The following is a 144,179-nucleotide window of genomic DNA, read 5'->3' as shown; positions in this document are numbered from 1 at the left end:
AGTACCTCATGCCCAGTGCTCATTCTTCCTTCCCACGCAGCCCTGCTTTCTCAGGCTCATCCCAGTAGGTACTCATGCAGAAACCTTCCGTGATCTCTTCAATTTGAGTCCTCTCACAATATAGATGGCCCCTGACTAATGATTCCACTTATAATTTTTTGACTCTGCAATCACGCAAAAGCAATGTGCACTCAGTAGAAACAACACTTCAAATTTTGAATTCTGACCTTTTCCTGGGCTAGTGATATGGAATATGATACTCTTTTATGATGCTATACAGTGCCAGCTACAGCTTCCAGTCAGCCATGCGATCACCAGAATAAACAACTGATACACTGGCAACCATTCTGTACCCATATGGTCATTCTGTTTTACACTTGCAATATAGTAGTCAATAAATTACATGAGCTATTCAACACTTTATTATAAAACAGGCTTCGTGTTAGATGATTTTGCCCAACTGTAGGCTAATGTAGCTATTCTGAGCATGCTTATGGCTCTAAGGCACATACCTATTTTGGGTGGGTGGATATTTATTTAGGTATGTATTCATTCATTCATTCATTCATTCATTCTTTATTTTATATCTCAGAAGGAGATAGGGAGGGAGAGAGAGAGAGAGAGAGAGAGAGAGAGAGAGAGACAGAGAGAGAGAGAGAGAGAGAGAGAATCTTAAGCAGGCTCCACACTGAGGTCCACACTGACACAGGGCTGGATCCCATGACCCTGGAATCATGACCTGAGCCGAAATCAAGAGTCATATGCTCAACCAACTGAGTGGCTGGGTGGATATTTAAATTAACATTGGAATAGTACCAAGAAAAGGGAGAATGGATGTTTACAAGACATCATGATATCCAGCATACCAATGGATAGAGCTAACTGGTGTCAGTGCATATTCAATTTTGTCTTAAAACGTTGTTGCTTTCATATTTCCCTATTTGATATGGATTATTTAAGTTATTTTAGTTGGATTCTGACCTACTGAAGCTGAAATTGGGGGAAAACATGTATGAACCTAAGTAATGGCGTTGGTCCTGAGATGTTGGAGGCACTTGATTCCAAACTAGATTGGGCAGTGCTCGCATGGTGAAAATGTGAAGCCAAGCACCCCAGCAATTAAACATTACTGAATAGTACTTACAAAGATGAGTGTCTCCTCACTGGGGAAAAGATCATGCTGACAGGCTTGCTCCTCTTATCTCTCTTGACAGTGTTCCTGTGACTTTTCATAGTGATGGGCAGATGAACTAAGAACAGATTTTCAAATGTACATTTAGGAAAACATGATGATATTACATATGATGCTCTGTCAAAACGCACTTTACTTACAGTTAAACCTGGAATGTTCCCTTGCCTCTGCCTGACTCCATGAAAGCAATACAAAGTTTCCTGAGGTTTTTGTGTCAGTCTGGCTTTCCCTCTTCAACCTCCAAGCAGCCATAATACTAGGACTCTCATCCTAGTAGTAGAAATATGTTTTCACTCCACTACTGAAAAAAACCTACAATGGACCCCCCACAATTCCCTCGCCTCACACTCCAGGGCAGCTGCATTCTGGTTCCAACAGTCCTTATCAGTCCTTATCAGGGTTTTTTATATGCCTAACATTCCCCATGACTTTTTTACATGTCTCACGTTCCCCATGACTGCCCAAACCATTTCTTCAGCATTGAATGCCCTCCTTCCACCATTCTTTCTTTCAAATCCCACTTCATATGTTCTCTCTTCCCCCAAACCATACCTTCTCCCCCAGCCTGAAATGATCTGTCCTCTAGCTCTTTACTTATACTTATTTTGTGTCCAGTTCTGAATGTATGAGTGGAAGGATGTAGGTCTGTGCTTGTGATATCTTCCTTGCATTGGTAAAGGTTAGTTTTATCAGAAAAAAAAATGGGGAAGTTATCTGTACATAGGTAATAACAGTTTTGAAAATTCTTCCTTATTATTAATAAAAGTTCTTTTTTAGAATCTTTTTGTTTTAAAGTTTATCTATTTATTTTGGGGGGTGGGGCAGAGAGAGAGGGAGAGAATCCCAAGCAGGCTCCACATGTCAGTACAGAGCTTGATGCGGGGCTTGATCTCACAAAACATGAGATCATGACCTGAGTTGAAATCAAGAGTCAGCTGCTTGATCACCTGAGCCACCCAGATGCCCCAGAAAAGTTCCTGATAAGAAAGATGTTTGTAACTGGTGGTTGCCAGCTGGGAAGGGGGATGGGCAAAATGGGTGAAGGGGAGTGGGAGGTACAGGATTCTAGTTATGGAATGAATAAGTCATGGGGACGAATGATACAGCATAGGGAATATAGTCAATGGTATTTTGATAGCACTGTATAGTGATAGATGGTAGCTACATTTGTGGTGAGCATAGCATAAGGTATAGAGTGGTCAAACTACTATGCTGTGCACCTGAAACTAATGTAACATTGTGTGTCAACTATACTTCAGTAAAAAAATGCAAAACAAAAAAAAATATGTTTGTGACTCAGTATAGTATTTAATCCATAAGAACACATTCATAGTAGAGAGCAATGATTAGGCTCTCCATTTATTTTGCACTTTCTTTTACATCAACTTATTTTTCTTTCCTGATATAGAAAGGCTTATGTTGTCAGTTGCAGCCCAAAGTGTCAGTTTGTGAGGCACAGTGCTCTTTAGAGGTAAAAAATGAAGTGTTGATATGTACATCTTGATTAATTAGAAAATAGTTCTTCCCCTCCCCTTTTCATATACCCCCCCCTTCTCTCTTCTCTATTTGAATTGGCAGGTAGATATGGTGGTTCTGCCAAATGAGTAAGCTGAAATGAGAAAATTCACTTTTTTAAGCCAGAAGAGTGTCAGCATTGATCTGGGAGGTAAAAGGTGCTGATACGTATCCTGGCAGACCCTATCGCAAGACAAGCACCAAGAGTGTTTGAGGAAAATCCAGCATGAAAAAATGGACTGACAGTTTCAATAAGTGGATTTGTACTAAACTATCTAAAAATGGCTGTCTTTTTACATGTCAGGCTAGACGCACGACAACAAAATAATTTCAAGCTTGTTCCAATTCTAAATTCTATTTGAACACATATCCATAGTAATATACACAGTAGTCATCCTTCCGACTGCCCTCTTTTCTGCATGGCCTACTTCTAATGAGCTCCATTAAGAAAGTAGTGACAATGGCTTGTAACTCTTCTGTCATATGTACGGACAGCCAAAGTCCTATATGTAGGTCCCAGCAGGAGCTTTTCTACCTGCATCAATTAACCCCAAAATCTTCTAACAATTGTTGAATGTTTATCAACACTGACCAAAGGTGCCAAACCCAGGGGCTATTTCACTGAGCAATTTCCTACTCTAAGTCCTGACACAGGTACCCCAGAAACTCAGTCTTCTGCTATTTTTGCTTATGAGAAAATTAAGAAAAGGGATGAACGCTTGGCAAGCTGTTTGGGCTGAGGATCTGGGATGCCCAGGGGTTAATGGGACCTTGGTGATTAATGGGAACACGTGGTGATGCCAGCTGGGAGGACAGTAGCGCACACGGAGGAGAGAGGCTTGCGACTGAAACCCTCGTTTTCCACTCCAGTTAGTGACAACTTTCCAAGGTAGAGAAGGCAGGACAGACAAATCAAAAATCATACTCAGGCCATCACCCAGATCCCCAACCGCTCCCCCTCCTCCTCCCATCTGGAACTGTGGTCCATTGGTATATGAGAAGAAAAAAATTAAGATTTTGGACTATGTTAAAATTTTGTTTTAAAAATAAGAAAAATTAAGATTTCCTAATATTTAACATATAATATAATTAGAACACATATTCCAACAGTTACTAGATTTACACACACTGTTTACTCAGAATAGTGCCCTCATCTTCATATTCATTTTTGGTATATTTCAAGGTTTTTGAAATATCTTTGTCAAGATGGAGTTTATAAAAGTGAGATTGTAGGGAGATGCAACATGACTAAGAAAATCTCAAAAAATTAAACATAAAACTACCATTTCATCCAGCAATTCCACTTCTGGGTATATACCCAAAAGAAGTGAAACCATGACCTTGAACAGATATTTGTACCCTCATGTTCACAGCAGCATTATTTATAATAGCCAAACCAGTGGAAACAAGCAAGTGTCCATCAACATTTGAATGGATAAACAAGATGTGATACATACATACAATGGACCACTATTCAGCCTTAAAAGAGGGAAGTTCTGGCACATGGATAAACCTTGAGGACACTATGCTAAGTGAAACAAACCAGGTACAAAAGGAAAAATATTGTATGATTCCACTTCTATGAAGTGGACTCTGGTCAAATTCAGAGAGAAAGAAAGTAGAATGGTAGTTGCCAGGGGCTGGAAGGAAGAGGAGATGGAGTTATTATTTTTTTTTGGGGGGGGGGAGTTATTATTTAGTGAGTACAGATTTTTAGGTTTACATGATGAAATGTTTTAGAGATAGATGATGGTGATGATTGTACAACAATATATTACCACTGAATGGTACCCTTAAAATGGCTAAAATAATAACTTTTATGTTAAACCACAATAAAAAAAAATATATATATATACATATAAATAAATAATTAACACTCTCACTCTGTCATTTCACAATAAAGCTGATATGTTCACAATGAATGAGAAAGTAAACACTGTCTGAATAAAATTTGTGTTACGGAAAAAATATTGAGAAACTGGTGTCTGGAAATGTTTCCATGATTATGGAATTCTGTTGCCCAAAATAGTATGTGTCATCTATAAAAACTCTGATATCTGCACTTTTTAAAAACTTGGAAAGAGAATTTGCAAATTATGAATCTACTTGTGAATGCACAATACAGAAAAGCAACACTTTTTGGTTTGTATGAACCAACTGATTAACAACAAGGAATATTTAGCCTTAGTAGATGAATTTGAACAAAAAATATTTTTATAACTGATGGATACAAGTAAAAATTAGGTAACATGTTTTAGAAAGTTTAGTCAGTGATGCAATTCTTCTGTGTGGGTCTATTTATTTTTGTAAGAAATCTTTTTCCATGCTGTCTCTTAAAACCCAAGTATCAGGTATGTAAATATGAGTTTGTAAATTTAGTACACACCTGTGTTTGTGTGTATGCCCTAGTTCTGTCTACTGAATTGGCCTATAATTAATGATACACTAACAGCAACGAGCACCCAATGGTTTCTAAATACCATTCTACAATTTAAAAAACAAAAAACAAAACAAACAGGACACCTAGGAGAAATGACTATTTTCAGGGCTGAGGCAGGGAAAATACAGGATGAACCTGGAGCATGAACTGGGACACAAGAGCCAACCTAAAAAAACTCCAATGACCAAAGCTGGAAAAACTTGAGCAACAAAATAGATAACATCGTATTGGATTATAACCCAAACTATAAAATAAATATCCATGAGTCAATGCCAATATAAATGATTGAATGTACAAATAAATGAGAGGAGAAGAGACAAATCTTCTTCACAGAAAGATCGTAAACAGTGTATGCAGATACTACCCCTCCAGGATGTACAGCTTACTTCCCAACTCCGTTTCTCCCTGTTATGAAATTGGGCTAGACATAGTGACTTGCTTCCAAAGAACAGAGTAGGGACATGACTAAGTAGTATCCCTACAGTGGAGAACCTTGGCAAACACTGCTTTAACCAAGGGAGGGCTAACATCCCCGTGATGTCATATGGCTATCATGTACCCCCAATATGATGCAATGAAAAGGGCACTTTCCCTCTCTAGTATTCATTCCCAAAAACCATTACCCCAACCCAATCATGAGAAAAACATCAGAAATACAGATTGAGAAGCCATTCTACAGGCTAGTTGGTTGATACTTCTAGAGACCACCAAGGTCATAAAAAAAAACAAAAACAAAAAAACAAAAAAACCCCCAAAAAACAAGGAAAGCCTGAGAAGCTGTCACAGGCCAGAGAAGACTAGGAGATATGATTATCATAAGCAAGGTGGGACCCTACATTGGATCCGGGAGCAGAAAGAGGACATGAATGGAAAACCTAGTGAAATCCAAATATGTCTGGAGTTTAGTTAACAAAACTGTATCAATGCCTGTTCCTGAGTCCAGTGTACCAAAATAAGATGTCACAACTTAAGATGTTTATAGTGTGGGAACTGGTGAGGGGTATACACAACTCTGTACTATCTTTTCAACTTTTTGTAAATCTAAAATTATTCCAAAATAAAAAGTGTCAAACATATGAAAAAAATTTTAAGTGTCAAAATATACTGAATTGAGGACCAAACTTGAAAATCACTACATCACAAAATGTTAAACCAAGGTTGTCATAAATACTGAAGCTCTGACTGTCACATCTCCAGAAAAATTAACATTGTTAATAATTGAGGTCAGAAAAAAGTTTGGTTTTACTTAATTAATAAACAAAATGAATTATTTTTTAAAACATCATTTTATTTCATTTCTTTATCCTTTCGAAACGTCTCATTTTTTGAACGTTCTATAATGTACTCAACATATTGGCATTGTCATACATTTTATAATATATAGATAAGCAAACATATAAATATTTTCACAGGTCTATGAGGCTAAAAAAAGTTTGCCTGCCCGCGGTTTCAGGACACAATCAATGTGTCATAACAGAAATCAAAGAGAACATCTGGGTTCAGATGCCAGCTGTGCTGCCCTATCAACCGAGTGACTATGTGCAAGTCACCTCCTCTCCATGAAGTGAGGATAGCGCTACCGCCTACTTTTCATGGTCATTATGTTAGCCAGATAAGAAAATGAATGTACAAGGCTTTACAAACAGTGAAGTTCCCCATAAAGGTGACCTGGAAATCAGACTAAAAGAAGTTGGGGTGTCCGTGGTACTGATGAGAGAGCGTGAGGCAGGCTGAGGGCAAAATACAAGCTAGCACACATCCCCTCCCCCCAAGTGGAATATGTGTCATATTCCTTAGGCACTCCTGGCTGCCCAAGGACACGGGAAATGACCGAAAACAAATGGTTAAACTGATAAGAGTCTCCACCAGTTTACCAGAAAAAGGCAATTTCATCAATAGCCTAATCTCTAGTAACCTGTAGACTGTTTCCTGGAGCCCCAACATCACTCCTCCATAGCGATAAAGGGAACAAAAGCAAGAAGGAAATGACAGGTAAAACTAAATTTCCTTATAACCTGCAGCCCGAGCACTGGGTGTTGTATGGAAACCAATTTGACAGTAAATTTCATATATTAAAAAACAAAACAAAACAAAACAAAACAAAAAAACCTGCAGCCCATTGACAAATACTTGTGGCAAATAGAGTGTAACATTTCTCCAGCAACTCCCTACTCTTAAATTAATGCTTTGCTAGAGGGAAAAACAACCTTAGCTTGAGAGTAGCTAGGCCTCCAGTAATCTGTGAGTCTTTAGCATATGAAAGTCTCTTTGGAAACTTCCCTTTTGATTTTATCTCCCCCAAGTCCACAATATACAACCAGTATACTCCACTACTTCAGTGCAGTCTTCCTGCCCACGGGTCCTGTCCCCCTGCTTTACTAAAATCACCTTTTTGCACCAAAGATGTCTTCAAGAATTCTCTCTTGGTCGTCAGCTCTGGACCCCATGAACTCCCCATCACCTCAAAACTTCATCAGTACTAATGCCAAAAGCTGAAATCCAAGGTCAGAAAAGGCACAAAGTGGAGAATTAATTGCTAACTGAAGTAATCTACACAACTTTAAAACGTGGCCCCCTAGTTCTTTCCTGGGCACTTGAGGTGGCTGGAGTCATGTGAAGTCATGAGGTCACAGAGACCAGGAGGCTGGACTTCAGATTTTATCTTTTGACTCGAAATCTTCCTCTAATCAGTTCATTGAGAGGTATTGGAGCCTGGGGAATGATTGTTCACCCTAACCACAATTGAGAAAATTGATTAATGAACCATTAACACATCTCTCAATTACGATAGCTAAATGTGTTTGCCAATGGAAAGTGTCATACTTGGCCCACAGGTGGGCCTGACTTTTCTTGTAAGTTTGCTTGGAGAATAGAGAATTATAATGCAAAGAATGAGATCTTCATCTAGCTGGCTGTTCTGCTCTGTCACAGGAACAACCTGCCACACAAATCAGGACTCCTAGGTGTATGGACAGAAGCTTCCTTTTGCCAGGTTCTTTGATGACCATCTTTATGTTGCCATGACAATGCCCTTCTCCATATTATCCAGTTTTCACTATGGGTGACAATCCAGGGACAAAATGTTACAGAGATGTTGCCTGCTCCATCTGATATCTACAGGGGCTTGTGAATCCCTATCAGCTGTGTCTCAAAACACCACAGCAGGGCCCTTTCATTCTGAGAGGTCTTCAGACCATCTGGACCTATCTGGGTGAATTTCAATAGCTTCAATTTTGGAAGCTGTTTCTGTTATAATGGTTGTCATTAAAAAAAAAAAAAATGCTCAGAGGGTGGTATTTCCCTCACTTGGGTGTCGTCATATCCTCCTCTTGACCTCCTCCTCCAGATGCATCCCGTCTTAAATCTCAGGGCCTTTCTCAAGGCTGTTTGTATTTCCTCCACAATGAGTAAGACATGATGACTGTGTGTGTGTGTGTGTGTGTGCGTGTGTGTGTGTGTGCGCGCGCGCGCACGCATTCAGGCACTTCTGTTTCTCTTCTCGCTGATCTTCAGAGATTTCAGCCTGAAACCTACTGCTGAGATTTCCTGCCCAGTGACTTCCTGTGTAAACAAAAACAGCTCTTCAAGATCCATACAAGGAAATAGAAACATCTCCTTATGTAGGGCAGTTATACCATTCATGCCTCTTAGAGGAAGACAGTAAGAAGCTGAGTGCCCCAACCTATGGTTATTAAGATTTTCATTTCTAGACATTTTGAACAAAGTTTGGCCTCATTTAAAAAAAAAAAAAAGTCATGCTACACAAAACACAACCATCTCTTTCATCTAAGTGTTTTGAAAAGAAAGGCTACAGAAGTTATGGATTCCACTGTCAGGAGACTCCTTTGATAGAGGAATGTTTTTAATTATTTAAATACTTTCACAGCAAGAGCTCACGGTGGGTTGGTTTCCAAAAGTATTACTAGAATCTCACTGCAGGTAACCATGTAACTTTGTCAGAGCATTGATTAAACATCCTGGCATGAGGCAAGGTAACCCTGTGAGAAGGTGCATCCCACATGTAAACATGCAGTGCTGAATATTAGCAGCCATTTATTCACTATGCTTTATTGACTTTTGCTTCTGAGTAACTCCAAGTATTTCTATATCCTATCCTGCCAAGACTTCCAGGGCTGAGATGGGAGGAGCATAATCCAATTACAAACCTCTGCTAGCTTTTTATCTTTCAAAAGACAGTGAAAGAATAACATCAAAGACAAAGGAGTATTTTCCAATCCATAGGCAATTAGGAGTGGCCTTGAGACTATAAAAATAGGATTCACTAGTTCCTCTATTCCCTGGGAAAACATTTTCACTTATAGAGAGGTAGTTGCTATCGTAGGAATCTTTTTTTCAACTGTTCTCTTTAAAAATAAGCACTGAAACAGCTGTAAATAAAGTTAAAATTGAATTGGTCAAACCTACTACTAAGCACTCCTTTTAACTGAGACATCCAGATAAGAATATACACAATTTTTCTCTTCTCCTTTTCTCCTTTTCTTCCTTCCTGTTTGTGTCTTCCTTTCTTTCTAAAAATATTTAGCACTGGGGTGCCTGGGTGGCTCAGCCAACTGGGCATCTGACTTTGGCTCTGGTCATGACCTCGCGGTTGGTGAGTTTGAGCCCCTCATCAGGCTCGCTGCTCTCAGCGCAGAGCCAACTTTGGATCCTCAGTCTTCCTCTCTCTCTGCCTCTCTCTCTCTCTCTCTCTCTCAAAAGTAAAATAAAATAAACATTAAAAAAGTAAAAAAATAAAAAATAAAAATATTCAGCACCTGCTATATATAAGCATTGTGTTAGATACTTGGGATACAAAGGTAAATAAGAAGTAGTCTGGGGTGCCTGGGTGGCTTAGTCAGTTAAGCGTCTGACTTGATTTTGGCTTAGGTCACGATATCATCGTGAGCTCTGAGTGTCGGGCTCTGTGCTGACAGGGTGGATGCTCTCTCTGCCTCTCTCTCTGCCCCTCCCCTGCTCATACTCTTTCTCTCTCTCTGAAATAAATAAATCAACTTAAAAAAAATGTAGCCCCTCCTTTCAGATCACAGTCTATGGAGAAAGCTAATTAGGTCATTTGTTCATTCATTCATCTATGCGTTCACCCAGCCACTACCTATTGAGTGCCTACTCTGAGTACCCTGCATTACAATGAAAATCTCAGTTATCCAGGGATGTAACTGAATGATAAGGGCACCTGGGTCAAAAATATAAAGAGACTGTGGACATTTATGTTCTCAATTTTTCTACCTGCCTGTTTGAAATATATAATAATAACACATAAAAATAAGTGTTTTTAAATAACCCACTGTCTTTGACATCAAAAGTTATGAATAAGATAAGATGTAATGAAATACCCATAAGGCAGTAGGGGGCTTAACTGAAATGAAACTTAGTAAAATGTTTTATGTCAAACATTAAAAAAAAAAAAGCAAGAGAAAAGATAGTCTCTGCATAATATGTTTAGAAATCTTTCGATTATTTTGTAACTTTCTTGCCGAAAAGATGTTTCACTTCTTAAAACTCTTTTTGTCTGGCTACTTAGACTTGGAAAAAAATTATTTTTTTTAACTCTTCCAAATGAAGAATATCAGTGGTTTTTGAGCCATCTGCCAAATATAGGGAAAAGCAACATCCTCAGACAGTGAAGATGGAAATTTCTGAACCAAATAGTAAGAAATATCTTGCACAACTGGTGCTGGGAACTATTAAAAAAAAGGATACTATTTTTAAAAAAGGGAAAAAAGATATTTAAAAACAGAAACTATTAAAAAAAAGTTCACTAACAATGCACACCTTTCATTTTTGTATTTACTTATTATTATTTACTTATTTTGTATTTACTTATTATCTTTTTCAGCTATGATCATAATTAAAGTCAAGTATAGAGATAAACTGATCTTAGAACCAGACTTTCAAGTAGTTGCATCATAAACCATTAAACCAAAATTTTAAAACATGATGAAATGTATTTCATCTCAGTAAAGTCATTGCAAAGACTGCTTAACATTAACAATTTTTAAGAATCTCATGTTGGGGCGCCTGGGTGGCTCAGTCAGTTAAGCATCCGACATCAGCTCAGGTCACGATCTCACGGTTCGTGAGTTCGAGCCCCGCGTCAGACACTGGGCTGATGGCTTAGAGCCTGGAGCCTGCTTCTGATTCTGTGTCTCCCTCTCTCTCTGCCCCTCCCCCGTTCATGCTCTGTCTCTCTCTGTCTCAAAAATAAATAAACGTTAAAAAATTTTTTTTTAAAAAATCTCATGTTAATAATTATTAATAATTATTAAACATTAAGATATTCTAAAGGGATATAGAGAAATTTTTAGCCTTAAATGCCTATAATATTAAAAAATAACAGTTGAAAATTAGTGAGCTAAGCATGCTGCTTAAGGAGCTAAAAAGAGGAGCAGGGGAGGAAAAACAAAAGAAAGTATAGGAAGAAAATAATAACGATAGCAAAGATACACTTGTGCTGAGCATAGCATAACAGAGAGAGGTGTTGAATTACTATGTTGAATGCATGCCTGAAACTCATGTAACATAGTGTCAACTACACTCCAATAAAAATAAATAAAATAAATACATAAATACACAAAACAATGAATTTAGAAAAGTAGATTTTAAAAAAAGATGGCAAAATTAATGGGGGATACAAAACGAAAAACAAAGCCAAAAATTGGTTATTTGAAAAGACTAATAAAATTGCCAAACATCTGGCAAGCCTGGGCAAGAAAAAAAGATTAGGCATTCATAAATAATGTTAGGAACAGAAAAGGAGACATAACTATAGTTGCAGAAGAGATTTAAAATACTATATAATATTACCATGTACAACTTCATGCCACCAAATTTCAGAGTCATAAGTGAAATACACAAATTACTAGAAAAATTTTCAAGATCAAAGTTGACTCAAGAAGAAATAGAAAATCATAATGGTTTTACATACATTAAAGAAATTGAATTCACAAAGGAAGTGAGGTAATTCAAAATCTTTCCTCAGAGAAAACAGCAGGCCCATTATTTTACTGTTGAGTTCTAACATTCAAGGATTAAACAATTATTTTCAGATTATAGAAATATTTTCATATTATAGAAAAAGAGAGACTAATTCCAAATTCATATCACAATGCCAGCTTAATCTTAATGCCCAAACTTTACCAGGACAATAGGAGAAAGGAAGAAAATTGGACATAGATGCAAAAACCCCAAACAAAATATTAGCAAACTTGTAGCCAGTAATGTATGAAAAATATAATATATTATGACTAAGTTAGATTTATTATAAGAATATAACATTGCCTCAATGTTAAAAAGTCAAGTAATATATGAGAACTTAAAATAGGAAACCATGTTTTCTTAGAATATGCAGAAAAAGAATTCTGTAAAATCCAGTTACCATAATGTCAAATTATGGAAAGAGCCCAAATGTCCATCTATTGATGAATGGATAAAGAAGATGTGGTTTATACATTCAATGGACTATTACTCAGCCATAAAAAGAATGAAATCTTGCCATTGGCAATGACATGGATGGAGCTAGAAAGTATAATGCTGAGCAACATAAGTTAATCAGAGAAAGACAATACCATATAATCATACCACTCATACGTGGAATTTAAGAAACAAAACAAATGAACAAAGAAAAAAGAGACAGAAAACAAGACTCTTAATTATAGAGAACAAACTAATGGTTACCAGAGGGGAGGTGGGCAAGGGGATGGGTTAAATGGGTGATGGGTATTAAGGAGGGCACTCGTTGTGATAAGCACTTGGTGTTGTATATAAGTGATGAATCATTAAATTCTATACCCGAAACTTTAAATAAATATATAAATAAATAAATAGCTTGTTTAAGGGAGAAAAAAGCCCACTAACATTCAGAATCATAAAACAAACACCTGAACTACTAGCAATAGAAAAGAATATTTTTAATCTGTTTTAAAGTATATATCCATGGATGAACATTAAAAAAAATGTTAAAGTAAAAAAAGTCACAGAACAGTATTTCAGTGATTCTATCTAAATGATTTTTACTTCCATATGATTTTATTTTTATATGACTGTATTTATATGATTCAGTGATTCCATTTCCATGAAAAGTTCACAAATAGGCAAAGCTAAACAATATATTGTTCAGAGGTCCCAACTTACATACAGCGAATTCACACACAGCTACATGTGGGGGAAATGATTAGCTTAAATTTTAGGACACAGGGTAACTGGAGGGAAGAGAATGAGGAAGCAAACAAAGGACTTCAAAAATACTGGAAATGCGCCTCTGTCTCTAGCTCAATCATTGTTATACTGGTGTTTGCTCTAATATTATTCTATTATTTTAGTTCTAACATTACACATTCTAGAAACTTTTTGCATATATAATGTATTTTCAAGTGACGAATGGCTTTTCAATAACTGCTAATTGAGAACAAACACCCTGATGACAATGAACAGAAAAATAATACTTTTATATATGGCTAAAGTGGGGAACATCAGATTGGCAAGGGAATCAAATTTTTCTTAGCTCACACTGAACTATTTATAGGTGACCTGTCTGGGAATTGCTTCAAAATAACCTAGGGATAGGGTAATGATGAAAATATTAACCATGAGTTGGTAATCGTTGAAGCTGGGTGATGAGTGCATGAGGGTTCATTTATACTATTCCCCCTCAGTTGTGTGTACATGAAGAGGAGGAGGAGGAAAGGGAGGGAGAAAGAAGTGGAGAAATTTCACAGAAGGGAACTGACACAAGTGAGGATATTTACTGATTATCTCAATGTTCAACATTCCCTACTATAAAGAATAAAACAGAATAGATTTATTTTAAAAAAAAAATTTTTTTTAACGTTTATTTATTTTTGAGACAGAGAGAGACAGAGCATGAACGGGGGAGGGGCAGAGAGAGAGGGAAACACAGAATCGGAAGCAGGCTCCAGGCTCTGAGCCATTAGCCCATAGCCCAATGCGGGGCTCGAACTCACAGACCGCGAGATCGTGACCTGAGCTGAAGTCGGACGCTTAACCGACTGAGCCACCCAGGCGCCCCAAAACAGAATAGATTTAAAAGGAAGAGGAACAAAATAAAGGGGGACCTGCTAATTCCTTTACACATGAAGAGTCTAGTTGGCTAGAACACATAAAATGTGTAGGCATGAAGGCATAAAAGGTCCACCAGGCTGTCAGGGCAGGTGTGGGCGGAGGTGAGATCCTGAAAGGCAGCCATGGACAATCCTACCCGCTGTGCAAGAGGCCACCCCTTCTCCTGCTGCTGCTGAGGACCTTCATGATCTTACAGCAGACCTGAGTCTTTTTTTTTTTTTTTAATTTTTTTTTCAACGTTTTTAATTTATTTTTGGGACAGAGAGAGACAGAGCATGAACAGGGGAGGGTCAGAGAGAGAGGGAGACACAGAATCGGAAACAGGCTCCAGGCTCCGAGCCATCAGCCCAGAGCCTGACGCGGGGCTCGAACTCACGGACCGCGAGATCGTGACCTGGCTGAAGTCGGACGCTTAACCGACTGCGCCACCCAGGCGCCCCTGGACCTGAGTCTTTAAGGGCTGGCCAGAGGAGACATACAACTGATGAAATACTGCGGTCATCCTGATGTGCTATACTGGCCATAGGCCACCCGGCCTGGATGGTCTACAACGATCACATTCCAGGACTCTGACTCCCATTCTCAGGACTTCCATGGCTCATGCCTTTCCCTGCCCATCCCCCTCGCCCCCCCCCCCCCCCCCCCCCCGCCACTGCCTTCCATGTACGAGTACCCAGTAGACCTCCACAGGGCCTAGGCTGTCCCCAAGTATACCTCCTCCTCACATTCATGCACACACATCCGATACTCAACTGATAGTGAACTGGCTATTCACTTTCTTGCTTCTACTCCTTAGTACTGTAGGTATTATTCCCTTGACCTAAGAAATCTTCTGCTCTTCTGCCCTCCTGGAGAATTCATAAGCACCCTGCCAGAATGCTGGAGTGGGACCTCCTCTAAGGAGGCTCTCCCTGACCCACAGGGAGGGAGTCCCCCCCAACCTCCTGTTCCCATTTTCAATCCTGCTACGACTATTTGCAACACTTCTGGCTCTTTCCACCTTGTTGAACTGCCCTCTGCTGAATTTTACACAATTGTGGAAGAACTCTCTTATCCTGTCTCTATGACCATCATTCTACATATGGAAATCATGTCAAAAAAAAGCACACGTTTGCTATTTAAAAGATTGTAGAAGGTATCAAAGGAAGGTTATTATGTGCATAGAGGGATGTTGTAGTTTAATCCTAGCTTTGTTCTTGATTTTCTGTAATTATATGTTGCTGTGATTTAGATGGAGTTAGCAGAGAGAAGTTCCTGCTGAAATCAAGGACTGTAGTTGATGCCTTCCTCACCTGAGCATTTGTTCCCACTCCACATTAAATGACTGCTCTTGCCAACACCCAAAGCTGGACCAGCTCCCAAATGAGCCAGCCGTGGGGAGATAGAGATGACAGAGAAGGTACTGGTTTTTGGAAAGTTACAATACTAATACCCTTCTTACAAGGAAAGACATACCTGGATCATTAAATACTAAACTACTTTTTAAGAAGGCAACCTAAATTACATCATGAAATCTATGCTAAACCAAAGCAGAATGCTGTTGAACTGAAGTTAGTTTTTCTGCTCTACCTTCAGAGCTCTCATGTTATTAATCCTGGGAAAAGTATGGCGTTAGCTGTAGCCAAACTTGGCAATTTAAACGTCATATCCATGGTATCTGTTTTTATTTAGTAACGTTATATATTTTTATCCAGCACTGTTCTATCTCTCATGTGACATTTTAGTGCATGCACAATATTTTGGGCCATATCTAGGTACAGAGGGCAGTTGCTTTAATTTATGGGTGATCCCAATTGTCACTTCCCCCAAACAGCAATGGAATTTTTCAATATCCTCAGAATAAATCCCTCCTCTGGAGCAGTAAACATAATATGACAGTGTGTCAACCACGGATTTGTTTCAAGATTATTTACTTACAATTCAACAACACTGCTGGCCCAGGGAGTGCTTCGTCAGCAAAAGCTGCATTGTTTGAAGTAGCTCAGGGAAACAGCCAGGGTTTCAGAATCCAAAGAATGTAGTTTTCCTAAATACCTCAGGATTACGAGATGCTATAGAACTAATAAATTTGCTCCTTAAAATAGTCCAGAAGGAATCCTTAACTATTCCTACATGTTTGAAAGTTTAGGTTATTGATGGAGAGAGAGAATGTAGTTTTGTCCCGCAGGCTCACATAACAAGTGTCATGGGTCATTTTAACCTCCCTCTTTTCTCCTTGTGATTATTTTTAAAAGGATAAATTCCAAAGGTGGATAATCTTTTGGAAGATAAGGAAATAATGATGAAATGAGGAGAGATTATCTGCAAGAGCCCACTTCAGGGCAACGTTTTAAGCAGCAAATGTTTACCCAGTGCTGATCACTGTTTCCCAGGGTAGTGGGCTGGGTGAGCTCACCCACCTATGGCATGAACTGGATCGCACTCTGTGCAATGCAAACATTACCTGTTTGGTAATGTCGTCACAGAATGAGAGGAGTTATTACTATCACCATTTTACAAATGAAGAAATTTAGGCACAGAAGACTCAAGCAACCTACTTAAGTTCACATAGAAAATGAGTTGAAGAAAGGCACCTGGGTGGCTCAGTTGGTTAAGTATCTGACTCTTGGTTTTGGCTCAGGTCATGATCTCATAGTTCATGGGATTGAGCCCTGCATTGGGATCTGCACTGACAGTGTGGATCTTGCTTGGGACTCTCTCTCTCCCTCTCTCTCTCTCTCTGTCCCTCCCTCACTTGTATTGTCTCTCTCTCAAAATAAATAAATAAACATTTTTTTAAGTGAAAAAAAAAATGAGTCAAAGAATGTGGACAACAAAATCTTAGATCTCTTAGTTCGGTGGTCATAACCCCTGGTCTATCCAGGCTGTATTTTTAACCATGCAAAGTCACATTTGTCTCACTGAAAGAAATATGCACACAAATTATGTGCAGACTTCCCCCACAGTAATGGACATTTTAACTGGGATCATGGTGGGGCACCTGGGTGGCTCAGTCGGTTGGGCAGCTGGCTTCAGCTCAGGTTATGATCTTGTGGTTTCTGAGTTCCAGCCCTGCATCAGGCTCTATGCTGACAGCTCAGAGCCTGGAGCCTACTTTGGATCCTGTATCTCCCTTTCTCTCTCTGTGCCCCTCCCCTGCTTGTGCTCTGTCTCTGTCTCTCAAAAATGAATAAACATTAAAAAAAATTTAACTGGGAGCATGGCAGCCCACAATAAACTCACTTCTTAGTCTCCCTGGCAGCAGCTACATGTGGCCAATGGAGTGTGAGCAGAAGGGATGTGGGCAACTTTTGGTTCATGAAAGTCTTGCAGGCTCCCCCTCTCTTGGCCTGGGCTCCCCTGAGGGTAAAACCTGAAGCTAAAGCTTGACTACAGGTTTATTTGGGAAGTGATCCCAGGGAGCAGAAGTGAAGATGACAAGGGAGAGTATGACAATGAAGGAGGGAGAGCCAATGCAAGAATGTGTTACAGAGTTGGTCGTCACTAGCCCAGGTGACCAGCACTTGATCCCATAGTACCTTCTGACGGTGAGACACAAGGAGGGAGATATCCACTGATACTTGTCCACCACTGGTCAAGGTGTTAACTCTCCCACACCACTGGGTTGTACTTGCTGTGATGTCCGAGAAACTCCAGAATAGAAAGTGAGAGGCTCGAGTTGAGGTGAGGCACCACCAGGTTTCAACTGTGCAAAGTCTGTATAGCTATGGGCATCAGAGGAGTAGGTTAGTAGGGTGGAGAGGATTTGTTTCTCAAGAGGAGCCTAACCCAGCTCCCTTCCTGCTGGCTAAGGCGCTGGTGATGGGAAGCCATCTTGGACTGTGTAACAAGGGCAAACTGCCTGGGAGGGCTGGAGCAATAACACTGAAGGGGCTTGGCGCCCTGGGAATATCTGAGCAGCCAGGTGAGCTGGTACCATACAAAAGTCAGAAATAAATCTCTTTGATTTAAGTGACTATTATTTTAGAAACTAGTAAAAGGTAAGTCTGACAATCATAAGTTGTAAACGTGAAACAGGAGAGATTTGTTTAGACAATGAGTAAAACATACGCGTGTTAGTAAACAGGTGACAGAGCCAGGGGTTACATGACAATCTCACCATGAAAATCTCACCAACATGTGACTGAGTCCACGACACCAAAAAACAGTTCAATATTTTGCTGCTGAATTATTTAACTAACTGGGTGATGTTGCCATCCAAGCTCAGCCCCTCCAAATATTTTATTAAATATACATATTCTGGCCTTGGCAACACAGATTTTAAGGTGAAGCAATACAAATATGGTGATATTTTTTACAAATATGGTTATTTTACATCATGGTATCATACCAATTCTTAAGGAGAATTGAAATAGCCTATAAAACACCAAGTACATCCCCACTAAATAATTAAACTATGTATCTAATTGGATACATATCATCTAATTGAATAGGATGTTCCTTTAAACTGTGTCTAGTGACAGAAAGAGAAGATTGTGTCGCATCGTGAAGGAGGAGCTAGGTACTGAGAGGTTGGGCAACTTTGTATTCAAACCCTCCTATGTTTGGCTCAAAAGCCCATGCTTTACCCATTATGCTAAACCTGATTGAATAAAGCTTCAAGCTTTGATATTCTCTTAGATTTAAGAAGATCTAAAATAAGTAGTCTATGGAGCGCTTGGGTGGCTCAGTTTGTTAAACGTCCAACTCTTGATTTCAGCTCAGGTCCTGATCTCAGGGTTGGTGGGATAGAGCCCCTGATCAGGCTCTGTGCTGATAGTGAGGAGCTTGCTTGGGATTCTCTCTCTGTCCCTCTCTCTGCCCCTCCCCCGTGCTCGCTTACTCTCTCTCTCAAAATAAATAAACATTAAAAAAAAATCTTTAAAGGGGTGCCTGGGTGGCTCAGTCAGTTAAGCATCTCCCTCTCTCGTTGCCCCTCCTTCCCTTCTCAAAATAAATAAAAAAATAAACTTTAAAATAAGTAGTCCATCTGTGTTGTGCTTAAAAGGGGGCACTGTAGGGGCTCCTGGGTGGCCCAGTTAGTTAAGCATCCAACTTCGAGTCAGGTCACGAGCTCATGGTTTGTGAGTTCGAGTCCTGCATTGGGTTCTGCCCTGACAGCTCAGAGCGTGGAGCCTGCTTTGGATTCTGTGTCTCCCTCTCTCTCTGACCTTACCCCCATTCATGTTCTGTCTCTCTCTGTCTCAAAAATAAATAAATATAAAAAAAATTTTTTTAAATAAATAAAAAATAAAAAACTTAAAAGGGGGCACCATAGAGAAGGAGCACTGGAGTTGAGGTGGGGAGGGGGGCTGAGTCATAATGCTGCTGCTTGCTTTGTGAATACGAAAATGGGGCTGGATTTCAGACATCAGGTTCTTTATTGATAACATGGCAATAATAAAATGTACATTGTAGGCTTTTTGAGACGTTAAATGAGATAGTATGTGTATATGGAAATGCTTTGTAAATCTGAAAGCACTACAATAACTGAGCATTTACCGTGGGCCAGGTACAGTATTAAACACTTCACATGGATTAGCTCACTTAATCACCACTGCAATCCTATGAGCTAACTGCTTTCCCACCCCGTTTTATAGGAGCTTGGAGCTTAGCTTGCCCGGGGTCATGTACCTAGTAGCGGGTGGGGCTGGTATTCAAGGGCAGGCACCCAGGACTCTGAGCCCACCACCTTACTGCCCTGTGCACATAAGCCATGTAGTTACCACCTATGCATTAACATACCACCGACACAATTTAGACAACTAATCTCAGATTAAAATGTAGCATATAGATGCAGTATCTCTGGCTTCTCCTCATTGGGGCTGCCATAGGATCCTGCAGAGGCGAATGACCACAGTCATTAGGAGGAGAGATTTCTCTCTGCTGGTGAGTTATTTTTCACTAAACTAAAAAAATACAATTCCTGAACATTGCATTTATCTAGACATTAATCCTAGCCTTGTAAATTTCTGGAGTTCCCCCATGCTAAATTCAAATGTATTTGTTTTTATGTATTCTAAATTAATCCCTATGAACCAGGAATTCTAAGGTGCCCTTTCCTTTGTTTTGAACAATATGTAAGATAAAATGTATAGGTTATGCCTCAGTGTCTAAAAGTTGACTGCTGGGAAATCAGGATGTTCACACTTTTTAAGCAGAAAGAAAGGGTAAATAATTACCACTTCCTTAGGATTCACTAAATACTCACGATTTTGTAAAGTTCACATAGATGGATCTGTGGTAAGATACGTAACCTCCCCAACCTTTTCCAACCCAACTGGTAGATGAGTCTGAAGTGTAAGTTTATATCTGAGAGCTCATGTAGTTCCTCTCTCTCCCCTTGAAATTCCCCTCTGTTATCCTTAAGTTATTTTTCAAAGTGCCTGTATGAAACTGTTCTTGGAGGATGCGGGGAGCTTTAAAAGTAACCAACTGTGGGCTCACACCAATGCAATGGGGACTGAAATCACCCTGACAGACAAACACTTTGTATGAGGTGCAACTGAAAACAATACCACAAGTAAATGACCCAGTTTCCATTCTAAGCTTTATCCCATGCACAGCATTCAGAGCAAAAGGAACCCTGGCTAGTGCCGAGGGAAAAAAAACAAAAACCAAGAACAAAACAAAAGAACATGGATTTCAGATAAGAATGATCCAGAAACCAGAGGAATTCGGAAAGGACTTTTTAGATGCAAAGTAGCAAATGCAGAACCTGAAGGAAAAAAGAGGAACAGCAATTCCCTCTGAGTTTCAAAAGATGTTTAACCAACATCTCAATGAAAAACCTATGTGGGGATGGTCAGCTGCCAACTGGAAAGGATGAGGAGACATCCTCTCCTACCGCTCTAATTTGTAGCCCCTTTCCCATTTAGAGGCTTAGTAGGAGGTAGCTGTAATATGACTACTTGTTGATGAAGGGATTTCTAACATGACCTACTGGTTTCCTTTGATGCTTTGTTTGCTGACACACTGCGAAATTTTGAAACGCAGAACTATAATTTAGTTCACAAGCTTATTTTAAAATGTATATTGCAGTCATGGAACTGATTTTTATGATCTACCTCTCAGAATTTTTTGTTAATGCTAGTCCCTTCACAAAAGGCATTAAGTTTCCCCTACCATCTACTGTCACTTATAGTTTCCCCAGTTCCCAAGGAGTTGGGGAGCAGCCTTCTGAAAACAGGGCTGTTGTGGCATCTGTGGGAAAGGGTCATAGTCCCAGCTCTTCTGTTCCCTCACTGTGCCTTGCATGGGACCTCAGGGGTGACCTCTAAGAGTATACCTGGATCCGTCTCACTGGCAATCACAGAGGCCTCTAGGTCAAAGGGGTACTGGCGGATAAGGGCACAGGGACATGGCAGGCAGAGCAGGCTCCTTTCTCCTTCTCTCCCAAGCTGATTCAGGGGACAAAATCAAACAGATCAGTGCTGTATCGATAGTAGTTCACTTTCCCCTGTAGGGCTGGCTCTTGCATGGTCTGTCCTTCAGGAAAGATCTTTATGCTGCACTTCAGGAACTAGGCATGAATGGGCTTTGAGCTAGAATTCAATTTTCCCTCTGTCTCCATCGTTTTCTCTGAGAAGCATCCTTAGTAGGTAAACACCAGCAGAAGGAGTGACCAATTCAAGGACTGGATGAACAACATGCAGCCCATAGGCCAACTTCCGCCTGACCTGTTTTCCACAAGACCTGTTTTCTTGGGCCTGTGCAGTTATTTTGTTTGTTTTGTTTTTAAATTTGAATTTCAATATCTTTTTAAAGGGCACAAACTCTCCAGGTCACCTCTAATCCCTAAATACACCCCGAACAGGCAGCCCCACTTGGCTCATCTGGTGTTACTCACACCCCTGTGGGCTTTTGACCTTTCCATCCCTGGTAAGCAGAAAACTCTCCTCAATTTTCAGCCTCAGAGCCAGTTTAGATGCTGATGTCTCAGGGGCCTTTGAGAATAGAAGAAGGTGGATCAAAGGGAAAATCAATAGCTTAGTCTAGGAGGTATTTTAAAAATCCAAGCAAGCCACTTCCAGACCCCCTGGTTCTGCATTTTTGGTTGCATGCCTGCACTTGTGGGCCCTCTGCAGACGACAGGATAGTACAACTCCTGGATCATAAATCCCGAGAGGTTGTGCTTTGAGTTCATATCAACACAGATTGTATCTTTTCTCAGTTTGTTTCCATCAAAGAAGTGCTTAATTTGGACCAATCTGGACTCTGAGAAGACAACGATTCTTTTGTTGGTTGCATTTAATTTCACTCCACCTTGCAAGTTCAAAGTGCTCTGGACATTCATTTATCTTCCTTCCTCTCCTCCTCACACTTTTCCTTCCTCCTCCTTCTATTTTAACTCCCAAATCCAAATGATGTATAAGTGGAGTGGATCTTGGTTGGGAGGGAAAGGGAAACATTTATTTTTTCCACCTCAAGCTCTACATTAGATCCTACATCTGAGTTTGCTAAAACACAAAAGGTTCCCTAGCCGCTGGTCACATCCTTGGGGTGTACTTAAAGTCACAAAATAAGCACAGTACATTTTCTGCAAGGGAATCAAATTTGCTTGATGGTCAATCATTTAAAACTATAATAGAACTGGCAAATATGCTATGAAGCAGAAAGCAATTTTTTTTTTTTAAATAAAACACAGGATTATAAAGACATTTCATGCTTGGTGAAGACTTCTTCGGAATGTTTCCCTAGTTCCCAAAGGAGTGCTTTATATCTCTGTTGCTATTAGGAGTATTTGGATGCAAGTTTGATAAGCGGTGTGAGATTCTGGTAAATTCTTTTCTAAAACACAGTCTGATTTTGTACCTGAGAGGAGTATTTCTTTATTTCTGGGGTTCATGAAATGAGAAATTATGTAGCCTTTGGCTGGACACTGAAGTCTATTCCTGGGCTTGCCAAAAAGGCTTGGGTTGAGTCACTGGACTGGACTTCATAGTCTCATTCAAAGACCACCGGGATTGTAAAACTCTTACTGCTGAGGCCATTTCTTGTAAATGGCTCCACGCATTCAAGAATAAATAGCGTAGTTCTGTTATTGTTGGTTTGGGAATCACCCATCCACCACGCTGGCACAGTTGTCCTGCTTATGCACAAGTGTCAAACATTTGCATTTTCTCTGTTCTGCATTTGTTGAAAGTAAACAGGCAGCAATAAAGAAACTTTATTATGCATGTTTTCTGCCTTGGGTGGCACCTGGAATTTGCTGAATTTGCTGAGTGCAACTTAAATTTTAAAAGACTCCTGAGCCTCACCTTTTTCATGCCATGCAGGTCAAATGGAAAACCGAATAATTAGAATAAGCAAGCTGCATGGGTCCTTTCTCTTGGTCTTGACTGACTCCAGACCCCGTTGTGGAATTCCAGCACCTCTTTTTTTCCCCCTTCCAGCCGTTAAGCTTCCATGACCAAATTTAAACAAGCATCTCCTTTCCCCCTCTCAGAAAATCAACAACTGATTTAGCATATTGCCTAGGACATTAGGGCACAAAAGTTTTAAGTGCAAAAACAAAACAAAACCACTCATATCCATTGCTTTTCTGGACATCTCATTTACTTTATGTCAGTCTTATTAGAACTTTAAAAAAAAGTGACTTTAAAGCAACGAAGTTGATTTTCATAAGCACTAGATAGACTCTTGCTAACGTCAACTGAAAGCACTTGGCCCAGACTGCTTCTCACTAACTTGTACCAGGAGCTGAAAACAGGGAATGGAATGAGGCAGAATTGAAGAACAAATGCAAATGCCAAGCATATTGCTCTTTTTCTCACTGGCTTGCCCTAGAAAGGGACCCTGTCTGAGATCCTACAAAATCCTGTTAAATCTTTCTAGGCAAGATGCTTAATTATTGTTACATTTAAGGAAGAAAGTCAGAATCATATCTTCCCAGTGATACTACATCTTGGTAATAATTTCAATCTTTAGAGAAGGCAGATGCTGTGGTGAACAAAGCCTCAGCCTTGGACTCAGACGGGCCAAGGTTTAAATCCCAGAACCGCCATTTATTGGCTATGTGCCATTGGATATGTTACTGACCTCTCTTGGGTCTCATTTTTCTTCATCCGCAAAATGGGGAAATGATGGCAAGGATTTAATGAGACCAATGCAAGGAGCAAGCCCAATACTAGGCACACAATCCATGTAAGTTTCTCTTCCCTTTTTAAAATCAGATTACAGATTATGAACATAAAGTAACTCCTCACCAACAGCTGACTCTGGCTGGGGGCACTGTTTTCAATGAAAGGTGCTCTTGGTGGCCCCTAGTTGTGACTGCTGATTGCATACATCTGGAAACTATGACAACCGTTTTGCTTTGAGCTCAGCTTGGCCCAAATGTAGCTCTATATAAGGCAGCTTCTATCCTTCAGTTTTTCCCAACACATCATAGCCTGGCTTGAATTTGGGCAGAGGAGTGGGTGTCAAAAGAAATGCACAATGTCTAGGAAAATTTCAGATTCAACTAACAATTACCCAGCACTCTTTGGCCTCACTAGGGAACCGTTCCTGGAGTAGCTCACTGAACATGCACAGGAGCCCTATTAGAAAGCTACATTAGTATCTCTACTTTGTAGATGTCTCAACTGAGTTTGGGAGGTTAAGTGACTTTCTCAAGTCACAGAGATAATAAGGCACAGGGCTGGGATAAGATCCCGGGCTTTTTGATCTAGTTAAAAAAGCAGGAGGATTTACAGTGTTGGAAGATGGGCAATGGCAGTGTCTACTGGCCAAAGTCTACTTTGGGCTGACACTGTGTCAACTGCTGGGAGGCAGTGGGTAGGAGATGTTGCAGGTAAGTTTCCTTGACCTTTAAAAACCCTGTGGTCAGGCCCTCTGTCCATCATGTCACATATCAACTGGCACAGGTAGTACAATTTGGCTAATACACATGTCACGTAAATAACATCTGATCACTAACTTAAAAAAACTGAATTTATAAAACACTCCCAGCGTAATCCTTTGGGGAGTTTGTTTGTTTTATTTGGATGATTCAGAAGTATTTTATTTTGTTTTTAATGTTTATTTATTTTCGAAATGGGGTGAGGGGCAGAGAGACAGGGAGACAGAGGATCCAAAGCAGGGGCTCGAACTCATGAACTGTGAGACCATGACCTGAGGCCCAAGTCAGACGCTTAATGACCGAGCCTCCTAGGTGCCCTTAGAAGTATTAAAAAAAAATTTTTTTTATGTTTATTTATTTTTGATAGAGAGAGACAGAGCACAAATGGGGAAGGGGCAGAGAGAGGAGACACAGAATCGAAAGCACGCTCCAGGCTCCAAGCTGTCAGCACAGAGCCCAACACAGGGCTCGAACCCACAAACCGGGAGATCATGACCTGAGCCGAAGCCAGTTGCTTAACCGACTGAGCCACCCAGGCGCCCCGCCCCTAAAAGTATTTTAAAACCAATATGAACTCTCATTCTGTTATTCAACAAATTATTTGTTAATCTACCCACTATGTGTCAAGCATTGTTTTAGATGCTGGGGTTACAAAACCTTCAATGAAAATTTTTGAAAGTTCTCTTTTTGTAACTGATCAAGTAGTAATAAGTTAAGATTCGAGGGGGAAAGAATACTAAAAAAATGTCAGATTAAAAAAACATTTAAAGAAATATACAGCAATTCTAAAGGCAATTCTTTTATGGGCTTACTTGATGACCCTTTTCTTTGTTTTCACTTAAAATGCTCCCATTTTTCTCTTGCCCCTTTGTTCTCAGGAGGCGATTTTTAGTTCCAACGTGTACTGCATTATACACTCCTGTTCTCACTGCCAAAGCAGGAAAGTCAGAGTGGGGGTTTCAGCATCGCTCGGACTAGATGATAAACAGTAAGAGCAAATTTGCTGCTGGAGTTTTTAAAAAATACCAAAAAGTAGTATTTCAAACCCCCTCCAAATGAAAAGTGGAGTGAATGAAATTAAGACTGTTATTCAAGTGCAATTACACTGCACATGTAAAATTGAAATGCTGAAAGTAAATCATACGTTTGGATATTACATTTCATATTTCAGTGTATGCTGAATAAGCTAGTGAAGTTTTATTATTGTTGAGTGTAATGTCAGGAGACAAACTTCTACAAATTTTATACATAACTTTTTCCATTTTATCTGTTTTCCATTTATGTCAAGTTGAACACATGGTGTGACTTAATATTCTCTCTCCTTCTTCCCCACATTTAATGCCAAGGAATCAAGCTCTCTCTTGATTATACTAAATTTAGCCTTAGGTAACCTCAGACTGAGGGGGTTTTTGTTTGGGTTTGGCTTTTTAATTCCAAGAAGGCTTTTTTTTTTTTTTTTTTTGCTTGCTTGCTTGCTTGTTTGTTTTATGTTGTATGGAAAAGGAGAGAGGAAGGACTTCCAAATAACCCTATAAATACCTGGTCCTCTGGATGCTGACATATGGCCTGGGCAGGAGGGTGTGCATTATGGAAGACAATGTGCCTACAGGCACTTCTTGCCAGCCCAAGACTCAGCTCATTGAAACAAGGTGATAACTGAAGGAGCTGTTTATAAAGTCAGTAAGATTTCACAGACGTGGCAGGCTTAGGCACCCAGGTCTCACTGGGAGAACACAAGGGTAAACTTGGGAAAGAGGAGGGAGACGCCCTGCGCCTGCGCTCTGGGTGGCGTCACCCCTGCGCAAGCGCGGTGACTCTGCGGTGGCACGGTTAAAGGTAACAACCGTCACAGAAGGATGGCTTCCAGCTTTAAGAAGCCAAATGTGGCCTCTACCAGCCAGAAAAGAAAAGTGGGTCCTAAGCCTGAACTCACTGAAGATCAGAAGCAAGAAGTTCGTGAAGCATTTGACCTCTTCGATGCTGACGGAAGTGGGACCATCGATGTGAAGGAGCTGAAGGTGGCCATGAGAGCACTGGGCTTTGAGCCCAGGAAGGAGGAGATGAAGAAGATGATCTCCGAAGTGGACAAGGAAGGCACAGGGAAAATCAGTTTCAATGACTTTTTGGCCGTGATGACTCAGAAGATGGCCGAGAAAGACACCAAAGAAGAAATCCTGAAGGCTTTCAGGCTCTTTGATGACGATGAAACTGGGAAGATCTCTTTCAAAAACCTAAAGCGCGTGGCCAACGAGTTAGGGGAAAACCTCACTGACGAGGAGCTGCAGGAAATGATAGACGAAGCCGATCGGGATGGAGATGGCGAAGTGAACGAGGAAGAGTTTCTTCGGATCATGAAGAAGACCAACCTATATTAAAGTGGGTTTCTCCCTCGAGCATAGTTAGAGACATTGAGTGGCTCATTGAGTTCCCTGCGTCCTTCCGTTTTGCGAAACCTTGAGTTAGAGGACAGCGCTATCTTCAACCCCAATTTGTCTATATACTTCTATTTCCAAATCTCTGGCTCAATTATAGAATTTTAAAGATGCTTTTCATGTGAGTTTTAGTTTTCAATTCTCAAAAGCAGACTTGAAGTGCTTTAAAGAGCCCTGATGCTTCAGTCCTCTTGCTCACCTTTTCCCCTGCATTGGTAACAACCATTGAACGGAAGGCAGGCCGGCTGGCTTCTTGGGGACAAACAGCCATGCATTTTGCTTGTCACTTCCTTGATGGTCTTATATTATCTTGCTTCACATATTATTTCTTAAATTCAAGTCATTCTTCTAGCATGATGAGGTAGAGTTGGCCAGTAGGTCCTCCTAGCCATTACTTTTCATTTAACTGAATATTGGTTTAAAGGAAAATAGTGCAGCAACTTAATTGGCCTCAGAAAAGATACTGTTCTAAAGTACAAGCTTGTCTTTGGGTGGTGGTAAATTATGCAATTTTGACTATTCTCCTCACATACAAATGATTCTTCATTTGTATGTAAATCACTGTGGATTATCTAGCACCAGATATATACCTGGGCTACAGAATAAATTTTAATATTGGCCCAAGCAAAGTATAATTTGTTTAAGAGATTAAGCTAACTAATGATTTTGAGTAAATATTTACAAATGTAAGATCTTAGCTTAGGAAATTAAAAAATTATAATACATTTTGAGCTACTTAACTGTCCTTGGAAAGATCAACTAGTATTTTAGTTATACTATAACCTTCATTTTATCACTGCTTTATTACAAGCCAGTGTCTATGTGCTAATTCTTAGAATATCTTAGTTCTTGATACTTGATTTTCCCCCTCCGGTATATAGTTGATGCCAGAGCATTTGACATGTAAGTAGTTCTCTATTTTATAATCCTAAGACAGTATTTCACTGTGGCTTTTGTATGTGTTAATACTACTTGTTCTCTGTTCTAAATTAAGCCTTTCTTGTTTTGAAATAAGCGACCCTTTTGAATATCTATAAATCTGAAACTAGAGAAAATTTAAATAATATAATTGTGGGAAGATAATATAATCTATCTGCTAAGATGGAGGCCTAGACTAATGTTTTGATAGTAGACAACAAACCTATTAAACAGGCAAGATATTTTAGTTATAACTAAACCTAAATTAAATATTCATACAAAGTCCCATTAAGATAAATGCTGAAATTCTGGAAAATTTTTCATTTGCTTTGTCAGAGATTTTACCCTTCAGAGGGTGGTGGATCTAATCAGGGAAACTACTACTCTGAGCTTAATTCTCATTAACAGGGACTAATTTGTCAAAGCAGTAGTTCTAGCTGAAGTGATGGGTATGTGGGCATTCACTGTGAGAAAGAATTTTGCTGAGGTGGCTGGCACAGAACAGGGGAACTCACCCAGGCTGCAAATACTAACAGTTCAGGTTCAGGGTCTTAGTGTAGATTCAGGTGCAGTGGTATGGGATACAGGTGCAATTTGAGCCAGGATCAGTCTGAAGGGCCTAATGTGAGGAGGGCAAAGGGAGGAGTGTGGTATTCCGGGAAGCAAGAGTTCCTGGCATCATGTTAAACCAGAATCTTGGCCCAAGGATCTACATGTGGATCAAGGTAGAAATACCAGAAACAAAGAAAGTTGGCAGAAACTAAGAGAAAGGGTCAGAGCCTCAGCCAACTGGACTAGGTTCAGTCTTGGCTTCTGTCCCAGCAGAGGATAGAAGTGAAAACCAGGAACCTAAGCTGAAGCCCAGCAGTCAGGCTGCCCAAATGCCATGGGGTCAACTGTGGAGGCTCTGCCCAGTACTTAAAGGGTTGCCCTGAGAGCACAATCCATCCCACAGGAAGGGAGCTCCAGATCTGCAGATAAAGCAGATGACACGGAATTAAGGTCAGAACTACTTCCACCCTTGGTTTATTGGATCCTTGGGTGCTGCTTAAAAGATACCACACCATATAATGGGTCATTTATTTAGAGCATATGCTGCATCTTGGAAGATGGTACCCCATCCTCACTGGTTATTATGCCCAAGCTGGGCCCTCAAAGGCATCTACAACAGTCTTTTCCATTGCTCCACCAGCAATGAAAGCTTGTAGAAGCTTTCAACCACTAGATTCTAGACCACTAGATTCTGTGGCTATATGGCTACTCCTGCACTACTGATCCTCACTGGTCATCACTGTACTTCCTTTCCTGTAGAGTCAGTCCCTTGGTCCAATGTAATATGTGGGATCCCATGTCAGTATTATAAATACCCAGATACGCGTGAGCTCTACAAGGAGGAAAGACAAACTCATAACTGAAATATGTGTCAGGTCCAATCAAGATGAGTCACTGATCTTTCCAGAGTAGAAGAGATCCAATTAGACTACTTGACACCAAGAGGCCAATTGATCCTGAACGACTGTGATATTCTGCATTTATCAGCAGCTATACTACTAGGCTTGTGAGTGGTTTCCATCTCTGCCACAATGACTGCTCCATTCATGTGCCTGTTGCACCAGCACTCAGGCAGCCAATGACAGAGGCAGACTGATGTCAACTGACCAAGTCATCCTGTCTTCTTAGTTGTTAGGTGTCTCTTTTATGATAGGCACTCCCAGACAGGTGAGTGATGTTTATTCCTGATGTTTCCTTTTCCAGGGCACCAAAAATTCAGCCCACTGGTTGGTCACCACTGTTTGAGTCCACATATATTCTAAAAAATTTTTATTTTAATGTTTGTTTATTTTTGAGAGAGAGACAGAGTGTGAGTGGGGGAGGGGCAGAAAGAGACAGAGACACAGAATCGGAAGTGGGCTGTAGGCTCTGAACTGTCAGCACAGAGCCTGATGTGGGTCTTGAACCCCACATGAGACATGAGATCATGAACTGAGCTGAAGTTGGGAGCTTAACTGACTGAGCCACCCGGTGCCCCAGAGTCTAATCCCAGGCCACCTCTCTTTCTGCACAAAGTGGAAGGCTAAGTGCACTACAAGAAATTCTGCCCTTGGGGAGGATTTCCCCTGTCACTGCCGTCTTTCTGATCCACATTTGAGCAGTGTTGTATTGCATCATAGTTCATCATACCAAGCTGACATATCCTTGAACCAAGTTCAGCTTTTTAATTCTTCCAACAGCTGGTCATAAGGGACCCTGTTTCTTGTGTGCTCATAGGTAGGAGCTGAGGGAGAGGCTGTGGTGCAACTTGGTGGATGACACAGAGGGCTTCCTTCTCAGGCAGCTTACTTGGGTCTTTTGGCCCTGCTTGTGTCTGATCCCAGATATACCACTTCTTTTTCTAGTTTCCTAAGGCAACAGGATTGTTCCTGTTTATTTATTGATTTTAAAATTTATCGATTTTAAATCTTCTTTTCTGGGGCACCTGGGTGGCTCAGTCGGTTAAGTGTCCAACTTCAGTTCAGGTCATGACCTCATGGTTCATGGGTTTGAGCCCTGCATTGGGCTCTGTGCCAATGGCTCAGAGCCTGGAGCCTGCTTCGGATTCTGTGTCCCCCTCTCACTCTGCCCCTCCTCCACTCATGCTCTGTGTGTGTGTCTCTCTCAAAAATAAACATTAAACATTTTTTAATAAAATAATAAATCTTCTAATATATGCATTTGATGCTATCAGTTGCTGTCTAAGCATTGCTTTGGTCTTATCCTACTCATTTTGATATGTGCATTTGCATTTTATTTCGTTCCAAATATGTTATAATTTTTCTTGAGAATTCTCTGATCCATCTACTATTTGGAAGTATGTTGTTTAATCTCAAATATTTTGTTATTTTCCAGCTATGCTTCTGTTCTCTTTTCTAATTTAATTCCTTGCAGTATGAGAGCATACTTTATATGAGGTCTATTATTTTAAATGTGCTAAATTGTGTTTTATGGTCCATAATGTAATCTTGTATGTTCTGTTTGAGTTTGAGAAGAAAGTGTAATTTCCTACTGTCAGATGAATATTCTATAGATGTCAATTACACACAGTAGGTTGATGGTGCTGTTGAGTTCAACTATATCCTTACTGATTTTCTGCCTGCTTGATCTATCCATTTCCAATAGAGGGGTATCAGTCTCCAGCTATAATTGTGGATTCACCTATTTCTCCTTGCAGTTCTATCGGTTTTTGCCTCACATTATTTTGATGCTCTATTTTTAAGCAAATACATATTAAGAATTTTTATGCCTTCTCAGAGAATTGACCTTTTATGATTATGTAATGTCCCTCTTTATCCTCGATAATTTTCCTTGTCTTGTCTGAAATTAATATAGCTACTCCTGCTTTCTTTTGACTAGTGTTAGCATGGTATATATTTCCACATTCTTTTACTTTTAATCTATCTGTGTATTTTTAAAGTGTTTTTTTTATAGACAATATATAGTTGGGTATTGTTTTTCTATCCACTCTTGCCACTCTCTTTTAATTGGTTTATTTAGGCCACTCATTTTAAAAGTGATTGTGAGTATAGTCAGATTAATATCTCCTATGTTTATGGGGTTCCTGGTTGGCTCATTCGGTTGAGCATCTGACTTCGGCTCAGGTCATGAATTCATGGTTGGTGAGTTTGAGCCCCATGTCAGGCTCTGTGCTGACAGCTCAGAGCCTGAAGCCTGCTTCAGATTCTGTGTCTCTCTCTCTCTCTGTCCCTCCCTGCTCGCATTCTGTCTCTCTCTCAAAAATAAACATTAAAAAAGTAATCAAAATTTTAAAAAAATCTCCTAACATTCATTACTGTCTTCGGTTCATTGACCTTTTTGCTCATTAATTCTTTCTTTTTTCCCTTCTTTTTCTGCCTTCACTGGTTTTAATTGAGAATTTTATATGATTCCATTTTACCTTCTCTTATTAGTGTATCAATTATACTTATGTTTTTTTCTAAATTTAGTGATTATCCTAGACTTTGCAATATACATTTATGACTGATTCAAGACCATTTTCAGATATCTGCTTCACAGATAGTGTAAATACTTTATTCCCAATTTGTCCTTCTCTTCCCTTACAATATTTCTGTCATCCTTAACATCTCACTTATCTGTATAATACAATCACTGAATATATTGTTGCTATTGTTATTTTAAAGAAGTTATTATCTATTAGATCAATTAAGATAAGAAAAATAAAATATTTTATTTACCTTCATTATTCTTTCTCTGATGCTCTTTTCTTTATGTAGATCTGACTTTCTGACCTAAATCATTTTCCTTCTCTCCTAAAAAACTTCTTTCTTACAAGACAGGTATACTGGTGGCAGGTCTTCTAATTCCTTAAATTTTTGCTTGTCTAAGAAAGTCTTTATTTCTTCTTTACTTTTGAAGGATGGTTTCACTGAATCCAGAAATCTAGGTTAGTGGGTTTTTATTAATAATTAAAACATTATTTTTATTAATATTTTTTCAAAATATTAAGATTTTTAAAAAATGTTTATTCTTGAGAGAGAGAAAGAGAGAGAGAGAGCATGCACAAGTGGGGGAGGGGCAGAGAGAGTGGGAGACACAGAATCCAAAGCAGGCTCCAGGCTCTGAGCTGCCAGTCCAGAGCCAGAAGCAGGGCTCAAACCCATGAACCATGGGTTCATGACCTGAGCCAAAGTTGGATGCTTAACTGACTGAGCCACCCAGATGCCCTAGTGGTTTTTTTCTTTCAACACTTTAAATATTTCACTCCACTTTCTTGCTTGCTTGCTATCTGAAGAGAAGTCAGTATAACTCTTATCCTTTTTTTCTCTACATGTAAGGTGTTTTCCACACCACTGGCTCCTTTCAGGAATTTCTCTGTGATTTTTTGCATTTTGAATGTGATAATTACATGTAGATTTTTGATGTTGTCTGAATTTCTTAAATCTGTGGTTTGTGATACATTTTTTTTGTGTGTGGGGTTTTTTGGCTTTACATGCAACATGGGGCTTGAGCTCATGACCCTGAGCTCAAGAGTCACATGCTTTACTGCCTGGGCCAGCCAAGCAGTCCCTGAATCTGTGGTTTGTATCTGTCATTAATTTTGGAAAATTCTCACCCATTATTACTTCCAATATTTCTTCTTTTCCTTTCTCTCTTTTTTCTCCTGGTATTCCCCTTATACATGTTATACCTTTTGTAATTGTCCCACAGTTCTTACACATTCTGTTCTATTTTTTCAATATTTTTTCTCTTTATATTTCAGTTTTGGAAGTTTCTATTGACATATCTTCAAGCTCGCTCACTCTTTCCTTGGCTACCAGTCTATTAATGAGCCCATGAAAGCCAATGAAAGGCATTCTTCACTTCTGTTCCAGTGTTTTTGATTTCTAGCATTTCTTTTCAATTCTTTCCTAGAGTTTCAATTTCTCTCTTTACATACACATCATTCCTTTATATTGTCTACTTTTTCCATTAGCATTCTTAGTAAACCTATTATTTAAATAATGATTAGATCCTGTTGGTTGTTGGTGATGATGAGTTTCTCTATAACGTTGATGGTTTTCTTTTTAGTTATTCTATCAGTTGTTGAGAGAGGGATGTTGATGTATCCAATTTTTATTGTGTATTTCTCCTTTCAGTTTTATTAGTTTTTGCTTCACATATTTTGCAGCTCTGTTGTTTGGTACACAGACATGTAGGATTGCTATAACTCCGTGGTAGAATGACCCTTTTATTATAATATAATGTTTCTCTCAGTGTCTGGTAATTTTATTTGCTCTGTAGTCTATGTTATCTGATACAAATATAGCACTTCTGCTTCCTTTCATTAATGTTTGCATGATGCATCCTTTTCCATCCATTTTCTTTTTAACTTGCCTATATTGTATTTGGATTGGATTGCTTGTGGACAGCATATATTTGGTCATGTTTTTGATCCACTCTGCCAATATCTGTCTTTTAATTGGTATATTCAGGCAATTCATATTTAATATAAATATTGAAATGTGAAGGCTTAATCTACTATTTTATTTTTTGTTTTCTCTTTGTTCTCTCTGTATTTTGTTTCTCTGTTTTCTTTTTCCTGCCGTAATATTGGCTACATAAACATTTTTTATCATTCCCTTTTGATTTATCTATAGTGTTTTAAAGTATATTTCTTTCTGGACTTTTATAGTGGTTGCTATATATATATATGTACATATATATATATATATACACGTATATATATATATGTACATATATATATATACACGTATATATATATGTACATATATATATATACATATATATGTACATATATATATAGTATATATATATATGTACATATATATGTATATATATATATATATACACGTATATATGTATATATATACAGGATCACAGTACACTGCTGTCGTCATTTTACTGGTTTGAGCAAAGTATGAAAACCTTTTCTCTCTTTACATCTCTTTACTTTATCCCATGTATAAAATAATTGTCTTAAATATTTTTTCTACATACATTTAGAATCAGATCAGTGTTGTAATTTTTGCTTTAGCCATCAAATAACTTAGAAAACTCAAGAAGAGTAAAAAAGTTTTTACCATATATTTGCTTACTTATACTCTTTCTTCTTGATGTTTCACGGTTCCTTCTTTGAGAATCTCCCTAGCCATTCTTTTAGTGTACATCTGCTAGTGCAAATTCTCTTAGTTTTTTGCCTCTAAGAATACTTCATTTCTCCCTTCAATCCCAAAGAATATCTTCACTGGATATAGGAATCTGGGTTAACAGTTCTTTACTTTTGGCACTTTAGTAAATGTATAATATGCTGTCAAAATAAGAACTAAATCAAAATAAAAATTAATATACTCCAAGATTGCATTTATAAAAGTGCAATTACTTGTTGGGATTAGCACTGGGTGTTGTATGGAAATCAATTTGCCAATAATTTTTTTTTTTTAAGTGCAGTTCACTAACAAGGACAGAGACCCATTTCTATGACCTAAAGGACTATGCTCACTTCTGGGTGTTACATCTTAAAAGTAATTGGAGAGATCCTGGCCTGTTGAAAGCAGATAAATAGGATGAGGGGATACAAAACCATTTCTTAAGATAAATGGTCCGGGTGCCTGGGTGGCTCAGTCAGTTAAGTGTCTGACTTTGGCTCAGGTCATGACCTGACGGTTCATGGGTTCAATCCATACATTGGGCTCTGTGCTGACAGCTCAGAGCCTGGAGCCAGCTTTGGATTCTGTGTCTCCCTCTCTCTCTGCTTCTCCCCTGCCTATGTTCTCTCTCTCTCTCTCTCTCTCTCTCTCTCTTTCTCAAAAATAAACATTAAAAAAATTTTTTAAAAAGAACATTTTATTACCACAGTTGATGATGACTACTTATAGAAAACATGTCTGCCTTCTTATTGATCTGCCTAACGTGTTGATAATTCAGGGTGATGATATAAAGTGATGTGTGTGATTTCAAGATTAGCCAGCACTTAAATAGCACTTACTCCATACCACTATTCTAGGAGCCCCTACATATTCAACTATCACTTTCATTTTACAGAAGAGGAAACTGAGACATGAAGAGATTAAGTAATCTGTGCAAGTTTACATACCTAGTAAGTGGCAAAGAGATGATTTGAACCCAGTCTGTCTAGTTCCTGAATCCAGACTCAAAACTTATATGGAGTCTACCACCTGAAGTCTTTAATCAACTTGTCAAGGCCTTTCCAGTCCAATGCATGGTGTCCCTTTTAAAGGGCATATACCTACCTAACCAATGCTCTGCTGCACTCAAAATAATTTTGGAATCCCTATTTTTGAGACAACCTAAAAATATTCAGCATATTCTTATGAACATTCTCAAGAGTCAAATCTAACTCCATTGAGACTGGGCTTCATTTTTAGAAATAGCTTCAAGTTACTTGTACTTAAATCTGATAACAGAGTGGCTGGAAAGGCTGGATATTATCATTTAAGGATTAAAACAGTAAATACAACTGAAATGATAAGTCTAATTTCTTTGAATGGTGTGTGAACTGGCTTTGAAGGTACTTCCAAAAGAGAAGCATTGGAAAGGTGATGACTGATGAACGCATCATTGGAATAAGTCTCTAATCACCAAGGCAACCCAGTATTTTGAAGGAACAACATTCATTGGGATGTGTACATCTGGTGATACTCTTCCTTCCAGAGTTATACATCACACAAACTCATTCTTTGCTTTGTAAAAGAGCTGTCCTTGAATGTATTAAGAAATAGAAAGAGGGAGGGAGAAAGCACCAAATAAAAGATCTCCATGCATTATAGCCTTAAATAACAGAGATTTTCCTTGGATGACTTTCAGGAGAAAAGACAAAGCCTATACCACCCCAAGTAGAAATAATAGTCATCGTATCATCTTAGGGCAGCAACAGCTTCCTAGTGAGAGAGACCCAAGTTTGAAGCCCACCACATAGCTGTTTCCTAGCTGGTTTCAGGGAAAATCACCTCTCTAACCCTCAGTATGTTTATCTATGAAAGGAGGGGAATTATATTACTTTGTCAGGATATTGTCAGAAATAATTTATATAAAGTGCTCTGATACATAGCAGACCAACAAAGGGAAGATATTAAAAATAACGATAGATGAAGTGTACCAAAAAAGATACAGTAGACAAATAAATGAATCCTTCTCACATACAAAGTGCATTAACCTTAGAAAACTGCCATCTAAAATAACAGTGTCTCCTTATCCAACGCTCACCATCCAGGACAACTGAGACGGGTTTGGGGGACCCAGTTAGGGGGAAAATATTTTTAAATTTTATGGCCCCTTAGCAAGGGTAGACTTTCAATTTCTGTTGGCTTCCCTGCTCTCTAGCTACCTCTTCCATCATCCAGAGTATGTAAACCTGAGGCCCAGGGGCAGAATCTGGCGTGTACGGACCCACTTGGCAGGTGCGTTAGAGCTGCCTGCAGCTGTACAGGGTGCACGTCCATGAAGCGCCCAGCCAGCAGGCAAGTGGAGGCTGAAATCCAGCCAGGACTCACTCATTAAGCCCAGCAGCACAGGGAGCAACCGCTCAGAGGGACCTTTTACTTGGCACGCTGGCACCAACTGTTTTATTTTTCCTGCTTTATCTGCCCAGAGGTGTGTGTGTGTGTGTGTGTGTGTATGTATGTGTGTGTGTGTGTGTTTTCTGCTTTGCACAAGACATTGTATACACTACTTTTGGTCCTGCCATTACAATGTTTTTCTGTTTTGTTTTTTGTTTTTTTAGCCAAGTGAGTCTGCCAAGTTTGGAAAGTCAGGAATTTCCGGGGAGAATCTGTATTTCTAGCTTCTTTTGGAAAACTGGATCTTCTTTCTATAGTAGGTCCACATTCCTTCTTGACAACAATTTCACTGGACCCAAAGGACCACTGCTCCTTTCAGATCTGCAGTGCCTGGTTCTCTGAAGACCTGAGAGCCTGTTGGGTTTCCCTGCTCCAGGTGGATTCTGTCTCTGGACTAACAGGTCTGACTTCCCGCTTGTGGCACAGGTGCCTCCAGAGGGCAGCACTTGAGCGCATATGAGTGACAAGTGAGGGATGATACTGTTAGGACAGAGACAGTCCTCTCTTTGCTGCTCCTGCCGCCCACTTCTCTGGAGAACCAGAGAAAGCAAGTCCCTCTCAGGTCAGGCAGTGGATGTCCAGCCTCTCGGCAGGCAGAACAAAACCACTCCCTGTGCTTGCCAAGGAATGAGGAAATGCGGCTGGTACTTCAGAGGCTGCCAGCAAAACTCAGGTGACCTCCTGGGCTATACCAACCCATTTCTTGTCTTGATCAAAACAATCAGGAGATAAATGCAGGGAGACAGCCCATCCCTGCAAAACCATGGGGGGAAAAGAAAATAAATCACTGTGATATGGATGCATGTATGAATGCTCGGGCAGTTCATGGAATTGTCGGCGCAGCTTTCAGAATTCAGGATTGGTGGAAGCCATGGTGGAGCCCACTGATTTCAATCCATGCTCCCGATGGGCCCTGGTTAACTGATGTTAAAGAAACCAAGAGCTGTGTACACTATTTACGGCTAGATTAAGCCGATTACTCTAGCTTAGCCTACTTCCAATGTACAGATCTTACCAGTGCTCTGTTACCTGCTTTTCTCTCCCAGGGACTTCTCTTTGGACATTGAAAACAGAGATCCTGATGAGACCATTTTTTACCTGTCTCATTCGAGAACAAGATTTTCAAACTCTCCCATCAACACTGATGAAACCCCTCAGTCCCAGACTGTGACTGGTAGAAGTTTCCAAAAATATGCAGCAGCACAACTACTCAGAGAGATGAGATGCTGTTACCTAATAAAAATGCCATAAATACAGAATGATGAACTACCATGGGAAATGAATCGATAGAGAAGGACACATTGGAATGTGGGATAGTAAAAATCACTTAAACTTTGCATGACCTTGAGGAAAGTCATTGCGGTATGTTTTCCAGGTCCCTCAGATAGCGTTTTGAGATGTGGCTGCTTTCCAAGTCTTACTATCTAGTCATCTGAACTTAGACCCTTTCTGAGCCTTCTTCCTTGGACAGCCTGGAGTCCCTCTTGAGTCCAAAGGGTTGTCAACTTTCTGTACTCGGTAGCCTTTGGGCTGGATCAGTTAATGAAACAACGAATTCCATGGAAGAATATTGTTTGTAGCAATGGGGGCAGAGGTGCCTCTCTTTGATAATTTAGAACAGTGGTGAGTGGAGGGTCAGATCACCCTGGGGTGGTGTCACAAGCTGAGAAAGTGGCTGTGGCACTGCACTCCTCTATGGTTTTCTACAGCTGTTCCAGATTTTCCATGGGCTCACCTTTAAATTGAAAGAATTTCTGCACTTTCAAGAATTTGAAAACAAAGCCATGTGTGAGAATATGAGATCCACTCATATGCCCTTGCAAGAAATAGGTTGCATTCCTTTTTCCGTACTTAAAAAAAAAAAACCAAAAAAAAAAACCTCTTTTTTTTTTCCAGAATGCCATTTATGTAAATGATCCCAAATTAATCTTTAGCATGTGCCCATGTTGTTTTGATTTACTAAACTTTAAAAATATGCCCATTGTTCCCCTTTAACAGCTTTGGCAACTATTTCAGAAATTGAAATATATGAGCAAATTAGCAAAATGAGTAGAATTACCAAGTACCATTCAGTAAGCACTAAAGGTACAAATACCTCTACGATACATAAAAAGCATCATTATAGATCTTATGATGCTATATCAGGTTTCTTGTTTAACTTCACTTTTAATTAACAAAATACAATGAAATTATAGAGAGAAGCAAAATAATATCATTAACAGAATGGTATTTTTACATGTCTTTAAGTGATTTTCTTTTTGTTTCTAAGGTAATTACGTGATGCAGTAGAAAGAACAAAGAGGATTTTTGTCACATTGGGCAAATCACTTCTGCGATCCTAGTGTTATTTATAAAATGGGGTTGGTAATACTCATATCACAAGGTTGAAAGGATTAAATGAGACTCTATATAAAATGTCTAATGGAGTGTCTGGAACAGTGGACCCAGCATAGGTAGCTCCTATGTGCTTTCTCAGGTGATGGTGACATACAATGCTTAAGTAAATTTTTTAAAACATTCAAAAAAGTCGACTTTAAAATTATTTAAATTATTTCTTTTTGGCACCGGAAATGTCAGTGACTGCCATAATCCTAAAAATTAATAATGATTTAAATCCTAAGTATCAATCAAACTATTTCCCTTAATATCACATCACATAGGCAAATCTTAATTTTGGTGACTGGTTTCCTCTTAGCAAACTCTTGTTTGGCCTATTATCACTTGCATGCTGTTATTATACTCAGCAGTTGGATCTTTATTTTTTTATTTGCTTCGGAAGCATTTCCCTTTCCCACCAAAATTCAAAGCAATCCATTTGCCAATTTTTTCCCCTAAAATCTCTCATAAATTATAAATATTATATATTGGCTAAATATTTCCTGTACTTAAAGGATACATAAATCAGTACCTATATGATGTTTCTCACTAATAAAAGGAGATTATCTGGTTCAAGAACCAACCAGGCAGTTTTATGGCATATCGTGTTTCTATAGTTCAGCCAAAAGTTTGAGCAAGTTAGACTTGCTGCAAAAAGTCTTAAATTGTTCTCAACCATTTCCTCACTTAGCATATACAAAGATCAGAGATGGCCATTGGTACAACAGTTATATGTGCCGATTCCTGTAGACAGCTAGAACAAGGGGCTTGCAGTTTATAGAGGGGAAGGCTGGCAAAGTGTTTGGAAGTACACCCAGATACCTGAGGAAACTGGTGGAAAGGCTTGTTATTTCTACAAATATGCTATATATAGTACATGATTTTACACCCAAGGAACCGATTAGATTAAACAGTTTTACAAAGTTTGGGGTTAAGAGAATATTGGCAATGAAGGATTTTTATTAGGACTTCTGGACTGGTTCATCAGGGAAGTTACTACATGCCAGTTAGAGAAGGTTCTAAGTTTTACGAAACTCAAGATAACTGTCAAAATGCTATAATAGTTTGAATCACCTTTGAATAATACCTCTTAATGAAGTTCTGTCATGAGAAATCAAAATCTGTATCTTCAATTGACCCTAATTGTAGGGTGACCAACTGTCCTAGTTGACGTGGGACTGAAGGCTTCTCAGGCTGAAAGATTTCAGGGCTAAAACCAGGATAGTCCCAGGCAAAGCAGGAAAGTTGGTCACCCTACCTGTTGGCCTCGGGTGCATCATCAGAGTATTTGGATTACTCCATGCCTCAAAAATTCACCTGGCTTGCCTGACTCTAGATGGTCAATAAGATTTTATTCATTGCCTCCTGGTGCCAGGATCCAGAGATGATTCTTGATGGACAAGCATCACTAGCTGAAATATTTTATAATTCTCATGCTTTGTATCTTAGGCTGATAGTCCCACATGGGTACCCTTATTCCAGGTTTATGTTGCTTTTGGGGAAATTAGATGCAACTCAGCAGAGCAGGATGACCAAAATTAATTCTTACAGTAGATTCTGTTCTGGTTGTGCTATTCTCATCTAAGTTAGATATGATATCAAGAAACTTTAAAAAAAAATTTGTGTGGAGAGGCACCTGGGTAGCTCAGTCGGTTAAGTGTCTGACTCCAGCTCAGGTCATGATCTCATGGTTCATGGGTTTGAGCCCCACGTCAGGCTCTGTGCTGACAAGTTAGGAGCCTGGAGCCTGCTTCAGATTCTGTGTCTCCCTCTCTCTCTGCCCCTTCCCTGCTCTGTCTCTGTCTCTGTGAAAAATGAATAAACATTAAATTTTTTTTAAAAAAAATTCTGTGTGGAAATGAATTAAAATGGGTCAAAGATAGAAAGTAAAGAGCTTGCCCGCCTTCCTGCTTACCTTCCCCCAAATATTCAGTTATAAATGTAGTATGCACCTTAACATTATAGTTTACTTCCACGAAGATTTATTAAATGATCACTCTGAGCCAAGCCCTGTCTAGGTGCTGGGGATATGAGGATGAATGAGAAATGGTCCTACCCTCTGAAATCGCCCATCCATTGGGATTGGCCTTTGTTTGCCATCCTCTCCCCCAGATCCATTCTCTACCTTTCTCTGCCCTCCTCTGTGCCCCCAGAATTCAGTCTCTATGAACTACATCTTTGAGGCACCCTGGAACTTTGTGGATTCTGGCTGAATTCAGCAAATGGGAGGCATTGTTTTGGCCTGTCTACTAGTCCAATTCCTTCCTCCTAGGTCCTAGTACTCACTGAGCTCCCATACCCCATAACAGATTTCCTCTCCTCTGCCTACTTCTGCAAATGGCCTCTTCATAAATTATTTTTACAATTTCATTTGAGTGTACATTCTGTTTCCTGTGCAGACCTTGACTGGTCTTATATGTAAACTCTAGAAATAAAGGAGGGAATGCGCAATAATAGAGGTATATACAAGTAGAATGGTGTGACAAAGCAGGATCAAGAATGTTCTGAGAATGGAAATAAATAAATGCATCTTGATCTGAACATTGAAGGATAAGTAACAAGTGGGATAAACACCTGGAAGGAGCAATGTGTAGCATGGAGAGAAAATAAACCATGATGTATTCATGCAACTATTACCAGTTTGAGACAGCTGGTCCACTAAGTATAGGGAAGGAAGAAGTTAAAGATAGTCTGAAGAGATAGGCCAGGGTCAGGCCATACAAGTATGCTATGCAGTTCTGTTCACTTTACACACACACACACACACACACACACACACACACACACACACACAATGTACCAAACTCTATTCTAGGCACTTGAGATTCATTAGACTATAAAACAAAGGTATCTCAAAAGAATACAAATAAGCAATAAATATAATACACACATAAATTATATAATCTGTTAGAAGGTGCTAAGTGTTACGGCAAAAGAAAAAGAAGAAGGAATAAGGGAGACGAGGAATGAGGTGAAGGGGGTAGGCTGTGATTTTAAAGAGGAGAATAGACCTCACGTCATTGGATAGGCCACTTTGAGAAGGTAATTTGTGCACAGAGTTGAAATAACTGAGGGAGTTAAAGAGTGGCTATCTGGAGGAAGAGCATTCTCAGCACAGGGATCAGCTGTGAAAAGGCTCCCTAGTAAGATCATGTTTGACATACTCCAGGAACATCAATAAGAACAGGGAAGCTAGAGCTGAACTGGAAATGAAGACAGTAATGGGGAATGAGATCAGAGAGTTTCAGAGTGGAGAAGGTCTTGAGGAGGCTTGTAGGCCATTGTAAATCCTTTGGATTTTTGCTCTAAGGAAGATGGGGATTCACTGGAGACTTTTGAGCAAGGAGTTACATGCTCTGATTGAACTTTAGTCTGTGGACAATGAGAAATAACTGAAGGGATTTCAAAATGGGAATGCCATGGGGGATACATGTACTTAAGATCCTTGTTTCTCAAAGAGTGGTCCAGGACTAGCAGGCATCACCTGGGAGCTTGTTTAAAATGCAGAATCCCAGGCCCCACCTAGACATAATGAATCAGATTCTGTGATCTCATGTGGCTCATTTGCACAGTAGAGTTTAAGAAGCACTGGTTTAAAAGGCTCCTTGACTGTCTACCTAAAGTAGCCCCTCCCCTTCCAAATTACTTATATTACCCCCATTTTATTTCCTTTGTAGCAGCTTTCATTCTCTGATATATTCTTGCATATATGATTATTTGTGTATTGTCCTCTTTCTTCCCATTGGAATGCAACATGAGCTCCCAGACCTCAGAGAGCATCTGTTTTCTTCCTGTCTTACCCTCCACATGTGGGACATGATAGGTGCCCAATATATATTTGCTGAATATGCTATTCCAAGGGCTGAGCTCACTGGATCCAAGGGAAGTACTATGCTAGGTGTAATGGAAATTTTAGAATGCATTTGGTATTTATATGCATCCTCATCAATAAATAAATTTATGTGGTGCTTGCCTATACAGATAAATTCCAACTTTATTTTATTTTTTGTTTTTTCAAAATTGAAAAAAGTTTAACTTTATTTTATTGTAGCTTTTAAAAAATTACAAAATAATATTTTTGTGCTACTAAAATCCAGACAATAAAAGATACAGGCTGGGACTGCCTGGGTGGCTCAGTTGGAAAAGCATCCGACTTGATTTCCGCTCAGGTCATGATCTCATGGTTCATGACCTTGAGCTCTGTATTGGGCTCTGTGCTGACTGAGCAGAGCCTACCTGGGATTCTGTCTCCCTCCCTCTCTGCCTCTCCTCCTCTCTCTCTCCCCCCAAACACATTTTCTTTTATTTATTTATTTATTTATTTATTTATTTATTTATTTATTTAGATAAAGCACACACACATGAGCAGGGGAGGGGCAGAGAGAGAGAGGGAGAGAGAGAATTCCAAGCAGGCTTTGCACTGAGAGTGGGGAGCCTGATGTGGGGCTTAAACTCACGAACTGGTGAGATCATGACCTGAGTGAAGATCAAGAGTCAGAGGCTTAACCAACTGAGCCACCCAGGTGCCCTAACACGCATTTTCAATGTATCATTTGGCTTAGTTGATTTTCTTTTTAGCCTCTTACAAGTTATGCTTTTACAACTTGTGAGCAAGGGTCTTTCTAAGCACAACAGGAAGCTAGATGCTAAACTGGAAAAGGGTTAACAGATTTTAGCTACTTTAAAAACTAAAAACTGGTTATCTTGATGGCAATGGAAAGCCCTTGAAGGCTTTTTTATTTTAAATACATTTATTTATTTACTATTATTTCTTAACGTTTTATTTTTGAAAGACAGAGTGCAAGCTGGGGAGGGAAAGAGAGAGAGGGAGACACACAATCCGAAGCAGGCTCCGGATAGCTGAGCTGTCAGCACAGAGCCCTACGTGGGGCTCCAACCCACTGACCATGTGCGATCATGACCTGAGCCAAAGTTGGATGCTTAGCCGACCGAACCACCCAGGCACTCTTAAATACATTTTTTAAAAAGTTTATTTATTTTGAGGGAGAGAGAGCCAGGGAGGTGCAGAGAGAGAAGAGAGAATCCCAAGCAGGCTCCGCACTACCAGCGCAGAGACCAATGTGGGGCTTGAGCTCACGAACTAGTGAGATCATGACCTGAAGTGAAACCAAGATTTGGATGCTTAACCGACTGAGCCACCCAGGAGCCCCTAGCCCTTGAAAACTTTTTAAACTACGTTTACATGATCTCAGTTTGTCTTTTCCCTCTGGGATCACCTAGCTCCTGGTTAATTTTTCATATTGGCCACAACTTTTTTTTTTTTTTTTACTATTTGCTCTTCCCTGTGATGTTGGTCTCCTTCCATTGGCTGTCACCAAGTCTTCTAGTATTTTGGCTGCTGGTTATGCATCTGGAATGGCATGTATGCTGTGTAAGACAGGAGGATGTGGGAAGACAAGTGATGTGACCTCCTAGGTGCCATGCACCAGGAATTTAAAATCTCTTCCACCCCCAATGAGAAAGAATGAAATATGGCCCTTTGTAGCAACGTGGATGGAACTGGAGAGTGTGATGCTAAGTGAAATAAGCCATACAGAGAAAGACAGATACCATATGGTTTCACTCTTATGTGGATCCTGAGAAACGTAACAGAAACCCATGGGGAAGGGGAAGGAAAAAAAAAAAGAGGTTAGAGTGGAATAGAGCCAAAGCATAAGAGACTCTTAAAAACTGAGGACAAACTGAGGGTTGATAGGGGGTGGGAGGTGATGGGTGATGGGTATTGAGGAGGGCACCTTTTGGGATGAGCACTGGGTGTTGTATGGAAACCAATTTGACATAAATTTCATATATTGAAAAAATAAATAAATAAATGAAATCTCTTCCACCCCTGAGAGATGGAGATTTCTCTGGGGAGAAATTGTAATGGAGAGGATCGGAGGTGCCTGCGCCCAAACAGCTAGAGTGTATCAGAGCAGGGATGTAAAATTCTGTTTCTCCTCTTTCCTGCTATAGACAGGAAACCTGAAGGTCAGATAAGGGAAGTGACCTGCTGAAACCCACATAAGCTAGTGGATTTTGGAGCGAGGGCTCAATCCAGGTCTGGCTCTAGTTTTAAATTTCTCACTGGGCCAAGGTGCCTCTTCCTAATAGAGTTTACAAAATATAGTTAGAGAAACTAGACCTGCGCCACGGTCAGGGGACATTTAACAAATGAGGTGACCTTTGAGTAGGCCCCGTACTGATTATTACGTGCTGAGCACAACATGTCACCTAAGGACAACACACCCGCCAAGGGAGGCACTACCGACAACGCCAAGCGCACAGACATGTTAGCTGAGCAGCAGAGGGGACCGGACCCCGGGACCTAATCACCACACGGCTCTGCCTCCCACTGTCAGGCTCCACCTAGCGCCCCGACCCTTCTCAACCTCGTTTCTGGGTCCTGAAGGCTACGAGGTTCCCGGGGATGGAGGGCCGGCTCTTCTAGGATCTCTGCCGGGCGCGCGGCGGCCGGGGGCCTAGGGACCGCCCGGGAAAATGTCAAATTCTGACTTTATAATGAGGTTTAGTGGGATATACTTCTTCATGCTGTATTCAAGCTTGATCTTTTTCATGAAAGATTTAGAAGTCTGGATTCAGTGCCTATTTTTGCTGCCTATATTTTATGAGCCTAAAATAATAATTTTAGTTCAGTCTGAATTGTTTTTTAAGAAATTGTTGGTCTACCTTTTAGTTACATGTGCTCTATGGCTCAACACAATATTTTCATTTGTATTAACTAAAGTGACATGTTCAGCAACTCCATAAGAAAGATAAGGTGGCTGTAATGTTTTATTTTACAGATTGATTCAACTCGTTCATTATACTCAAACAATGATGAAGCTTGGTGAGAATAAGAAAATAATAATCACAGAACTTTAGAATTGGGAGGAGTAATAGTTGGGATTATTTCTTCCAATTATTTCTAATTTTTGGATGAGGACACAGAGGTCTGGATTGCAGAGTGGCACAGATTTTGATGAAAACTGACCTCTTAAATCAGTGATCTTTATACTATACCACTGGTTCTTTCTATCAGTGAGTTAGCCAACCTTTGCCTACAAAGGGAGCAATTTGTAAAAGAGAATTTCTATTCTATTTCTAAAATTTAGCTTTGTAATATGAATCATGTCCTTTAAATTTGTTAAATAAATAGCTAAATTAATGAAGACAAAGAAAGAAGAAAGAACAGAAACAAGGAACGAAAGAAGGAAGGAAGGAGGGAAAGGAGGAAGGAAGGAAGGAAGGGAAGGAAGGAAATAAATCTACTGAAATTAATTACTATTATAATCTACATCAATAATTTGGATTTTAAATTTTTGAACTTTTTCATTTTACTTCTTTTATACAGTCCCTCCTTGGTGTGTGTGTGTGTGTGTGTGTGTGTGTGTGTGTGTGTGTGTGTAGAATGTCCTCTTGTTACTGTGGAGGATTACTTCTACCAGGATAACACTCCTGCCTCTCACCCTTCCAAAGAAGAGTAGGTTGTTTGAATCATGGAGAATCCACTAGCCCATATCTCATCAGTTGTGAGAACGCATTAGAGATTCACTCACTTTCCTTCCCTTTCTGACCTTACTGGTGCAAGTCAGCAACTCCAGCTGTGTACAGGACACATGCAAGCCTCCCAGTTTGCAAAACTGCAGGGGACTGTTGACTTTGTATCTTGGAGTTGGGCTGCACATAGGAAACAGCACAAATGGCACAGGCTTCCTCATCTGCTCTCTGCCAAGTAAGTATCCCAATAGGAAGGGCTGAGGTTGTCTGGCTATGCCAGTGGCAGAATGGGTGAATCTAATCAGGGGTGACTTAGTAACAAGTCCATTATGGTCACATATATAAGACATGCTGTCCAAGTCTGACCTTAGCAACGTAGCCTGACATTTTGAAGTCCATCTGTCTGACTCCTCAGCCTATTTCTCGGTTGATACTCCACATACCTTCTTTCTGTCTTTCTTACCTAAGATGACCTTGCTTCTAGGTCTCCTTGGTTACCAAATAGCTATTTGGAATATTTTATAATCCACTTAAATCTTAAACATAATGATGTCATAATTATGAAAATAATGGGGTTTGTATGAAATATTGCTTAATCTTAAGAACAAAATGGCAGCTGTAAAAACAGATGAAATAATTAGAGGAAGAAACTTTTTGGAAGCTTCAGGATATTTAAAAAGTAGTTAGTACTAGTTAGTAATAAACTTAGGTTTTCAGAAATTACACTTAAAGGAGGAACATGGATTACAGAAAACAATCTGCCACTACAGGATAAAGCACTGGTATTGCTAAACAACAGGTTCCTTTTTCAAAAAAATGTGGGCTTGTTGAAAAAGTACGGAGATGTCAGCCATGACTTCAAATGGTCCCTAACTTAGACAACAGCAAACTAATGAGCAAGAGTTCTCAGAGTTGAAGTAGCGCTGATTAATTTACTATGACTAACTTTTCCAGAACTGTGCTCTTCTCTTCCTAAGAAAAATACCCAAAGCCCTGCTTCTTCCATGGGCCGACTAGTCACCTCTCAGGATAGGACACATCTGTTTTCAGGTGTGGACTATAATTGCTCAACAGTGACATTAAGCTACTTAAAATACTAATAGTTCAAGTTTTGCTTTGAGATGATCTGTTTGCCAATAGAGCTAAGAGGTTTCCAACTAAAACAGATAATTAGTGGGTAATCAAGACAGCTGAAATGGGGTGTGGGCTGGACTTTGAGTGTGTCCTGTAATTGCCCATCCCGGTGCCCAAGTGGAGCACAGATAAAGTCTAAACAGCAGTTTGCTCAAATACGGAGACTAAGGGCCCTCAAAAGGCAGGAGGGCTAGTTCAGAGCAGTCAGTGTTACCCACTTAGAAAGTACTAAGCACATAATAAGTATTGACCGGCTAATTCCTCCAAATTTTAAAGGGGACCATGATGATTCTGAGATGTCAGTAGCCAGAGAGACCCAGGCTACAACTGGCTATGGTGACTAAGAGTTCTCTAAATTGTTTTTAAACAAATCATTAGCTGGATTTTCAGTTCAGCTAATCAATTATTAAATTATAGTGGGCCTGAAATACTCATCTATTGCATTATTTATATGCTGGGCTTTTATACTTTATCTACTTGGAATGTGTTTGCATATATTCAAAAAAATGCCAGCTATATAAATAATCTTCAAAATGTTTTATCTAAGAGTTTATTTACTCTATTTTGTATTGTGGCTTATATTTCCAAAGAAATTTGTTTGGCCTATATAGGAATATATGTATCATAAATTTCAAATTAAAAAAAAATGCTTAAGGTTGTAATGGGTCCTATCAAAACAAAATTGTGTAGAGAAGAGAAGATCAAGGTGGCAGAGCAGGAAGATCCTAAGCTCACTACCTCCCACAGACACACCAAAACTACAACTACATATAGAACAACTCTCTGAAAACAACCTGCAGGCCAGTAGAACAGCCTTTCCACACCTGAAGATATAAACAAAAAGCCACATTGAGACAGGTAGGAAGGACAGAGATGTGGTCTAGTCGGGAACTACAGCCCTGGTACAGTGAAACACATGGGAGAAATGTCATGAATGTGGAGGCCCTTCCTGAAAAGCAAGGAATTCAAGCCTGACATCAGGCACCCCAGCCCTGGGTCCCTCCAAGGGAAGACAAGCCTCCATAACACCTAGCTTTGAAAATCAACAGGGCTTAACTCCAGGAGAGCTGAGACTCTACTCTCAAAAGGCTCATGCCACTGGGTGTTGTATGGAAACCAATTTGACAATAAATTTCATATATTGAAAAAAAAAAGGCTCATGCACAAATTCACTCACTCTGAGACCCAACACAGAGGCAGGAGTTTGAAAAACTCCCAGGCCATGTATGAAGGAGATTTATTGACTAGTTTTAGGGAATGTGCCAAAGGAGCAGGAAGTTGTAAGAATCTTCTCTAGGGATAGGACTGCTGACAGGCCCCATTTTCCTTAATCTCCTTTTAACTAGCATCTACCTTGATGAGTGACATTTCTGATACTTCCCATCTACCTTGCTACCACCATTCACCCTACCCAGGTGGACCTGCTCTGCCCAATCCACCTACTCTGGCAGGCACTCCTCCAAAGTGACTCCCACCCTACCACACACCATGGATAGCTCAGCCAGGACCAGAGTCCCTCTCCAAAGATACTTCCACCCTGCCACACCCAGAGAACATTCTCCCCACCAAAGCAACTCCCACCCCTGGAAGGGGGCAGCCCTGCCTACCAATGTACCTGCAATAGTCAGGGCTGGGCTTTACAACCAACCACATCAAGGACCAGCCCCACCCACCAGTGCCCCCTCAGCATCAATAAATGAAACAGAACAATAAATAATAGAAAATAATAATGAGACTAAAAGTTAGTTCTTTGGAAAGATAAACAAAATTGATAAACCTTTAGCCAGACTCATCAAGAAAAAAAAAAAGAGAGAGAGAGAGAGAGAGAGAGGACCCAAATAAATAAAATCAGAAATGAAAGAGAAGAGGTTATAATCAACACCACAGAAATACAAAGGATTATAAGAAACTGCTACAGGGGCACTTGGGTGGCTCAGCTGGTTAAGCATTGAACTCTTGATTTAGGCTCAGGTCATGATCTCATGGTTCATGAGTTCAAGACCCACATTGGGCTCTGTGCTGACAGTGCAGAGCCTGCTTAAGATTCTCTATTTCTCTCTCTGCCTCTCTCTCAAAAATAAATACATAAAAATAAACACTTAAAAAAACAGGTATTATTCTGCCATAAAAAGGAATTAAATCTTGCCAATTGTGACAACATGAATGAATCTAGAAGGTATTATGCTAAATGAAATAAGTCAGACAGAGAAAGACAAATGCATATAATTTCACTTACATGTGGAATCTGAAAAACAAAACAAATGATCAAACAAAAAACCAGATTCTTAAATGCAGAGAACAAACTGGTGGTTGCCAGAGGGGAGGTGGCTGGGGGGATGGGAGGAATAGGGGAGGTGGCTGGGGGGATGGGAGGAATAGGTGAATGGGATTAAGAGGTACAAATTTCCAGTTATAAAATAAATAAGTCACGGTGATGAAAAGTACAGCATAGGGAATTATAGTCAATACTATTGTAATAATGTTATATGGGGACAGATGGCGACTACACTGATCGTGAGGAACAGTGAGTAATGTTCAGAACTGTTAAATCACTATGTTGTGCACATGAAACTAATATAGCACTGTATGTCAACTAAACTTCAATCATAAATTAAAAATAAAAAAAAAACATTAAAAGGATCACATATCACAATCAAGTAGGATTTATTCCAGGCACGCAAGGATGGTTCAATATCTGCAAATTATACCACATTAACAAAATTAAGGATAAAAATCATATAATCATCTTAATATATGCAGAAAAGCACTGGGCAAAATTTAACATCCATTTATGATGAAAACTCTCAACAAAGTGGGTACAGAGGGAACATACCTTAACATAATAAAGGCCATATATGACAAACCCACAGCTAACATCATACTCAATGGTGAAAAGCTGAAAGTTTTTCCTCTAAGATCAGAAAAAGACAAGGATGCCCACTTTTACCACTTTTATTGAACATAACTCTGGAAGTCCTGGCCATAGCAATCAGACAAGAAAAAGAAATAAAAGTCATACAAATTAGTAAGGAAGAAATAAAACTGTCACTATTTGAAGATAACATATGATACTAGAAAATCCTAAAGACTCCACCAAAAACTACCAGAACTAATAAATCAATTCAGTATGGTTACAGGATACAAAATCAATATACAACAATCTGTTGCATTTCTATATATTAATAATGAAATAGCAGAAAATGAAACTTAAAAAAATCTTATTTACAATCTTAATTGATTGTAAATCAAATTTACAATTTGGTTCAAAAAGAACCAAATACAAAGGAATAAATTTAAGCAAGGAGATGAAAGACCTATACTCTGAAAATTATAAGACATTGATGAAAGAAACTGAAAATGACACAAATAAATGGAAAGCTATACCATGCTCATGGGTTGGAAGAATTAATATTGTTAAAATGTCCATACTACTCAAAGCAATCTACAGTTTCAATGCGCTTCCTACCAAAATACCAATAGCATCTTTCACAGAACTAGAATAAATAATACCACAAATGATCCTGAATGGAATCACAAAGACCCTAAAGAACCAAAGCAATCTTGAGAAAGAAGAACAAAGCTGGAAGTATCACACTCCTTAATATCAAACTATACTATGAAGCTAAAGTAATAAAAATAGTATGGTACTGGCACAAAAACAGACACATATTTCATGTGAGAAATAAACTCACATGTATATAATCAACTAATTTACAACAAAAAAGGCAAGAATAGGCAATGGAGAAAAAACAGTGTCTTCAACAAATGGTGTTGGAAAAATCTAGACAGCTATATGCAAAAGAGTAAAACTGGACCACTTCCTTCCACCATATACAAAATAAACTCAAAATGGACTAAAGACCTAAATCTAAGACCTGAAACAATAAAACTCCTAAAAGAAAATATAGGTAGTAAACTCTTGGACATTGGTCTTAGCAATATTGTTTTGGATCTGTCTCCTCAGGCAAAGGGCAACAAGCAAAAATAAACATGTAGAACTATACCAAACCAAAAAGCTTTTGCACAATGAAGGAAACAATCAACAAAACTAAAAGGCAACCCACTGAATGGGAGAAGATATTTGTAATGATATATTCAATAAGGAGTTAATATCCAAACTATGCAAAGCACTCCTACAACTCAACACCAAACAAGACAAAAAACAAAAACAAAACAAAACCCACAAACAGTCTAATTAAAAAATGGACAGAGAGGGGTGCCTGAGTGGCTCAGTCAGTTAAGCATTTGACTCTTGATTTTGACTCAGGTCATGATCTCACGGTTCATGGGTTTAAGCCCTGTGTCAGGGCTCTGTGCTGACAACGCAGAGCCTCCTTGAGATTCTCTCTCTCCCTCTCTTTTTGCCCCTACCCTACTCATGTGCATTCTCTCTCTCTCTCTCAAAATAAATAAATAAACATTTTTTTAAATGGGCAGAAAGTAAACATTTTTCCAAAGAAGACATGCAGATGGTCAACAGACACATGAAAAGATGTTCAACATCACTAATCATCAGGGAAATGCAAATCAAAACCACAGTGAGGTATCACCTCACACCCATCAGAATGGCTAGTATCTAAAAAACAAGAAATAACAAGTGTTGGTGAGGATGCAGAGAAAAGGGAATCCTCATGCACTATTGGTGGGAATGTAAACCGGTTCAGCCACTGTAGAAAACAGTATGAAAGTTCTTCAAAAAATTAAAAATAGAACTACCCTATGATCCAGTAATTACACTTCTGGGTATTTATCTGAAGAAAATTAAAACACTAATTCAAAAAGATATATGTACCCCTATGTTTATTGCAGCATTATATACATTTACATTTATTATAGCATAGGTAACATAGTCAATAATATTACAATTACTTTGTATGATGACAGATAGTAACTAGACTTATCATGGTGATATTTCATAATGTATATGAATGTCAAATCACTATGATGTACATCTGAAACTAATAAAATATTGTATGTCAACTATACTTCAATTACAAAATATTTGTGTATTATAACGTTACTCAAGGTCATTGTTCCTGATCATGTGCACAGCCCGCCCTCTAGTGTTTCTTTCTAAAACCTACCAAATTTTAAACCATACTCTTAATCTCAAAATATTAGGCTAATAGGATTATGAACTGTGTCATCAAATTAAAAGAACCAGGCTAAATCCCTGACAGAGATGAAAGTTAAATCAGAGAAAATTGAAGGCCCTTTAAGAAGCGGGTGGTAACCTCACTGGAGAAATACTGCAAAGTTAGTGGTAAATATATATTAAAAAGTTTCATTTGGTAAAATAAAGTCTTAATAGAAAGAAGAGTTAGTTCATAGGATAGGTGTAGATATGTAAAATGGGATAGTTTTGTAACTACTAGTACCAGTGTTATTTTATTAAAAAGACAATCCAGATGTTGATTAAATAATGAAATTATTTCTTCCCAAAATAACAAATATACATAAAGCAGGTAAATATCTCTTTGGGAAGAGTTAAGATAATCTAACTTATTTGTATCTGGAATGTTTATAACAAAAGTATATCAAATTAAATTTAAAAGAACATTCATTATCTGAAAAGAAAAAAATAATTGTACATTATTCATGTATCTTGATGGGTTTCATAAGACATATAAGAAAAATCTGTGAGGTTATTTTTGCTTTCGTGAAAGAATAAGTCATAAACTACCCAGGGTAAAAACTTACTTGAGCACTCAGAATTTTGGAGGAAAAAAATATCCTTCTGACATATTTTAACTAATTCTGTATTTCAGGCTGTTTCTGTTGACAAGAACATACAATGAAGTATGGATTCTATGGGGCTGTGATCCATACTATTCGATGTCTTGAAGTTCAAATACTTCAAATGATGACCTTATTTAACTGTCATAAAGAATGTAAACAAAATAGGGACTTGGGTTGTTTTTTTTTTTTTTTTAATTTATATTCCAGGTCTCCTTATGTCTCAGGCATATTAGCATAACTTGTCTAAAATCATAAAGAAAAATTGACAGAAAACTGCTTGAGATCGCCATGTGTTTTCAATTGATGCTGGCAAAAACTAACCTAATGGAAGGCATTTGGTACAGGTTTATTTTTCCTTTGCAGTAACAGCAGGAACATGAAGCCATCACTCTTGGTGTTTATTGTGTATCTGCTATGGTTGGAAGGACGTCACTGCGCACCTACTTGGAAGGACAAAGCCGGTATCCATGGAGACCTGAAGGGTATGTTTGGTTTCTTTATCTGCTCTGTGTCCTGTTTGCATGTTTGCATGTGTTGCTGGCATATACAAGTGATTTACGGTTGAGAGATAACCGTATTCATTACGGCCCTCCAGTTTCACGGTAGGATGTTCTCTCAGCACTTAAACCAAGTAGACATGATGCCAAACATCTGGAATAAAAGTAGAGAATTCCAGCCGAGTATCTGAGAACGTTCACATATCCAGATGTTTGCTATCACACAGATAAAACTTGCCAACTTTCGGGCTGCATTTCTTGGTATCATCCAGATGTTTGGTGTCCCCTCAGCACGGTTTTAACGAACAGTGAAATTCTTTTCTAGCATTTGAAAAATTTAAACAATTAAAGTTATCTGTGCAGTTATTCCTGAAATAGTGAAAGAATGGGTTATAGTGACATTGAATCTGGTTAGTCTATGTTCATGAACTTATGACCTTTGCTTGACGATATATGCTTTGGGTACTGAACACTTAGAAAAATAAATTAGTTAAAATGCTGCTTTAGGAAGGTCTATGATTAAACTCAGAAACAAAAATAAGTTCCTTTGGAAGCCACACTGACTACTGCAAAGAGAGAATGACAATGAATTTTATACCCACCAAAAGCTTATTAAAGATGTAGAAAAGAGGTGTCTGGGTGGCTCAGTCGATTGAGTGTCAGACTCTTGATTTCATCTCAGGTCATGACACCAGGGTTGTGGGATTGAACCTTGCATCGGGCTCCATGCTGAGTGCGGAGCCTATTTAGAATTCTCTCTCTCTCTCTCTCTCTCACTCTCTCTCACTCTCTCTCTCTCTCTCTGTGCCTGGGCACCTGGCTGGTTCAGTCAGTTAAGTGTCTTGATTTTGGCTTAGGTCATGATCTCATGAGTTCGTGAGATTGAGGCCTGCATCGGGCTCTATGCTGACAGCACAGAGCCTGCTTGAGATCCTTTCTCTGCCCTTTCCCTACTTGTGCTCTTTCTCTCTCAAATTAAATAAATAAACTAAAAAAAAAAAAAAAAAAGGTATTCTCTCTGTCTCTCCCTGTCTCCCTCTGCTCCTCTCTCATGCTTGCATGCTCTCTCTCCTTCTCTCTAAAATAAAAAAGTAAATACAATTTTTAAAAGGGTATATAAGAGATGTCCAGCAGGTTATTAAAGAATCTTGTATTATATGAGATACTTTCTAGTTTTAATGCCTCCTGGGAAGGCAATTGAAGCTGAAAGAAAGGGCAATTGTTCGCTGTGTTTGAGGCTCCCATTTGGCATTTAATATAAATTGTCTGTGAAGAAAATCTGAATTTTTTTCTAATATAAACACACTTGAGTTTTAAGTGAAAGAAAAAAAACTGGATAACTGGAAACAGGCCCTGAGTGAAAGGACAAGAATGAGGTTAAATGAACTCTGACTTATCTAGGAGCTCAGACACGAGGAATAGAAGGTATCATCTACATGGCAGCTGTGTCCATGGGGCAGCCAACAGCCAATCCATTGTGATCAGCTTCCAGAATTTGATGCTGCAAAAGAACAGCTAAGTCTCTATTTAAGGGACATAATGAAAACTGGTGAACTTATTGTATTCTGATACACTGCAATTTGATCAGATCTCAAAGGGAAAAAACTGCAATGCTTCTTTTAGGTTTTCCTGAGGCTGGAGACATAGATGGAGACGAAGAAGTGAAGAAGGCTTTGCTTGGTATGAAGCAGATGAAAATCATGATGGAAAGAAGAGAGGAGGAACATACCAATCTAATGAAAACCCTGAAGAAATGCAAAGAAGAAAAGCAGGTACAGTAATTGGGAACAACACCTGCTCTTAAATATAGCTAGACCATAAATACTGCATCTGTTAGTGCAGTTGATGACTTATTTATTTTCCCTAACAGTAGATTTTCTGGAGAGCAGCTCTTAGTGGATGAAAACTTCAAAGGCAGAGTGGGCCTTTGCAGGACTCCAAATCCAGGAATTTGAGGGAGTCATCTCTGTTGGGGAAGTGCTACTTTCTTAAAAATACTTTATCTTTAGTCCATTCTGACTCCGGATATGGAGTCAAAAGTGTTCATGGAGTTTTTGGCTAGATCTGTGGTCTCCAAAGGTTTTTGAGCCCCCATCCCTATTACTAATATTATTCTTAGTGTTCACTCCTAAATTTATGCATATTAGTTTATTTGTAAATTAGACACACGAATTGCTACCATTAATATCTCAAGGCAAAAAATAGATGTAGGATGAGGTTCATCACTAGCTAGGGTGGATGTTAAATCCATATTTCAAATAATCTGGAAAATATTTTGAAACTTTTTAGTTGATGGCCAGGTCTGATTAGATCATAGTTTTACTTTGTCATGTGACCAACAAAGAGCTTATAATGAAGACGTTTCAGCTCTACCGCTTGCTTCTTGTCTACCTGAGCTTAAATTATTCATATTTTTTAATCTCATGGGTATTGTTTGGTTTTTATCAAGAATCTTTTGAAGCTTCTTCCCCATTTGGTGAGGGCTAGCTTAGTTAAAACTAAATAATAAAACCATCATTCACCTGAGCCCTCTAAATGGCAGTTCATTGCAATCGGCTCCGAGGGAACAAAGAGAGAGGGAACCAGTGTGGATGCTCCTGGAATGTGGAGCACCCACTTCCCCATGGTCCTCTCGAGCAGTTGGTGACATGCAGTGGTCTGACATAAGCACCACAAGAAAGCACCAATGTATATAAAATAGTACATCAGCCTAATAAGTTTCTTTATTCAAATACCTTCGCTTAATAGTTACAGTTCAAACTATGTATCTTACCAATGGGAAATACACATTACAGTTGACCTTTGAACAATGTGGGAGTAAGGGGTGCTGACCTCCAGTCGAAAATCTGCATGTAACTGTTGACGCCCCCAAAATAATTTTTAATAGCCTACTGTTGACCAGAAGCCTTACCAATTGTATAAACAATCGATTAACTCATATTTTGTGTGTTGTATGCATTGTGTACTGTACTCCTACAATAAAGCTAGAGAAAAGAAAATATTAAGAATATCATAAGGAAAAGACAATACATTTATAGTACCGTCCTGTATTTATTGAAAAAAATCCACCTGTAAGTAGACCCATGCAATTCAAACCTATGTTTTTAAAGGTCAACTATATATCCAAATATCCAGAGAAGATGTTAAAAATTGTTCCTATGTTACAGAATTAAGCTTAATATGTTTCTAAGTTATGAACACTGCATGGCTCACAGTTTAATAACATTAACAATGAACAAAACATTCAAAACAATTCAATTATTTTTTAAAATTATTTTCAACATTACCCTTAAATCAAAGAGGAAATCAAAACTGTAACAAAATAATTTGGAAAGTATTCTAAATTTTAACATTGAGAGTAAATTACTTTAAAATTTTATTTTTAAAAATTTATAAATGTGGTAAAATACACATAACATAAAATTTACCATCTTAATTATTTTTATGTGTATGGTAAATAGTGCTGAATACCTTCACAATTCTGTGCAATCAAGCTCCAGAATTCTTTCCGTCTTGCAGAATTGAAACTCGGTACCCATTAAACAACTCCCTACTTCTCCTACCCCGCCACCTACTTCTCCTTCCCCGCCATCAATTTTTTTAATTATTATTTTTTTAAATGTTTACTTACTATTGATAGAAACAGTGAGAGCTGGGCACAGGGCGGGGAGGTTGCAGAGAGAGAGGGAGACACAAAATCCGAGGCAGGCTCCAGGCTCTGAGCTATCAGCACAGAACCCAACATGGGGCTCAAACCCACAAACCATGAGATCATGACCTGAGCCAAAGTCGGACGCTCAACCGACTGAGCCACCCAGGCGCCCCCTTTTTTTAAAATGTTTATGTACTTTTGATAGAGATAGGGGATCAGTTTTTAAATTAAAACTTAAAAATAAAAGTTTTAATATTTCCTCCCTACACCTATACCTATAAACATGTAAAGTTGGAGGCCACCAACTGCAGATAGCTGCTGGAATTCTTTATTTCTGAGTACAGTGGCCTCTGGGTGTCCATTGAGCCACCGGAGCAGGTCTGTGTGACAGGCTGACGCCAAAGTTATATGTGAACCTGTCACCAGATTGGTTGATGTTACGGCCACACCTATACCCCTTGTGGCACAGGGTCCCTAGCAAGGAAAGGAGATCACTTGACTAGCAGCTGCAAACCCTCCTCCCTTTGGACAGCAAGCAAAAGATTTGAGGAAGTCAAAAATAGCTCCTTATAAGGATAATGTGAAAGCCTCTGGAGCTGGATTCTTCTGTGATGGGCTTGTGAGCTGGGCCCTGGGAATAATGACACTAGTTATCATTTACAGGCTCTTTATAAAACACATTATCATGTGTAGTAATCCTTCCAACATCTGCAAAAACCATTACTTTCCCTTTACAGCTAAGGAAACTGAGGCTCATGATGTCCATGAGCGTGTTAACCCAGCGCAGTTATGAATGACCCCAGAGAAAATCAGCTGTCGGCACTGTGCCTCTGGGACCCAGTGACTTTCTGTTTTTGTCCCTTTCTCTGGCCTCCCCACAAGTCAAGGGTGTAATACTAAGAAAAGAATGCTTCAGTTAGGGGTGGGTCAAGTAAACAGATGTCAGTTTCAGTTTGCCCTCAGGAATCCCAAGAACTAGTAGGATTTTTTTCTTAAAAACCTTCTTACTATATAAACATTCATTAAATTATACTCTTAAGGTTTGAAGCCTCAAAAACTTAATTAAAAAAAAGGAAAACCTATTTAACTCTGAGTCCCCCTCCCTAAAATTACTTTATGATTTTTTTATTTTTAAAGAAAAAATTTTTGTAACGTATATTCATTTTTGAGAGAGACAGAGTGTGAGTGGGGGAGGGGCAGAGAGAGAGGGAGACACAGAATCCGAAGCAGAATCCAGGCTCTGAGCTGTCAGCACAGAGCCTGATGCCGGGCTCGAACTTATGAACCGTAGGATCATGACCTGAGCTGAAGTCAGACGCCCAACTGACTGAGCCACGCAGGTACCCCCCTAAATTTAAACTGAGGATAAAGGATACTTTAGGCAAATGATGACTTAGCAAATATGGGGTTGGTGCCCCCAGTCTCCTAGTACGGAGCACTACCCCATCCTCAGGTGACCTAGGGTCATCACAAACCCCTTCACAGCCCCTCCTTATTAATATTGAATATTATTATATCAATATAATATTAATTATATATTATATATAATTATATATTATATTAATATAATATTAATATTAAGAGATTATCAATATATGATTTAATATAATATTAATATACTGATACAAGTATTAATGATTAATAATTAATATTATATTAATATATTAATATAATATTAATATTCAGAGAGCATCTGAAATTAACTGAAAGTGAGAAACTCCAGGGTGGCTTAAAGTGATTTGACCCCCACATCAAGTTTATATAGGACTTTGAAAATCTGTAAACTACAGGAATAGTCAGCAGGTAGGACATTTTAGGGGGAAACAGAAGGAATGGGCAGGGCATTTCTCCCCAGAGATCTTCCTCCATGGCAACATTACACTACCAAAACTTGGGACATGTGATTTGGTAACTGGTTTTTGTTGTGCTCTCAGAAGGAAGTGGAAGGAAATCGAGGCACACTATGTGCCTTGCTTGTTTATCTCAATACAAAACCTTAAGAGGTAAATCCTATTGCTATTCTTATTTGCTAAGGAAGATACTAAAGCTCAGAGATGTTAAGCCATTTGCACAAAGGTACACAGTGAGTGTAGCTTGGAATTGGAAATATTGGGATTTCGGTTTATGGTGACAATGAACAAGACATTTAAAATTGGTACTGACTGGAACGCCTGGGTGGCTCAGTTGGTTGAGTGTCCAACTTCTGTCTAGGTCATGATCTCATGCTGTGAGTTCGAGCCCTGGGTCAGGCTCTGTGCTGACAGCTCTCAGCCTGGAGCCTGCTTCGGATTCTGTGTCTGCCTCTCTCTCTGCTCCTCCCCTGCTCATGCTCTGTCGTGCTCTCTCTCTCTCAAAATAAACATTTAAAAAAATAAATAAAATAAAATAAAATAAAATAAAATAAAATAAAATAAAATAAAAATGGTACTGACTGAGGAAATGTGGGCAGTATTGTTTCCAGCCATGGTGGGGTAACTTTCTTGAGAAGATGTAGGAACCCAAATTGATCTACAATGCCCAAGGAGATAAGGAAATCATCAAAAGATTCTCAGTGCCCAACTAGTTCTTTGGGCTTAACATGACAGGGAAAGGTGATTTCTTTTTCTTTTCCATTAGGTAAAAATCAATACTAAATTGGTTTTAAGTACGGAAACTTTGCCTCCACTGTGTGGTTTTCACTTAAGGGAGTCACTGTTAGCTCTGAGACTGTTTTATGGAGGAGTCCATTATATCCAGTCACTCCCCTGAACTAGGTCTCAGGCTTGGAGGGAGCTTGTCTTTAGAAGTCCACACTAGCAAGGAGACCAGGGGTCTAGGCAGGGGTGCTGGCCTTGGGGGAGGTCCCGGGGGCAGGGCTGAGATTCTCAGGGACAGGCTCCTTACCACCCGGCGTGGGACCTGACCACATACAGCAAGGCACCACGAGGGGGAGCACTCGGAATATAGACAAGAAGAAAGACAACCTCAGAACACTGGCATGTCTGCAATTAGAGTGTAACTGGCTGGGCAGATCTGATTTGATATACAAGAATTGCCCTTTCTTGCAATGTTTAAGAACGTACAAAAATTAAAGGCAACATAAATGACGGAAATAAATTTGTCAGCTTTATAAACCTTAAAGCCCACTTTCCACATCTTCCAAGAACTACATGTGAAGACAGACAAGTAAACAGGTAAATTATAGTCATCCCCCAGAGTAGAGACCACATCCTAATTCACCCGCATCTAGTGCAATGTCTGTCCCATCACAAGTACCCAATAAATAGCTGTTGAAAGAAGGAATAAATGAATGAACAGATGGATAAGACTTTCAGTCTTCAGTAAGGATCAACCAGTGTCTTTTCGTTAAACAAACAGAAAGCATTCAGGTAGACCTGTTAACAGCTAGGGGCACAAAGAAAGAGTAAAGAACTACATCAGAATACGCATATTTTAAAAATCAGCTAAGGTACACATAGAGTTATGAAATGGAAATAGGACGCTTGTTTCTTTTTTTAATTTTTAATTTAATTTTTTTAAATTTACATCCAAATTAGTTAGCATATAGTGCAACAATGATTTCAGGAGTAGATGCCTTAGTGCCCCTTCCCCATTTAGCCCATCCCCCCTCCCACAACCCCTCCAGCAACCCTCAGTTTGTTCTCCATATTTATGGGTCTCTTCTGTTGTGTCCCCCTCCCTGTTTTTATATTATTTTTGTTTCCCTTCCCTTATGTTCATCTGTTTTGTCTCTTAAAGTCCTCATGTGAGTGAAGTCATATGATATTTGTCTTTCTCTGACTAATTCCACTTAACATAATACCCTCTAGTTCCATCCACGTAGTTGCAAATGGCAATATTTTATTCTTTTTGATTGCCAAGTAATACTCCATTGTATATATATACTACATCTTCTTTATCCATTCATAGGATGTTTGTTTCTACTTTTTAATTAGGAAGCCTTGAGACTCATGAATGAAGTTCAGGAACATCTAGAAGAAGAACAAAGTCTATGCCAGGTGTCTTTGACAGATTCCTGGGACGAATGCAAGTCTTGCCTGGAGAGTAACTGCATGAGATTTTACACAACCTGCCAATCTAGCTGGTCCTCTATGAAAAATACGGTAAGGGAAAAATAGAGCTCAAGGTTTCAGAATACTCAAGGTACATACTCCAGCTTAATTTTTAAAAATTAACTTATTTTACTATTTAGAATAGAAATGCCTGACCTGATATTGGCCTTTTGTGACCTAGAATCTAACATTCATGCTATGTACAAATCACCTGTGTATATTCAAATTACAAGATAAAACAGTCATTCAGTGTTCATCTCTCCCTTTAATGACACAGTGTATATCCCTCTTGGAAATATCCTGAATCTTTCTGTCTTGTATTTGTCCTTTGTGAATACGTTCCCACTAGATTGTAAGCTCTTTGAGGGCAGGGACCACATGTTAGCTGTCTTCATTTAAGCATTAGGTATCTAATAAATGTTTGCTGAATTGCATTCTAAATAATAGTATTATAGTCTCTGATTTCAACCTGCTTTAATTTTTTCCCTGGAGGCCAAACATTTGAAGACATCCTCTGCCTCCTGAATCTCTCCTTCAACAGGCTTGCCTTCTTACAGCAACACACACATATGCACACATTCATGTCCTCTTTAACCATATCTATGCATTCCCTATAGGACTGGCATGTTTGTTTGTTTTGTCCCCTTTGGCTATCTGTCTGGGCAGAGGGACTCACAGAAGGTGGTGACCTGAATAGGATAAGCTCTGCCCCATAAAAGTCTCCTATTCTATTGGCCTGAATTTCTCTTCCCGTTCGAGACGTGAGCTGAATATGAAATGCAGTGAAATTTCCCTCTCTATATTACAGCATGCACTACTTACAGTATGCTCCTGGCTTGGCAATGCCATACCCAGTTATAGAGGGAGCAACCCCTAGGACAATTCATTTGCCAAGTTAATTTGCCTCCACTGTTAATTGCATCTGCTCTATTTTTATAGCCATTGTCACTCTCCAATATACCGGAAAACAGTGGAATGAGCACTGGCTGGAGGTCAGAGATTTGGGAACCATTCCTGTCTGTGCCAGTTGTGTGACTTTATGAAAATTTCTTGGGGCTTTAAAGTTTGTTTTTGTGGATGGATTCAAGCAAATACAAGCTGGCAGAGAGAGGGACAGACAATCCACCCAGATTACTTTTTTTTTTTTAAGTTTATTTATTCATTTTGGAGAGAAAGAGAAAGAAAGAGAGAGAGACAGAATCCCAAGGAGGTTCCATGTGGTCAGCATGGAACCTGACACGGGACTTGATCTCACAAGCTATGAGATCATGATCTGAGCCAAAATCAAGAATTGGACACTTAACTGATTGAGCCACCCAGGGGTCCCAACTCCCACCCCGGCCCCCACCCAGATTACTTTTTGAGAAAGGCAAGAATAATACAAGAATTTCTGGGGATTTCTTTGAACAGCATTGGGATGCTACATCTGTGATGTCGGATAGTTGGTATGCTCCATAGCTTTCAACATGGCCACAGCGCTACCATATAAGGGCAATTGTGTTCTAGCACAAACCTGGAAGTCATATGGATGTAGGGCATGGTGTGACTGCTGGAAAATATTCTCCCACTGAGTGTAAAATTCTACAATTAGAGATTCATTTCTTTGACTCTAGCCAAAGAGGGCTTTGATCACTACTAATATGTAACCATCCCTGAGTAGCCTATTTAACTCTATCAGGCATCTATAATTCAGTATGAATGTGTTTATCTTTTCCTTTCCATGGACTAATTTATGAGACAAGAAAGAGAAGACCATAAAGTCACTAACAACATTACGCTAAAGGAAACAAACCAAAAAAAACCCCCAAAAACAAAAAAACCCCAAAACCAAAAAACCCTAAGACAGAGATGAAAGGCAAGAGCTTTTTTCATAGTTTTGGGGCAACCTACACAGTACCCTTTAAACCTTGACATGCCAGCCTCTGCCGCTACATCAGGCTGTGGCTTGCCAACAATATTAAAAACTTGGCCTTTGGTAGGCAAACATAAACAAGGAAGAATTTCAGATCCTATTTCCACAAACAAAGTCAAAGTTATAAGAGTGTTAATAAATTATCTTAAAAAATGAGTCACCTTTTCCTATCTTGCCCAGAATTATTTTTGATTTGGAATGACCACTGCAAGTTGACTTTGAAATTTACAATAAGAAATGGTCCATGTCAATTGTCCTTCCATTTAAAAAAAATAATAAAATAAAGTTGATTTTTAAAAAAGAAACGGTCTAGAAAGAAAATTAATCTCTTATTCCATTTCTATCCTCCACCTCACCCCACAGGTCGAACAGTTTTTCAGGAAGATGTATCAATACTTGTTTCCTTTCCACGAAGATAATCAAAAAGATCTCCCTGTCAGTGAAAAATTCATTGAGGAGGATGCACAAGTGGCCCAAATAGAGAATGTATTCAGCCAGCTGACCGTGGATGTGAGATTTCTCTTTAACAGGAGTCTTAACGTCTTCAAACAGATGCAGCAAGAATTTGACCAGGCTTTTCAATCATATTTCATGTCAGATACAAACTCCACGCAGCCTAGCTTTCTTCCGGTTTTATCCAAAGAACCAGAGAAAAAAATGGATCCTGTGCAAAGTTGGGACATTCCCAGCTTCTTCCAGCTGTTTTGTAATTTCAGTCTCTCTGTTTATCACAGTATCAGCACAGCAGTCACCGAGACGCTGAATGCAATAGCAGATTTACCAAAGCAAGACAAAGGCAAGTATTAAAAGATGATTTTTACTTAGATGTCAATACTAAGGTCAAGCTTTGTTTACCTTTGGAAATGGTAGACACTTCTAAGTCATTTTACAATGTTTCTTAGAGTGACAATTTATGGATAATTGACGTTTCAGAGCCTCTTAGAGAAAGCTTCGAAGTCTGCCAAACACCATCCCTCTTCCGTCATTGTCAATAGCCCTGTGGGGCTGTTCTGTCTTTTTAAAGCAAGTTTTCAAAGCTGATAAGGAAAATGCTAGCCGGGTGAGAAAGTTGAACAAAATGGTTGCCCCCTTTATCAAAACTTGTGTATATATGCTCTGCTCTATTCTGCCTGAACATCACGGGGCTTCTTTAAAATCAGTCTAGACTCCTCAACTCACAGTTTGGGAAGAAGCGTAGTGTCACATATAACCAGTGCCCTCCATAGTGCCCTCCATAGCCTCCTCTGCATCACTGCCGTAATCTCTTAAATCATAACATTTGTGCACAAAGCCATAGAAGATGCTTATAGAGAAACCCAAAGCTACATAATCAGAATTTCTGTAAAGGATAAGAATTGCCTTCTACCAATACCAAACATGCCCCAAGATAGACCATGTTGGAAACAAAATGCTGTGGTGTGTCTTCAGACAGAAGGAGGTGCCTTCCTTGGGTTTCTGTGGAGTGGCTGGGACACAGCATCTCAGAAATGAGAGCTGCTGGGTGGGCCAAGGTAGGGTTTACATTCACTTAGATTTATGTCTTATGGACCACAGAGCCACATGAAAGAATGCTCCCCTCTGGCATGAAAAATAAAGCGAGCTCCTTCTAGAGGCTCCTTCTGCCATTTGTGACAACATGGATGAACCTGGAGGACATTACGCTAAGTGAAACAAGCCACACACAGAAGGACAAATAGTACATGATACTGCTTAGATGAGGAATCTAAAATAGTCAAAGTCATGGAAGCAAAGAGTAGAATGATGTTCCTGGGAGCTGAGTGGAGGGGGACATGGGGAGATGTTGGTCAGAGAGCAAAAAACTTCCATTACATAAGATGGGTGAGTCCTAAACATACAAGTCCAACTGTGCAGAATAGTGCCTATTGTTAAACACACTGCACTGTATACTTGAAAATTGGCTAAGAGGGTAGATCTTATGTTAAGCATCGTTAATAATAATAATGACAATAATAATAAATAAATAAGAGGGCAGGAGGACATTTTTGGAAGTGATGGATAGGTTTATGGCATAGATTGTGGTGCCAGTTTCATGGGTTTATACTTCTCTCCAGACTCTTCAAGTTGTATATGTTAATCACGCAGAGCTTTTTGTATGTAGAAAGAAATGGGCTCCTTCTAGCTATTTTCCAGTTATATCAGCTGTAGCTGGCAACATCTGAATCATATTCTCAAAATTGCCATGACATTGCATCACTGGTCTCTATACAGAAGAGTATAGAGCTACCTCACAGTACCAGAAACCAAAGCCAAAAAACAATACATGACATCCTTCCCGTCCCATTGTTCCATGAGTAGAGAACAGCCATCATTACTGGAATCATTGCTGGGTTCTATTTCAGGGTCTGGAGGACTTTTCTTGTAAGTCAGGTGTTTTCTCTGGTATTCTATTCTGAGGTCCCAAATTCACCAATATTCAGGAAAAGCATCAAGGCAGTAGACTAAATATATCAATGCTAGAGTGATATTGAGTAATTTTTGCCTGAACTTTTAAATAGATATCATTGTTTGGGGATAATATTCAGAATGTGTTCCATCTTTCACATTGTGTGCATCCTTATATGTGGATGCACATCCTTATACATGTGCAGAGGAGCATATAGTGATTCATCTGCACTGAAATCTAAATAACTTTCCAATCACTACAACCCCCTCCCACCCCACCGAGTAAGAATGTAGGTTTCCACCAGTTCTGCCCCAGCTTCCTCTCCATTCACACACACCCTGCTCAGCTGGCCCTCTGCACAACCCCCACCTTGGTGATAACCGGCATATCCAGAGCCTCCTGTAATGCAAACGTAACGTAAATGCAAGTATGAAAAACAAAAACAAAAGGGCCTGTGATACACCTTTCAACTCTTCTTTCTCTGCTATCCCTACGCTACCTGACAGCACAGAGCTAGCTCAACAGAAGAGACATTCTCTTCTCGGATAAGCACATGCAGACTATTTATCAAAAATAGTCAGGGAGGGGCCATAGGGTATTTGCAAGCGATTTCCATCACTTTTCTGGACAGGTGGTAGGTGAGGAATAAACCTAATGTGCCTGCACAGTCTGCCTAATGAGAAGACATTTTGAGATTTGTCCCTGTGTAGACAGAATAATAGCTGCCCAAAGATATCTACACCCTAATCTGCAGGACCTGTGAATATGTTGTGTTACGTGGCAAGGGGAAAGTAAGGTTGTAGATGGAATTGAGGTGCTGGTCAGCTGATCTTAAAACGGGGAGATTATCCTGAATTATCCATGTGGCTACAAGGGTTCTTCAAAGTGGGAAAGAGGGGCACCTGGGTGGCTCAGTCGGCTGAGCATCTCTTAATTTCAGCTCAGGTCATGAACTCACGGTTCATGAGAGCCAGCCCCATGTCAGGCTCCACGCTGAGCATAGAGCCTGTTTGGGATGGTCTCTCTCCCCCTCTGTCTGCCCCTCCCCCCCTCACATGCAAGTTTTTTTTCTCTCTCAAAATAAATAATAAACATTTTTTAAAAAGCAGAAGAGGGAGGCAGAACAAAACCCATAGAGATGGTAATATGAGAAGGCCCCTACTTTGCTGCCTTTGCAGGTAGAGGAAGAGGGCCATGAAGTAAGGACTATAGTTGGCCTCTAGAAATTGGAAAGGCAAGGAAATAGATTCTCCCCTAGAGCCTCCAGAAAAAAAAAAAATCCCCTGCCAACACCTTGATTTTAGGCCAGTGAGACCCATTTCAAACTTCTGACCCACAGAACCAGAACATTTGTATTATTTCAAGCCACTACATTTGTGGTATTCTGTTACAACAGCAACAGGAAATGAATACAAGCCTCTTGTCATTTACGATGGCCAACATTGCCTGAGTGAGCACTGTGTATCTGGCAACCTTCATGGATGGGTTTTATTTGTCATGATTGTCCTAAGTGCTAAAATTAGAAAAGTAGCTAAAATTGAATAATGAACACCATTAAAAGGAAAGAGGCAGCAATAAAAATTCTGAAATATTTTGGTTATTAGTATTTTTTTCTTTAATTGTGATTTCATTTTTGTCTCCATATGGGAGAATTTCTTTCCTACCTCAATCTTTCTAGACCTAAGTTCCTACTGAAAGAGAATAAAATAGCTCTTGTAGTTGTCCTCACTTGCCTCATGAATCCCTGGCAAGGATAGATGGCGTTGAATGAAACTGTGTGGTGCAGTAGCCTGATGCAATGCTGGTTGCTGGTAGATATGAGCTCTAATCCCACATTGGAGAGTGTTGCTGCCTTTAATTTTCCCTCTGACTGGGGTGGGGAGACAGAGGCAAGTGGGGAGAGGAGATGGTTGCTATGAGTGACAGCACTGGAAGTAGCTGCCTAGAAGGGTCTAGAGCTCAGTGATGGGTTACTGTCATGCCATGGCACAGAATGAGGAATTGGTATCACATGGACCTGGAATTTGCCATCCCCAATCTACACACCAGGTGTTCAACTAGATGCTGGGAATAAGACCATGATTATGACACAGCTCCCTGACTTTTAGGAGCTCAGTCCAGAGAAAGGAAAACAGATCAGTGGACAACTACAAGACCATTGTAACTGAAATGACAGAAAAAGGTATGGAAGAATGACATGATTCAAATGATAAGACCAAATCCCTTCCCTCAACGGGCTCAGGGTCTAACAGAGAAGGTAAGAAAGCAAACAGTACATGAAGCAGAGACAAGCTCTACAGTAGAACTCCTCAGTGACTACAGAGGACCGTTCAGGAAGGCAGCTGAGAAGAAATGACTTCCTATTCAACAAAAGGAGATGGTTGCCTTATACACCACACGATGTAACCAATGCCTCAGAGGTTTTTAAGCAACAGATTTCACAATTTATCTCAAAATGAAATGTTTTGTTTTAAAATGTTGATGGTTCAATATAGGAGAAAATCATTGGGTTGTAAATTAATAATAAATGTTTCCTAATGTGAAACACTCAGTTGAGAACTGTCAATTTTCTGTTGGATTGACTTCTTTGTCACGTCATCATTTTCATATGGATTATTAGTTCTTCCAGAAAAAAAAAGGGTTTCTCAAAAGTTGATCTGCTTTAGATGTTTTCCTAAATTCTTGATCCATTGTTTATAACATCAAATATATGAAATGCAAAAGGAATAGTAATAAAGTAAATGCCTACCACCCAGTTTTAGAAATAGATATTCCCAGTGCCTTTGAAACTCCAATGTATTTCCCAATTTTGGCTTTAAAAGATTAAAATAATTATTAGAAAATTTTAAAAAAATGTGTAATATTTATTTATTTCTGAGACAGAGAAAGACATACAGACAGATGGACAGACAGAGTGTGAGTTGGGGAGGGGCAGAGAGCAAGGAGACACAGAATCCGAAGTAGGCTCCAGGCTCTGAGCTGTTGACACAGAGTCTGACGCAGGGCTCGAATTCACAAACCGTGAGATCATGACCTGAGTCAAAGTTGGACACTTAACTGACAAAGTCACCTAGGAGCCCCTAGAAAAAATTTTAAATAGAAAGAAATCCAAAGAGAAAAGCAGCTTACAACTCCCTATTTAGTTAATCCATCGACATCAGAAATAAAAATAATAAAAGTAAGACACACTAAATTTAAAATAATTCAAATACAGGGGTGCCTGGGTGGCTCAGTTGGTTAAGTGAGTCTTGATTTTGGCTCAGGTCATGATCTCACAGGTTCATGAAATGGAGCCCCACATCAGGCTCTGTGCTGACAGCACAAAGCCTGCTTAGGATTCTGTCTCTCCCTTTCACTCTCTGCCCTTCCCCCACTTACACTCTCTCTTTCTCTAAAAAATAAATCAACATTTTTTTAAAAAATTAAAAAATAATTCAAATATATAAAAGAACAAAACAAATGAAAGCTGCCCTCTCACATCCCATCAAGTATGTCTTCACAAAGATTCCTCATAATTCCCTCCAGAAAATAAAACCATATGCATTAACTTTTCTGAAGAAGGAGTGTACAAATAATAATGAATAATAATAATAGTAATGTGATTGTTGGATTAAAGAATATGTGCAATTTTTAATAGATGTCAAATTGTCCTAGCAAATGGTTGCAACAATGGACCTTCCTATGATTGAATATGGAAAGATTTTGAAAGAACTGGTAAGACAAAGAAATGACATCTAGTCCATGCCTTTAAAATGCAGACTCTAATGACATTAATGTGTAAACACTATGTTACCTGCAGACTCTAACCATGGAAGCCTGAGTTCAGAGATGTGGCCTGTGCAGAACAGGGGACCGTGTGCAGAACTTGGCCAGAATTTGTCAGAATGTTTCCAGTTTCATGCAAGATGCCAAAAATGTCAGGATTACCTGTGGGAAGGTAAATAATCATTATTTTCTCAAGGTTTCAATAGTATTCTGGTCAGAGGTCAAAATCACACTTTTGCAAGCATCATGGATTCATTTATTTTCCTTCAAGCACTTTTTATGCATGTTTATTTCCATCTAGGGGTGTTCAGCATAGTTTTATAAGCTTTTATTATTCAAAAGTAGGTCAACTCGCTTTTTTCCTTATTTAAAATTCCCTCCTGTTCCTGTGAAACTTTTTGTGGTTAAAGACAGAGAAACACTAATGTGTGCAAAAGAGAAGTAGGAGCAAATTAAGGCACTCTTTCCTTTTTACCACAAGGAAAAAAAATCCCACCACGGAAGCAATCTTCCCATTGTGTAAGCAAATTGTTAGCCACGTGAGTTTTTGTTTTTACATTTTTTTCTTAAGTTTATTTATTTATTTATTTAGAGAGAGCTCAAGCAGGGGAGGAGCAGAGAGAGAGAATCCCAGGCATACTCCATGCTGTCAGCAGGAAGAGCCCCATATGGGTTCCATCTCATGGAGAGAGATCATGACCTGAGCTGAGATCAAGGGTCAGGTGCTTAACAGACTGAGCCACCCAGGTGCCCCAACTGAGTTTTATTTTTAAGTGGCATTAACTCTTTCCAGCTGGTGGGTAAATCACTAATTAGAATTTAAATACATAAAGTGGCTCCTCATACAGTCTTACCCCTCCCAGACCTAGCAAAGAGTGACCTTCGGTTCCTTCCCCAGGCGAGAAATCCTTCTCTTGCCTGGCAGCCCACCTTCTCCCACCCTTCCTTAGCTAAAGTCACTCCTCCCACCTGCTAGGGCCCCAACACATTTTCTTACAAAAGCCACGAGATTTCAATTCCTGTGTTTCTGCATTTCACCTCGCTAAAGGAAGGAAATTCTAAAAAGCAAGGTTGAATAGAAACTGGACCTTTCTGTTATTTCTCCTGAATTGTGAATTGAGTGACTCTGCACCTCTGTTTCATCATTTGGAGAATGGCAATAATATATCTATTTTATACGGGTGTTTTGCAGATTAAATAAAATGGCTGACATACTAATGATTTTCATTATTCAAGTCTTTGCTTTTTAAGTCACAGTTATAAGGTTGCATACAGAAACAGTTTTTTTATAACAGAAAAATTTACACAAATACACTGACTGCCTACAAAAATAGTCTCACGCAAACATCCCATCTATGTATCATTAACTTCCTTTCAACCAGTTAAGAACTTTTATGAATAATCTCTCTCTATCATAAAATAATACAGAAGATGGGAGGGGGGATTGGAGGAAGGTGGTCAATAGATACAAGCTTCTAGTTATGACATAAATAGGTGCTAAGCATGTAACCTTCAACATGATGACTACAGCTAACACTGCTGTGTGATGTATAGGAAAGTTGGTAAGAGAGGAGATCCTAACAGTTCTCATCACAAGGAGAAATTTTGTTTTCTTTTTGTTGGATCTATATGATATGATGGATGTTAACTCAACCTATTACAATAAGTATTTCACAACATATGTAAATCAGACCATCATACTTTACACCTTATACTTATATCTGTCAGTTACTGCTCAATAAAACTGGAAAAAATATGGAAGAAATCAGATTATATAATACAAATGTCTCAGATATCAATATACATCAGACAATGCATCAGATATGGTACAAATCAGGTAATATAGAATACATGCAATGTGTTTAAAAAATTTTGTTTTTAATTTTAAGTAGACTCCCCACCCAGTGTGGAGCTTGAACTCAAGACTCTGAGATTAAGAGTTGCGTGTTCTACCAACTGAGCCAGACAGGTACCCTGAATACATGCCATGTTAATCGACTGCTGCATAGGTAAAACATCAAGGAAAGAATGTTCTAATGTGCTCCCATGTAACTTAAAACTTTTATTATAAAATGCATTTTGTTATAAATGTACAAAGAGTAAAAGAACAAAAACCCAAGTGCCTACATCCTGGATTAAGAAATAAAACATCACCAAAATAGATGAAACTTCCTTTGTGATCTTCCAAATCACATCCTCCTTATCTCCTCAAAAGGAAACTATTTTGAATTTAGTGTTTATTATTTCTTTTCTCTTCTTTATACTGTTATCACATGTATATATATATAATACACACAGCATATTTGGCAATGCCTTACATGTTTTTAATTTATATTGTCAAAGTATCATTTTTAACTTTAAAACTATGACTTGTACAAATATAAAATGAGCACATGTCAAGATTAATTTATCCCATTAATGAGGGAATCAGCAAAGTATTAAAGCTGTTACAAAGGAGTACAGGACAGACTGAAGTATTTACAGTCAAAGATAGAATGTTGAAGTCAGATTTTTGCCCTAAACTATGCCCTAAAGGGCAATAAAACTATAAGTTTTGCAGTTATGTTTTCTATCGGACCAAAATAATTTAAATCTCTACTGGACAAAAAACATTTGCAACTTTTCAATCTAGGATGTTCTCTGGCCCTGAGCAACACTAAGTAGTAAATCCAACAAAAGATCATTTCTTTAGAGAATCAAAGAATCTGTAGGTAGGCAGGCCTCTTAGGCAATGTTTGACATGACATTAAAAAGGTATGCAGCCATTTTTTTTTTCTTTTTAATTTGAGAGAGGACGCAAACATGAGCCAGGGAGAGGGACAGAGGGAGAGAGAGGGAGAGAATATGAGAGAGAGAGAGAGAGAGAGAGAGAGAGAGAGAGAGAGAGAGAGAATCTTAAGCAGGCTTTATGACCTGAGCTGAAATCAAGAGTCCGACGCTCAACCGACTGAGCCATCCAGTGCCCCAACATGCAGCCATTCTTCTGCCTTGTTTCCAAATTTTGGATACTTTTTCTTAACAGTGTAAATATATTGCTTATGTATTCTTTTGCAGCTTGGTTATACAGTATAGTTTGGGACAGTTAGCCATATGAATACATGTTCTGATTCATTAATTCACTGATGTGTTGGTCTCTGTAGGCATATCACAATTTACCCATTCTCCTTAAGTGTATTTAAGTTGCTTCCATGTTTTTCTATTACAAACAACCCTTCTACATTTTGTCAAACAATAATTTTGCCTCTTTAATCAATATTTGATTCTTTCCTTGTTCTAAGACTATGTACATAGCTATAATTATAGATATAAGATCTTATAAATCTTATAATAAATAAATCTTATATTTGATAAATATTTTCCAAGAGATCATAAATCTTTTTGTTTTTCCACTATTTACCATACATTTTTGTCCTGATTTTAATTTTTTATTTATACAATAGATGATCCTTTTTTAATATTTATTTATTTTTGAGAAAGAGAGAGAGCATGAGCGGGTTAGGGGCAGACAGAGAGGGAGAGAGAGAATCCCAAACGAGTTCCGTGCTATCAGTGCAGAGTCCTTCACAGGGCTTGAACTCACAAACCATGAGATCCTGACCCCAGCCAAAGTCAAGAGTTGGCTGCTTAACCAACTGAGCCACCCTGGTGCCCCTGGCCTTGATTTTAAACAGATTTTCTGTAAGTGACTATTTTCCTCTTTTTCCATATCTATTACTGGTACTGGATATAACAATTCAAAATAGTAGTTTCCTTTTGAGAGAACAGAGAGGTTTTAATGTGGAAGGGGCACAATGGGAGTTTCATGTATTTAGGTAATATTTTATTTCTTAATATAGTTGGTAGGCACATGGGAATTATACCAAAGAACTTCTGTGTCCTGCCCACTTTGTTAAATGACCATATAACTATCATTTAAATTAGATCTCCTTTGAATGTGACATAGGCAATATTAATAATTACTTAAGAACAATAGGCATAAATTGAGACCTCTCCAAGGCAGAAGGGAACGTATGTATTGTAGATTAAAAACAAAATGGCCACAGTATTTTGTGGTTTCTGCCATCAAGAGATAGTCTGCTTTTCCAGTCCATGAATCTGGGCTTGGCCATGGGTCTGTCCTTAGTGAATGAGACATTGGCAAATGTGACCAAAGTGCAGACTTGAAACATGCTTGTAAATTAAAGCTTGTCCTTCCTCTCTTGCAGTTGGAAACCTATCTACCGTATGAACATTTGTGTATCTCCTTTGGAGAAATGCCTATTCAAATCCTTTGCCCATATTTTAATTTTATTATTTTTTTAATGTTTATTTATTTGAGAGAGAGAGAAAGAGGAAAAGAGAGGAAGAGAGAGAGAGAGAGAGAGAGAGAGAGAGAGAGAGAGAGAGAGAGGGAACATGATTGGGGGAAGGGCAGAGAGAAAGGGAGAGACAGAATCCCAAGCAGGCTCCATGCTGTCAGTGCAGAGCTGGATGCAAACTGTGAGATCACGAGCTGAACCGAAATCAAGAGTTGGCCACCTAACCAACAGAGCCACCCAGTTGCCCCATGTTATTATTTTTTTTTATTGTTGAGTTGTAAGAGTTCTTAATATATTCTAGATACTAAACCCATATCAGATATATTATTCACAAATATTTTCTCCCATGTGCTGCCTTTTTACTTTTGGAATGGTGCCCTTTGAAATACGATAATATTCCGTTTTGATAAAGTCTAATTTGGCTATTTCTTTTTTTCTATTTTTGTATTTTGATGCCATATCTAAGAAACCATTGCCTAATCCAAGATCCCATAGATTTATACTTAAGTTTCACCTAACAGACTTATATATTTAGTTCATATGTTTAGGTGTCTGATACTTTTTTTTTTTTTAACGTTTATTCATTTTTGAGAGTCAGAGAGAGACAGAGCATGAGCAGGGAAGGGGCAGAGAGAGAGGGAGACACAGAATCCGAAGCAGGCTCCAGGCTCTGAGCTGTCAGCACAGAGCCCCATGCGGGACTCAACCTCACAAACTGTGAGATCATGACCTGAGCTGAAGTCGGACGCTCAACCAACTGAGCCACCCAGGCGCCCCTCTGATACATTTTGAGTTCGTTTTTGTATATGGTGTGAGGGAGGAGTCTAACTTCTTTCTTTCACAGTTGGATATCCAGTTATCTCAGTTCTACTTCTTGAAAAGACTGTTCTTTTCCCCATAGAATTATCTTGGCATCTTTGTTGAAAATCCATTGACAGCAAATGTAGGGTTTATTTCTGGACTCTCAATTCTATTCCATTGATCCACATGTCTGTCCAAAGCCAATACCACACTGTCTTGACAGTTGTACTGTGTAGGAAGTTTTGAAATTAGGAAGTGTGATGGTCCAACTTTGTTCTTCGTTTTCAAGATTCTTTTGGTTATCCTGGGCCCTTTGCCTTTCTATATAAATTTTGGGATCAGCTTGCCAATTTCTGCAGAAAGGAAATTCGGCAATCGATAGATCAATTTGTGGAGTATTGCCGTTCTAACAATATTAAGTCTTCCAATCCATCAGCGTGCCTTTCCATTTATTTAAATCTTCTCTAATTTCTTTCAAAGATGTTTTTTAGTTTTCAGTTACAAGTCCTCCACTTAAAATTTTTTTCATGAGCATTCCCTCTCTCTCTGGCCTCCCCCGCTCATCCTCTGTGTATGTGTCTCTCTGAAAAATAAATACACATTAAAAAGGGTGGGGGGGGGGTGCCTGGGTGGCTCAGTGGGTTACGTGTCCGACTTGGGCTCAGGTCATGATCTCACCGTTCATGAGTTTGAGCCCCACATCAGGCTTTGAGCTGACAGCTCAGCCTGGAGCCTAGTTCAGATTCTGTGTCTCCCTTTCTGCCCTCCCCTGCTCATGCTCTGTCTCTCTCTGTCTTTCTCTCTCAAAAATAAACATTAAAAAATTAAAAAAATTTTTTTTCATAAGCAATTTGTTCTTTTTGATGCTATTGTGAATGCAGTTGTTTTCTTAATTTCAGTTTTGGTTTGTTCATAGTATATAGAAATACAACTGATTTTTATATATTGATCTTGTATTCTGCAACCTTGCTGAACTGTTTATTAGTTTTTATAGTTTTCTGTGTGTATGTATGTATTCCTAGGACTTTCTACATACAAGATCATGTCATCTGTGAATATAGTTTTACTTTTTCCTTTCCTGTGTGATTGTATTTTGCATGAAGTTTCACCTTTGTTCCATGAGAATCTTTTTTCCTGGTGATCTCTTAAAGAGGAAATGAGTGTCCCTTGTAGAATTCTGCTTGCCTAAATCATGAGGAAAATCACCACCTTCTTCCCCCATAATTAAAATCTATATATTTATATTACTATTCTAAAAGTTAACAACTCTGAAGTTGCACATGAAGACATTTTAAAAGAATATCTGAATCTCCTTTCAAATGTATACTATATCTTAACTGTAACTCCCTTTGTTTTCAAAATGTTTTCATGAATCACTTTTCAAAAGTATGCTGTTACAAGTTGGTTTCCTTATAAGTACAAGGGTCTCCTTCTCCTAAAGATCTCAAAATGATTTCTGAAAAAGTATGAGATGCCAGGGAATCTCGGGTTATATTTTAAGTATCAAAAAGAAACCTACAAATTGATGTATATGACCTCAGATGAGGTAGTCACCCAGCTCTGGTTGGTGAATTCTCTCCTACCCCTATTTTCCTGAAGGCATGGCTTTTTAGTAAACAGGAAAAGGCACAGTGTAGAAAGTCTGTGGTCTTTTTCCATAACAACAACCTCTTACGGTCCCAAATGCCCTAACACAGACTCTTCCATAGTCTGCAGATAATCTTTACACAATATCAAACAAGTTGCTCATCAGCACAGCTATGTTAATTTCTATAATCCTGTTTCAGTTCAGATGGGCTGTTGTGCAATATAGCACACAGCTGCAGAATCTCAGTGGCTTGTAAGCACAAAGGTTTATTTCTCACTCTGTGCTGTGTCAATTACAGTTTGAGTGGAAGGCCTGATACCTCCACTATATGGAAGAGAACTAGTTCTGCCATCAGGGGAAGGGGAACATGATAAATCCTTAACTGTTCTTTAGGCTTCCTCCAGAAGTGAGACACATCACTTTGAAGATGGCCACACTCAACTTCAAGGTGGCAGGGAGGCCCAGTCTCCCATGTGTCCCAATCAGAATATCAGTGAGTCGCCCAAATGACCTTCAGAGACATTACCAAAAGGAGGAAAAGGAAAAGGAACATTTGCTAAATCACCAATATGTGACTGTCTTGTGATCAAGCACTTTACAGTGTTGTTTCATTCATAACCATTTTACCTAATTGAAAACTCACTCAAGATCAAAAGCCTGGAAATAGAAAGCTTAAGGGCTGGGATTTAAACCCACATCACCCAACTCCAAATTTCATGGGCATTTTCCTTTACCATGTTACGTTCTTCTTTGCTAGACTGTCCCGATGTACCTGAACTGCACACAAAAGTAGATGAGGCCCTCAGATTGGTCAACATGTCCCATGAGCAATATGCCCAGATTCTCCAGATGACCCAGCATCACCTGGAGGACACCACATATCTGATGGAGAAGATGAGAGAGCAATTTGGCTGGGTGACTGAACTGGCAAACCAGACCCCAGGAACTGAGAGCACCTTCAACTCCATAAAGGTAATGGAGGGACCCAAGAACAGATACGGAGATTACATGTGCATACATTGATATTTTTTCTGTTAATTCACTTATTAAGCACATCTGCATTTGAAAACAAGCTGTAGGAGGATATTCATATTTCCATCATGATTGTATTCAGGCTGACCTGCTACAATGTAGTGCATGGTCCTTAGAAATAAGAAATTCCTTGGGAATGCAAGCTGGTGCAGCCACTCTGGAAAACAGTATGGAGGTTCCTCAAAAAACTAAAAATAGAACTACCCTACGACCCAGCAATTGCACTACTAGGCATTTATCCACAGGATACAGGTGTGCTGTTTCGAAGGGACACATGCATCCTAATGTTTATAGCAGCACTATCAACAATAGCCAAAGTATGGAAAGAGAATGTCCATCGATGGATGAATGAATAAAGAAGATGTGGTATATATATATATATATATATATATATATATATATATATACACACACTACACACACACACACACACACAGTGAAGTATTACTCAGCAATCAAAAAGAATGAAATCTTGCCATTTGCAACTACGTGGATGGAACTGGAGGGTATTATGCTAAGTGAAATTAGAGAAAGACAAAAATTATATGACTTCATTCATATGAGGACTTTAAGAGACAAAACAGATTAACACAAGGGAAGGGAAACAAAAATATAAAAACAGGGAGGGAGACAAAACGGAAGAGACTCATAAATATGGAGAACAAACTGAGGGTTACTGGAGGGGTTATGTGGGGGGGGATGGGCTAAATGGGTAAGGGGCACTAAGGCATCTACTCCTGAAATCATTGTTGCACTATATGCTAACTAATTTGGATGTAAATTTTAAAAAATAAAAAAATAAAACAAGTTAAAAAACAAACAAACAAAAAGAAATAAGAAATTCTATAAAGAAAACCAATTTAAAATGCAAAATATCTTCTAATCCAGACATGGCCAATTCTGCTTAAAGCTATAGGAATATAATTAACTTATGCAAGTAACCTTGAAGAAACCTGATCAGTGCAGTTTTGGAGAGACAAGACTTACAGGTAAAGCAACGAGTTCAAATGCTGACCCTGATACTTAGCAGCTGAGTAAGTTTGGGAAAGTTCCATACCTTTTCTAGGTCTGTTTTTCCACTTGAAAAAATGGAAATAATAACAGCTAACTCAAAACTGATGTTTGTAAGGCAGTTAGTATAGGTTCCTTACTCAAAGCAAGGGCTTTGTAAATTTAGCTCTCAATAGTTTTTGAAACAAAAAGCTGCTGACTTACCTTGAGAGTTATGTTTACATCAAAACGTAGTGCCATCTGAAGTTGCACTTTATGCCATGTTTCCCACATTCAGTCAACAGCTCCTGTTGCATAACATAGAACAGTGACTGAATTTCTCTTCTGACCAACTCCTCCTACCCTCACTCCCACAACCCACACTAGGTTAACAAACAAGGCTAGTGACTCCCGAAGAGGTTAGTATCGGTGGATTCCTAAAAAGACCTGGATACAAAAATCACTGGGCAGAGCAACTGAAGAGGCAATATTTTGTGCAGTGTGGAATGTCAGTGCGTTACTCAGATTGCCACGGATCCTCTTACCAACTTTGGCTGGTGCTGCTGCTAACTGTTCACCCTCTCCTCAACCCTTCTCCAAAGGGTTGCCCTTGGGGCCATTTAAGAGCTCCCTGCTGCATCAGGCTGAGGCCAGAGGTCACCTGAAGCCACATCCTAGATTAGCTTCTCCTTCTTGTCTGTGTTGCTTGCCTAATCCCCCAAAAAGTTTCACCTGAAGGCACCCTTAATAAATTGCTGTTGTCAGAGTCTCAGGCTCTGTTTCCAGAGAATCTGACATATGTGACATTCTGTGTCCTAATACATCTGTCTCTTTCAAACTGAATGTTTTGAGACATAGCTTTAGAGAGTCACATCCAGTACATTAAACAAACAAAACAAAACAGAATAGGGCAGACTAAGGAGAAAGAGTGCAGTGTACTTAACAAATCATATGCATATATCATGGAACTTCCATTTCCATTACATGTGTGTGTATGTGTGTGTGTAAATATGAGTGTATGCATATATATATATATAGTGTGTATTTTTGAGTCATGATGTAAAAATGTATTTGTAACTGTTGACCACAGTCAAACAGTTCTGAAAGTCACTCTCCCAACCCGGCTGATTCTCTGACTTATTTCCTTCATCAGCTAGTTTATACTCTAGAGGAGTAAAATAATTCAGTATACTTGATCATTCTTACAAACACACACTTTCAGCTAATGAGGAAAAGGTCTTGTCTTGAAGAATAAAATCTGAAGACAAAGTTGAGTAGTGCTTTGAGTCTTTAGAAAGTTACAGTCAAGAGTTAATTGCTTTCATAATCGTCAGTATTTTCCATTCTATGCTGCAGTTTGTTTCCATTCTAGTGTCTCTGGGTAACACTAATAGGTTTACCTAAAATTCTTTATATTGATAACAAAAGCAGTTCTATATAAAAATCTCCATATAAAATAAAATTATGGTTTTCAGTGATAATTCTTCTAATAGTCATTGTCACTAAAGAGCACTTACTATGTGTCAGGCAATGTTCTAAGGACTTTTTCCATACACCAAATTGTTTAATACTCTCAGTGATCCTATAAGGTATTGTTTTTCACATTTTTCAGATGAGGCACAGAGAAGTTAAGCAACTTGTCTGAGGTCACACTGCTAGCAAGTGGTAGAACAGGGAGTTAAACCCAAGCAGCATTTCTCCAGAATTTCTGGACTTAACCACTTTGCCGAACTACCCGTAAAAGTTATTTTTATCAAAACAACTCTTATTTCATCAAGTAACAGAAAGTGCAAACCCATAACACAGCAAGTACTGAAGAGGCATATACAAGTATGTAAACTTTCTGGCAAGTAAAAAAAGTTATGCCCTTTAGGTTGTAGTTACATGGTGTTAGCTTTATAATTATTTATTAAACTAGACAAAAATGCTTTATGCAGTTTTTATGTGGGTTATATTCACCAAAAGGAAAAGAGCTGGGAGAAATCATGTTAGCTATTTCTTTACATACTAGAATTAAGAAATTATCAGTTTTATTTAGCTTCTTAAGATTTTGCTTTAGTTTTTTTTTTTTTTGATAAGGAGGTTATTTGAAAATGTTTTAAAAATAGTTCTCTTAAGGTTACATCAAGTTGCATGTCAGTACAGTTTCATTTAAATTATTAAAATCAAAGTATGTGCACTTGAGAATTCATTGAGAGTAACCGCCATGACTTTCAGAAGACTGGTTCTCACCAAAATCACATAACAACCATAAATTGTAAATTTCCTAGGAAAATACAGTATAAAACTTGGTGCGTCACATAAATAGTTGTGACTCTGATGGTAGCGCTCACCAAATATTCTGTCCCAAATATTCTGTCTGCTCACTCATATTTTCTAGCTCCTCCTGCTGTTAAATGGTGCCATGTGGCAAGTCCCGGCCAGTGAAATGTGAAGAAAACTGACAAGGGTTATTTCTAGACTGAGATAGTGTAGGGCTTATACACTCTCCGTGTCTGCCAGGGGCACAAAGAAAGCCATGCATTCCTCATGCTACAGCCATGAGATGACCTGCCAGTGTCAACCAGGGTCCTGAATGTTGGAGGCTATACAGAGCCCCTGAAATGGACATGTAACATGAGCAAGAAGTAAATGTTTGTTGTATGAAGCCACTGGGATGTTGGGGCTACTCTGTTACCTCAGCATAACCTAGCCTATCCTGACTAATGTGGTATTAAGTTAATCCTGAATGTGCATTGGGGTTTAGTAATCTTTTACTGTATAATCCTTCTTCTTAGGTGGTTCCAGATGTTCACGAAGGGAATTTTCCCAAACAAGATGAAACAATGATAGACTTGAGCATTCTGCCTTCTCCCAATTTCACACTCAAGATCCCTCCTGAAGACAGCGATGACAGTTCTAACTTCATTAGCTACGTGCTGGCAAAAGCTGTGCAGCATTTTAAGAAACACTTTTAAAATTGGTAAGCAGAGTGCCAGGTTAAACATGCTTTGTTGATAGGAATAGATGATTCATAAAAGAGAAAAACAACAAAACTAGTTTTAAAATACTTGGAAAATATGTTCAACCTCATCGGTAATCAAAGACATAAAAATTAAGACACGATAGCATCATATGCCTATCAAACGTGTACATTTTTTTAAAAAATACAAAATCGTGATAGGAGTGTGATGAAATGGGAATTCTTATATGTTATTAGCAAGAACACAAACTGTTGTTGCCTTTTTGAAAATAGCTTTTGGAAAAGCTATTTGAGGGGCACCTGGGTGGCTCAGTTGGTTGAATAGCTGACTCTTGATTTCGGCTCCACCATCTCCTGGTTTTGTGAGTTCAAGCCCGAGTTGGGCTAGCAGCACAGAGACTGCTTGGGATTCTCTCTCTCCCTTTCTCTCTGCCCCTCTCCTGCTTGTTCTCTCTAAATACGTACATACATACATACATACATACATACTTAAAAAAATAACAATAAAGAGTCCCCTGCCCATCCTTCAAATCTGTATTTGCAAAATTATTTAAAATAGTAAAAATTTAAAAACAATCTTAATGGTTAAAAACAAGAGAATGGTTAAGTAGGTTGTAGCTTAATATCTTCTAAATTAGTGGCACAATTAAAACTGCATGTAACATTCTCTTTGGGTAATATGATCAATCTTAAAGAATAATTAAATTTTAATTCTAAATTATCATTCATAAGGGACATTGTTAGCAGGTCAGTGTATAATTAAGCTTGATATTACAGGATTTGCTGCCTGTCCCTTTAAGTTTTGGAGAACTTTTTTTCAAGTTATAATAGTCAAACAATCAATATCTTTTTAGCATCTACTAAGTGAAGGCACAAACCCAGGTACTGTGGAGGAGAAAATGATGAATTTGACAAGATTCTTTCCCAAATGAGCTCTCTATCCAACAGGGGATGGAGTGGGAGTTTACAAAACATACATATAACAATGACACAAGGTGGCATATAGCCAGTCCCAAGATGGGGGCCTTTGGGAACTGAGGAGAGGACACTTTACTTTCCAGAAAAGGAGAAACTTCTTGGCTGGATATATTTCCTTTTTCACCTTCCTTTCTCACTGGCCTTCTATCCCCTTTCCTGTGCTCTTTCCCTCCCCTCATTCCTTCCCACCCTCTCTTCTCTCTTCTTTTCTTTAAAAAAAAAAAAATGGTTTTCCATTATTTTATTATACATTATTTTTTTCAAAAGCCAAGAGCATTTATTGTATTCCACATTCTGAAACTTTATTCCAAGAAAAAAATACACTGTCCAAAATTATTTACTAATATTTTGATTCTTGCTGCTTTTTTTTAAAGGTAAGAAGACCTAACTCATCGTACACCTGGCAAGTAGAATTACCTCTTCAGGTACCTCTGAGACCTGAAAATCCCAAATGTATAAAACAATGTAATAAACGTAATACCAGGAAAACATGTCAGTTTTATATTATGAAGTACTATTAATTTTATGTTGAATGACAGATTAATAGCTATTCAAATTGATTTAAAGTAGAATACCTTTTTAAAAAAATCGCATGTACATATTACTAAATTCTATGGTACATTAGTAGTTTCTTGTATATTAAATAAATATTAAATTGCCAAGATGTCTCTGTTCTATCATTTCTACTACAAATACACAACTTTCTAATTAACGGAGGATACTTCTTTCAATTTGCTCTTGAATTTATAATATAATAATTGGCTTTTTGAAAAAAAATCTATAATTCATTTCTTTGTTTAGTAAAAACCTGTAACTTATGTATAGATTTTTTCTGTTGAATACACTTCTGCATGAATAAATTTATTAACTGCTAATGAAAATTATAACTTTTCTGGGATCTTCTAACAAGACTTTTATCTTAAAATGCTTTCTCTTCAGTGAAGCCACCTTTGGAGTTAGTCATTACTCCCACCATCTCTGTCATCTCAACTCCAGGCTGATATTTCTCTTCTTTTGGTCAAGATCCTGAATTTTTTTTCGTTTATGTATTTATTTTGAGAGAGAGAGAGTGTGTGCGTGTGTCCATTTGCACGTGAGCCAAGGAGGGGCAGAGAGAGGAGAGAGAATCCCAAGCAGGCTCTGTGCTAAATGCGCCTTGCAAGCATCATTCTACTTTCTGTGTCTATGAATTTGCCTCCTCTAGGCACCTCACATAAGTGGAATCATACAGCCTTTGTCCTTGTGTGACTGGCTTATTTTACTTAGCATGATGTCCTTAAGTTTCATCCATTTTGTAAAGCAGGGCTCGATCCCATGACCATGAGATCATGACCTGAGCCGAAATCAAAAGTCAGACACTCAACCGACTGAGCCACCCAGGTGCCCCCATCCCTCACATTTTAAAAGGAACTTCCACTTAAGGAAAGGTCATCTTTCCACGGCTCAGTTCTCTGAAAAACTTCCATCTCCCACAGAAGGTCATAGTCCAGGGGTGAAGCAATCACACATTAGAACTTCAGAATTCTGGAAAGTCATTACGAACACTTGCATTGGTCAATCTTATTTATCACAAGCCTGAAAATGCACAGTCCTGGAAAAGGTGGCATCTCTGTGCACACATGTAAGTTTTAAAAAGGAAGGGGCAATATGAAAGGGGCTGAGGTTTGATCACCAAAAATCAGCACAATGAAAACAAGGGATAATGAATAAGGGGCACTAGAATTCAAAATTAATGTTTTAAAGAGATAGGGTGTCAGTTTTCAATTCCGTTTTGAACATCACATTACTAATGAATTATTTTTAAAAATAAAAAAGGATTGAGGGCAAAGAAAAAAATAAAAAGAATATCTAAATCCTGGAATGACCCCGTTTGTTCCTGATAAACTTCAATCACATTTTCTTCCTCCATCTCCAGTTCTTTTGGAGTGTGATTATGCACAATTCTCTCACCTTCAAAGAGGAACCTGAGCAAATTCATCAAACCCCCTGTCGTTAACAGTATGATTCTTTGAGTTTCTTGAGATGCATTGTCATTTTCACTTTGAAGTGAATCTCACTGCTATCCTGTCCAATGACTTTCAGTTTAATGTATTCTCCTTCCTTTTTATATCCCCAAGTCCTTAGTTGAAGGTTTTGCTTCCTGGTCAGACATGGTGGCTATGGCTGCATCCAGGATCTCCACACAACCCTGGCCTTGGTAGACAGAACCATGCTCTGGGGTTTATAGAAATCTAGACTTTTTTTATTGTGAATATATATATATATATATATAACAAACTGTATTATTTTAACCATTTTTAAGTGTACAGTTTAGTAGCATTAACTAAATTCACATTACTGTGCAGTCATCACCCCCATCCATCACCAGAACTTTTTTCATCTTCCCCAAATTAAACTCTATACCCATTAAACACTAACTCCCCATTTCTCTCTTCTACCAGTGCCTTGCAAGCACCATTCTACTTTCTGTGTCTATGAATTTGCCTCCTCTAGGCACCTCACATAAGTGGAATAATGCAGTCTTTGTCCTTTTGTGACTGGCTTATTTTACTTAGCATGATGTCCTTAAGTTTTATCCATTTTGTAGCGGGTGTCGGAATTTCTTTTTAAGGCTGAAGACTATTCCTTTGTGTGGGTGTCACGTTTTTGTTTATTCACTCATTCATCCATGGACACCTGGGTTGCCTCCACTTTTTAGCCGCTGTGAATAAGGTTGCTATAGGCATGAGTGTACTTCATTGTTTCTTTGTAAAATTACCATAACAGGGCTCTCTTTGAACAAGGCCATACATATTTTATGGAAAATCCAAGATGTCACTTACTTAACCTCATAATTTGAACCTTGGCGCAATATAATAATCAGAGAGTCATTTGCTAGTATATGTCACTAAAGATTACATTGGAAATATATTTGTAGTCAGTCTTTCAAGTTATAAAGAGGAATACAATGAAAGAGAGGACTCAAAACCTTTAAAGCATTTCCCACACAGTCTTGATATTCTACTTGATGGGAAGTCTTGTCAGAGAAAGTTAGACAAGTCAGAGGCAGCCAGTTGAAAATAATTCACTTCAGATGACTATAAAGTTTCTCCTATCAAAAGTGAGGGCTATTAAAAAAGATAGGACACTATTGATAGAATCTTGGGTTCCTTAATGTACTGAAGTCTCAAATAAATAGAGCCTTTTCAACCACATATTTGGTATATTTGTCAGACAAGGTGCCAAAAATTAAGTTAAAAAGGGAAACTTTCTAAGCGCCTTTCTAAAGGGCCAATGAACTATGGGAAACTTGTAGACTGAGGAGTAGGAAGAGGGGTTGGTAAGTGGAAAGCAGAGGTCTCGAAAACCTTCTGTGACAAGGCTGACCCAGATTCCAATCCCCACTGCTGTATTTCCTAGGTGTGTGACTTCAGGCAAGATGCTTAATGTCTCTAAACCTCAGTATCTTTACCTTAAAGTAATAGAAGGAATAGTTTTTGTTTTATAGCATAGTTGTGAGAACTACAGGAATTAATCCATAATGATAAGCATTAATAAATGGTAGCATTGATTATAAAGTAATATTATTATCAAGTGCCTGACTCACAGTTGGCTTTCAAAAATGTTCGTTTCCTGCTTCTTTACCTAATTATATCAACATTTTTGAGTTTGCTGTGTAAAGAAAAGAAGGTTTCTTCAGACCAGTAATATTCAAATGTTTTTGCTCTCAAACTTCCTAAAAGGAACATGAAAAAGTTATACTTGCTCTTGTATGTGATTTTTCAACATAAGTTGAAAGAATAGCAAAATTTTATTTTCCCGTGTATTGTAAATATTAGCATTTCAAACATAAAATGGTTTCATCTCTCTTTAAAATATATCCAATGGAATCTAAATATCATGGAAATTTGATACCCAGAATCATCCACTTAAACAAATACACAAGCAAGTTATTCTTTAACAATGAGAAATTTTCTTTCCATTTTCTCCTTAAACTCTGCTTTTCATTCTCCTTTTTTCAAAGAATTTTATCCTAATGTAATATATTTTTATGTTTAAGCATCTTTTATTGATCAATAAAATGTAAGCATTTTTAGGTTTTTTAGTTTCTTTCTTTCTTTCTTTCTTTCTTTCTTTCTTTCTTTCTTTCTTTCTTTCTTTCTTTGTTTCTTTCAGAGAGAGACAGAGCACAAGCAGGGGCGGGGCAGAGAGAGAGGGAGATGAGCCCTGTGCAGGGCTCGAACACACAAACCATGAGATGAACCATGGTTCATGAACCATGACTTCAGACCTGAGCTGAAGTCAGATGCTTAACCCAGGAGCCCCAAATTTATTTATTTTGAGAGAGACAGAGACAGTATGCATGGGTGGGGGAGAGAGAGAGAGGGAGAATCCCAAACAGACTGCACTGTCAGCGCAGAGCTCCATGAGGGGCTCTAACCCACAAAACTAAAATATCATGACCTGATCCGAAATCAAGAGTCAGTTACTTAACTGACTGAGCCACCCAGGTGCGATTTAGATTTTAAAAATCAAAAATCTGCCCAGAGGAGCACCTGGGTGGCTCACTTGGTTAAGCGTCCAACCCTAGATATCAGCTCAGGTCTTCATCTCAGGGTCGTGAGTTCAAGCCCTGCATTGGGCTCCATGCTGGGCATGGAGTCTACTTAAAAAAAAAAAAAAAATCTGCCCGGGCACAAAAATCTAGGTATCAAATATTCATTCTCAGTTATCATTTGTAATTATTATTTGTATATATTGATTAAAGTAACAAATATACATATCTATGACCATTAAAATATAAAATAGGGGTACGTAGGTGGCTCAGTCAATTGAATGTCTGACTCTTGATTTTGGCTCAGGTCATGAACCCAGGGTCATGGGATGTGGGGTTGAGTCCTGCATTGGGCTCTGTGCTGACAGTGGCGCCTGCCTGAGATTCTCTTCTCTCTCTCCCTTTACCCTCTATATAATTATATATATTATAAATATTTAGCAATATTTAACAGAAATAGATCTCTTAATGAGAAGGAAGAGCTTTCCCCCCAATAAGTTAATGTATCCATTGATACAGTTCTTTCCTAGAGTAAGATAGGATTCAGCACCCATACTATCCCTATTTTTTATTTTTATAGATAAAAGTGCTAGGAAACATACTGGCCTAAATGCAGTGGGGGTTGGAATGTTCCTTCTCTCAAGGAGGTCTTGCCTGGTGGTAGGACCTAAAGTAGTTCCTCTGTACAATTATCATGATGAGTGCTGAGTAATGAATAGGATTGTTGAATCACTGTATTGTATACCTAAACCTAATATAACATGGTATGTTAACTATACTGGAATTAAAATTAAAACTAAAACTAATTAAATAAAGTAATTTCTCTGTACCTGCAGTAGCCCTTTACTGAGTTATGCCATCATCATATCATGATGATCGTTCATTTATGGAGCAGCCACTGGGAAAGGAACCATTCTCTATTATCATCAAACCAGGATCCTCCAAGTACCACAGTGGAAAAGGAATCTCCACACAGGCAGGGGAGCCTATGCTCTTTACCTTGAGATTCTCTTTGTGGTATAACTGATATTGGGCTAGAATAATAAACTCAGCTCAAACTGACAAAAGGAAACTAAACACAGAGGATAACATACAACTGGAAAATCTAGGCTATTTCCTGCCTGGGATCCGCCCCGCGGTTGGAAATGTGTGGAGACACTTTTCAGTTGGGGTGAGGTTGAAGGAATACGTACGTTTAGTTGGCTTTCCACAGGCACGCTAAAGCCCTGCAGTATGCTGGACGATCCTGCCCAGTGAAGAACTCTGCAGTTCTGGCCCACCCAGAACATGCTTCCACATGGCATCTTAGCTTCTTATACCCAGGACAATGCTCAAGCTGAACAGACAACATGGGTCCCCATTCCCTTCTGAAGTCTGTTTTCTGAGTTAAGGTTTTCTGACCCAGCATGTCTCCTCCCAAATGACCACCAAAAAGAATGCCCACTGCATCTGGTGCTACCCGCCCTGTCCAAATAGTACAACACAATACAGGAGGGCTATCATTCCTAATAGGAGACCGATGACTCTTTAAAACTATTACTATGCTGGGGTTGGGGACACCTGGGTGGCTCAGTCGGTTAAGTGTCCTACTCTTGATTTCAGCTCAGGTCATGATCTCAGTTTGAAAGATGGAGCCCTGCATTGGGCTCCATGCTGACAGCTGAGAGCCTGCTTGGGATTCTCTCGCTCTCTGTCTCTCAAAATAAATAAATAAACATTTTTTTTTTTTCAAATATCGCATGGGATGGGGTGGGGAATGTGCTGTAGGAGGGGAAAATGAATCTATGCAGACCTAGAAAAGGCCAGCCTAGTACTGTGATGGATGAAATAGATTTAAAATATCTGCTGTTCTGTAACCGAATGCATTTCTGTTTATTGTGGCCTTTGTGAGCACTCATAAAACCAAACGGCAAGAACAGAGACTTTCCAGCTAGAAGTCTTGTGAAATGTTCCCTGAAGCACTTCTTAGTCTGTTCATAGTATTATCCTCCTTCCAATTAACCCAAATGGCCAGGTATTTTTTAAATTGTCTTTGAGATTTGATTTATTCTTTATAGGCTTTGTGCCACAAAAAGGGATGCAAGATTGTTTTCACTGAGCGGATTAGGCAGAGCTGCACATGAAAGATATTCACCTCTTGCTAGAACTTGTGTTTCAATTACAAAAATTTTAACCTTGAGTTTGAGAGGCATATGTTAGCAGAAAGATGTGAGAATCTTGCACAGCCAATACATTTGAGATAACCTGGGGAGAAAAAAAAAAGAAAAAAAGTTGACTTTATTGAATGGAAAGAAATAGTGTTTGGTATGTTTCATTCAGTGCCAACATCTTACTCTTCATAACCCCAGATCCAGCAACAAAAAATACATTCAGCATCTACTATGTGCTAAAAAAAAAACAGTTGTTGATTCAAAAGACTGCTTGTTGAAATTAGTCAGAGAAAGACAAATATCATATGACTTCACTCGTATGAGGACTTTAAGAGACAAAACAGATGAACATAAGGGAATGGGAACAAAAATAACATAAAAACAGGGAGGGGGACAAAAATATAGGAGACTTAAATATGGAGAACAAACAGAGAGTTACTGGAGGGGTTATGGGAGGGGGGATTGGCTAAATGGGTAAGGGGCATTAAGGAATCTACTCCTGAAATCATTGTTGCACTATATGCTGACTAACCTGGATGTAAATTAAATAAATAAATAAATATTTTTTTTTAAAGACTGCTTATTGCATGTCCATGTATTAGTACATTTTATTTTTTTTAAAGATTTTCTTTTTAAGTAATTTCCACACCCAACATGGGGCTGTAACCAACAACCCTAAGATCAAGAGTCCCATCCATGGTCTGCTGACTGAGCCAGCCAGGCACCCCTCCTACATTTTAAACTAATTATCAAATTGCTCTTACCCAACAGTGTTTACATTAGAAACATTTCACAGTAAGTGAAATTTTGCTGTTAAAAACTTGAGAATGGCTGGCTGTCATTAATCAAGTAAAAAAATGGGCCTATTCCACTTCCTCCAGCTACTGGCCTTCGGTGAGGATAGGGAAAAACGGGAAGGCACAGCGCCTGACAGCCTGGTCAAATAACAGGGTTTTGTTTGTTTTTGATTTCATGAATACGTGAGGACTGTTCCAGGCTCCTCTTAGTATTAAATGGCGCGGTGGGGGCTCCTGGGTGGCTCAGTCGGTTGGGCGACTGACTTCACCTCGGATCACGATCTCACGGTTCGTGGGTTCGAGTCCCGCATCCGGCTCTGTGCTGACAGATCAGAGCCTGGAGCCTGCTTCCGATTCTGTGTCTCCTTCTCTCTGCACCTCCCCTGCTCGTGCTCAGTCTCTCTCTGACTCTCAAAAATTAAATAAATGTTAATTTAAAAAAAATTTTTTTAATAAAAATAAATGGCGCGGTGAACGCGAAACTTTCTAACCAGAGTGGCCTTTTTCAGCCAATGCACCAAGATCCAGGACTTAGGTTGTTAACATTTAAAGGCGCTAAACACCACAGCTTCAGGTTTCTGGCACGTTTCCCGGAGCGCGCGCTCCGGGCAACTTGTGGCTCTGCGCGCCGTTGGGACGCCGGGAGCCCCGGGGTCGGCCAACGTCACGAGGCAGGAAGGGGCGGAGTCACCGCAGCGGCGGCGGGAAAAAAAGCGCGCAGAACGGTCTGGACCTACTAGCCAGTCGTGCGCTGCTCGCCGCCGTCCGCGCCCTAGACCCCGCAGCCTGCGCCCGCGCCATGCCCGCTCCCGGCTCCGAGCTGCAGCGCCCGCCGGCGCAGCCCGCCGAGCAGAAGCGGGGCGCCGAACCGCAGCCGCAGCCGCAGTCGCAGCCGCAGCCGCCACCCCACGGGGAGCTGCAGTACCTGGGGCAGGTGGAGCACATCCTGCGCTGCGGGTTCCAGAAGGATGACCGCACCGGCACCGGCACGCTGTCGGTGTTCGGCATGCAGGCGCGCTACAGCCTGAGAGGTGACCGCTGCGCGCGCCGGGCGAGTGGGCGTGCGCACGGGTGGGCTCCGAACGGCCTCTGGAGGAGCGCCCGGGAGAGGCTGGGTCCCGCCACCAGCCTTTAGTCCTAACCTCGATCCTGTGAGCTCGTTAACCCCCGTGCTTTGCAGACGCCAAAACTGAGGTTCGGGTTGGAGAAATGATTTGCGTAAAGTCACGCGGACGGGAGTGACAGAATTGGGAGGTAAAACCACGTCCTTTGGCGCCAAGGCCTGCGCATTCCGGTCACGCTCTCTGCCCCAGAGCGGACACGGGCTGGTAGTACTGACCTCATACCAGAAAATGGGAGAGGATTTGCCTGGGCTTGACCACGGACTTGGCTTAGAGGTTGCCCTTTTTGACTCCTCTTTTGTACCCTCCCCGCCCCCACCCCCTGTGTTGGCCCTTTGGTTTTGCAGTTTTAAAAAATTGGAGCGAAGGAATATGGGCGGGTCAAAGGCGGCCAGAGGAGAGACTGAATACAGAAGCTGGGCGGGAACTTGTGGTTCCTGACCATTTTTCCGGTCTGGTCGTAACGAACCAGCTTTCCTCTTAAACGTTGAAACAGGGAAGCGAAGAGTTCGGGTAGAAGAAGTTCTTATTCCTATTTCCTTCAAAACAGGATGGCCCCTGGGAAGTGTCTCTTGGGGGTTGTTAGAGTCAGGCTTTCAGGGGACAAAGGGGTGGGGTGGGGGTGGGCACAAGACAGGTATCCTTGACACAGGTATGGAGATGGTTTTAAGTAGGGAGACCTATTAGTGAAGCACTGTGGTGGGCAGGGGAGGACCCACACTTAACCCCACACCCATTTTAGAGACTGGAAAATACCCAGGCAGCAGTGGCTGATCTGCCTTACAGAGGAATCCACCCTCCTGCCGCTCCGCACAGTGGCCTCCAGTGAGCCAAAGACCTAGCTTTTACTCCAGCCCTTCTGCAAGTTCCTTCAGCTTCCTCCTGTACTTAAAATGGAGGAAATCATGCTCAGTAGGCAGTACTGATAAAAGTACTTGAAAAAAAATCTGTCCTTTTTACATGTATAGCAACTATACAACTGATAAGGTGAACTGAATAGGTACCACGTTTAGAGATAAGCTTTTATATTTTGATCTGTTGCTTGATGCAAGCTTGTATATTCCCTCCTGGTGCCTATAAAATGGTGATCTTAAGGATGCCTCAAGCAAGGTTGTTTTGTCATGCATATTAAGTGTTTAAACAGTTATTATTTTTGGTACACTTAAATAATAGAGGTTAATTTGCTTTGCAGATAATTAATAACTATTCTTTAGCTTTGGCCAGTGTGATATCTACTGTCTCCTGGAACTGAGTAAGTTTTCCCTGGCAGGATAATCACGGAATAGCCCTGGGAGCCTTCAGCCTTTGTCCTAGGGCACATTTTGTGTGTTGTCTTCACACTTCTGTGAAGGATTCACACTGGCTGGCAAGTGGATGTAGTTCTTTCCCTGTCCACATGGGCATCCTGCCTGGTCAGTGTTCCATCTCAGTGTGGAATTCCTGTGGTGGTCAAGGGATTCAGGAGGGCAGTCTCTTCTGAATTGGGTCACTGACTTCGCTGTATCCTGTGAGCTCCACCCTGGTCTGGAGCTCACGTGACTAGAGTCAAAGTTTCCTGCTTGCTCCTGTGGTCACTCAAAGGCCTGTGTCCTGGGGCAGTTTTCCTCTGCAGAAAAAGTTGGATGGTGTCTTCTGTTTTCCCATCTTGAAATTATCTGGCAAACTGTTTTTCAGATGAATTTCCTCTACTGACAACCAAGCGTGTATTCTGGAAGGGTGTTTTGGAGGAGTTGCTGTGGTTTATCAAGGTAAAGAAGCTGCTGCTATTGGGAATCAACAGTCTGTTCTCAACCCAGCACCAGCGAGATCCTTTAAAAAGTCAGATCATGTCATTCTTCACCTATAGCCCTTAGTGGCTCCCATTTCACACAGTAAGACCCAGGGGCCCCTGTCCCAGCTCTGGCTTCAGCTGGCTTGCTGCTCACTCTGCTCCACCCACCTGGCCTCCTTACTAAACTTTGAGCACATCAGAACATTGCCACCTAGGGCTCTGGAACTTGCCAGTCCTGTTCCCTGGAGCCTTCCCCTACATGCAGCATGACTCACTCCCTCACCTCCTTCAAGTCTCTTGCTTGGTGGGCCTTCCCATCTAAGACTGATTATCCCCCCTCCCTCCCTGACATACACACACCCTCTCCTACCCTCCTTTGTTTTCTCTGCAGAGAAACGTCATCAGCTGATGTATGATGTGTGTCCTCCCCTTTCCCCCCTGGAAGGGGGAAAGTAGACAACAAATGAACAAGTAAAATGTATTAGAAGCTCCATGAGGGCAGAGAATTTGTTTTTTCCTGTTCACTTTTTATCCCCTGGGCCTAGAACATAGCCTGCCATATAGTAGATACTCAACATAGATTGATCACTGAATATGGATCCCAACCATGTTCTCATATTTGTATAAGCTAGAATGATCTCTTGAGTAACAAGCTATACCTCTTCTAAAGAGCCAGGTAGGTACCTTGGATAAGGGCTAAGGTGCTGTGATGATGGACAGCTTCCTCTTGCTCTGTCTCCTGGTCCAGACTGGTAATATTCTGGCCAGTGCTGGTTAGAGGGTGCCGGAGGAGATGGGCTCAGTTCTGGGCTGTGTAGAAACCGGGATCCCTTCTACAGAGCACTCTGTGTGGCTTGTATGATCTTGGGCCAAACCAAACTCAAGACTTCCTACTGCATTTTAGAAAGGGTTTAGAATTCGGTCCAATCCAGTCTTCCTTAGTTCCATGTTCTTTTTTTTAATTTTTTTAATTTTTTTTTAACATTTATTTATTTTTGAGAGACAGAGCACAAGCGGGGAAGGGGCAGACACACACACACACATACACACAGAATCCAAAGCAGGCTCCAGGCTCTGAGCTGTCAGCACAGAGCCTGATGCAGGGCTCGAACCCACGAAGTGTGAGATCATGACCTCTGAGCCGAGGTCAGATGCTTAACCGACTGAGCCACCCAGGGGCCCTGCTTAGTTCTATATTCTTGAGGTATTTTCTTCCGTGTTGTCTTCTCTCAGCTGACAGTGAGTGTCTAGTTCCAGGCACATCATCAGAAATCTCAGAAGATGACATTTATAAACCATCTAGTGCCCAGTCTGAATGGATATAAAAGGGAGACATTTGAAGCAATATGGGAAAGATAGAAAAATGACATGTTGGAGGTGGAAAAAGTATAAACAAAAACAGAAGGGAGGAAACGAGATGCTCAGAAATAAAATGCAGTCACTTGTTTTAATTTAGCTTGAATTCAGGATTCTAAGAACCCTTTACCAGGAACGTGTCAGGCTCCCCTCTGATAGAGTTGCTCCCTGGGTGACCGGATGAAACACAGGAGTCAGAATGAACCTGCACTGCTGCTGGCATCCGTGGGCAGGATGGAGAGACGGGGTCTGTGCTGAAGTTAGGATCTGTGGTGCACTGAGCACTTTGTGTCCTCTACCCTCACACTACTGTGTGTGGGGAATACTGAGCTCTTCTGTGGATGGAGATAGCAAGGCCAGGGGGTCAGGGAGCTGTCAGAGAAGGGTCGTGGAGGGCAGGCACAGAGCCCCGGTGTGTGTGTGTGGCACCACAGCCTTGCTTGTCCCCATTACAGCATGTCCTACCCAGAGGCCGTTGAGATCTGTCTGTGACCTGGAGGCACAATCAGGACATAGGTTAGGATGATATGGGCCACATCTGATGAGATTAAATATAAGAAATAAACATGGGCTCGTACTTGGGAAAAAACAAAACACCACCTTAACTGCAGATACAGGTTGGAGTAAACATAACTCGACAGTGGCACATATAATGTGGATGATAGATTTGCAAGAAAAGCTGATACCGATTACACCAATTAGTGAAATAGCCTATGTACCAACCAGGTCTAAGATACACTGAACAGACTGCAGGTGAGGCATTAAGTGCATTTTGGGGGATCACACTTAGACACACATTTTGTTAAAAAGCACAAAACTGTTAGGCGAGGTGGGAATAATGAAAGGATTTGGAGGTGTTTAATCTAGAACATTTAGTTGAGAAGAATAGGAGAAAAGATTTGAAAGGGTAATAATTCCAAGAATCACCTGTCCTGGAAGTGATTCCAGAAAACTGCCCTAGAGGCCCTCAAAAAGTCAGCTGGGACTGGCCTTTAAAGATGGGATGTCCAGCTGTGCAGGACGTGTGAGTGCCTGTCCCTGGTGTGTTAGCACAGGCCAGAGGCCTAATTGGTGGGAAGCTCTTGGGCTATCAACTCCTTATGGCTCAGTTCACTTGGATGCCTTCTCTGTTGTCCTGTCTCTTCCAGGGATCTACAAACGCTAAGGAACTGTCATCCAAGGGAGTGAAAATCTGGGATGCCAATGGGTCCCGAAACTTCTTGGACAGCCTAGGATTCTCCAACAGAGAAGAAGGGGATTTAGGCCCAGTTTATGGCTTTCAGTGGAGGCATTTTGGGGCAGAATACAAAGATAAGGATTCAGGTGAGAAAACAGAGCAAAGCCTTAATTTCCTGAGCATCTGGTATAGCATGAGTTTGCTCCATTGTTTCTAGTGAAGTTGGGGTTGTAAGAAGCCAGTCTGGGGAGCTGATGTATATAGAACTTTGACCTTGTGAGAGGCTGTTTCAGATTCAGGTAGATCCCACTCTTGGTTGTTAGTTTGTATTGGGTGCTTGGTACTTTCTGTAGCTTGTTTCGCTAGCAGATATTGGTCTGCTGGTTGGTCAGTTGGTTGCTGTGTTGGGGAAGAAGGTAGGAGTTCATCTGGGGGACAAAAAGAACAAGGATCGCCTTGTGGTGGCTTGATCTCCCTTTTTGATACTGAGCCACCCAGCACCCTTTAGGTGGAGCTTATGTAATAGCATTTGTTGGGTTACCCTCTTCTCCCTGCCCTCCTGGGGTGGACAAGAAGATGAAACATCTTACTCCTGGATGGTGACCTTCCTCAGTCATTTGGTGGCACCACCTGTCCCAGTCCTTTGACCCTTCCTGTCCTGCTTGTCCATAGGCCAGGCGTTGAAAAAGCAAATGCCTACCTCCTCAGGGTGCGTGCGTGTGTGTGTACACATACATAGGAAGTAATAGTTTGCTAGCTGGACAGAAACCATTGACAGCACCTGTAGATTTATGTAAGTACCACAACCAAAATCTAGAACTGTGCCATCATGGTGCATCTTTTTTTTTTTTAATCTTTTATTTATTTTTGAGAGAGAGTAAGTGAGCAGGGGAAGGAACAGAGAGAGGGAGACACAGAATCCAAAGCAGGCTCCAGGCTCTGAGCTGTCAGCACAGAGCCCAATGTGGGGCTCGAACTCACTAACCGTGAGATCATAACCTGAGCCAGAGTCAGAAGCTCAACCAACGGAGCCACCTAGGCGCCCCTTTTTAATCTTTGTTACTACTTTTTCTGAAGCTGTGATTGTGACAGAACTTTCTTCTCTCCAAAATTAAGAGCTGCTAGACCAGAACGTAGTCTAACACCAATAAGTGGAAGTTTAACCAGAGTGAATATAAAGCTCCACATTCCTCAGACTTCTCAGCTTCCAGTTCCATTTCAGGAAGAAGGCAAGGAATTAAAGTCCAGAGACCAGAAATGGGAGAAAAGTACAAGGTGGTCTAATAGTTAAAGAGGTTTCCTGATGTTTATGGATCAGCAGGGGTTTGGCTGCTAAATTTTAATTTTAGATGTAAATAATGCTAGATCACAGAGAGGAATCCACCCATAGTCTTTTGTTAGTATGTTCCACAGCAGCAAAGTGTGACAAGAATGGTTGATGGCTATAGAGACAGTCTGTGGGACCACTGGAAGAAACTGATTGCTGGGATTGGAGAAGGTTAGGAAGGGGAGGGGTTGCACCATGACAGACCAAATATTTAAAAGACTCTTTCATAGAAAAGAAAATAGACTTTGTTATGGCTCCAGAGAATAGACCTAGGAGCCCTGAACTCAACATCACCCCACGAGAGCTGAGCAATTTGTAGAGTGGATTAGATACCTTGTAGTGTGGCCACAGGGGGGCTGTGGTAGGACAGTGGTGGATGGCCTCTAAGGTCATCTCATAAGATCCTGTGATTGATATGTGGACATGTCTTCTCTTTTTTGACGATTCTACAGATTATTCAGGTCAAGGAGTAGACCAACTGCAAAAGGTGATTGACACAATCAAAACCAACCCCAATGACAGAAGAATCATCCTGTGTGGTTGGAATCCAAAAGGTTAGAAGCATCCCAATTATTGTCTTGTGTCCTAACTGTAACATTAGCACAAAGGGAAGCCATGTAGAGGCTACCGAGAGGAGGCTGGATCCTGGGAACCACCACCCCCAGCTGCATGGCCGATATGACCCTGGGCAGGTCACACTTGGCCCCATTTTCACTTTCAGATGATGGGGTTGGATGCAGATGATTTTAATGTGTGTATTTATACTTATTCTTACTCCAAAGAGGGCTTTAAATTACCTATAAAAATACACCAAGGATTTTAACAGTTTAAATTGGGGCAGATGAAGTTTCATGTCCCTGCCACCTGGCTGTTAACATTTTAACAGTTGTATTATAAAATTAAACTGACCAAGATGTAACAAATATTACCCAGAGTCAAATATTTGCTTTTATAATAGAGACTTTGAATACAGGAGGGTGTGCCTGAGATGCACACCTGTGGTCCTTGTAAATGAATGAATTCCTCCTGTACTTGTAGTTTGGTGCCATGAAGGTAGCACAAGTAATTTCAGCTTGTATCAAAGAGTGTTGCTTCAGTTGTAAATGGACATCTGCAGAAGTCTTCTGTTGATGGATGGGTCACCGTAGGTGTTGTTCCATCCTCAGGATTGGAATGGTCTGCTCTTGACATAGGGGGAGGTGTGGGTCATGGTGGGGGGTCACTGGCCCAGTGGCTTTTTCTCATGATCTCCCCCATGTGAGTTGTCTTCTGTTTCTCTCCTGTTTTACTCTGTGTATAGCTGCATTCTTTAAAACCACCAACTCCTCATTTTCCTTTGTGCTGGCTCCTCAGATCTTCCTCTGATGGCCCTACCTCCGTGCCATGCTCTTTGCCAGTTCTACGTGGTGAACGGTGAACTGTCCTGCCAGTTGTACCAGAGGTCAGGAGACATGGGCCTGGGTGTGCCCTTCAACATCGCCAGCTACTCCCTGCTCACCTACATGATCGCACACATCACAGGCCTGAAGGTGAGCTGCTCTCTGGAAGGAATGATTGCTACCAGCCTAAAGCATTGAGCTCTTAGATTCTTCAACGTGGAAAAATTAATTGCAGAGTATTCAGTGTCTGATTACTTTTAAAATGTGCTCTAGGTAATTAAGAAATGAACTTGCTCACCTTGCAGCCTCCCATGGAGCTTTCCTGTCTTTGTGGTCTGTATAAACAAGCAGGTTTATATAGTTTATAATATAAGACAACTGTTATGAATACCACCTTTTCTCAAAAGCTACACTGGCGAAATTCTTTTCTAAAAAGCCTTGGAATGTCTGCATAGTCTACGTAATGTGCTTTCAAATGATGTGTTTTAAAGGAATTGAAACTAAAAACATTTACCATTTTGCTTGCTCCTGTGCGATTTAGCCAGGTGACTTCATACATACTTTGGGAGATGCACATATTTACCTGAATCACATTGAGCCGCTAAAAATGCAGGTAAGAATGATACCGGTCATGCTTTGGAGTTTGGTAACCTCTCTTGATAAAAGGCTGCCTTCTAGAACATCCCTCATATAACAGCCCTTCTGCTCTGTGCTGTGGCAGATAAGATGGCCTGTTCCAACTACAGGGCTTCAGCTTAGGGATGGTGGTGGGCAGGGACAAGGCGGACACATTTTAGCACCCACAGACACTTAACAGTGCTGGGAGGTACTAGATACCGGGACCAGAGAGGGAGAGCCCATATTTGGACCAGTGGGTTCGGGACCTTCCCAGAGGTAGCATTTTCAACTCATATTTTTACTTGAAGGAAAATTTAAATGCAGATGTTTTCCCATCATATGAAATACCATACTTAGGTATTAACTTTCAAAAGTCTGTTCAAATCCTGAGTTATAGCAGCCAACAAATGATTTTAAATGGCAATTAAAAAATGAGTGTCTAGGGGTACCTGGGTGGCTTGGTTGGCTGAGCATCTGACTCTTGATTTCGGCTCAGGTTGTAATCTCATGGTCATGGGATTGAGCCCTGAGTGGGGCTCTGCGCGGGGCATGGAGCCTGCTAGGGATTCTTCCTCTCTGCCCCTCTCCTGCATCCACACGTGCTCTAAGAAAATAAAATTAAATGTCTAATGCTTAATGATCCCCAAGAAAAAAAATTTTGAACCGAAACCCTTTTAGCCCCTTCCAGGTGAGATCCAGGTTTTGAAAGTTCCTCCTTTGAGGGAGTTTAGCTGCTTTTGTTTAGAGGGTAACTTCAGGGTTTACCCAGTTGCCTCTCTGGCTGTCTGCTCCAGTCTGGACAGAATAACGTGAGGTTGTAACCCGTGTGCCTGCCCTCAGTGCCACCATCTGTTCATGCCAGGAACACCAGCTTGCATCCCTTTCTGTTGTCAGATGTCACATCTTACATTGCCCTCACTGCCAAGGACAGTTGGGATAGGGATTTGGGGACTCCTACTCCCATACTGAGCACTGTAACTTCTGAGTAGTTACGGATTTGAAAGTAAAAGATTGCATCCTGTCCTTAATAAATTTACTAAGAACAGCCAATTATGAGATGAGCCACAAGGCTCCACCCGATGTGATTCCACATAATATCCTTCAGTCCCCACTTGTGGGAGAGGATCAGTTATATTCCAGTAGTGCTGCATAAGCAGGGACAGGTGTCCATACTATTACAGTCCTATGAAATAATATTTTGTTGATAAAGTACTGTGTACTTGTCTCAGAATTAAAGCAGCTTGCACTGATAATGGCAAAATAATGATTTCCTATTGTTTTTAGCTCCAGCGAGAACCAAGGCCTTTCCCAAAGCTCAGAATCCTTCGAAAAGTTGAGACAATTGATGACTTCAAGGCCGAAGACTTTCAGATTGAGGGGTACAATCCTCACCCCACTATTAAAATGGAAATGGCTGTTTAAAATGCTATTAAGAGAGATATCAGAAAGATACTGATTCTTGAGGGATTAGACTGAATGCCCGGATGAAAGGTATTTCACCCTAAAGAAAGAAAGAAAACTAGGTCAGAAGTCTATTGGTGACCGGCAGTTACACTTGATTAGCTTTTGAGAATGTTGCCACTGGCCAACAGTTCTCTTACTAACAAACGACCTTGAGTTTGGTTAACTCCCTGGGGATGTGTGAAACTGCCAAGATTAGGGATAAAGTAAGGAGAGTAAAAATTTATATGCTCTTAAAATGTGTACCTGCATTTCAATCCCACATTTTTATGAAGCTCAGTGCATTTCAATTACATGAAAACTATTCCCCCAGATTTGAGCAAGCTGAATAACACCAGCATGCATGATAATGTACAGTTGTAGTTAGGAACATTTAAAGTTACTTGCTTTATATATTGCTATAATAAAGGAGTGTTGTGCATTCATCTGGTGTTTTGTTTTTTAATTTTTTTTATTCTGTATTGCCATTCTGCTCACTGCTTGCCTAAAATAGATTTAACTGAACCCTCCTAAATAAACATATGTTGTATTCTCGTTTGGATCCTGCTTAGAGGGTTAGTATATTTTAGAAATGCTGACTAAACTGTATTTTGCCCTGTTTTTCTGCAGTTCATCTAATTCTGGCTGCATTTTATCATTAGCATTTAATGACCATTTAGGATAAAGGTTTACTTAAGGGTTATGGAAAAATAATACATGAAATGCCATTTTCATGCTCATTACTGCTGCCATAGTTTCAGTATCGTGTGAATCCTCTACTGATAGATTTAGACTGAGCAAGAATAGAAATGCTAAACCACTCCAGGGCTTATCTGTGAAATCCTTTTACCTTTGTTACACACCAGTTACCTTCGTGACACACACATGGCACTGCAGGACTATTTTTTTACCCTGCTAATTTCTGACAGATGTTAGATAGAATAAGGCATTGTTCCAACAATTAAATAACCTGCTGCTTATTTTCAAAGTGCAGTTTAATGTCTAGGTACCAGCACTTGATAGAAATTTTGTAAGAACATCTTTCTGGATTTTGAGTTAAATCTAAATTTGTTTAAGGATTAATAAGGAGAATATATGTTTATTTGCTAAAAGAATTAAGTAATAATGATGACTGAGCTGATTCCTGAGGTCAACAGGACTTTCAGCTGAATTTGTTTTGATTGCTAGGGTGATTTTTCCCCCGTTTTTGTAAAACCATACCCAAAAAGTTTTAAGCCTTTTTACTTGAAAAAGGAAAGAGTACTGGGGCTGAACATTTAATTATTTTGAGCAGCAAGAAGTTTCTTCCAGACTTCACCATCTGGATATTGGTGTTTCTTTACAGATTCCTCCTTCATTTCTGTTGAATAACCAGCATCCTATCAAAGACAAAAAATAGAGTAGTGTTAATTACCACCCAGAACAAAACTCACTTATGTATTTCTGCTGCCTGTAGAGATGCTGTTTTCAGATTGTTTGAAATGAGGAACACACTACTGGCTGCTTCTCAGGATTAAACTAATCACACTTCCTTTGACAATTCAATCTCTTGTTGGTGAAAACGAACCCCAATGTCTTGGACATGGTGAAGATTAATGGTCCAGATAACACAACCACAGTCTCAACGTTTCAGTTCACTAACCTCCAGGTGGTGCCATGTTTGTTTTTTGTTCTTTTGGTTGGTTTGTTTTTGCACAAGAAATGCATTTTAAGGTCTCAGCTGGTGTCGGGAAGAAAGGCCTGCATTAGAGAAGCCTTGTCGGAGCAGTTTCACCCTCAACTCCTGACCTTTGGGCCTTGGGAATTTGATATTGCTAACTAAGGAGCCATTTGTAATTTTTAGATACTGAAAATAAACTCTAAGGAGACAGAGCTTTGTGCTCCAGGGTCTAACCCACAAGAACAAGTCTACCAGGGGCTGGCAGTGCTTCCTCAGGGAGGCCTCTCTGGCCGAGCTCACCTTAGGAGGCATGTAGGAAGCCTTCTTGATCGTCACTGGATACCTGAAATGTTCATGCAGGTGGTCGACATATTCGCACATCCTAGGAGGAAGGAATCAGATTGGGGCAATAATGCCTTGCGTTAGATCATTTATGTGGTACTAACTGTCCAAGCAAAGGGGTGAGTACCGCTAAAGAGGGTGGACTTGATCTGGCACAGGTTTCTATGCAAATCTTTCAACCTCTGCCTCAGGTCCTTCCCATGTGCAAAATAAAGTAATATGAGGGCTTGGTTGAAGTCTCCTCATGTGGGTACCAAAAGTCTCTTGTAACTACGGATGGTCCCTGACTTAGGATGGTCTGACTTAAGATTTTTTGACTTCACGATGGTGCAAAAACCATACGTGTTCAGGAGAACTGTATTTCAAATTTTGAGTTTGGATCTTTTTCTGGGTTCGTGATGTGTGACACGATCCTCTCTCATGATGCTGGGCTATGGCACAGCAGACCCCAGTCAGCCACGCCATCATGAGGGTCAACAACCAGTATACTGACAACTGTTTGTACCCATACAACCTCTCTAACACTTTCAGCACAGTATTCAATAAACTGCATGAGCTATTCAACACTTCATTATAATACAGGCTTTGTGTCAGATGATTTTGTCCAACTTTAGGCTGATACAGGTGTTCTGAGCATGTTCAAGGTAAGCTAGCCTAATCTATGATGTTCAGTAGGTTAGGTGTATTAAATGCATTTTTAAATGTATTTTTAATGTTAATATTTATCAATAATTGATAACAATCTATTACTATATATTAGTAATCAATATGTTATGCTGGATTTGTCAGAATGTTAAGCCATCTTCAGCCAAGAAAGATCTGTAAAGGTTTTATGACTCCCATCAGTTTAGACTCTGTAAGTATCTGGGATTATTTGGGTGCCTTTAGCCAAAAGTTAGATGAATAGACTAAAGTCACCAAATGAGATCCCATCCAGCTACACACGATTTAGAAGAAGAGCACAGGTTTTACTACCAGACTGGTCTGTGTTCAGATTTGAGGTCAGCTACCTTCTAGTTTTGTGACTTGGGGCAAGTAACCTAACTCTGCCACCTTGCTTTAGCCACAGGTTAATGAACAGCCACGATAGCCAGCCCGTGTGCCCGGTGCTGGGAATTCACAAAGGACCTGGTGAGACAGGGCCTCATGGTTTCAGTGGACACAGAGACTAAGTTACTGACTAGAATATGCACTATGTGTAATCTATAAAGAACAGGCTACAGATGAAGAACGAGCCCCATGGGAGAGGATGTTCTGGCCTTGAAGGATGAGCAGGGAATGGGTGTTCCACGCAGTCGTAAAGCAGGGGTGCTGAGCTGCGCCTGCGCCTTGCGGCTGCTCTGCATGCACAGCAGCATCCCGGCAGCGAGGTGTGCTTCAGGAGGGTGGCACCAGGCACTTCTGCCCACTCCTGGGTGGTCGCAGCGCACTGCTCTCGGGGCTCACCCTCCTCCTCTCGGCCCTCCAGATTGGCAGGACCTTTCAAAGTTGACCTCCCCTTGGTCCCACCCTCAGAACAGAAATGAGAGGGGCAAAAGCAGAATAGCCCAGGAATGTTCACTTCTTATCGAACAAAATATTTCAGACATAAAAGGCAGCATCTGTCTACTCACCACCTGACATGAGACAGGTACTATATCACTGAAGCCCAGTCTAAACCCTCACGGATCCCATTTCTCTCTCATGGTCCTGCATTTGGTGTTTACCGTTCCCATGCACGTTTTCTATGCTTCTGCCATATAAAGATCATCTCTAGTGATCTTTCGGCGATACCACATTTAATTCCAAGAGGAAAGAAATGCATAGTAAAGCCGTATGTGTGCAGATGATCGGAAGACTGTCTTAAAGTTCACCTGGGATGTGTTGAGAAACAAGATGGAACCAGATGCAGCCAGATTACAGAAGACTACAGCGTTGAGACCAGGAGATTGTACAGAAGCAGAGAATACACACATGATGAAAGCAAGGCTTTAAAAAGGAAGCGGTTCTGGTTTCCACCTGGTTGCAACCCCCACCCACCCACCCATCACATACTTAGAAAACAAAGGCAGCTACCAAAACCCCACCCCCATGAAAGAAAAAGAGCTCTGTCCACTGCTGGGGCTCCAGTTTAATTGCTGCATGTGAAGAAGAGGAAGCAAAACCAACTTGGCCTTTGAGTTATAGGATGTGGCAATGGACAGAGTTCTTAGCGCCTCTGGTCGCCAGAGCAGAATTTTAAAAGGTCTGGCCTGGACCGAGGGACACTACTGAAGCTAACTCCACGTTACTGACCTGTTTTTAAGGCTTGCAGAAACTGATATGAAGTCAAATATAATCAGGTGCTGTACCAATTCACAGAGGCCAACTCCACCAGCATGGGGGCAAACGGGAACTACAATAAAGACAGATTTCTACTTAATGCCAGGTAGGGTGGGGGTGGGGATGAAAGAGAACCTCCAGGTTTTCTCATTGCCCACAGGTGATTATGTCATTCATTAGTATACAGGGATGAAACTCCAGGATAAAAATCGTCAACGAACCCTTGATTAAGCCGAAAAGAGTCCCTACGGAGGGCCCCATGAGTGTGTGGTGGGCAGGAAATGGAGGTTTGGTGCGCAGCTCCAGGGTGCCCTTACTTTCAAACTTTTTGGCCATCAGCAACACTGAGAGGTTTTCATTGACACTTCCCAGCCTGCAGCTGTCAATCTGGAGAAACTGCAGGGCTTTCGCTTGGAGAAGCTGCTTAAATATGACTCTATTGTGGCACTGGAAATAGAATTAAAATAAAACCAACAGAATGGGGCACCTGGGTGGCTCAGTCGTTGAGCGTCCGACTTCAGCTCAGGTCATGATCTTGCGGTTCGTGAGTCTGAGCCCCACATCAGGCTCACTGTGGTCAGCATGTCAGCGCACAGCCTGTTTCGGACCCTCTGTCCCCTTTCTCTGCCCTTCCACCGCTTGCACTCCCTCCAAAATAAATAAACATTAAAAAAAAAAAAACTGTTTAAAATAAAACTAATTAGAAGAGTCAGCTTTGGCCATTAGGGTATCTACACCTGGCAATGCGCCAATTCCAAGTCACTCCTCAGCGGCCTCTGGAAGCCTGGACTGTATCTAGTCTTTGTTTTCACCTGAGTGAAGCAAGTCCTGATAATACAAGCCGGGGACCTCGCTGCTCACTGCTTTATAAATCCGTTAGTGGAATGGTCACACCACGGTCATGCTAAAGTCACATCAGCTTGACATCTAGTAAGGAAATGCTGTCATAGTGACTGGCAAATGGGAAGTGAAGCAAACATCAGGATGAAATATGGTGATGGCGATGAGCAGGGGGTTTGGACGACAAAAAACACGGCTAAACAGCATTGCTCCTTTTGCTGGGAAAACTGAGAATCTGTTCCTTCACACTGCTCTGCTCGTGGGTGGACTGCCGCAGGTTTTGGCAGGCATTTGTGCTTCGTTTTATAAGCACAAAGAATGAACACAATAATGTTTACTCCGTTTGGAAGCTGGCTTTCTTAAAACCATACAGTGCATCTTATGCCCTTGCATGAGCAGCTTTAAATTGCCACCTTGTGAATTTTGATTAGATACTTTGAAGAAGATAAATGGCCTTAGTCATACAAATTGTGGGAAAAGAGACAAACTTTTGACTGTATCTGACTCCAGGCTCTACTGGACGTGCTGTAAAATATTCAGAAATTTCCCCATTTCTGAAATTAAAACTCCCCAACTCGGGGGCACCTGGGTGGCTCAGTTGATTAAGTGTCTGACTCTTGATTTTGGCTCAGGTCATGATCTCATGGTCGTGGGATCCAGCCCCACATCAGGCCCTGTGCTGAGCATGGAGCCTGGTTGGGTTCCTCTCTCTCTCTCTGTCTCTCTCTCTCTGCCCCTCCCCGACTCATGTTCGCTCCAAGTAAACAAGCATTAAAAAAAAAAAAAAAAGAAAAAGAAAGCTTCCAAACTCAAAATAACACAGGTGATGTAACCTAATGTATGCCAGTGTCCTCAGTGGCTGGCCAGTGTGTACTGTCCCCAAGGAGATGTCATTTACCTGCTCTCCTGTGGCGACACCAATTCCTAGTGGGACCAATGCCTGTAAAATATAAGGCAACTTGATGTTATTTTCCTAAACCTTTAAACTGAAACTCCCAATGTTTAAAAATATTTACAGTTGTTTAACTACTTAGAGCTGAAGAAGGAAATGTCCCTGCTGTGGAGCCGTGTGAAGTTTAAGGAATGGCAGAAGGTGGTCAAGGGGATGATGTATGCACACAAGAGGGGCTGTGTGTGCCTACAGAGGATACAGTCAGCACTAGTTCATATGCTGCCGTTAGTTCCCTTCCCGGCTACAGTTCTGCAGATTCTCCCAACCCCCCTCTTCAGTAGTTGTTCTAGAGCCCTCTCCCTTCAAGCTCAGCAAGCGGTCTTAGATCCACTTTACAGGTCAGGGTGAGCTCATTCCTAACCTGGTGAAATGCTCACTTGGCAAGTGCTGGAGTCTTTTTAGCGTAGCACTGCTCTCTCAGTCCTACTGCCTGAAGCTACCTCACTTCCCTCCACTTGGGCTCCAGGCTGCTCTCCCCTGCCCCCACTGGGATTGCGAGGCCATAGGTACTCTCCTCAGGTATCAGTGGCACCAATAGCTAACATTGAGCTCTTACTAGCGTGGTGTGCTCTCAACTGTGTGGTGCTGTGTGAAACCGTGACTGAAATGACTGCTCATCACAGCCCACTGGGACAGGAATCATCATCATCCCCATTTCACAGAGGCAAAACAGGTTCAGGGCTAGCAACTGTTCCCAGATGACAAAGCTAGAAAGGGGTAGAGCCCAGGCTTGAACTCCAGGCCCGCTCCAGAGCCAGGGCAGACATCTGAACCACTAGACAGAACCACTCCTCTACAGAAAAGCCCTAGGGGCACCTGGGTAGCTCAATCGGTTGAGTGTCCAACTCTTGGTTTCGGCTCAGGTCATGATCCCAGGGTTGTGGGATTGAACCCCGCATTCGACTCCATGCTGACTATAGGGCCTGCTTGAGATTCTCTCTCCACTGCTTGCATTCTCTCTCTCTCTAATAAATAGATAACCTTTCATTTAGGAGCCAGGTATCCCCAATCCTGCTAGCTGTCCCACCTCTAATGGAATATGTGGACATGGATGATTCATGGAAAACCAGAAGCCTCGGCCTCCTCGTCTCCAGGTCAAAAGTTAGAGCAGATGGTCGCTGAGGCACCTTCTAGCTTCCTTGTTTATGCTTTCGGGAACTTCTAATTTAAATGTTCTCGGTTCTTTATCTCAAAACAAAAAAAACAGAGTGGGGAAAAGTAGTAGAGGAGGGGGAAAGTCATTCACTCTACCATTTTAAAGAATATGTTTCTGACACTAAATAGGTACCAATGTTTATTTCTTCCTTTTAATCATTTCCTGAACCTGCTCTATTCTAGCTGCCCTCTCCCTTCACCACCTGGCCTCCTAGGTTACTGGGAAAGCCTCCTAGCTCTGCTCTCTGCCTCCAGTTTCTTTCTGTCTGTTCCACACCTGCCCTGTACCCCGTGTCTCAATCCATCCTACATGTTTTTTCCCAGTGAAATCTTCCTTAATCCTATTCTCTCCTTCAAGACACTATGGTGGCTCACTGTGTTGGGCCACATCTTCTGCACAGACGGACCTGCTGTCTGGCCCCATGGACCCATCTTCCCCACAGCCCCTGTGCTGGGGATCTCCAGGGCCTGCTGTTTCTGTGGCTTCCCCGGCCTTGGTCTGTCTGCGCCCACTTCATGGGATGCCTCCTGAGTGGATGGCCTTCCCCATGTAAACAAGACCTCAGATGGCTGAAACCCAGAAGAGCTTCTGAGGAGACCCTCCAGGTGGGCAGCGAGTCCCTGTGTAGGCAAGCGGGCAGCACTAGGGCATGGCTACCCCCATAAGAACCCTGAGGCAAACGTCTTGTTTCTCGAACCATGGCCTGTCACTGGACTCCTCCTCAGCTTTCAGTTCTGTTTAAATCAACACAGTCACCCCACGACTGCTGCTCACGTCTCCCCCACCTGCAGTACAGCTTTCCTCAGGGTCAGCTCTTGTCTTACCTCCACAAGGCCACTCCACCATCCCAGCCCACGCCTGTCTCTCCCTTCAGTGACCTTCTTTCTACTGTCCTCAGTGCTCAGGGCCCCACCCAGCATGCCCCCATGTCTTACCTTCTTCTCTCCAGCTAGGCTGTGAAAGTGGGGAGAGTGGGAGGGCATCCCTCAAACACAGGCTTCTGTGGAGTGTCCCACATAAGAAGCTCATATGTTCATTTACTGAGAGAAATGGAGCAGAATGGCTCCAGTAGGACCTATGACTTCATGTAGGACACACTGAGGTATCTTTCCCAGAACTTGGAACTGACTGTCCTCACAGTGACAATTTTCAGATTAGGGGAGAGTATAGCAATGCAAAGTCACACCAGGGGAAAAAAATCTCCCTGGCAGGCAGGAATGGACTGTAAAGCAAGCGAACCTACGAACCCAATGTTGGGGAGGAAGGGTTATCAGAGGAAAACGTAAAAGGGGAGTAGGGGTGAGTGCTGACCGGGGCTGGGCAGGCAGGCACTGCCAGGGGAGGGGTGAGGCTTAAGACTCAACATGCCTGGTGCCAGAAGCAGGCACATCCATGCACTGTGGGGAGATGCGCGGGGCCACACTGGACTGACACCGTCTCATATTTAAATCGCACCACCAGTTCCTGTCCTGATTTTTCACTCACCCAACAGCCTCTGGTTTAATGTGGCTCCTCGTGGAGCTTGCTCTGGTCAGAGGATACAAAACTCTAGTGCTCCCAGAAGTTGGGAGTTCTCCTTATAAATTAACTACCTGGCATTCTGGCTTTATATATATCCGTGCTGGACACCTGCCTAAAGGGAGACACCCCCTGAGAGAAAGGATGTTCTCAGATGCTCTGACATATCAGGGTGTCCCTAAACCCAAGAGGAAGGGAAGCCAGGTGGATCGGTGCAGGAAATGTGTTGGTGCGAGGGCTCCAGGTAGCCTTCTCCTGGGCAGGCCTGACCTAGGCATTAGCTAAGTAAACCTTGTATTTTGAGTCCACCAGAGGAATCTGCACTTTTGTTTCGTTCTGAGGGAGTAAAATATTTTAGTATCAGTCAGATTTCTATATTTACAAAGTCTGGAGCCATGTCTATTAACCTTTGGTTTGTTGGCAGCCTTTCAACTTTTAGCAATGTACTGTCTCTAAAATATGTAAAAATGTAAAAGGGAAGAAGCAACGGGATTTTGGGATCTGTCAGACCAAACCCACAAACAAAAATACATGGCAGTAGTGACAGAGGCACGAGCAGCTTTTCTACCTTGGAAATGGTGGCATGTCCCAGAATGTCATCAGGGGAGGTGGGTTCTTCAATCCACAGTGGCTTGAACTCAGCCAGCTTTGACATCCACTCTATTGCCTCGGGCACATCCCAGCGCTGGTTGGCATCCATCATCTGCAGAGAGAGAGAGAGGGAGAGAGAGAGATCTTTCACCATGAGGTCTGCCTGGTACTGACTTGTGACAGGACTGCAGCTCTGAGGGAGGAAATGCTGTCACTCAGTGCCACCAACTGCTGAGCAAGACTTCCAGAGGGAGCCTGACATCTCCTCTGTGGAGGATCAGCATGCAGCCATTACAAAAGGAGCCAAAGAACAGCCACCAAGACAGGCACTTTAGTTCTAGATGCGTCTTCTAGAGGAAATGCAACTCACAGAGCCACTGTGATGTCTGGAAGTGTCCTGGGCTAGGCTCAGGAGAAGTGCTTGCTGGTCCTGGAGCTCTGGCCCAATCTGCATTTAGGGCTTGGAAGTACACCTGTCTTGCAGTATTCATTGTTCTGGAAACTACTTTATCACATTCTGAGTCATTCATCGTCAATTCTAAATTTGTTCACTAGTCATTTATTGACTATTGCCAACTATAAGTCTGGCACAATAATAAATAACCCAAACTCTACCATTTATGAAGCACCTACTCAACTGGGTATTTTATGACGCAGTTCATATTAACTCAGTTTACAGAAAAGAAAACTGACATGCAGAGAAGTTAAGGAACTTGCCAAGAACAATTAGCCACGTAAATAGCTAGTTCAGATCCAGGCCTCTTTAACTCCCAGGCCCTGGCTCTCTGCATGTGGAGATCCTGCCTGGAAGTCAGGTGCTGGGTATGCAGAGACTAAGACAGGGCCTCCCCAACCCTGACATTATCACGCTTTGAGAAGACAGACACGGAGGTGGGTATCTCTAGTAGAAAGTGCTGAGTGGTAAGAGTTTCCACAGGGGGCACTATGAAAACCAGATGATAGGACACCTAGAATCAATTGTACCACAAATTACTTGGAGAAGGATGGCCCCTTAAAAGTAGCATTAACTCATGTATAAATAGTGATACTTCTTATCCTAGGTCAAGGACCCAATTCCTATTTTAGTTAACTTAGGAAACATGCCTCCCAAACTCCACAAAAACATCCTGTGACTTTATAAAAATATTTTACATGTAATAAGAAATCTCTTATAAAAATAGTCAGGAATGACTGATCCTTACATTTATCTCAGCAAAGTCTGGCATCTCTTCAACATTGGCTCCCTGAGACTGGCCGACCTGATGGACCAGGCGGGACGTATTTTTTCGGGGGAGTCAAAGAATGGCACACTGGGGCTCCAAGGGGAGACCTGCTTGCTCAGGCGCTTCTGTGCCAGCAAGCAGGAATAATCCCTAAGCCTGATCTTACGCGAGCAGTTCTGCAGAACAGACATTTTAAACTATCAGCTCACACAAATCTGTACTTCCTCTCTCACTCAGCTTTAAAATTCCCAGTGTTCTTTGGGGCACCTGGGTGGCTCAATTGCGTAAGCATCTGACTTTGGGTCAGGTCATCATCTCATGGTTCAAGTCCCACATCTGGCTCTGTGCTGATGGTGTGGAGCCTGCTTGGGATTCTCCCTCTCTCCCTCTTTCTCTGCCCCTTCAGCATGCTCTCTCTCTGTTTCAAAATAAATAAACTCTAAAAAATAAAATAAAATTCCCAACAGTCCTTAATCCTTGCTTGAAATGAGTTGCATTTTGGCCCAAGACACAGGCTTCACGCAAGGCTTCTCAACGGTAGGGGAGGACATTTACCAACGTCTTCTCGGGTCCAATCATGTTTCTGATGAGTCGGCACCTACGGATGTCATCCTGGAGATCAGCACCCACTTTTACCTTAAACCTGTAAAATAAACGCGGTTTGGTAGTTTGGACGTGTCCTGACGTGACAAAGACACGTGGATTTTCTGCAGAAGCAGCCGCCTCTGTCAATAATTCACAGGTCATATCTTCTAATAACCTTTTGCCCTTTCCTGGTCAGTCCCAGACAAGTCACTTGAAAATAATCTGGCAAATGTATCAGGGCAATAAGGCTAAACCACCTGCTGACCCAAAGTCTAAGAACTAGGAGAACAGTCAGATTTTTAATAACACTGAGTTTTTACTGTGCCATGACAAGGAATTAAGAACAAAAGCCAGAATTGGAATTAAAGAGAAGTGCCTGTCACATCCTGAACGTAAAGAGTATGATTGATAGGGGTGCCTGGGTGGCTCAGTCGGTTAAGCATCCGGCTTTGGCTTAGGTCATGATCTCACAGTTTGAGGGTTCGAGCCCTGCATCCAGCTCTGTGCTGACAGCTCAGAGCCTGGAGCCTGCCTCAGATTCTGTGTTTCCCTCTCTCTCTGCCCCTACCCTGCTTGCACGTGCTCTCTCAAAAATAAACATTAAAAAAAATTTAAAAAAAAAAAGAGTATGACTGATAAAATACCTCCAGCTGTGCAGAGGTTTATACAAGGGCTTCATCCTGAATCAATGCAGTGAAAGGTCAGCCTTCCCTAGGTATGCAGAAAGAGGGAAGGTGCCGGCACTTCCTGAGCGCCTGCTATGACTCCCATTGTGCTGATCCTTTTCAGATACCGCAACTTTGAGGAGAATCACGAGTTAATATTATTCCCATTTTATAGAGAAAGAAAATAAGGTTCAGACAGGTTGGGCCATTTGCCCATTATCACACAGCAAGTACCTGTAGGGGATGAGGGGAAAAGGCAAGAGGCTGATTCCAAATCCATCATATCCCAAGCCTCTTTCCAATGCTTCATGCTGCCTTGTTCAAATTCTCACTTTCCAACCCTTCATTTAGCTGAGGAGTTAACAAGAATTCAGTGCCTCCCAAACTTTAGCGTGCACACAAGTCACCCTTTGACATGGGATCTTGTTAAAATGCAGATTCCTGAGCAGCTGGTCTGGGAAGAGGCTGGACTGCCATTTCTGACAAGCTCTCAGGAAATGCTGATGCTCCTGCTCCAGACCACACTGGCAGCAGCAGGGGGCCCGTGGCCAGACTGAGAGTCACGCAGGGAGCCCAGGAACCTATTACAGAATGTGCCACTGTGCGCTAAACTGGTAGACTCATGGTGACCACATCACGAGATGATGGTCCCTCTATGTCCTGCATTATGTTAGGTTTTGGGACCACTGACAGCCACAATGTATCCAGAGGAAAACCCTAGGATGCCCAGGGGTCCATATCTGCCCAGCAGAGACAAGCAGAGAAGCGCCAACAGTTGGTCTGGAGAGAAGCAGCCTGGGGAGGAGAAGGGCCACCACTCCAGGGGAAGAGGAGATGCTTGGAGACTCTGCAGAGAACTGGAACCAGTAGCTGGAAGTTACAAGAAAGTGAAGGACTCGATACATTTTGGGACTCTTTCTAACACACGGAGCCCTCAAACAATGCAAAAGCTCCTTGCAAGTTAGGCTCACTGCCTCTGCAGGTTTTCAAGTGGAAGCTGAGTCAATGCTTATTACTGATAGTAAAAGAGTGGACTTCTCGGGCGCCTGGGTGGCTCAGTGGGTTGAGCATCCAGGTCTTGGTTTCAGCCCAGGTCATGGTCTCACATTTCGTGGATTCAAGCTCCATATCAGGCTCTGTGTTGATGGTACAGAGTGTGCTTAGGATTCTCTCTCTCCCTCCCCCCTCTCAAAATAAATAAGTAAACTTAAAAAAAAAATTTTTTTTCAAGAGTTGATTTCTATTCTGGACTGGTGTTTGAAATTGATGATCTCCAAGGTCTGTTTCTCCAAGGTCTTAGGGTTGTAATTAGGACTCACATCTCATCTTTGGAGAAAGCCTGGTCTACAGTGAGACTTCTCCTATGTATCCTCCATGTGAGACTGCTCCTGGACGAATCTGGGCCGCCCTGGTGCCTTTTGTTCCTGGCCCATCATGCTGCTAACTGGGGCAGTGAAGCTTGTTACCACGCAAACAAGTTACCTGGTCCAGCCGTCCTGCAGGGCCTCGGTGCAGAGCTGCGGGGAGAGGAGCACAGCCAGCATCACACACCGCAGAGCTCCCCTTGGTCTAATGAGGACCCCAGTTGTCCCTGATCTGGTTTCATATGCACTTACGGCAGCAGCGGGAACCGGAGGAACAGCTATGTGTTGATGCATTAAGAGCACAGTTTAGCCAACAGACCATAACTCTTTGTACCCATAGGATGACTTTCTTTCCTCATCTCTATGGGAACAATGTCTTTAATTGTTCACACTCCTCAAAGGGCAATGGAGCATTGATATCCCTCTTGTTAAAGCTAGGATATCCTGCAGCATCCAGAGAACTAATGGATGTGAGGGTAACAAACAGAAGCTAGTCTTTCTCTCAGCTGCAGGTACAGTGCAGTGGGATCAACCTCGCACTGACTGCAGCCAAGTACCAGCCACGGGGCCACAAGCGTCACACAACTCACAGCTTTTATCTGGAGCCTCCAAACCACCCACAAGACCCGTATTATTTCCCCATTTCACAGTGAGGAAACTGAGGCTCAGCATGGTTAGGTGTAACACTGCACGACACTACACTGCTGTCTCTGCCTGGGGTCAAATCCCGGACTGTCCCCTTCCAGAACCCAAGGTGGGACATGCAAGGTCACAGAGTCCCATGCCCACAATATGAGTGGCTTTACTTTTGCTCCAGTAGAAGTGCTTTCAGAATGAGGCCTTGGATCCACAATGATCTAGAAGGGCTAACAAGAAAACTCCAGAAAGCCAGGAATATAAAACCTGTCTACAAAACCAGCTTCGGATGCCCACCTGCTTCAGCGTGTCATCCGAGTACCCCAGCCAGGCGCATGATGTCGTGTAGGCAGGGTAGCCATGCATCAGCATTTGCCTTTCTGTGGAAACACAGAGCTTGTCAACATTTGTGCTTTCCAGGGACCTTCAGGATTAGAATTGCCTGTAGCTAAGCTGCTGCCCCCAGAGAATCCAGCAGTTCTCCTTCTGACCCTGCCTTTCACATGCACCCAGCCCCAAACCCAGCCTTTGGTCACATTCACAATCATGCAAACACCAAGGCTGTCAAACTACCCCAGGTCTTCCTGTCACACCCAGGACACATCCAGACGCAACTGCCCATCAGAGGGCCTGGCTGCTGGGCACGAGGCATTTGGGAAGACGATATGAACCCCCAGACGAAAGGGACATTCAAAAGGACAGTGACAGCAAAAACAATGAAGGAAATTTCCTCACCACCCACCTCTCTCTTTTTTGCCAATTTGACCTTTCTGCAGTATTCCTGGGGGAAAAAAAAAAAGTATCATCACTTTTTTAGACAACAAAGCATGCATGCTATATGGTAGGTATGGTATGCCACATCAGTGGTACCAGGAAACTTCAGTTCTGTCACTTGAGTATGACTCACCATAGGCTTCCTCCTCAGTCAGGACGTCTGTGATGTACCTGAAATCTATGCAGGATAACAGCATCCTGGGGTCCTGGTAGTGTGACAGGAGAGGGGAAAGGCCCAAATCAATTCACAAATGGCTTATGTTTCTAAGGATGTGCTTACACTGATACGTGGGATTACCCTTTCCAGGAAAGGACCTTTGGGATTTGTGTTAAATTGTTTGATGCTGTCATTCCTTGGTGTAGAGCTCTTCAGAGGGTCAGGGCTGACTCCCAAAGACATCCTCAGGTGCTCCCGCTGCAACCCCCTCCTCCCTCCCCGTCCCTTCCCTCTCCTGACACCTAGGCTCCAACCATCCCAACTAACATGGCTTCTGGAAAGAGGATCCGGCATGAGGCAAGCACTCAGCATGAGTAAGTGGATAGATGAGCGCCTGGTATCTCTCTAGACATCATTGCTCTACACATCAGGGCTGACTGGGATACTGGTGCAGCTCAGCAGGAGAGGAAAGAAGGCTGGTATCAGAGCCAGGCTCCCCAGGTCAACCCTATGCCCACTATTTATTAGCAGCATGACTGTGGTCAATTTTTTCTCTTGTCAAATTGGGTAATTCACTTCACCAACAGGTACAGAATGGATTAAACATGGGAGGCCACCCTGAACCATCACTGGCTGTTCTCTCCCCGCCTCTTCCTGCCCCATGCTCACTGCTCTGGCCACACTGGCAAGGCCAACATCTCAGCTGGGCCTCTGGTTGAGACCCCTCCCCATCTCAGTCTAACAGTTGGGAAGCAACCAGTAGCTTCACTCCCTCTCAGGTTTTACTCTGACCAACAGTCCTCCACTAGTCTGTCAAAAATTGTAAAAGCTCAGGGCACCTGGGTGGCTCAGTCAGTTAAGTGTCCTACTCTTGATTTCGGCTCAGGTCATGATCTCTCGGTTGTGTGATCGAGCCTTGTGATGGGTTCTGCAATGGGCATGGAGCTTGCCTGGGATTCTCTCACTCTCTCTCTCTCTCCCCACCCCCCGCCCCTCGCTCAGTCACCTGCACATGCACTCTCTCTCTCTCAAAATAAACATTTTAAAAAATTGTAAAAAAAACTCAACGCTGAGGTTCTGCCTCTTTTAAGACTATCGGCCACTACTGAAACAGGAAATAGAATCCATAAGAATGAAGTCACACCTCTCTGGTGCCTCTCAACTCATTCAGTTTGGGGAGTCGCCTCCTACACCCCCTGAAAGCCTAACCTTAAGCCTAGAGGGTGGCTCATGTCCTTCCCCTTCAGATGGGGCCCCCAGGCCACCTGCAACCATGTCGATGGTGTGATATCCACCTGTCTTTACTTTCTCCCAGAGAAGAGACGATGTCTGCTGACCAACAGTCTTCAAAGCCAAGGTGTTCTTTGTTTTTCCCAAATGGTGATGTCAAATAATAACAGGGCCTTCATCTGCTGGCTACCAGGATTTTAGTGACCACATAAGACATCACCCTAAGGCAGCTGATGCTCAAAGAGATTAAGTGACATGCCTCAGGTCAACCTGCCAGAAAGTAGAGGAGCCCACATTCAAAGCCAGGTCTACCTGGGTCTGAAGGTCACCCTCCTTAACTTGCCCATTGCCCAGCTTTTTTTCCTCCTCCCCTGGCAGGCACTCTTCCCTGCCACAAACAGGACAAGGAAGAAGGAAACACAGAGGTACCTATCTTCAGCGTTTGGCTCCTTCTCTTCCGGAATCAGATAATGGAGACCACAACACTCTAAATTCAAAGTGACCAGATGACATCTTAATAATAACATCTTGCTCTTCAGAGTTTGTGAAACATTTTTATCATTTGGTCTTTCAACCAATTCTATTAGGTTCTCAGAGAAGTGATGATTATCCCCTTTTCATAATTGGGAAACAGAGGCTCAGAGAATTTGCATTACATGTGAAGCCTCCACAGTGGGGGAGGCAGGACCCAAACTCAGTGCTTCCCATGGACCACTGTGTGTGGGCACACCCAGCTGTTACCTCAAATACCAGAAAAGAAATATTAGGGTTTACTGGGGTTTTACTTTACCATCACTATGGCGATCCACAGACAATTCTGAATATATTTGCTGCTTTACAAAAGGCAAGTAATCCACGAAATCCATCTCATTTATACTGCAACACTATTATAATTGTTTAACGTTATAATGTTAAAGAATTTACTTACCATGTCAACAAGTAACTTCCACAGAGGCTTGGGGAAAAAAAAAGAATTTTAAATCATGTGTAAAGTGCCCACTTTTTCCCCTGAAAGTAAACTCAAACTCTCACTTTCAAACACCTGCCCACCAGCCCATGGGCACACCCGGATCTCTAATGCTGCCTCCTGACTCCTCACCTCTGCTGCTCTCGCATTTCTTTCTCAGCCCTTTCTAACCTACTCCTATGGTTTCCTAACTACTGCCACGGAGAAAACACATCAAACAAATTTCCACATTGCTTTTGGAGGCCTGCGTCTTTGGTCTTTAGAAGGCTGCTCGTAGAGGAACTATTTTTTTTTTTTTTTTTTTTAATATATGAAATTTACTGTCAAATTGGTTTCCATACAACACTCAGTGCTCATCCCAAAAGGTGCCCTCCTCAATACCCATCACCCACCCTGTCCTCCCTCCCACCCTGCCCTCCCTCCCACCCCCCATCAACCCTCAGTTTGTTCTCAGTTTTTTAACAGTCTCTAATGCTTTGGCTCTCTCCCACTCTAACCTCTTTTTTTTTTTTTTTTTTTTTTTCCCTTCCCCTCCCCCATGGGTTTCTGTTATGTTTCTCAGGATCCACATAAGAGTGAAACCATATGGTATCTGTCTTTCTCTGTATGGCTTATTTCACTCAGCATCACACTCTCCAGTTCCATCCATGTTGCTACAAAAGGCCATATTTCATTTTTTCTCATTGCCACGTAGTATTCCATTGTGTATATAAACCACAGTTTCTTTATCCATTCATCAGTTGATGGACATTTAGGCTCTTTCCATAATTTGGCTATTGTTGAGAGTGCCGCTATAAACATTGGGGTACAGGTGCCCCTATGCATCAGTACTCCTGTATCCCTTGGATAAATTCCTAGCAGTGCTATTGCTGGGTCATAGGGTAGGTCTATTTTTAATTTTCTGAGGAACCTCCACACTGCTTTCCAGAGCGGCTGCACCAATTTGCATTCCCACCAACAGTGCAAGAGGGTTCCTGTTTCTCCACATCCTCTCCAGCATCTATAGTCTCCTGATTTCTTCATTTTGGCCACTCTGACTGGCGTGAGGTGGTATCTGAGTGTGGTTTTGATTTGTATTTCCCTGATAAGGAGCGACGTTGAACATCTTTTCATGTGCCTGTTGGCCATCCGGATGTCTTCTTTAGAGAAGTGTCTATTCATGTTTTCTGCCCATTTCTTCACTGGGTTATTTGTTTTTCGGGTGTGGAGTTTGATGAGCTCTTTATAGATTTTGGATACTAGCCCTTTGTCCGATGTGTCATTTGCAAATATCTTTTCCCATTCCGTTGGTTGCCTTTTAGTTTTGTTGGTTGTTTCCTTTGCTGTGCAGAAGCTTTTTATCTTCATAAGGTCCCAGTAATTCACTTTTGCTTTTAATTCCCTTGCCTTTGGGGATGTGCCGAGTAAGAGATTGCTACGGCTGAGGTCAGAGAGGTCTTTTCCTGCTTTCTCCTCTAAGGTTTTGATGGTTTCCTGTCTCACATTCAGGTCCTTTATCCATTTTGAGTTTATTTTTGTGAATGGTGTGAGAAAGTGGTCTAGTTTCAACCTTCTGCATGTTGCTGTCCAGTTCTCCCAGCACCATTTGTTAAAGAGACTGTCTTTTTTCCATTGGATGTTCTTTCCTGCTTTGTCAAAGATGAGTTGGCCATACGTTTGTGGGTCTAGTTCTGGGGTTTCTATTCTATTCCATTGGTCTATGTGTCTGTTTTTATGCCAATACCATGCTGTCTTGATGATGACAGCTTGGTAGTAGAGGCTAAAGTCTGGGATTGTGATGCCTCCTGCTTTGGTCTTCTTCTTCAAAATTACTTTGGCTATTCGGGGCCTTTTGTGGTTCCATATGAATTTTAGGATTGCTTGTTCTAGTTTCGAGAAGAATGCTGGTGCAATTTTGATTGGGATTGCATTGAATGTGTAGATAGCTTTGGGTAGTATTGACATTTTGACAATATTTATTCTTCCAATCCATGAGCAGGGAATGTCTTTCCATTTCTTTATATCTTCTTCAATTACCTGCATAAGCTTTCTATAGTTTTCAGCATACAGATCTTTTACATCTTTGGTTAGATTTATTCCTAGGTATTTTATGCTTCTTGGTGCAATTGTGAATGGGATCAGTTTCTTCATTTGTCTTTCTGTTGCTTCATTGTTAGTGTATAAGAATGCAACTGATTTCTGCACATTGATTTTGTATCCTGCAACTTTGCTGAATTCATGTATCAGTTCTAGCAGACTTTTGGTGGAGTCTATCGGATTTTCCATGTATAATATCATGTCATCTGCAAAAAGCGAAAGCTTGACCTCATCTTTGCCAATTTTGATGCCTTTGATTTCCTTTTGTTGTCTGATTGCTGATGCTAGAACTTCCAGCACTATATTAAACAGCAGCGGTGACAGTGGGCATCCCTGTCGTGTTCCTGATCTCAGGGAAAAAGCTCTCAGTTTTTCCCCGTTGAGGATGATGTTAGCTGTGGGCTTTTCATAAATGGCCTTTATGATCTTTAAGTATGTTCCTTCTATCCCGACTTTCTCAAGGGTTTTTATTAAGAAAGGGTGCTGGATTTTGTCAAAGGCCTTTTCTGCATCGATTGACAGGATCATATGGTTCTTCTCTTTTTTTTTGTTAATGTGATGTATCACGTTGATCGATTTGCGAATGTTGAACCAGCCCTGCATCCCAGGAATGAATCCCACTTGATCATGGTGAATAATTCTTTTTATATGCTGTTGAATTCGATTTGCTAGTATCTTATTAAGAATTTTTGCATCCATATTCATCAGGGATATTGGCCTGTAGTTCTCTTTTTTTACTGGGTCTCTGTCTGGTTTAGGAATCAAAGTAATACTGGCTTCATAGAATGAGTCTGGAAGTTTTCCTTCCCTTTCTATTTCTTGGAATAGCTTGAGAAGGATAGGTATTATCTCTGCTTTAAATGTCTGGTAGAACTCCCCTGGGAAGCCATCTGGTCCTGGACTCTTATTTGTTGGGAGATTTTTGATAACCGATTCAATTTCTTCGCTGGTTATGGGTCTGTTCAAGCTTTCTATTTCCTCCTGATTGAGTTTTGGAAGAGTGTGGGTGTTTAGAAATTTGTCCATTTCTTCCAGGTTGTCCAATTTGCTGGCATATAATTTTTCATAGTATTCCCTGATAATTGTTTGTATCTCTGAGGGATTGGTTGTAATCATTCCATTTTCATTCATGATTTTATCTATTTGGGTCATCTCCCTTTTCTTTTTGAGAAGCCTGGCTAGAGGTTTGTCAATTTTGTTTATTTTTTCAAAAAACCAACTCTTGGTTTCGTTGATCTGCTCTACAGTTTTTTTAGATTCTATATTGTTTATTTCTGCTCTGATCTTTATGATTTCTCTTCTTCTGCTGGGTTTAAGCTGCCTTTGCTGTTCTGCTTCTATTTCCTTTAGGTGTGCTGTTAGATTTTGTATTTGGGATTTTTCTTGTTTCTTGAGATAGGCCTGGATTGCAATGTATTTTCCTCTCAGGACTGCCTTCGCTGCATCCCAAAGCGTTTGGATTGTTGTATTTTCATTTTCGTTTGTTTCCATATATGTTTTAATTTCTTCTCTAATTGCCTGGTTGACCCACTCATTCGTTAGTAGGGTGTTCTTTAACCTCCATGCTTTTGGAGGTTTTCCAGACTTTTTCCTGTGGTTGATTTCAAGCTTCATAGCATTGTGGTCTGAAAGTATGCATGGTATAATTTCAATTCTTGTAAACTTATGAAGGGCTGTTTTGTGACCCAGTATATGATCTATCTTGGAGAATGTTCCATGTGCACTCGAGAAGAAAGTATATTCTGTTGCTTTGGGATGCAGAGTTCTAAATATATCTGTCAAGTCCATCTGATCCAATGTATCATTCAGGGCCCTTGTTTCTTTATTGACTGTGTGTCTAGATGATCTATCCATTTCTGTTAAGTGGGGTATTAAAGTCCCCTGCAATGACCACATTCTTATCAATAAGGTTGCTTATGTTTAAGAGTAATTGTTTTATATATCTGGGGGCTCGGGTATCGTAGAGGAACTATTTAGTCCTCTGCCACGTGTTGGATTATTCCACAGAGCTCCTGCAAGTGCTCCTCCAGTGAGTTACCTTTCCCTCCTGCTTGGCCCACAGGTCCCACACAGCGTTGAGAACAGCCGCGGTCGCCAGATGCACAACACCTTTCTCAGGACCAATCTGGTTAGGAAGCAAAATACACCAGCAATTCTTAGACATGAAAGAGATAGTTAGGTCTCCTAGCCAGGGACACATTTCAAGAGTTAAAAGCCATCAATAAAAGCTCACAAAGAGGTTAAGCTTTTTTAATATACTATAAAAAACTTTTTTTTTTTTTTTTAAATTTTAGAGGTTGGGGGCAGGGTGGGGAGAGGAGCAGAAGGATTGAGAGAGAATCCCAAGCAGGCTCCACGCTGAGCATGAAGCCCGATCTCACAATCATGGGATCATGACCAGAGCCAAAATCAAGAGTCAGGTTCTCAACTGACTGAGACACCCAGGTGCCCCATGCTTTTTTTTTTTTTTTTTAATAGTTTCTAACCTATAGAAAAGTTGCAAGAACAGTACAAAAAACTCCTGTATATTACCCCCAACTCTCTTTCTGTGTATGCATATACAGACAAATATTATATATATATATATATATATTGTGTGTGTGTGTGTGCACACACACACACATAATATATATACACAATTGATTTTACTGAACCATTTAAGTTGCAAATATCATGCTCCTGGAACCCTAAATACTTCTGTGTGTAGGTCATAAAAACAAGGACATTTTCTCACATAACCACAGTACAATGATCAGATTCAGGGAATATAACATTGATAAGAATACTATTGCCTAAAACAGTCCATAATCAAATTCTGCCAATTGTCTCAATAACGTACTTTATTTTATTAACATTGCATTTGGTTGTTCTGTCTCTTCAGTCCCCCTTTATCTGGAAACGTTTTTCTTATTTTTTTAAGAATGCTGTTCTTTAAGAATGCTGTCAAGATGCTGTTGACATTTTTAAAGCACATGGGCTGGTTGACTTGTAACAGTGTTCCTCAGACTGGGATTCAGGTCATACTTTTTTGGCACAAATTCTAAGTAAGCAATAATGTCCTTTTGGTTTTTTATTAGGGCTAGTATCTTTTAGCACTTAGGTAAGTCAGTGTCCACTGGGCTCTTACTTAGGGAAAATGGTAACCTCACAGTGTAAGATTACTATTGTCCCCAAATTGGGGCATCCATTGATCATTCTTGCCTCAATGAGCTATGGCTACAATGTTTGCAATACAGTGATTGTCAAACGTTATCATTCCTTTTACGTTCTTCTGTTCTATTATAATGACAGGCTTTCCCTAGCTGCTTGTTTACTACCTGAATGCACTCATGGATTCTTATGTTATTCAATGAGCTATAAGCCATTACTAACAAATTTATTTTGATCCTTGAATTGTCCCAGATTTGGCCAGTGGGGACTTCTTCAAGGGAATGCCTTTAAAAGTAAGTTCAACTTGCTTTGCAGAAAGTTAAAAATGAAATCCAAGGCAACACAGAATGCCTTCCCTGTGCCTTTCTATGTGCATAGATGAGAAACTGAGCAGAGTTAATAAAAAATAGAGCTGATGTTGGGAGACAAGGGCAAGGTCCCAGTTATTGGACTGATCTTACTGTGACAGAATCCTTTCTCTAGAGCCTCACTCTTCTCATGCCTTGAACTTTGGGCTCAAAATATAGACCTATACATGTAAAAGTGCTCCGATCTCCATCTTTTTAACTTTGCTCTTCTCTTATGTTTCTGGCTTTAATAACTTCCTCCCCCAACTCTAATGCCACCCACATTACCTCTGACCCAGAAAGGATGCCTATTCAGTACTTTATCTTCTAGAGTGTCTAGAACACTTCTTCCATTCAAGGAGTAGAGATGAGGTCCATATGGCAGAGATAGCTCTCAGGATCCAAATATATCCAGATTCAAGTCTTACAGAAAGGAATATCAATTACCTCAAAACACTGATTGTCTAAATGGCTGAAGCCCTAATTTAATAGTGTTTTACCTTAAAATTGTAAGCCTGTCTCTGTTTTCACATTTGTTGCAATCAAAGCACATCTTAGACCTTAGTAATATTACTTGTAAGAACATTTTAAAAATTAGGTCCTTTACCCATCTGAGCTGCCCATCACTGGTGAGCTGCCTGTAGAAGCCTCTGAAGTCACCAACGATGTCCCCGAGGTCCTTGTTAAGCACATGGTGGGCGAGGGCATTCACAGCACAGGCAACTATTAAATAAGGATTCAATTCTTGGGTATGTCTTGGTATGATGCCAATAAATTAAGACGTGAAAACACCACAACTACTGTGGGATTTTATGAAAGAAACTTTAAATACAAAAGGTACATGTTTTGTTTTGTTTTTAAAGTTCATTTATTTTGAGAGAGAGACAGAGAGAGACAGAGTGAGTGAGAGCAGTGGAGGGGCAGAGAGAGGGAGAGAGAGAGAATCTCAAGCAGGCTCCCCACTGCCAGCACAGAGCTTGACGCTGGGCTCGATCCCACAAACCGTAAGAATAATGACCTGAGCTGACTGAGCCACCCAGGTGCCCCTAAAGGTACATGTTTTTAAATACTGCCTCAAATATGTCTTTTGGGTTTGTCATAAATAATACCACATATATAATACAGCTGTTAATTCATACACTGAGCTTAATATCTGAGTAGAGCAAACACATTTTGAATGGTTGCCATTTGAAAAACTGAACCATAGGTATGAAAGTTTATTTTATTTTTTGATATGAAAATTTAAATCCTATTCCCAATATATTTTCTTGTTCACTTTATAAAGTGTCCAGTCATTTTCAAAATCAAACTTCTCTATTTCATTGTTCCTAAGGAATAAAGAGACTGATTTATCAAATTAAAAAAAAAAAAAGCAGTGGGGGGAAGCGCCTGAGTGGCTCAGTTGGTTAAGCATCTAACTCTTGATTTTGGCTCAGGTCATGATCCCAGGGTCCTGGGATTGAGCTCTGGCATCAGGTTCTGTGCTGAGCTTGGGGCCTGCTTGGATGAGAAACTCTCTCTCTCTCTCTCTGCCCCTCTGGCATGCTCTTTCTCTAAAGTTAAAAAAAATAAAAGTAAAAAAAAAGAGGTATTTTCCAATTATTGTCAAGCATAGAAAATATCTTGAAGTCACACTATAACACACTACTAAAGATGAAACGAATTTGAAATAAACAATACTTAACAGTAAAATGTTAAAGTACATGAAAACACTTTTCTTAAAGATTTAATTTTTCCTATTGATTTAAGATATACTATGCTTTAAGTTTATTTATTTTGAGAAAGAGAGAGAAAAAGTTTATTTATTTTGAGAATGAGTATGAGCAGGAGAGGGTCAGAGAGACAGGGAGTGTGAAATCCCAAGCAGGCTCCGGGCTATCAGCTCAGAGCTCAACATGGGGCTAGATCTCATGAACTGTTTGACCATGACCTGAGCTGAATCAAGAGTCGGATGTTTAACCTACTGAGCTACCTAGGAACCCCACTATATGTTTTCTTAAGTAATTTGAAGGTCAAATTTAATTTGGCTCAGAATTACCATCCTTTTTTTTTTTCGTATTTTACTTAAAAAGGCTTTATTGTATTATTTCAGATGAAGAATAAGTAACAGATTGAATTGGAAAGACCCTTCTACCCTTCAGTCATGCTAGAAAACAATTAGTACACATAAATGACCAAAATAATCAAATCATCTAGCCCCAAAGCAATTAATTTGTTATAAATTTTTTTTGATAAATTTGTTGTTTGGTGTTGCCATTTCTGTGATTATTACTCAGGTCATTTCATAGGATAGCTGTTCTACTAACTACTGGTGCAGTTTTACTATCCTCCAGATCCTAGGAGAAAGACCTCTGACATATCTGAAACAAGCTGTCAGGATGCGCCCGGCTTCTATGTGGAACAGTGTTCATACATGAATGCACACCTGCTCTCAAATGTAGCATTAGGGCTGGAGCAACCATTGCATGTTCTCTAGGGCTTCTGTTAAGGGCTATAGAATCATTCCAGTTCAGATATGCATTCCCTAGAACTGTGAGAAGACAGAATCCTTCTCACACCTTGATGGTTGGTGCTCTAGGATTAAAGACATCTGAAGAGCCAGTCAGCAACTCACAAAGAGGTATATACCATCATCTAGTTAAAACCTCCATCTCGTTGATGAGACAGCTGCTAGAAACCACTGATGAAGCATACCTCTGGTTTGCCCCACATGGAAAATGCCCTTAACAAAGTTGAGGATGAGCTCACCTTTCACAGCTCTAAGAGATGCATAAGCAGCACTAATGTATTCATCTATAGCACAGATTTTCCTTGCTCAAAAGGAGGGCACTGCAAGAAAGTAACTAAAATTGGGTGCATTCGACAGAAATCTCGGTAGTGGTGGTCATCCAGTGTACAGGACAGTCTGCCTCAGGTTTGCTTTGTGCCATGGGTGGGAAATTCATCTGGAAAAAACTGGTCACTGAAGGCACGTCTTGCTGACTAACTCCCTGCCACCCTCTGGCACAGAAAGGACAAGTCAGTAAGGCCGATGGATGACCATGGGTGTCTGAGCCTGAGGGCTGGTGTGAACCCTTATGGCTGTTTTCTGTCTCTTTAGAAATTCTTCTTTCTTCATCTTTTTTTCTTCTATTTTTTTAAGAACTATATTGGTGTCTTCTATACATTAAAAAAATAACTGTAACCCTCCCTTCCTGTCTCTCTCACACACGCAAACAAGCACTATCTTCACAGTAATGAGGAAAGCACTATTTTTTCTCTTTTTCTAATCATAAATGAATGCACAGGTAAGTAAGCTGGTAAAAGTGCAGGAGAACCGTGATGTGCTAATGGAATGTTTGAATGTTTTTTCAAATTGAATGCAAATGCCATGTAACACATTCAGTGAGACTGCGATGAATCACCTGAAATAGCGAGCAAGTTTAAAGCTAAAACGGGGGCACCTGGGTGGCTCAGTTGATCAAGCGTCCGACTCTTGATTTTGGTTCAGGTCGTCATCTCGCATGCAGTTCAGGAGCTGGAGCCCTGTGTTGGGGCTCTGCGCTGGCAGAAAGCCTTGGAATTCTCTTTCTCTCTCTCTGCCCTTCCCCCTCTCTTGTGAACTCTCCCCTTTCTCCCTCTCTCTAAATAAATAAATAAACTTTAAAAAGCCCATAAAGTTAAAATGTGTTCTGTCATATTGTGGTCTGAAAAAGGCTCCGGAAGCCAACTACATCACCGCAAAAGAAGCATTTATTATAGACATATAGAGATGGCATCTCCCTGGCTGAGATGTCCATCAGGACAGCTGGGAGGGGATGGGAATGGAGGAGGCAGAGGTCCATGAAGGCCCAAAGCACAGAGCTCAGCAACCAGAGAGGGGGAGCCTCCTGTCTCCTATATCAAGTCCCAGTGAGCACAAAACATGTGCAGGGTCCCCATACTGTGTGCCCCAGTCAGCAAAGTTCAAAGTCTCGGCTATTACCAGAGTGGTTCCAATGGTCCATCCCATAACATATTTTGTAAGCTTGCTGAGTTTTACGCAACCTTTGGGGGCCACCCTATATGGTCTGCAATATGGAGAAGACAGCTTCATAAAGCACTCAACTTACACCAGAGACCATTAAAGTTGCGGGCAAAGCTGACACACAGCTCACAAACCTATTGTGGCCAGCGGTCACTGCCTTTGGAAAAACATTAACAGCAAATGGTTGACTTAATGGGGAGGGGGACAGGAAATCACTGCTGAGTCTCCTGCTACCTGGCAAAGTCCTAGCTACCCTTCAAGACGAATCTCAAAGCCTCACCTCTGTTCTGAAGCTGCCCACAGCCCTCCTGGAAAATGAACTAACCCTCTCTCTGTTTAACTTGTACCAAGTCTTTTATTTTTTTTTTAATGTTTACTTCTTTTTGAGAGAGAGAGAGAGAGAGCTTGAGCGCTCAAGCATGAGTGGGGGAGGGGCAGAGAGAGAGAGGAAGACAAAGAATCCAAAGCAGGCTGCAGGCTCCAGGCTCTGAGCTGTCAAGACAGAGCCCAAGGCAAGAATCTAACTCACAAAATGTGAAATGCGAGATCATGACCTGAGATGAACACTTAACCGAGTGAGCCCCTAGGCACCCCTAACTTGCACCAAGTTTTAAAAAAGTGTCCTTCTAGGGGCAGCTGGGTGGTTCAGTCAGTTTAAGTGTCAGACTCTTGATCTCTGCTCAGGTTTTTATCTCAGGGTCAGGAGTTCAAGCCTCATGTTGGGCTCCATGCTGGACATGGGGCCTACTTAAAAAATAATAAAAATAAAACAAAATAAAAGTTAAGAACTGTCCTCACTGCACAATCGTTTCTGTTAAAGTTCAAGAAAGGTTCCCTTGTCCTTCCTACACACACACACACACACACACACACACACACACACACACACACTCCTTTCATCTGCTTGACAATATTAGAATCTTTCAGTGGGGCAAGTCTTCCACTTTACATGTAGGGACAGCCGACAGTGCAAGTACCCATGGAAGAGCTGTCGTATCACCACCAAAGTTAGAGAATCTGTTTCCTTCCTAGATCCTCACTCATCAACTATCATAATTTGGTTTCAGATCCTAATGATCCATGGAAATTGACTGGCAAAGGTCATCTTTTTTTACTTCTTGAATTTTGTACCTTGTGTGTGGATTATGTACTTCAAAAAAAAAATCAAACAAACAACTGGTATTTAAATGTGGAAAGAAAGCACTTTAGGCAGTCAGGAGTTCTGTGGGGCTAGCTGAGCAGCTGTCTGGGTCTCTGTTTCTTTATTTCTAAAATGTGAGGGGCCTCAAGACCACCACTGAGCTCTCTCCAGCTCTGAGAGAATGACTTCACTCGTGGCTCAATGTGCCTCCTGCACAACCAGCTTTCCCCAGATGACAGCTCCGAACCCAGGCAGCCAGAGGCCCTTCTGCCATGAAAAGCAGTGAACTTGAAACCACTTGGTGTGAAGTACTTTGAAGAACGAGGGGCTCACTGTGCACATCACAATAAGCCTCTCCACATGAATGCCCGTTGGTCCTTCTGGTGTCCCTCAGCCACCATCACCCCCCGCCCCCGGGCCTAGCTCAGACAGAGAAACAGGCTGAGATTCACAGATATTCCCGCAGTCCATCGATGACTGCAAGGAGAAGGGCCAAGTTCTGCCACCTTTTCTCCCAATGAAACAAACTATGAAACACTGTTTTTACTCACCTTGAGCAATGTACATACAGAGAAAAGTAAGGTCACCACTGGAATCTAAGTGCAAATTAAGCATTCTGGAAACTTAAGAGAAGGGTCAACTCACCAACTTCCGTGCCTTTTCCCAGAGTGAAGGTAATTCCATACCCTTTGAGCCCGTCTTCCGCATCGGTCTCTAAGACAACATACGCAGCCGAATAATCAGGGTCTGTGTGCTGCAGGAAAAATGCACCCCGTCCCACAAGGCAAATGTGAGGTTTCCAAACGTACACCTCAGAACATCACATAAGAATAGAAAATGCAACAGGAGGGGTGCCTGGGCAGCTCAGTCGGTTAAGCATCTGACCTTGGCTCAGGTCATGAATGATCTCACGGTTTGTGAGTTCAAGCTCCATGTCGGGCTCTGTGCTGACAACTCAGAGCGTGGAGCCTGGTTCAAATTCTGTGTCTCCCTCTCTCTGCCCCTCCCCTGCTCACTCTATCTCTCTCAAAAATAAACAAAAAACTTTTTAAAAATGCAACAGGGGACATGCAAGACGAGCTCCAATTCGATAGACCCCTTGGTGTACCCCATTTTCTGCAGGAGTTCTAAATGGACAAAGGGAAAGTCCTTCTGAAAGATCCATATTATTTTAACAAGGGCAACATGTCCATTTTTAGTGTCAGTTTGCAATTAGACAAATTGCAAACTTGCAATAATCAGCTTAGATTTTAATCCGGAGTTTTCTGATGATCAGCTTAGATTTTAATCCAGAGTTTTCACCTAAACTACCTCTCTCAACTGTCTGAGCAGAGCTATATTCACAAGGTTTTTGTTTTGTTTTGCTTGGGGTTGTTTTTTTCGTTTAGTTTAGTTTTGTTTTTTTTTTTGAGAGAGCATAAGTGGGGGAGAGGGTCAAAGGGGGAGAAAGAGGAAGAGAATCTTGAGCAGCCTCCATACCAATGTGGGGCTCAATCCAAGACCCTGAGATCATGACCGCAGCTGAAATCAAGAGGCACTCAACTGACTGAGCCCCACAAGTAGCTGCAAATGGAAGCAGCCAAGGTCTCAGAAAGCCTCACAGAAAATTGAGCTTATCTTTGTTGCAATTTGCAGCAGGGCTGAAAAGACAATGGCACAGGTCAAGGAAATCACTGGGGGAAAACAAAGAATAAAACTTCAAAACAAATTAGCCTGTTCTTTGTTTTTTAACTTTCTACTAACAATGGTATTTTGATAAGTGTTTACTGACAGACTATTATGAAACTCAACACTACTTGTCAATATGGGAGATGCAGAGGTGAAAAAAATCAGTCTGTCTCTAGAAATCTCTCACAGAGTGAGGAGAAGAAGCCAACACACAAGAACCAGGCGAGGGCAGTTCTAGGACAGTACAAGGTAAGGTGCTAATACGTGGTCAGCCAGAAGTACCACAGAAGGGCAAGAGGGAAAGAGGAGGGGAAGCAGGGAATGAAGACAATGGGATGGACAAAGGGACAGATGAAGGCATGTGGGCAAGGGGGAGCAATACGAAACCCCAAAACCTGGGAGACAGAGGAGGACAAGGCCCCTGAGGCACTGGGTGGCAAGTGAATGGAGACAAGCCTGCATAGGGGGTGAGGGGGCAGATAATGGAGACCCCCAAAGCCAGGCAGAAGATCCAAATGCATCAAAAAGGAATGCACGGTGCAACTACTGAAGACTGGACGATGACAATTTATTACTGTTTTTATTATTATTATTGTTATTATTACAGAACATTTGTTGTTCTGGCACACTGTTTTAAAAGCCACTTAACTTAATCCTCACAACAATATTATAAAGTAGGTGCTATTATCCCTGACAGATGAGGAAACTTGAGTTTAAAGAGGCAGAATTGAAATCCCCATATTCAGGGAAGGGGAGAAGGCACACACAGTGGACAGGAGGTCTTTGTCTGGCATCAAAGCCTAGTGCGGAGGGGGGCACTGGGTGTGAAGGGTTGCTGAGCTGTGTATCAGAGACTGTGCAGAGGGCTGACCTGGCACAGACATGTATGCCCTTAAGAAAGTTACAGTTTAGAAGCCAGGGTTACACAAACTCTACTAACATGAGGCAGGACATAAGTCTCTGGGAGAAATGCAGACTAAGGAAGCCAGGCAGAGAGCACCATCAGCTGAATGCACTCAAGGCTGGAGGAGGCTTTATGATGAAAATAGAACCTTGAGTCAGCAGGTTGAGGATGGGGAGCTTTGCAGCAGTGGGGGAGGGCACGAAGGACCTGCAAGTCGGGAGAGAATACTTGTGTGACAGTGGCAGTGAAGAGACAAAAAAGGGAAAGACTGGGGTGCCTGGGTGGCTCAGTTGGGTAAGTGTCCCACTCTTGGTTTCAGCTCAGGTTTGTGATCTCACGGTTCATGAGTTGAAGCCCTGTACTGGGCTCTGAGCTAATGGTGCAGAGCCTGCTTAGGATTCTCTCTCTCTCTCTCTCTCTCTCTCTCTCTCTCTCTCTCTCTCTCCCTCTCTGCCCCTTCTCCCACTTGCACTCTCTTCTCTTGCAAATAAAAAATATTTTTTTAAAGAAAAGAAAAGGGAAAGACTGAAGTGTGTTTCAGGATTGGTGACACCCTGGTTTGACCACTGGGTTCTGGAGAGGGGAGATCCAGAAATGAGATCGGGAATCATTGGCCTACAAGGGGGCACTGAACCCGTCAACACGGGGGGGTGGGGGTGTCTTACTGGGAGTGTGCAATGAGACAGGGGTGGAGGGGGAGTGGAGGGAAGGGAGCAGGGAGCAGCCTTGAAGCCTGAGCTTTGCAGAGGGAAGAAGGGGATCAGTACAGGAAGCAGCAGAAGCCAGCCGGGGGCAGAATGATGGCAGGAAGAGGAGGCTCAGCAGACAACATGACATGCAGACCAGGGGTAAGGACCCTGGAAGCAGAAATAACGTCAATCCCAAGAGAAGGAAGGAGACAAAAGTTGATTACAGATGAAGGAGGAAGTAAATGTAAAGGTCAGAGGCCAACAGGAATGAACCAGTAACTTAGCGTGTAGTGGGAAAGGAGCAGACAAAGAACGAAGTAGAGGTGTTAGGGTCAAGGAAAGGTGATTCCAAAATGGGAATCCCTGTCTATGTGGGACAGAAAAGGAACCACTGGAAAAAGAGACTAAAGAAGAAAATACTGGATGGAGAGGGAGGGGAGAAGAATGGGGGCCTTGGGAGTCAAAAGGGGTGGGAATGGGGACACAGAATAGATTAGTTTGGGAGGATAGGACTTACAGGATAAAGGGAAAGAAAGACGAGAGGGTTGGTCTGGAGACTAATGGGGGGAGATGGGGTTAAGGGTGCATTTGTTTTCAGTCTTCTGGGTGATGCAGTGGGCAGTCTTCTAACTGCTGGGGGTGCAGGAAAAGGAGCCAGAGCAGTGAAAGAGTGGAGTGGTCTGACACAGGCACTTGAGGGAGCTCAGCAGATAATGGGGAAAGGAGAGGAAAAGTATGCTTAGGAAGTGGTGGGGTCAGCCGGAGCTGGGCTGTGAGCCCATAGCCCCGGGGCTTCTGGAAACTTGATGAGTGCCTAGACAAGCAAGCAACTTGTAAGTACCACCCAGCCTTGAGCACTCCACTTTTCCTAAAAGGCAGATTAAAACAAAAAAGAAATCACAGTGGAATCCCTTACCTCTAACAGACTTGGGGACTTCATGAATATATCCTACTTCTGATTAGGAAGACTCACTCTGCTAAGTGCTGAACACAGCTGAATTGCTGAGTTCAGCAAGCCGCGAGGGCACGGGAAGCAGTACCACCAAGAAGTGCAAAATAGCACATTCTGTTAAGAAGGCACCTAAGAATCAGCACACAACACACCCCATATCTCTGGAAGATAAATACTTAAGTATTTATGAGTTTGCAATACAGGTATTAGATAACCTCTCCTGACCCAGAGGACATAAACCACTCAGGCCCAGGGACAAATTCCATTTCTTAAATTATTCTACAGTACACCAGGCTACTTTAACACTTCACAAATTCAAAGCAGAGAAAAATCTAGGCCAGAGCCCCTTTCTGCTTTAGTTTCCTCATATGTAAATAGTAATTACAGCCAACACTTTTTGATGGCTTACTCTGTGTCAAGCACTTTACAGGCATCTCATTTAATGCACGAAGTAGATACTATTATACTCACATATGGAGAAGATAGCCGAGGCTTAGAGAGAATGAGTTGTTTACCCACAGCTGCTACACCTCAGAGAGGTAAAGGTGGTTGCACTAGCTCAGGTGTTTGAATTTTACAAGGCAGGGAAATGTCAAGCATTTGGAGATCCACCAAGGATTGCCAACTGGGTGTTTTTTTAAGTCATTTACCATAATATAAGAACACATAAGGATTTTTAAAAGTGGAAATAACTTAATCTCAGAATAAATGACATTCTTTTTTTTAAGTTTATTTCTTTATTTTGAGAGAGAGAGAGAAGACAGAGGATCCCAAGCATGCTCCACGCTGTCAGTGCAAAGCCTGATGTGGGGTTCAAACTCACAAACCATGAGATCATGCCTTGAGCCGAAATCAAAAGCCAGATGCTTAACCAACTGAGTCACTCAGGCATCCCTAAAAGATATTCTTTTAAATGTCAGAACTTTGGCTGGCACTTTTTAATGAGAAAGTTATTTTTTAAAAATATTTCCAGTACACAAAGAGCATAGGTCATGTACTGATATCAGCCTGCCCTCCGCCCACTTAGGAAGCACAACATTATAGGATGAATTAGAGTCTTCTGGTACTCATTCCTCTCCCTCCACATAGGGAGCAAGTAACCATTATCCTAACATGGATGTTTCTCAATTCCCAGCATGTGTTCACACATGAGGATCCTCAGGGAGACCCAGAGGTCATAAAACACTGGGGCCCAGAGACAAATTCCATTTCTTAAATTATTCTACAGTAAATGCCTTCCTGTATTTGGAAACCACTGCACTAGACGGTGGTAGGTGGGAGGAGTCCCTCTAAACACTCTCAATAAGCAAAAACGCCCTTCAGTATTTAGGTCAAAGCCTGTGCCTTTACTGTATCTCCAAAGACGGGAATTTGCATAACTCTCTAGAGTGGCAAATCCTTTACAACAATGTTTCGGTAATTTTATAAGAGCCCCCCCTCACATGACCCAGAGTTACTACCAGCTTGTTTGGTTTCCTAGCCAGTGTGACTCCATTTCACAGATGGGGCCAAGATGCCCAGAGAGGTTAAGCGTCTTTCCCACGTCACACAAGTTGTGGAAGAGGCAGGATCACCACCCAAAACAGCCAGTACCCCACCACGAACTCCCCCTCTCAGTACAGAGAAGCCAGCAATGTGTTCTAGGGTTTCGTTGGTGGGGATTCAACAAAACCACTTTGCTGTCGTTGGCATATTAGGCATTTAGGCATTTTACTATTTACAGCAAAATGCGGATCGTAAATGCAAAAACAGGAAATATTAAACGTCAAAAGAAAAAAAAAATGCGAAAAAAGAAAAAGCCCCGGGGGATGGAGAGTTTCTGGTTACTTTTATTCCCCTTCCAGGCCTCCGCCTTTGCAAAAGCAACAGTTCCAAAGTGGGGAACCTCCGCGACCCACTGGACTGCCCGCGCCTACTCGGGGCCTGGGCGTCCTCGCGGCGAGAGGGCACCCGCGGTCGCTCAGCGCTTACCATGGCGTCCGAGCCGTGGCCCCCCAGCGACGTGGGGAAGCGCACGTCCCGCACCGAGAGCCTGGAGATCCTGCCACGCACCATGTCACGGCCCAGCACCCGGAGCTGGCCGCGCCGCCGACTCCGCCTCAGACCCCGTGCGCGGAGGGAGGGGCAGAGCCCGGCCCGGCGGACGCTGATTGGCCACACGGCCGCGACAGAGAACTTGGCCGGCCCCGAGTGGCAGGCTCGGTTCCGGGCTCCCCGGGACGCCCGAGCGGTTCCCGCCGCGTCTGCAACCCCGTGCTGCCACGCACGGCGCTCGCGACGATTCGCTCTGGGCCGCGGCGGACCCGAGACTTAGGAGGACGTCCCGCGCCGCGTCGGGAAACTAGCGAAGTGACTTTCTCGGGAGCGGCGCCCAAGACGAAGGAGCAGGGTCTGACCAGAGTGCGATCGCCTAGAAGCACATTGGGGCCACGGGCTCCACGCCTGACCTGAGTCAGAGGGCAGATGCCGGCCAGCCAGGGGAGACGCTAGAAAATCTGATGAGTCTTTAAGTGACCTCAGCCCCCGTTCACCACCTGAGAAATTAAGAAGCAGATCACCATTTATTGCACCCCTTCTGATGCAGAGTGTTTTAAATGCATTACCTCTTATCCCGTCTAGCTCTGTAGGTCATTTTCATTTTATTGGTGAAGAAATGAGATTCAGAAAGATTAAGTGACTTGCTCGAGGCCACACAGCTAGTTAAGTGGCAGAGAGTGTCTTCGCTGCAAACCTGGGTTCTGTTGTCTGGATTGCAGGGACTCGCAAGGGAACATGAAAGCTGTGGCTTAGAAAGCACACTGGTCCTTGGCTTTCAAGTACAGCACACCGCCCGTCAGTTCCTACCTTTGGGAAATGCTTTGGAGAATAATTTAAATGTTTGGGAAGCAATGCTGTAGATGTCATTCTATTAATTTGTGTTTCTGTGGGTATGGCAGGGATATTTTCAAGGATGCCCACGTCACCCCTGGATGCATATAACCTTATTGGATAAGAATTCCTTTGGCTTAAGGCTTAGATCAACTCAAATGCCTATGGAAGCGGGGTGGGCACCAACAGCAAATAGGAGCGAGGCAATAGGCCACTGTGACTGCAGCTAACGACCTTTGCTCTTTTAAAGAAGTAGCCAGTTAGCTCCAGCTTACAGTGGTCCTGTGGGAATTAGAGCTCATTTCCCAAGAGAAGTCTGAAATTCAAATGTTAATATGGAACTAGACTTCCTCTTTCCCTGTCCTGCTCTACCCACTTTTTTTTTTGGGGGGGGGGAGGGGTGGCCAGAATATATGCTCAGTTCACTTTTTCAGAATGGGTCTGTTGGCCTGGTTAATAAATTGAGTACTTTGTATTCTGAAGATATCTTTGTTTTTCTTTCAAATTTGAATGTTGGTTTTATTGCATAAAAGTCTTAGTTCAAATTAATACTTTTTAAAGTAGTGTTAAGTCCCATTCTTTAAAGAATAAGCTGGGGTTTCCCCCCCACCTCTCTAGAAAACATTTGGGTTTTTCTCGTTTTATGGCTTTAAAATATGAGGGGTGCCTGCAGTGGCTCAGTCGGTTAAGCATCATGATCTCACGGTTCGTGGGTTCAAGCCCTGCATCAGGCTCTGTGCTAACAGCTTGGAGCCTGGAGCCTGCTTCAGATTCTCTATCTCTCTCTCTCTCTCTCTCTCTCTCTCACTGCCCCTCCCCTGCTCACGCTCTGTCTCTCTCAAAAATAAGTAAAGAACATTTTTAAAAATTAAAAAAAAAGTCACCATTTGTGTTTAGGATTAATTTAAAAATTAATTCTGTTCTACAATTGAAGGATCCTTTCAACCAGAAGCAATATATTTCTCTGGAAAAATTTTCTCTATTTCTTTCATTAGTTCTTCTTCTTCCTTCTTTCATTTGCTTCATCTGGAACTTAATTGGAATATTAAACCTCTGAATCTATTAGCCATGCTTTTTTTTTTTTTAAACTTTGTTCTTTTGTGAATTCTGGGCATATTCTTTGGCTTAATATTCCAACTCAAATTTGACCTTCAACTGTGTTCCCTTCTTTTTTCACCCTGTTTTTTCCCCTTGGTGTTAGATTTTTTTCTTCAGTTTTAAATTTCAAAAATTTTCTTTTTTTTTTTAGTACAGTTGTCCTCTCTTATCAGCAGGGACACATTCCAAGACCCCAGTGGATGCCTGAAACCACATTTAGTGCTGAACCTTATATATACTATATATTTTTTCTATACATACATACATACCTATGATAAAGTTTAATTTATAAATTAGGCACAGTAAGAAATTAACAATAGTAATAAAATAGAATTGTTATGTGAATGTGGTCTCTCAAAAAATCTTTTGGTACTGTACTCACCCTTGTGATTCTGTGAGATGATAAAATGTCTACATGATGACATGAAGTGAGGTAAATGACTAGGCATTTTCAGTTTGTTAGGCTATTGATTGTCTGAGGATTCATCAGGAGGATCTGCTTCCGGTCAGCAGGCTGACCATAGGTGACTGAAATCAGGGAAAACAAAACCAGAGATAAGGAGACTAGTGCACCTTCACCCTCTTTGAAAAAATGGAGGCCATATCTTCTCAAAACAAAGTTTTCATTAGTGTCCTCTATTAAGTTTGGTTCCTCAAGTGTTACTTCTTGGTTGTTGTTTCTTTTCCTTTAAGGTGCTGGTTTTCTTCACATAAGTGTTCATGTGTCCTTTTTTTTTTTTTTTTCATGTCCATTAATATGTGTTGCTGAGAACCACATTTTGCCTTTCTGTAAAGCTAGTACTTGAAGACCTGTCTCTGGTGGTTGCACAGGAGGGAGACATGTGGCTATACAGATATGTAAATAGCTTTTTTTCTAGGTGAGATGGCTTGCGTCCCTTCTGAGCTTTCACAGAGTCACATTCAGGGCGGGATGCGAGGGGGAAATAACAGAATAAAATGCTCCATTTTATTTTCCTTGTGGTGATCAGGGTTTACTTTAGGATCTGCTTGCTTTCATCACCAGGCCCTAGATTTCATCTAGGACTCTCCCAGGTAAACTGTGAACTTTGTTTGGAAAACTTTTAGTATTGTTATCAGCTTATTATACTAGCCAGGCCTACCCAGCCATTCCAAATGTTGCCCTCTTATTAATGACCCTAAAAAAAATCACTATAATTAATAGCCACGTTACTTCTAGGACAAATAAAGTAACAAGGACAGGATTTATATTATCATCTTATACAGCTAGAAAACCAGTTCGAGTAGTTAGAAGAAAGGACTTCAGACATTGGACCAGAAGGAGAACAAGTTGGATATTGGAGAAAAGAGAAATAAAGCACCCTATAATTGTACCAGCTCACTGGTTACAGCACAAAGGGGGGATCCAAACAGAGCCCTGCAGTGTTACTGAGTTGAGGAGACAAATATTAGTGTTTATTTATGTTAGAGGAGGCCAATGTAGCTATAGTCTCAGAGGCAGAGAACAGAAGGACCCATTCTAATCTTTGGCTGGGTACTGATATGCACATGAATGAGAGAAACTACTCAAATTTGACAAAGAGCCACTAGAAAGAAACAGGCACAAAAATTATTGGCGGTTGCACAGGGTTGGGAATAGTACTTATTCCTGATAGAAAAGATTCGGCAATAATACATGGAGCATTAGGTAAAATCCTCAGAAGGGTAGAGATAAAATCTTTCAAGACTAAAGATTGCTCTGGATCTAACAGAGCTTTAATGTAAACCTTGAAAGGATTCAACTGATTCCAAGTAAAGAATAGACAAAAACAATCCCTAGAGGTTGCACAGGGCTTAGAATAATTCCTACCCATGACATCAACATTCAACATTACTGAAAAGAAGATTAAAACAACTCCAGCAACCCAAAACTATACTTTATGGTGTTTACCACCCAACCAAAATTACTGGGCATATATAAAAGTAGGAACATATAGTTCATAAACAGGAGAAAGTTTAATAGAAACAGATCCAATAGTCCTAATATCCAGATAAAAACCCTCAGGATGAAAAATGAAAATGTAAGCATAATGAAGAGGTATGAAAGATATAAAAAAGAAGAGCTAGAATTTCTGAGATGAAAACCATATACTGTGGGATGGAAAGAACAGACCCTGCAAAGAAAAGATTAGTGAAAATGAAGACGAAGCAAAAGAAATGATCAAAAACAAAGCACAAAGATTAAACAGAAAAAAGAACAAAGCATTAGTGACCCGTGAGACAGTATTAAACAGCGCAACATACATGTAATTGAAGTCCCGGAAGAAATGAGTAAGTTGAAAATAATAGCCCCAAATTTTCCAACTTTGATAAAACTATGAACCCAATGAACTAAGAATCTCAAAGAACCCCAGGTAGAATAACCTTTAAGAAAGTCATGCAAGGGGTGCCTGGGTGGCTCAGTTGGTTAAGCGTCTGACTTGAGGTCAGGTCATGATTTCGTAGTTTGTGGGTTCAAGCCCTTCATCGGGCTCTGTGCTGACAGGATGGAGCCTGCTTGGGATTCTTTCTCCCTCTATCTGCCCCTCCCCCACTCATGCTTACTCTCTCTCAAAATAAATAAACTTTAAAAAAAAGTCATGCAAAGGCACATCATAAATAAATAGCTGAAAACCAAGAATAAATAGATTATATTTTAAAATTCAGAGGGGGGAAAAGGGATCCTTCATATGTAAAAGAGTAAAGCTGAGGAAACAGACTTTTTGTCAGAAAAAAATGCAAGTTAGAAGACAGTGAAGAGACTTGGTAAAGTACTGCAGAAAATGGTCAATCAAGAATTCTTAACTGAGCTAAAACACATTTCAAAAAGGAAGTCAAACAAAAACTTTTAAATGCAACGCTATTAGATCTGCGCAAGAAGAAATATTAAAAGCTCTTCAAGGAGAAGGGTGATGATACCAGATGGAAATCTGTCTGTAGCCAAGGAAGATTACCAGGGATAAATGTCTCGAGACACTTAATAATGATAAAGTGGTCAATTTATCATGAAGCACAACAATCCTAAATGTATATGTACCTAATAAGAGCTTCATAATACATAAACAAAGACAGAACTAAAAGGAAAAATAGAAAAGTCTGCAATTATAGTTGAGGATTCCAACATTCCTCTCAGTAATTGATGGAAAAAACGTACAGAAAAGCAACATGAATAAGCTTAAGCAACACTATCAATCAACTTGACTAATTTGACACTTACTGAAAACTCCAGCTAACAAAAGCAAGATGGGTAATATTTTCAAGTAGTCATAGAACATTCATTAAGGTAGAATATTCTTGGCCACAAAACAGAATTTTAATACAGTTAATACATTTAAGAAGTTTGAAATTATACAAAGTATGTTCTTTGACCAAAACAGAAATAAACTATAATTAATAAAAGAAAAATATCTGGAAAATTCCCAAATATATAACAACTAAACAGCACACACATAAATAAACACATGGGACAAAAAGGAAATCAAAGGGAAATTAGAAAAGATTTCGAACTAAACAATGATAAAAACACAACGTATCAAAATATGTGGGATGTAAAGCAGTATTTAAAAGAAAATTTATTGCATTAAATGCTCAGATCAGAAAAGATGAAAAATTGCAAATCAATCTAAGCTTCCATCTAAAACAACAACAAAAAAACAAACAAACAAAAAACCTAGAAAAAGAAGAACAACTATAACACAAAAATAACAAAGCAAATAAAACCCAGGATGGATTAGTAAGGATCAGAAATCAATGAAATAGAACACACTCATGTGTGCTCATGAGTGCACACACACACACAAACACATGTAGAGCAAATCAACGAAACAAAATGCTGGTTCTTTGAGAAAAATCACTAAACCTGATAAACCACTAGCTAATGAGAAGAAGGGGGAAGATACAAATTACCAAATCAGGGATATATCCATACAGATCCTACAAACATTAAAATGTTTGTAGCACAAAAACACACCTCAGATCAACAGAACAGAGAACCCAGAAATGGACCCACAAACATATGGCCAACTAATCTTTGACAAAGAAGGAAAGAATATCCAATGGAATAAAGACAGTCTCTTCAGCAAACGGTGCTGGGAAAACTGGACAGCAACATGCAGAAGAATGAACCTGGCCCACTTTCTTACACCATACATAAAAATAAACTCAAAGTGGATGAAAGACATAAACGTAAGATAGGAAGCCATCAAAATCCTTGAGGAGAAAGCAGGCAAAACCTCTTTGGTCTTGGCCACAGCAACTTCTTACTCAACATGTCTCCAGAGGCAAGAGAAACAAAAACAAAAATGAACTATTGGGACCTCATCAAAATAAAAAGCTTCTGCACAGCAAAGGAAACAATCAGCAAAACTAAAAGGCAACCAACGGAATGGGAAAGGTATTTGCAAATGACATATCAGATAAAGGGTAGGATGCAATATCTATAAAGAATTTATCAAACTCAACACCCAAAAAATAAATAATCCATTGAAGAAATGGGCAAAAGACATGAATAGAAGACACTTCTCCAAAGAAGACATCCAGATGGCCAACCGACACATGAAAAAATGCTCCACATCACTCACCATCAGGGAAATACAAATCAAAACCACAATGAGATACCACCTCACATCTGTCAGAATGGCTAACATTAACAACTCAGGCAACAACAGATGTTGGCGAGGATGTGGAGAAAGAGGATCTCTTTTGCACTGCTGGTGGGAATGCAAACTGGTGCAGCCACTCTGGAAAACAGTATGGAGGTTCCTCAAAAAATTAAAATAGAACTACCATATGATCCAGCAATTACACTTCTGGGTATTTATCTGAAAAAATGAAAGCATTAACAGAAAAAAAAAAAAAAAAAGTATATGCATCCCCATGTTCATTGCAGCATTAAAAAAATTTGGGGGGGGGGGGCACCTGGGTGGCTCAGTTGGTTGGGTGTCCGACTTCTGCTCAGGATTCTTCTGCTCCGTTCCCAGAGTTTGAGCCCCGCGTTGGGCTCTGTGCTGACAGCTCAGAGCCTGGAGCCTGCTTCAGATTGTGTCTCCCTCTCTCTCTCCCCACCCCCTCCTTTGCTCATGCTCTTTCTCTCTCTCAAAAATAAACAAACATGAAAAATTTTTTTAATATTTATTCATTTTTGAGAGTGCGTGAGCAGGGGAGGGGCAAAGAGAGGGGGGACAGAAGATCCGAAGCAGCTCTGACCTGAGAGCAGTGAGCCCAATGTGATGCTCATGAACCGTAAGATAATGACCTGAGCCAAAGTTGGACACTTAACTGACTGAGCTACCCAGGTGCCCCTCGTTGTAACATTTAGAATACCTAAGACGTGGAAACGACCTAAATGTCTATAGACAGATGAATAAATGTGTATATAGAATGGAATGTTATTGTCATAAAAAGGAATTACATTTTTCCAGGTAAGTCAGAGAAAGTTAAATACTGTGATCTTATTTATATGTGGATATAAAATGAATAAATAAACCAGGCTCACAGATACAGAGAACAAACTGGTGGTTGCCAGAGGTGGGGGTGGAAGTGGGTGAAGGGAGCCTTGGCAACTATAATTACTAGTACCATACTGCATATTTGAGCATTGCTAAGAGATCTTCAAAGTTCTCATCAGAAGAAAAAAAAATTCTGTAACTATGGTGACAGATGTTAATGGTGATCATTTCACAATATATACAAGTACCAAATCATATTGCACAGCTGAAACTAACATAATGTTGTATGTCAATTGTACCTCAACTTTAAAATTTAGTATGTTCTCTCCAGTTAATGTCTTATTGCAATTTTGCATTTAATATTGTATGTCGTTACTGTTACCAAATATGTTACTATTTTGTACAAACTGTTGCTTTAAGGTTGTAATGTAAGCTTCCTATTTTGTACTATACAGTTATTAGTATGAGGAATTATCAGTCAGGGTCTCAACTGGAAACAGCACGCTCAAATTAAGATGAACCAAGGATGTTTACAAAGGAGCAGGCTGAATAGAGAATCACAAGATTAATGCAGTAACGAAAATTAGAAGCACTCTACCCCTAAGACAGAAAAAGACAAGGGATGGGGTTGTCACTCTCTAAAAGGCCATTTGAAAGGAACCTTTGATCATAGGACATAGCCAGCCCAAACTCAGGAGGAGGAAATTGGGAAATAAGTATCTTGACCTTTTAGGTTTCCTCCCATCTTCTGCTAGAGCTCCTTAAAGGTTTACCCCGACAAGAATCCAGAGTGAGGGGACCCAATGATGAGTACAGGTTGGCCTTCCAGCAGAGTGGATATGGAAGGGCAAACAGATGATGCCAGGCATGTGTTGCTTACTTTAATCAGAAGTATTCCTTTCTGTACTGACAAAATGAACATTAATTAATTGCTGGTGACAGAAACTCAACTTGATGTCATTGAAACAAAAACAAAAACAAAGACAAAAAGAGGAAAAAAACTAGGGAAAGGGCTAGAGAAGAGCTGAATTTGTGGAAACAAATGCTACTGAGGTATAATCTTCCTCCTCCTTGCATGTTGGTTTCTTTTGTAACAAAGTGGGGACTCGGTCTTCAGCAGCACTGGGGTGGTATCTCTAGAGCAGTATAATGAGACGAAATGAGACTCAGCTTCCAACATCTCAGAGAAAAGTCTTAGAGAAGAACTTTACTAAGAGATATGATGATCTGCATAAACGGGCTAGGAAGACTGATTTGAAAGATGTTAATTCTTACCAAATTATTAGCATAATGTAATCCTAACCAAAATGTAACTTAAATTTTTGGGGAATATAAAAAATAAAGTCTAAACTTCATCAAGAATTTGCTAGGATACCAAGATTAAAAAAAAAAAAAAAAAAAAAGGAATAGCAAAGGTAACTTGTTCAATTATTAAATTGTGTATCAAATGATTAGAATTAAAGCTGTTATGTTGATAGAAGAATGGCAAGTTAAAGGGCCCCCTGGGTGGCTCAGTCGGTTGAGCATCTGACTTTGACTCAGGTCATGATCCCTCAGTTCATGGGTTGGAGCCCCGCGTCGGGCTCTGTGCTGACAGCTCGGAGCCTGGAGCCTGCTTTGGATTCTGTGTCTCCCTCTCTCTCTGCCCCTCCCCCGCTCATGCTCTGTCTCTCAAAACTAAATAAACAACAACAAAAACAAAATTAAAAAAAGAAAAAAAAAGAAGAATGGAAAGTTAACTGAACAAAACAGATGTGTGTAGGTATGTGCATAATAAAGGACACAAACTAAAGGGATGGGAATGGATTAACCAATAAATGGTGCTGGGAAAATTTACTATGTAGGACAAAATCATGCCAGATCCTTAAATCACATTTTATGCCCAAACAACTTCCAAATCAATTAAAGAGAAATGTAAAAAAGAAAAGCATAAAATATGATAGATGAGATGAATATTTAATCTTGGGATGCAAAGGACTTTTTAAGCATAATAGAGATTTTACAGCATACATAATGTGTAACTCAAATGTGAAAAA

General features: G+C 40.8%; 4 protein-coding genes and 1 pseudogene across 6 annotated transcripts; 3 read left to right on the top strand and 2 right to left on the bottom strand.

Moving 5' to 3' along the window:
* The first annotated feature begins 26,888 nt into the window (after positions 1–26,888).
* On the top strand, positions 26,889–27,613 carry CETN1 (centrin 1). Its single transcript, XM_019418497.2, has one exon. It carries the CDS (start codon positions 26,925–26,927, stop codon positions 27,441–27,443), a length of 519 nt encoding a protein of 172 aa, XP_019274042.1. The 5' UTR covers positions 26,889–26,924; the 3' UTR covers positions 27,444–27,613.
* A 26,049-nt stretch (positions 27,614–53,662) lies between these two features.
* CLUL1 (clusterin like 1) lies at positions 53,663–83,833 on the top strand. 2 transcript variants are annotated; one of them, XM_019418340.2, is made up of 9 exons: positions 53,663–53,762; positions 54,602–54,720; positions 56,359–56,507; positions 62,323–62,490; positions 64,715–65,147; positions 70,555–70,692; positions 77,965–78,179; positions 82,007–82,191; positions 83,544–83,833. In XM_019418340.2, the coding sequence occupies exons 2-8, from the start codon at positions 54,615–54,617 to the stop codon at positions 82,184–82,186; spliced, it is 1,389 nt and encodes a 462-aa protein (XP_019273885.2). In that variant the 5' UTR covers positions 53,663–53,762; positions 54,602–54,614; the 3' UTR covers positions 82,187–82,191; positions 83,544–83,833. The 2 variants fall into 2 exon arrangements, with proteins under 2 accessions (XP_019273885.2, XP_019273886.2); XM_019418341.2 differs by having other exon boundaries at positions 53,664–53,755.
* A 1,170-nt stretch (positions 83,834–85,003) lies between these two features.
* Positions 85,004–85,321, bottom strand: LOC109248662 (small ubiquitin-related modifier 1-like; annotated as a pseudogene).
* Positions 85,322–91,348: 6,027 nt separating this feature from the next.
* Positions 91,349–101,285, top strand: TYMS (thymidylate synthetase). Its single transcript, XM_019418345.2, has 7 exons — positions 91,349–91,681; positions 93,446–93,519; positions 96,047–96,221; positions 97,855–97,956; positions 98,756–98,931; positions 99,323–99,394; positions 100,684–101,285. Exons 1-7 carry the CDS (start codon positions 91,450–91,452, stop codon positions 100,819–100,821), a joined length of 969 nt encoding a protein of 322 aa, XP_019273890.1. The 5' UTR covers positions 91,349–91,449; the 3' UTR covers positions 100,822–101,285.
* Positions 101,286–101,816: 531 nt separating this feature from the next.
* ENOSF1 (enolase superfamily member 1) lies at positions 101,817–134,866 on the bottom strand. 2 transcript variants are annotated; one of them, XM_019418342.2, is made up of 16 exons: positions 134,705–134,866; positions 129,166–129,274; positions 123,981–124,096; positions 121,915–122,001; positions 117,762–117,788; positions 115,580–115,652; positions 115,415–115,453; positions 114,970–115,052; positions 114,155–114,189; positions 111,978–112,065; positions 110,177–110,311; positions 106,881–106,922; positions 105,460–105,589; positions 105,116–105,215; positions 102,800–102,881; positions 101,817–102,218 (listed from the first exon to the last, which is right to left on the bottom strand). In XM_019418342.2, the coding sequence occupies exons 1-16, from the start codon at positions 134,786–134,788 to the stop codon at positions 102,117–102,119; spliced, it is 1,332 nt and encodes a 443-aa protein (XP_019273887.2). In that variant the 5' UTR covers positions 134,789–134,866; the 3' UTR covers positions 101,817–102,116. The 2 variants fall into 2 exon arrangements, with proteins under 2 accessions (XP_019273887.2, XP_019273889.2); XM_019418344.2 differs by lacking the exons at positions 123,981–124,096; positions 134,705–134,866 and having other exon boundaries at positions 129,166–129,228.
* Between the last annotated feature and the right edge of the window lie 9,313 nt (positions 134,867–144,179).

The sequence above is a fragment of the Panthera pardus genome, unplaced genomic scaffold, assembly GCF_024362965.1.
Source record: "Panthera pardus isolate Hobbes unplaced genomic scaffold, ASM2436296v1 HiC_scaffold_15, whole genome shotgun sequence".
NCBI lineage: Eukaryota > Metazoa > Chordata > Mammalia > Carnivora > Felidae > Panthera > Panthera pardus.
This window is presented reverse-complemented; position numbering and strand designations above follow the sequence as displayed.

Coding starts and splice junctions, on each gene's coding strand:
- CLUL1 (XM_019418340.2), top strand. CDS start 54,615: ATGAAGCCATCACTCTTGGTGTTTATTGTGTATCTGCTATGGTTGGAA. Junction 54,721..56,358: donor TATCCATGGAGACCTGAAGG/GTATGTTTGGTT, acceptor TGCTTCTTTTAG/GTTTTCCTGAGGCTGGAGAC. Junction 78,180..82,006: donor GCACCTTCAACTCCATAAAG/GTAATGGAGGGA, acceptor CCTTCTTCTTAG/GTGGTTCCAGATGTTCACGA.
- TYMS (XM_019418345.2), top strand. CDS start 91,450: ATGCCCGCTCCCGGCTCCGAGCTGCAGCGCCCGCCGGCGCAGCCCGCC. Junction 91,682..93,445: donor GGCGCGCTACAGCCTGAGAG/GTGACCGCTGCG, acceptor ACTGTTTTTCAG/ATGAATTTCCTCTACTGACA. Junction 97,957..98,755: donor GTGTGGTTGGAATCCAAAAG/GTTAGAAGCATC, acceptor CTGGCTCCTCAG/ATCTTCCTCTGATGGCCCTA.
- CETN1 (XM_019418497.2), top strand. CDS start 26,925: ATGGCTTCCAGCTTTAAGAAGCCAAATGTGGCCTCTACCAGCCAGAAA.
- ENOSF1 (XM_019418342.2), bottom strand. CDS start 134,788: ATGGTGCGTGGCAGGATCTCCAGGCTCTCGGTGCGGGACGTGCGCTTC. Junction 114,190..114,969: donor CGGATGACACGCTGAAGCAG/GTGGGCATCCGA, acceptor CTCTCCCCGCAG/CTCTGCACCGAGGCCCTGCA. Junction 102,882..105,115: donor TCTGCAAGCCTTAAAAACAG/GTCAGTAACGTG, acceptor CCTTCCTCCTAG/GATGTGCGAATATGTCGACC.